The following is a 140,506-nucleotide window of genomic DNA, read 5'->3' as shown; positions in this document are numbered from 1 at the left end:
AATTGATTGACCGCATCCACCAAACCTCAGAATAAAATTCTTTGTCCAGTGTTGGACAAAGCCATCACTGCCTGCTCCTAGAAATGTGTGGAACATCAGTGACGTCTCATTCCTGTTATAGCACAGCTCAGTCTGCTAGTCAGAAAATCAAAGAAAGAGACATTCCTTGAGAGAAAAATTGCAAGACTTAAATTAAGATTATAATCTCAGGAATACTCAGAAACAGTAAAGTGGCTGTCAGTCTGTTTTACAGATCTCAATTAAAAACAAACAAACAACAAAAAAAAACAACAAAACCACACATTCAGATTTGTTCATGCTGTAAAGTCAACTGCTTAATGAGGAGGAGTTATTTTTACTTTGCTTTACTTAGTAAACACTGAGAGACACTGTTTCCCACATGCCGTTATCTTGCAAATGCTTACTGTTCAGACAGACAGACACCTGGAAGGACTGAGAAATAGACACAATTGCGTACTTACCATCTTAGGCTGAAATAAATGAAATAAAACACATTTGTTTTGTTGCATGGTGAGGTCTAGCAGTCTTATGATATGGCATAGAATACCTCAAAAGACTATAGATTGAAACCTACAGGTATAATTTCTGCTGAATTTCATTTTGTTGATATTAGATGGTACTTACTCAGACCAGGAATTAGGGTGAATAGCTATGTAAGGTGCACAGAGCAATGGAAATAACCATCTTTGTACAGGTACAAAAATTTACCATGTTTGATACAGGATGCTGAAGACTTCCCTTAACCTTTCCAGCCAGAGCAGAAATTCTTTGCTGTTCTACTAAAGCAAAAAAAAAAAAAATGTGAATTTAATGACTACATTTAGGATACTAACACCTACTAAAATTCTGGGAAAGCAGTGAGTATGTTTTGTTTCCATTCAATGTCAGACTCAATCCTGTTCAGATGACTTCAATAACTATGTTAAACAGTGGCTTGGAAGGGGAAGATGTTGTGGTCTTTGAACCCATTATGAAACATCAGTAATACCAAGTTTGTATTGGTTTAAAATTAGAGACATATAATGATAGCACTTTACAATAATATGTACAAGGTCACAACTATGTACCCTAGAAAACAAAATTGCTAAATATACAATGCAGATGAAATAGAGTATCTAACAATTTCTTCATGTTCCAGCATAGAGAAAGGAAAAGCTAAGTTTAATAAAGTTACAAACCCCATGATTTCTTAGAAATCATGGTCTGAATTCTGTCTCAGGAAATGACAAGCCTACTACTCACCTACCATGAACAAAAATAAGAAACACCTGTTCTCTCTTTGTTCTTACTTAATTTACTTCCTCCCACCCAGTTTGCTTCTCTGCCTTCATTCTGAAGTCCCGAGATGAGCAGTACTGAGGTCCTTGTTGTCTTTTAACATTTATGGTTAAAGATATAGGTAAGTATATACAGTTGTAAGAAAATGTTTTAACTTGCCTTGTTCTTTCATCGTTGTTTTGTTCTTACTATTTTTCTTCGTTATCTACCATAGCAGATATCTGCTGGAGGATACTTGCTTATGTGAATTTTTGGTATTTACTACATTTTGTAATATGCCCATTTTTATTTCTTGGGTTATTGTTTGCTTACAAGAATATAAAGCCCTATCACTTAGGGAAACTTAACTTTAATTCAAAACAAAACAAAAAAAAAAACACACTTATTTTGATGACTCAGAAATTTCTCTTCTTTTAATGCTTGAGTCAAACCAAGTCATGCAGATTCTCTGTAATTCTTGGGACAGGAAAATCAAAGCCCTATATTTTCACTCCTGTAACTGAACTTGTTTCAGCTGGCAGACACGTTAGTTTCTTCTACTGAAAAATCTATTCAAAATTATGAAATAAAAAAGGGGGAAATGTTCTGTCCACTGCTTGTCTGAGTTTTTGAAAAATAATTCAACATCAAATTTAGAATGAGTAACACTTCCTGTTATGATACAACTGGCTTAAGAAAAATGGAGCTAGTGTGTATCTGTTTGTCCTTTTTGTCGGGGGGGGGGAAACAACACAAATAAGCCCCCTTTATTTGGCTTCTTTTCTTTTTTCAAAGAATATTCACACATCCTAGCGGTACTTCTTGTGGACATGTAAAAATCACTATAATTGTGTAAAACTATATATCCCCTAAGCAACAAGAACAAAAGCTTCTATACGTGCTAAATATTGTTTCATTCAGGAAGTTGTTCTTATGTGTATGTTTCCACAACTATTATCAGTAGAACTGAAGGGTAGCAGCAATATCCACAAGTTGTCTGATTTCCTTCCCACACTATCAAAGATTGAAAGAGCAGAGATGAAAACACTGGGGGAAATGCCTGTAACTATGACATAAATGGCTTTCCAGCAAAGATTTAAGGAAGTTGCCTTTAATATATTGTTTATGGTATGTAGGAGGCACTCCTACCTGAAGCAGTCTGGTTGTGTTGGATCTTTTAAGTGTTCCTTAAGTCTGGCCTCAGGATGCTCTCCAGAGGGTTATATTAAAGTCTTAGTTACAGTTGTGGAAGTACGAAGCTCCTCTATTGTTTCTTGGATTTTTTTTTTTCTGCATTTGTGCTAATGCATCTGAAATCAGGCTGTAACAAATGTCTGTAAAAGTTCCAGTTCAAGCAGCTCAGGAAAATTCAGAGGATAAAATCGCATTTGAAATTATTACTCTTCCAGCATGTTTTCATGTTACAGGGATCCATGATTAATACATATTCTGTTGTGACTTCTCTCCCAATGTTTGCTAGTGCACGTTAAGTCATACCTGTGTCAGGAATACGTGCAGGGGGAAGATTAATGAAAGAGCAGCTGCTAAGCTCTGTGACAAGATGTTGGAGCCCCAGTTTCCAGCTCCTGTTCCTGTCTGGGAAAAGTCCTCTGAACATGTGTCACTTCCAATAGAAGTTCATACTTGGTGAATGGTTTTAACATTGCTCAGCTCCCTTTTATGGCCTTATTTTGTCTAAATGTCATGGGTCAGTTTAAAGCACGTCCTGGTATAGGAATTGAGAGGAAGCAGTTGGCATGACAGTTGGTTGGGGAAGGTATTAAATTGGATATCCAGATGTTTCCTTGATTAGGATCTCTAGACTGGTGTTCCCTTGGAGTCTAGGAAGCAATGAAGAACTGAACTGATGTTTGCCCAGGTCACTGTTTTCCTCCAGAAAGTTTGTCCCATCCTTGTCACTGCTGCACACCCAATTGCCTCTCCTGGGGCTCTGCTGAGGCAGAGCAGGACTGACTACAGAGCTACATGCCCCCTGTGAGTTCCTCTGCATGAGTTAAACATAGGGGCCTTGGTACGAGGCTTTGTCAGAGCTTGCAGACCTGTCCTGTGGCAGCATCCCTGTCCTCCTCTGCAACTGCCACCGCTGTTACCCTGCTGTGTCCTCCTCACAGAGAGCTTCTTGACTTCCTGGCTCAATAAAACAGCTCCTCTGTTAGTGATTAGAAATGTTTCTGGGGAGGGGAAAAAGAAAAAAAGTCTTTGTATATCATTGGCTAGATAATTAGCAAGGCCAGATATTTAAGATGTCTTTAGGCAGGTGATGGGCCCTTAAGTGCTCGTGTTGGGCACTTTCATGCATAGCAAGTGGTAGATGTCAGAGAAATTAAATCACTCAAGATACACCCCCAGTGGGAGGGGAAGGAGCTGGATTGGCAACTCTTAGATTTAGTTGCCTCAGTTCAGTCCAAGTCTGTCTTGTATGTGATCTTTTTTTTGAAGTGAGTAGTAGAAATTGCTGAAAGTCTGGAGGAATGAAACCTGGCTCATTTGAAGCTTCCTGAAGGAAGAGGTTGGACCTCTTAAAAACTAAGTGTATGTTATAAATAACTGGATTACAACTGGAAATCTTGGAGAGGTGAAAATAGTTTAGTACTCTCTAGGTAGAGATGACTTCTCTTTAAGACAAACAAACAAACTTATAATCACTGTTAATACATAAGACAGGTGAAAATGAGTCACTACACACTAAATCTTACTTGGTAGACCCATCTGCTGTGTGCTCATCAGATCTTGCTACCTCAGAGGGCCATGTTAACCCTTCAGTCTTCATAGTTTCAAGGACAGAGGCTTTTTGTTCATTTGTTGTAGTGGAGGGTATAAAACCACAAGTTAAAAATACTTAACAGCCAACTAGCATCTGCAGTGTAAACAGGTGAGGTTTGAATATCCATTGCCCACAGCTTGTGCCATCATTTGTGTCAATCCAAAATGATGTAAAAGAAAGTCAGAAGTGCAAGGTTAGAAACCATGCTAAGCTGTGTGTTATTCTGATTTTTAGTACTCAATACAAGGAAGTAGAACATCACTTTCTCCATAAAGCTCAAGAGAACAACTTAATGTGTGTTTTTAAAATGGAATAAAATAAAATACCTCTTTGACCTCCAATAACATTTTATTTGGCTGGTGTTCTCCCCTCCTTCAGCTGGGAGTGATGTAACTTAGTAGTAGGCACATGGGGCAATGCATGCTCTTCTTGACTTGCTAGGGACCACACGATACTCCTGTATCTCATAACCAGCAAGATCCTGTGCAGGGTCATGAACACCCCTCACCCTCAAAACCTGCTGTTAAAATCCATTGGGTTTTTGTCCCTGTCTAATTCCTACCTTGTGTCTCTCCTGAGTTGCCTACCCTTGTCTATTACTGCCTTGTTCTCTCCAGGGTTACAGGCCACCCACCCCAGCATGATGTGCAATCCTGCTGGTCCCACTCCCATACTGCATGCTGTTCTCTCTGTGCAGCCGTGCGAGCACTGGTGTGGCTACGCAGATGCTCATTTGCCTAATTTGTTAGCAAATGCTCAGGGGGACATTTCTTAATGTTCTGCATATTGGTCACAATTGATTTATTAATTAACATAGAGGTGGGAATCAAGGATCAGTGTTTATCTCTATCTTCCACTAACATGCTTTTTCATTCACATAAATGACCGAAGCTGACCGTTACTTCATTCCTGTAAAGCAGGAATGATAATACCTACCAAGGAGCTGTTTGTAAGCTTTGCTGAGCTCTTCACCATTCTCAGCAGGAGGCAGCACAGAAGCATATGGCCAACACACTATTTCTAAAGAGCCCAGTTTAAAATTCTTTCAAATGCTCCTACCAGCCTGTGGTAGCTCACAGTCCCCTTCCGATGGTTCTGCCATCACTTTAAGACAGGTTGCAGCCAAAAGGGTTTTTCTGGCCCTTCTCTCCCCAGTCACTCTTCCCATACGCTTTGTGAAAACTCAAGCTAGTGAAAACTAACCACTTTATTTGTATTTTCGAGGTTAATTTTCAGCTGAAGTTCCCTGAACTAACTGGCCACGTGGTTTCATGACTGCTCATGCTCAGAGGAGCAATGCAGCAAGAGCATGCCTCTGACTAGCAACAGGGCTGCTCCTTTCAGTCACAGCATGTATTTATGTTGCCTAAAGTTTATTGGGAAACCTAAGTTTCAGCAATGCTCCTCCAGGTAGTGGTAAGTAATATCAGTGAGCCCTTTGAGGCACATAACTTCATAATGTTTCAGTTAACCATGTGCCTTAACTCTGAACTTTTATATGTGATGAAATTTAGGGGTTACCTGAAAATCAGTGACCCACCATGTTCAGGACACAATGATTTGCAGAAACTGCAGAGTCAATCTTTTTCTAGTGAAGTGCTTGAGCTAACAGAAGGGAAATATACCCAGTTTATACTCTGACACGGTTATCTTTGTATCCAGGCCTGAGTAATGGCCTTTCAGGGGAGGAGCAAACTTGGCACTTCATCCCTGTGCTCTGCATAAACTCATTAAGTGCTGTGGCTCAGCTGAGGTCTTCTGTAATTCCCAAGTGAACTGGAAGATAATGGGGATATATAAGTTTGTGAAAACCATGGAGTTAAAGAACTTTTCTGGGATAGTGACAGACTTCACTTAACACCCTGGAGACATAGTAAAGTAAGTCAAACACAGCCTGAAGAATGTCTCACATAGTTTTCTCTACTGTCGAGGACCCCAATCCCAGATAACAGGGGTAATACATGCTAAGTACTTGAGTCAGCACTGCTGGCTGCAAAAGTACAAATCTCGTATTAGCTCTCATTACACAAAGTAACATTTCTGTCATAAAATGTGAAAAGCGTTACACTGTCTTTTTTATTACTGAACTACTTGATGATTTCTCATTTTGATTTTTAAAAATATAAAACCCATCAGTAATGGGCAACATGCATCATAAAGTAATGCACCATTAAACACATGCAAATGTGAATAAAAAATTGCACAAATGTTAAGAAACTTCTGAAAATGAAATTGGTATTTTTGATTTAATAAGAAAGTGTCCAAATCCAAACAAGTTGTTAATGGACATAATGAAATGAAGTAAGAGTAAGCCCTAAGGTTTTTTTCTTCAAAATACGTTAAATAGTTCCCTTAAAGCATTTTGTCAGAAAACATGTATCCTTTAGGTGCCTGTTTGTAAGTGTGGTGCCTGCTGCCTTTTGTTCAGCATTCGACTCTAAATACGCCTATCTACAATAGTCGGAGCCAGAAAGAGAAACGGTTCCGTGTCTGATGAAAAAAACTATCGTGGGTGCCACTCCTGCTAAAACAGTTCCTGGGTAATGGTGGGTGTTTTTTCATAGTTAAGTGCATCCATTAGTGTGTATAAGGAACAGCTAAAGGCATTCAATTACATTGTTGAGGGACTAACCTTCTGTGACTGGGCTAATGTGGTGCTTGAATGAGAACTGATTCAGTTCAGGTCTTGGGGGGGGGAACGTGGGGTCGGGGGGAGTAAAAACTACTAGAAGATGCCTCTTGTAGCAACACTTGGTAGCTTTTTGCTGAACTTTAAATAAATGACACCTGACAGATCAATGTCCAGAGGATCCAGAACATTTCAAATAGTCATTAAAATAACCCCTGCTGCTGCTTCGGTTGTACCAGAGCAAGTCTTTAGTAACAATATCAAAATCACTGCTTATGAATTGCAGACAAATGAATTGGTCTTGGAGAATGCTTTTCCACTGTGCTGAGTAGCTCTTCTAAAACTGCATGATTCCAAGTGACTAGTTTACTACAAGGACAATGTTTAAAAAACTGTCTTTTACTTTGTAGCTATCGAAGTACGTGAATCTTTCTCAAACTTATTTTTGTATTTTTTTTTATTCTCGTTTCTGTACATATCTGATAAGAAGAAAGTACACTGAACTTGAAGGTTATTTTAAAATGACATTTGGAAAAGGGTAAGATTTTCCTCTTTCTTTGGTATGATGTAATCAGTTTAAGCTTTCATCCTGAATGAAGATACTGGAGACCCAGGTTATACCACAGTTGTTAGCGTTATTCTTTTATTTTCTCGATGGTTTGCTTTAGGAAATAGAGTATCTCCCCTGGGAGCTTCAGATGGAAAACGCTCTGATATAAAAATACACTGAATCCTATAGATTCTAGTTATTTGCACAGGTAAAATGGGTGGAGAGATGAATCAGTAGAGTAGCTGATCATAGCTTTCTTTAACAAGTTATACATAAGGCACAGTTAGGGTTTCTGTTTTTTTTTTTTTTTTTTTTTTAAAGCAGCTTATTCAGCTGTAAAGATTTGGGGTTGCTGTTTAATTAGCTGTTTAGAGTTGTACACTTTGCATAATCGTTATTTGACTAGGCTCCGAAAAAAAAAAAAAGGAAGTTCAGTCTATTTGTTACTCAACTAAAACAATCTAAAATGCGAATCATCCTTTCTGATTTCTTTTTGTTGCTTTGAATTTTTGAGACAACAAATTCTTCCAGGGAAAGACATTGTGACTTCTGCTTGATCAGTTATTGTTTCAGTCTTATGCATAGTTTCATCTTTAGGTAGAATTTCTTATAGGTAGAAGACAACATATTTCAAGTTCCTTTGACAGAAATAATTTATTTGACTTGGGAGTCAGTGGTGAAAATAGTTCATTTTAAATATATTAAAAAAAAAAAAAATCTCGGATGTGGAGAAACTCGTATATGTATATATTAATTTCCCATACAGATACATAGACATGTACGTGGATGTATTTATGTATGTTAAAAACCTCTTTAAAATGTTTTGTACCGGTTATTTTTCACACTATAATAGGACCTGAGCACCCTTGTAGAAATTCTTACTCTACATATTAGAACAGAAAACAAATAATATTTTCCAAAAGATTTAAATACATGAAAACCTTCTGTAGCTGATAGCATAGCTGGCTTTGTATTACTAGCATTTCTCCCACATTCTCTAGGGCTCTGAAATGTGCAATTAAGATCAGTGGGACAGATCTCTCAGTTCATTCTAAAATTCTCAGTCAGGCTATATCCAAAGGAAAAACCTTCCTAACTATGAATGCTGACCAAAATGGCCAGGGGTATGAGACAGAAGTTTGAGATAATTCCTAGCAGAGCCCTTCTCCACCTGTCCTTCCACCTCAGGTCCCTCTTTGCACTCTCCTCCTTGTCTCTCTTTGGCCTGCCACATTCAGACTTGTGCAGTACCTCCTGCTTGGCTCCTGCCTCTTCCCAGGTGGGCAGCAGTATTGGGATTTGGGCCCCATTGCCCTCTTGTTTCCCTCTTTGTAGGATATAGGGTACCGGAACATGCTGAGGATGTGGATAGAGGGGGGGATGTAAGGGTGGTACTGGGGCACAAGAATTTACAGGTAGGACCTTCGTGAAGTTTGCAGCAGTATTCACAAATTCCTGTTTTGACTGTTGTCTACAGATATTGATGAAAAGCTCCTTTCACGACAAAGGCAGGAAGCTTTTAACATGAAAATGGTCAAACTGTTGTCACAATTCAAAGCAAATATGAGGCCTGGATAGAAACACAATGTAAACATTCCCAGGAGAAGCTTCTTGAGGCTTGTTGTGCAGAGCAAAGTTGGCACAGTGTCCCACTTGTAATGTTAAAAAAAAAAAAAATCAAATACCTTTTTTGTTTTTTTTTTTTACACTATGTAAGTGACATTTTATTTGTTTTAAGAATCAGTTGCTGACGCACAAGATTTCTCTGTCCACTGAATCACATCGGATGAGCACTTTGTATAGTCACAAGTGTCTGTTTTGTAGGCTTGTTTTTGCAATTGAAAAATCAATAATTAATTCATAAAGATAAAGACCTCAAGCCCATTATGAGATTACTGCCACTGTGAAGAATTTAAATTGTATTCATGTTAAAGGAGGAGGAGACTGAGAGCATTTGCTACTTCAAGTTTGGTCTACTACCTATTCTAGTTTTTTCTAAGCTGCCTATCACTGAGCTATCTTAGTAACTATAAACTAGTCACTCAAATGTTGTACTAAGTTATCTTGAAAGCAATATTTACTGTAATGAGACTGAAGCTTGTTCTGATTTTTATAAAAATGTTTCTTCAATAATTTTCTACCATAATTCCCAAATGAACATGTAGCCCATGCATTCATGAAGTAATTTTTATTGAGTAACTTACAGATGAAAAATACAAATTGCTAACTCATCACTATCTAACTGATTACATTAGTTTATCTGCAGGAAGAATCACTCTAAGGGGTGAGAATGTACAAGTGCTCAAAGTAAAATTAGCAAATGTACTAAGTTAAAGGGAAAGCAATCAATTTTGAATTACTTTACAGGTGATCATCTCTGAATTCACAAGGTATTGTAGAAACAATGGAGGTAGGACAAAATTGGCAAAATGTATTTATTTTCTCATTCATTTAAAGCTCTTTTCCCTACCTTTTGCTGTCACCATAGCAGTTATTTTCTCTCAAAGCATAAGAAGCCCATAGTAATCCACAGCACTTGGTGCTTTGCTCAAGTGCAAAGAGGCTATCCAGAAAAATAATAATCTCCTGTTATGGTGAGTCTATTGTGCATGTGAAAGACCACAGTTTCAGGCCTGGTATTTTCTGCAATAAGTTACTCTGACTGCATAGTCATCAGCAATCTCTGGGCTGTGTTTTCATTTACAATTTCTTCAGAGACAAATCTGATTCTCCTCCTTCCTGCCTCGCACACAGATTGCTGCTGTGGCTGGGCTCTAACCCAGGCTTGTGAAAGGATCCAATTAAAAGACTGCTAAAAAGAGCTTTGGCTTCTTTTTTTCATTATTATTTTATTATTTGTTTTAAATTTGTATTTCACGGACTAAATCAGAGCACTATGTAGCTCTGGCTTGGTTTGTCCCGGGCTCAGCACAGACATGCTAATGACGTCTTCAACACAGCCCTGATCCTAAGCTCACTGCATGGTTCACAGTCATGTTTAGGTCTGATCTGCAATATGTGGGGTCCAAAGGGACCGGAAGAAATGTTGATGTTAGGGCTCTATATGTTTTAAGAAACACAATGCAGGGCAAATCTTTGAGAATATAACCACAGAGCTGTTATGTTCGTTTAATCTGTCATTATGTTTCCCCTATTACTTCATAAATTTGCAACAGAAGCAGAAGTTTTAGAACTCTTCAACAATTGGTAGCATTTGATTGCTTTTTAATGTACTGCAATTGCTTCTCTCCTGACTGGTTATACTGTCTGTGATTTTCAAAAAGAATGTAAGATGAAAATATAGCAAGACATACACAGAACAAAACGTGAGAGGAAGAGTCATGGTTCCAAGAGAAAAGTTCACAAAGACTCTTTCTTTATACCAAATCAGGTTGAAATGTCATGAGCCTGGAGGCCTTCTGGCCTCTCAGAACAAGGACGCAGAATCAGGGCTAGTTCAAGAACCCCACTGCATGAGGCTAAAGTCTGCACAGTAGGTGAGTCATTGTAGAAGTCCCTGTAGAACCTCTCCAAGGCTTCAGTGATTTGCTTTTTTTTTTTGTCAATGAGCAAGTGTATTTTGCAAGTGCTACTCTTTTTTTCTCTTATGAATTATTGATGTTTAAAAGTTGCATGTGCTGTGCACCTTTAACTTCCATGGTTTATTTTGTCAGTCAGCTTATGTATGGAGAAACATTATAATATTTAAAAATATGTTGAATTCTAATTCAAGAAGGCTTTTGGTGCATGTAAAGTACTTACATTTGAAGCTCACTTTCCCCACAAGTTCTACTGGGAGGAAAATTTAACTTCTCAAATATTCACCAAGTAATCTCAAAATAACTTAAACTCCAAGAAATGTAATATATTTTGAGCTGAGGTTGATGAAAAATTGAAAGGAAATTCCATGAGAAGGAACTAGTCATGTTTTCTATAGGATTTTTCCCTCATTGGAGGCAATGTAGTCTTATTCTTTAAACAATTACTCCTTATTCTTCCATTTGACTAAATATTTTGTGTTTAGATTTCTTTAGAATTTCCTTTAAAAATGGAAGTAAAACCACTGCTAGCTGGAAGGTTTATGAGTTGCATTTCTTCAGCTGCAGCATAAAAGACTTCAGGAGCATACATCTCTGAAGAGCAAAGAATTTGCTGTAGTTCCTCAAAGAATCATTTCAGAAATATGTGAGTAGCACCGCTTTACTGCTTACTGAATCTTAGTCACTTGTGCTTAGGCTTTTGCAATAGCCACGTGAAAAAGAAAGGGTTATTTATTAAGAGCAGAACAGTTCCCTTTTAGTTCTGTAGCAATCATGTCTCTTTTTTTCCAGTCCATGGAAAGTGTTATCTCAGGCAGCTTTGTGCAGGAAGTTCTGTTTATCACTTCCTCACAGTTGCAGTTTGTCTAGGACTTAAATATATGATATCAGATTGCATCAAAATGTGGGCCTTTGTGTGCTTAACTCATCAAAGGAGTGGACCCTCAGGACTTGATATCACTTCACTGCATATGCAGTCATGTAGCAAAACAAAGTCTATCTAAACAGGACAGAACTATTTCTGTTGGTAGTGTAGCAAAGCTAGCAGAATTGGTGTAGTTTCAGGTATCTGCACAGTTTCACTTCTTGTTTTTAAATTTATCACTTTTTAAAAAGTGACATGGTTTGCCTGTTTTTACTATGTAAACCATGATGAAAAACAAAACATTACTCGTACAATCAAAAAAACAAAAACCAAACCCAACTGGGATTTACTTGGTGTAAACTACTGTGATGCCTGCTTGCATTACAAAAACACACTAAAAATTTGAATCTGAATGCTTTAGGCTGGTAGCTGTTTGAGCAAATCTGAAATGAGAGATAGTTATCTAGACAATAATGTGTTAAATAAGCTTAAGGTATGGTGTCCAAGACTGTAACAAGTAAGATCAGCAGTTCTTGTAAGATGTTGGCTAGGGCTTATGAACCTGCTCTCCTACCTTTGTGGTGGTTTCTATTTTCTGTAACACTGATAAAGGAGTTCCCTCTTCAGTATAACAGGCTGCATCGCCAGATGTTAGTCTTCGTGGGCAGCCACAGGAAGCCTATTCAAACTGTGCAGTAATACTTCTCCTCTGTTCTGACTCTGGTTTTCAATACCACCCTCTTCCACGCCCCACGCAGTATCTAACTTAACTGTATTGGCCCTTTTATTCAATACAAGCTGGTTTCATGGTGGCTGATAAATGTCCGTCCATTGCAGAGCCCAAGACCCGCTTGCCAGTCAGGGAAGCTGCAGCTTTGGTTGTGTTTCTGCACCTTCCCACGTGCTTCTGGTGCATGTTTTAACGACGTGACTGACACAAAGCTGAGAATACGAAGTTCATGCCAGTATCCGCCCTCAAATCCATGATGAAACACGTTCTCTGTTTACTAAAATCTGCTAGTACTATTAAAAAAAAAAAAAAAGTTATTCAGCAGTAAAATGTGTCTACTCTCTTGTTGTCTTCTTGTGAAATAATGTGTTACTAATAGAACATGGCCAGAAAGTGCTTGTATTTTTTTTCTCATTATTTTAACTGCTGCATGGGCCAATGAACAAGATTAAGAGATTACTCCAAATCCCATCAAACAACTGCTGGGGCAGCCAGTCAATGTTGTGACCTGAGCAGAGCCCTCGTTCTGAAGGAAGGGGCCCCTGAGGCCAAACCTGTAGGGATGGATGACTGGAGCTTCTGGCAGAACCCTTCCTGTCAGTCCTTTAGAGAGATGAAATAATTCAGTTCTTATTCCACTGTTTTCCAGCCTGCCTTGGTATGCCAAGGAAACCCTGAGAGGCATTTTGTTGTGCCTTCCTGCTTGTCAGTTCCTGCCTCCCACCACATTTTCCACAGGAGAGGTTGTATAGGCCCTACCAGTCACTCATTAGAGCTAAGGAAAATTTTGGAAGGTATAGGACATACTGCTCTGTGTTATATTTTTGAACTTTTCTCAGAGCTTTTTTGTGAACAAACTGTTGCTGTCAGCTGGAAAACAAGAAATCTCTAAACTTATTAAAGAAGCTGAATTTTCTTCCCTTTCTCTTTCAGTTTGATTATATACCAAAAGTGAAAGTTGGGAATCTACCTCAAAAACTATCATGCTGCTCCAAACTTCGAAAATAACAGTATTTTGCAGTAAGCAAATGCGTGCTGTTACGTTAGGAAGAATGATTCTGTTTTCACTGTGGTGGTGGTGGGAAACTGGCTTTTGTTAGTCAATATAGATAATCAGTGCTCTGAATCAAGCTGATAGATACTAATCAGCCATATAGCATTTCACAAGTACGTATTTGCTCTGCAAAAACTGGAAGTTTTGCATAGTTCTGCTTTGTGGAACCTCACACCACCCTAAAAATGCACTCAACCGCCTTTTTGGGAAGGGCGGTCAGTGAAAATGGGGTGTTAGCAGTTAGTGTCTAGATAGGGTTGATATTTTCTTGCTGTTTGTAGCTATAGATGTTGTTCTTGTCTATAGCAATTAATAGTATATATGTACAGAATTTTAGATGTTCAGGTAGGTGATGGTACCATATGTGCCGCTGGAGATGTCTGATGGGTCCACCTCTCTTGACAGTCTGTGGCTTATGGACTCTAGGGAGCATGAAAATTCTTATCATTTGAATTAAAAGATTCACTTTTCCAATTAAGGTGAGACTTTTAAACAGAATTATTTCTGTCCATTTTTTTTCTCTTTCCCAGACCCCAACCCCTCACACACACACGTTGTGTCCCAGCTAAGGAAAACACGTAACATGGTGTCACCTTTAAAGTTTTGCGTAAATCCAGCTAAAATCAACCAGGCTGAAGAACCACCAGTTGAACAGTTTCTTGGCTTGGGGTTGCCCTAGGACTCCCAGGGATGCTAATGCATGTTAATTTAAACTTCTTATCAGCAGACTAGCAAGACCGTTCACACTTTCCAGAGACACCACAGGATTTAGGCTGTTGTCCTAATTGCTATTGTTCAGGCTGCCAGCTATTATATTTACCACAAGCTGTTTTCATCTTGTTGGGAGCCTGGTGCTAAACTGAAAAACAACACCTACCTTGGCAAATTGTTGCCTTAGGAAGGTGAAGCAATTACATTGTAGGATGCAGACAAGCTTCTATACAAAGTGTGTAAATTTTTGGCTGTGGTTTCAATAGGTGGTAAACCTGTTTTTAGGGGATCTTGTACCTGATTGGAAATGCAGGGCTCCATGTTACAAAACACTGCACACAGTCTTTCTTCAAGTTATTACTATTTTTTTTATTTTTTGAAGGATGAACATAGCTGATAGACTATCTAGTAGACTAATAGGGGAACCACAATCTCACTCTTTTTGTGTCTGTGCATTAGTGATTCTGTCAGAGATGAGTTTCTCTATTCCATAGACATCTTAGCTGCTCAGAACACAACCGTGTTGATACTAGTCCCACAGCCGTGATGGTACCAGTCTGGAAAACTTCTCCAGGCAAGTATAAGCAAAGGAGAGAGATCCTTCTTCCTCAAAAAAAAAAAAAAAAAAAGTGTCCAAATTTTCCTCATTTAATGCGGTTTGGCATTAGATTATCTTTGCTGTGACAGGTATCTGCTGCTGAAAAGCACAGTCCCACTCTTTGTTCTCTGCCATAGTTTCATGCCCCTTTTCTTGCACTAGGAGCAGTGGTTGTCTGACCTGGCAGTTAGTCAGTTCAGAGAATGTCAAACCAGAAGACAAATAACGCTATCAAGAAAAGCAACTTATTTTCTTCCATTGTTGTTCCTTGGTCCGGTTTAGGGAAGGGCCAGGAAACTTGTGTCCTGGTCAGCCAATCTAAATTCTTGGGCAATGAGTTCTTTATAAAACTATGTTAGCAGTAAGATTGAACCTGTAAGTGCCTGAATTCTAAAATTGCTTTCTCCTTTCTATTTTTAGGTATAGTTATTAACCTGCATAATTTAAAGGAAATTCAGATCACATCACACATTTTTATGCAAATTTTGATTTGCTTTGAAAAAATTATTATAGATACTTGTCCTCAATTTAAACCAAGGTTGAGGCTGTAAAGAAGTCTGGTTAGGCTTGTATTTGTTTCTTTCTTTTAAACTCTTCTCTGCTTCCTTTTTTTGTTGGAATACTTCCAGCCCCATCAGAACCTGGAAGTACCAGAAATAAACCAGAGGCGCTCATTTCTGCAAAGGATGGGTGTTACTGTGTTGAAGCTTCTGAGCTTGGATTTGGGAAATCTGTATTCAATTTTCTACTTTACCGCTAGTTTCTACTTTAACTTTGGATAAACTATTTAATAAGTGTATGCTTCAATATTCCACCTGTGAAACAGTTGATATTTCCTTACCCAAGAGGGTAGCAGTAAGTTCGTTCATGGTTCTGTGATGCTCAGAAGGTATGGTGATCATTTGAGTAATTTGTGAACACAGCCTCTTTCAGAGTAACAACAAAAAGCTGTCATGTTTAAATAAATGCAGGATTTGTTTTTGTTTTCCAAATCAATATCTTGTTTTAACCTGCTGGAGAACAAGCTATCTTGTTTGTTTCTTGATATATATAATTGTCCCAGTCCTCAACAGCACTGGGTGTGTCACTCTTGACCTGCTAACGGGGAAAGTGATGTGTGGAATAGTCCATCTTCAGTGGTGCTTTTACAAGGAGTTACTGAAGGTTTACTATTTTCATTAAGATACTCAAATTATTATAGTTTTTTTCCCTTTGAGACCTACAAGTTAGCAAATTTTGTGTAATAAACATTGTTGTGTTTTTATTTAGCAGTGTGACTTACTGGGTAGTGTGGTTATATATCATACATCTGGCTCTGTATTTGAGCAGGGAAGGAAGGATTTGACTCCAAACTTAGAGATCCTGACCCTGTGAATCAGCTTAGCATCTCACATGTTCAGTTGGTGGTGACCCACTCCGATTCTTCACCACGTACAGAGCTGTTATTACCAGATGCACAAGAGCAAGGTGTATTTGAGAGATGGATTATGACTCTATCTGAAGGGCAGCCACAGGTATAATCTACTCCAGTTAACAATCTGAAGATTATGCTTGTTAGGCTAGGGAATAGTCAATCAATTCACTTGCCAGTTTTAAGGAAGGATTTTTCCTCTTTAGACCCTTTATGTATGAAAATGAGTGGAGTAAGTGTAGCACAGGGCCAGGTGTTGATGATTCTTCGATGTTACAAGAACACTCATCATGCATTGCATTAAGGCTCCATCAAGTCCTGTGGTGCCCGTTACAGATAGTAAGTATGGATAAAAAGTTCAGAACACATTATCCCTCTTCATCACTTGGCACTTTGAATATGTTGCAAGATTTCAGGAGTCAATTTTTTGAAGGGGCTAAATAAGCACACAGTAAAACATTTAATCCTGTATTTGGCATACTTGCTGTTAGAGAAGGAAACCATACAAATAAAGCTACTTGCAGCATAGTAGTCAACAAAATACTCTGTAAAAGAAAGCTTTGCGAGTAATTGGATTCACAGGAGAAAATTCATCACAGCTGCCTGAACAGCTGTCAGATGCCAGTTTAAAAAAGTGAGAATTTCACTAAGTATCACTTATATTGCAGTTCGTTTATATATTGGCTTCTTGATTGTGCTTAACAGAACTTCAGTCTTTTAAAATTATTCTTAAGCAAATGACAGCTCATTCTTAAGTAACTTTGTACTCACTGAAAGGCAGTCATTTTTCTTTGTTATTACACAAGTTGTCTTTTGAATCATAACTACATACCTATGTAAATACATTATGGTGATACAGATACTTTGCTATTCTACTTTTATTTTTTTCCATGATACTCAGTTCTTTTATATTAAGTGGTCTTCAAAAAGACCATGTACAACAAGGAAGAGCATCTGAAGTTGAACTCGAAGGCGTTTTCATTACAATATGTTTTAAGAATCAGTGATTAATTACTTTGAACTTAAAGATGTTTGGACATTAAAAATGTATTTTTTTTTTATTATATAAGCAGAAACTAGGAACTGCAATTGTTTCTGGCTGCTTTGGAATTTCTACAAAATCTGGCAGCTGAGTAAGTAAAGAAGTTAGAGTAAGAAGATGCTTACAGTGCTTGGCACGTTTATAGTTCTTAAAAGAATGTTTGCCAAAGGCAGGTATGATAACCAGTTATTGTGTTGTTATGACATTGTATTTAATTGACACAAGGCTTTTGAAAACATGCAAGCTGTTGTTGGGTGCAATAAGATGTATTATCTAGGCACAGTTGTCAGAATAGCTGCATTGGATTAACTAGTGGATATATTTCTAAAACCAGATTCAATATTGAACGTAGAACAGCTTTAAGTAGTTCAAATTTAGCTGCTTGGTTTTACAGAACTTGATAGTAATCCATGTCAGAGTAAATTCATGTCTTTAAGTCTTCACTTGGTGAACTATGTATTTTGATTATATTGGCCAGTTCTGTTCTTAAGGACTAATATATAAAAAAAAAAGGATATTTATGCCCTGTATGATTGTGTAAAATCTGATGTGTGAAAACATTTTTTATGTTAAAAAGTTTCCGTCGGTAGCACACATGTTCTTCACCTTAACCATGGTTTCAAAATCTTTTAGAGCTGTTTTGAGGGATTGAGGTAGAAGGCTGGTTGGTTGGTTTGGTTTTGGGGGGGAAGATAGGGAGTGTTCTCACATTGGAGTAGGTCTCTGTACTTAATGCTTGTAAGTAGAATGCTTCTGACTCTCTAAAAGCCTATACACTCCTTTCTTTACAGCCTGTCTAGACCTCTAGGAATTGGGAGTGTCTAGTGACCTCTTACCTCTCAGCACTTTAAATATGAGTGACTAGGTGAATGGGTTAGCTTTGGTTAACTGCATAAATGCTGCAGGGAGAGATAACTAATTATCTCCATCTCTGAATTCTTGACACTTGTCAATGAGTGATTGACTAGATTGACTCTTAAATTAACAAGCAAATTCAATGCGGAATATCTCATCAGGTCTGCTTTACCATGCCCTTAGCAGAAAGAAGATGTTAAGTGTACCAGCCTGAAAGGTCTAATTGTTTTTTGTTATGCTTCATTATATTCAGTATAGGACTCTTTCTCCCTCCAGGAATGAGATACCAGCTGTGTCCCCTTGCACACCTGTACTCAAGTATGACATTCAAGTCGTTTAACTAAAATAAGCACCTACCTTACCTGTAAGGGACTTTAGTAGAGTGGAATAGTTCTGGTCTTGTCTAAAAGTGGTCTGATCCATGTACATACCCTAACCTGGTTGCTAAAATCCACTCCTTCTAACCTGTGGAAAGTTGAACAGATTCTTTCTTAACAACAGTTGCTTTAATGCATTTGAAAACGTGTACTTCTGTTTTTGGAGTTTGTGAATTGAGATTCTATGTACTGTGGCATATAGGGGGAAAGAGTTATCCTGAAAAAACTGGAATCTGTAGTCATGATTTCATGGTTGTATCAATCATTGCTAGCATATCACTGATTCGGCTGTCATAAAACTAGGTAGACTTCTAGTTATATTTGTAAGGATTGTTAGGCAAAAAAAAAAGATCTTAAATAGGTAAGGAATGGTACTGGCTGTCAGATATATTACTAATGCAATCTGAATATTTTTCTCTAGAGATTATTTCTGTATTTGTGAAATGTTTTGGATGAATTTTAACACTCATTCACCAGTTTTCAGAAATGTTGCTACATGGTTTTGGCAGAGAAGATTGTAGCTGCAGCCTAATATAGGTGGAGTTGTCACAAGAGATCAAAGGGGGAGTGAAGATCAGAAATATGACTTTACTACTTTCCTAACCAGGCATTTCAGAATCTCATAAAGAGCTTCCATGTTGCCTTCCTGAGAAACTTAAGAATTAACATTAACAAGAAAGAACCAAATTAGATCATTGGCCTACAAATGTGAATTTTACTGTCTCGAAATCTGTAAATTTGAATAAGGGAGAAGCAAATGAGATCATTTCCCAAAAGAAGGAAGGAACGATGAATGCTTTTATATTTATTTGGTGTCTTAATGTTTATGAATTTGCATGTTAACTTTAGAGAACATTAGAAGTGAGAAGGCACACTTCTAAAGGCATCCAAAAGTTGTTCAGCAGCTTACTGGCAGTCACAAAAAGTCAGAAGGCATTACATCATTGTTCCTCATGATAGAAATCAGAAATGACCAAAAATTCTTTTTTTTTCTCAATATGGAAAACAAGAACTTGTTCTCATGTACAAAATGAGAACTTCTAGGAAGAGACCCAACAGGAAGAACCACGCAATTCCCAGGCTCTTCCCTGAGTCACCCCCTGCCCAGGCCTGGGGATGAATGTGCAGTGCTGGCCACTGTGGAGGCCTCTCTTCTCCAGCAGGAGAGCAGGGAGCTGTGCTGCCACTGCTGCTCCACTCTCCCGCTGCCTGCCTCACAGGCTTCTCTCTCTGTGATGAGGGAATTTTAAATATAATAGGGAAAAACTTTTGCATGACTGGACTCTGCCGTGTTTTTGAGGGAGGAGAGCCCCATTACTTTGTGCTGGGACCTTGTGAAAGCTCTTGACCTGGTAGGATAGTTAGGGCAAAGGGTTGTGAGGGTGCATCCTCAGCAAATCCTCCCTGCATTGCCCTTTGGGAAATGGTACGTGTCAGTAGGTTTCTATGGCTTTCAGCTCCTTTGAAAACTTTGTTCTCATGGGGGACAGTGGTCATGGTGCCATCTCAGGTGCAGTTGGGCCTCCAAGCAGACCACAGCACCCAGGGACAGACATCTGTCTGGCTGCATCTGTATGGACAAAACCAGGGAGAGGGCACATGGCAGCAATGTTGGCTTTGTTTTACTGGCTGTCGTCCCTCTTCTAGTGATTTGCCTGTAACAACCAGCTATCCTCATTGCAATGTCTGGGCATATCTCAGGGCATGGCAGAGGCCACCAGCTGGTTCCCATCCTGTTACACAACAGGGGTTTGTCTGGCCATGTGGACGGCAGCTGTGCTGTGCCATTTGCCCACATAGCTCCAGAAAAGGTCCCAGCCCTGCTGGGTGTAGCCAGGTGTATAGGTGTAGCCTCTGATGTCTTAGAGAAATAGATGTCACTGTACTCTGACTGTGAAGTAACTAAAATGTACAAAAATAAGGTTCCAGAATTCAGTAGCTGAAACCAACAAATATTAACCCAGTATCATTTGCCTCTTTAATTCCCTCCTCCCTCTCCCCTCCCAAAAGGCATACTTACCTAAAGGATAGGTTGTGCTGTGAGGTGTGGCGTGCTCATCTTCTCGGGAAATTGGCCTGCAAACGGTGCTGCAATGACCCCTGGAGCCAAGGAAAGAGAAGTGAAAGGCACAGCAAAAGTGCTCCCGAGCCCATTCCAAAGATGTTGACTACTACCTGTGGCATGGGGCTTTAAGAGACTCTAACCATAAGAAGCAGTGTGTTGTACTGAACTATTTAAAGTGATTTTAAAATGCTTGTCATCTTGGAACCAGTAGGAATGATGAAGTAACAAGGAGGGAAGCTGGGTCAGTAATTTTTCTGGAAGATTAGGGATTATTTGGGCTCTGACAAAGCACATCACATTGTGAAGCATAAGCTTTCTTCAACTCTTCTTGAAAAGAGTTTCAGAAGAGTTGAACTCATCCGAGACCTTAGAGGTAATCCTGTCTCCAACTCCCTGCTAAGGTTGCTGTGTTTCAGTCCATTCGCAAAAATAGTTGATCAACCTAATAATAAAAAAGTGCAAGTGGCATTTTAAACACTAAACTGGCCGGCTTTGAACTAGTTACTTAGGGGCCAAGGGATTTTTTTTTCTTTACGCGTTTTTAATCCGATTGATGCTGAAGTATTTTAAGCAGTACTGGTTAATGTCTTCTTTCTTATTAGAACATTAAGTAGCAATATCCTTTTGTCTTCACCAGTTCCCCCCCCTTCACTTCATGCATTATATTTACTGAGAACAGCTAGTAACAAGGCAAGCCTGGCGTCTGACCAAAAAGATTTTTGAGCTGGTGATTCATTAGTGTGTATAAAAATAGCTAACCTTGTTTAAAGGCACTTCTTACACAAAAAGAAAGGGGTTCAATTACCATAGCTCATTCAAAGTGAAGATTAAACATCTTTACCAGGACAGTGCACTAATCCCATGAATCCTATTTATGTTGAAATGTAGTGCTATTGGCAATAAACAGCAATTTGAGAAGTCATAACCCAAGAAAATCATTGTCAAGTGACTTTAGAACTCTCTATAAATTTCCTCTTGATGACTTCGTCAGTAGTGTTCAACAACAGAGTTAAATATTTGTATTAGGTGCTCCTGCCTTTAACAGACTCATTAAAAAGATGGAATTCTTTGATTCTATCTCAAATCATTTTAGTTCTAACCTCTCTCAGGCAAAGTCAGCTCTATAAATTGAGCTAAATGTATTTTTTTCTGAATAGAGACTTTACAGTGTAGCAATAAATTCAAGCACTGGGAAAGTAAATGTAACTGAAGTGCCTTTAATGCTGCTATTGTGTAGTTGTTATGGTTATAATCCCATTACACAGACCTTTACCTTGAAGGTTATAAATTCTTTGAGAAATTATTCTAGTGGGAAAGGGCACTACTTAAAGCATTGTGTTAAAATACAAACAAATAGGGGAGGATTTCAGTTTGAAGAACCAAGATACACAAGCTACCTTCTAGTCTGTATTTCCTAAGAAAACATGCAGTGGAATAACAATTACTGAGAGAAATCTATACCAAAATTATCCTTGGGATACAGTTTCAGGTGAATGAACATTTGTGAGGATAAAAATGTAGTAACCCTTCCCAGGAGGGATGCTTACTATTATTTGCATCACAGGCATGTCTGGAAATTGTCAGTTAGGATCAGGACCTCATTCTGCTCTACGCCTACAAACCTGAGAAACAGTACCTGCATCAAGAATTATCAGTCTAGAAATCTGACCCCAAACCCAGTGAAGTCAATGGGAGACTTTCCATTGATTTTAATTATTTGGTTCAGGAGCTAAGTAAGTGTTTCTAAGACAAAAATCAATATCGTCCCACAGTGGTAATGTTTTCATGTGTTTCTATTGATTCTTTTGTCATAGATTACAGGATACCTTTGCACTGTCAAACATGCAAGGTTTTAACAAACTGATTTATTAACAATTCGATTAACATCTGCAGTAGCAAGTATTTAGCAAATGTCAGCAAACAGAAGTTCACTAAAAGGATCACCATAGAAGATGACTTGTTGCACAATGAGAGTTGAAATCTAACAGGAACTGTTTTTTCTTAAAACCAGTCTATGTCAGAACCCTACATGACATGTTCAGCATGAGCTGTGTATTCAGAATTTTTTTCTTAACCAGCTAGTACACCAGGTCTAAGAAAAGCCTCACTTCTCCTGAAGGACTTTAACTTGCTTCCTTTCTGGATCATGGTTTTAAAAAAAAAAATAAAAAATTTCCATGACAGTGTGGTTATAAAAAAAAAAAAAAAAAAAAAAAGATGCCAAAATTCAAAAATTAAATTGAACTTGCTCAGCTTGTCAGTTATACTTTATAATTCAATAGTGGATCTCCTTTTAAATAATTAAATGAAATACATCATCCTATTTCAGAAATACACTGTTGTATTTATAATTTCTGACTTACGAATGCTAGTCTTGGGATGCTGTCAGCAGGACTGCTTATCGGGGTGATAGTTACAAACGTGGATTGTTCAGTTGACAGCCCTGTCATTTGGCTTTGTCACTTCTTAAAACCAATCAAAACACTTCAGTCATTTCTTGAGAATGTCTCTGAATTTTGGGCTTCTAATTCAACTTTATTTCTAAGTTATTTGAAAAACAAGCAGTTCATACAAATTAAAAACTATGTAACAGTAGTCTAGTGGTATACAGCTTTCCTACTACATGCCCATAACGTACTATTTTAGTACTTCAAGCTCCTTCACACAATATTTTTTCTTCGTTCATGAATAGTCACAAGAAAATTCCCAAATGTAGAACATAATTTCCTTCCTTCTAGAGGATCTTGTTCCTGGAAGAAAATTTGAAGCATTTCTCAGAATTTTTCTGATCCAAACCCAAAACTACAAGTTGCATCTGATATAGGCCAGGAAAAGTCACATTAATTTGAGTTTTCCAAATCACTGTAAAGCTTAATTTGTTAATTGAATTTGTAATCATTTGTCACAAAACCTGTTACACTAACAATATCTCTAACTTTTCAATCAATCATAACAAAAATGCAGATACCATGTAAATCTTATCAGGATCACTAAAATAATGGGATTTTTGTTTACAAGGTGTCGATTGGTTTTGGGAGCTTTGATAATGACTCCAGACAGTCAATAAATACGGAGACTTTCACGTTGCCGGTAGGAGCCGAACTAAACTATCTAATCTTTTTAAAATGACAGACAACACAATGAACTCTGAACTTAATCCCCTCCAAACACTAAGGAGACAGTTTAGTACTTAAAGTACTATTCAAACTCAAAACCTACATTTAAAAAATCATTAAGCGTCTGACTTAAACACACAAAACCAGGGAAATTCAGAGTTAAGGCTGCAGCAGCTCTGGGGTGGTTTTCCTTCCCATGGTGCCTGGGCAGCAGTCTGTGGTGGGCTGCATGCTGCCAGTGATTTGTACAGGGTAAGGAAAACACCTGTGTGCCTTTTGAAAGCAAATTCGTAATCAAAGGTGTTTTTTTTTTTTTAAAAAAAGGTAAAAAATCTGAAGTCCTAATTATTTTGTATGTCTAGTGAGCAAATTTTCCCCTAAGGTTTTTAAGAAGAAGGGGGGATGTTGCAGGCGAAGTTTCAGTTGACAAAATTTACCCATTTGGGCTCATAACCTCTGAAAAAAAACACATGGCCTTTGGGAGAAAAAGGGAACCATAAATGTAAAGCTTATGTAGATGGGGGAGAGGGGTGGCAGGCAATGGCTAATGTAAAAGTATTTTTTTTCCCCCTCATGGGGCAGCATCTCCAGGCATTGCTACTCACTAAGAAAATTAATTATGGAAGACACATATCTCCTTTACTTGAAATCTATGAAGCAAGTCAAGGTTTGTTTTAGAAAGTGACACCCACCACAGTTAAACTTTTCTCTAATGCCTGTTAATAGTTTTTATATATATATATATATATATATATGTATATGTATATATAATAATATATAAAATAAAATATATAATAATATATTATTTATTTTATTTTATTCATTATATTATTTATAATATATATATATATATAAAAAATATATATATATATATATAACTACCTAAAATTATGATATACATTAAAATACATGAATATACCATACATATAGAACTACTATTTATTTCACTTTAACTTTTTAAAAAACAAACAAAAATGTCCTGATTGTGGAACTGTATTTTCCACTAGTGATGAAGTAATAAGTGAGAAAATATAAGTAATCTTAATTAATTATCTGTTCTAAGTCAGATAATTGTTTACCTTCTAATTTCTTTACCGTCACTGCATGAAGTGCAAATGTGAATTTGTCCAGCACTGCTGAAGGTTTATTATTATCTTATTTTCCATGGATTACATCTTGCAAGTTTCTTTTATTGGTTTGTTTTATAAACGTATCTGTAGCTAACGAATGGAGGAATTGATGCCTACCAACATTTTCAATATGTTCCTCTTGCTGTCTAATGTAATGCCTGAATTGACAAATGCTTTGCTTTCACTCTTAGCATGGCCCACAAATCTTTTTCATCTTTCCTGGGTAAGCGGAGACAAGGAATTGTTATATCTGTGCATTTGTCATTAATTAATTCCACTGAATACATATTTTCTGAGATCTATATAAAGGGGAAAATAAAATTTAAATAATCATTTGGACTTAAAATCATAGTTTTTCAGTTATCAAAATCTGTTTACAATGTTGAATGTAATTTGTTGCTCTGCAGTATTGTATATTTTATTTCTTTATAGGTATCCTCAGTGTCACGGTAAGTCACAGTATTTACATGTGAATGGACTTGTATTTTATGTTATCAACAATTGATTCTCAAGTCAGGAATTTCTGAGGCTCCCACTGTCTGTTTTTTGCCATGATTAATTAGTCAAGCTCATCATTCTTGTAGTGCTGGTTAGGCAGACTATAGCTTCACGTTGGTTAATCTGTCATTTAGATGAGCTATGCTATCAGGACAGCCAAAATCTTATGATGTACTTTTACTGAGAGATGTGATGTCTGCATTCTCATGATGAGATCAACTGGCAGAGGTGAGAGTGTATTTATTTGACATCACTGTCTGGTGCTTTAAACCTTTTTCTGAAGCCTATATTTACGTTAATCACATGATCTATATCTTGATTTTAGGATCTGGTTATTTTAATTAACTTTGCTGACCTATCACAACATTTCAAGATGCTGTAAAATTAATCTTAAAATGTTTTCCTTGGAATTTTAAAAATAAATTTGAATGACAGAATTTTATCAGTACATTCTCAGGTGGTCCTTTGTTGTAAAATTGGTGGAATTCTGTATTTCATGGTACTTTTCCTTTGCAATACTATAGCACTTTTCCTTTCCAATACTGTATTTTCATATTGCCTTATAATTGTTTCCCGAGTCAGAGAAGAGCTATGTGTTTTATAATGGAAAAGAAAAAAATGCTGCTCCAAAACCCTGCTACGGTGCTGTGCCAAATCAAAACCTATGGTTGCTAACTTGGAATTTATTTTTTTATTTCTTAATTTTTGTAAATATTTATTACTCTCTCTGATAAGGACTGCTTCTTAAATATTTCCCTGTTTAGTTACTATGCATTTAAGGACAAGTACTGTAGAAAATCTAATAGCACGGAAGTCTGCTAGATACAAATGGTCATGAATAACATCTAATTGGTATCCAGCAAGAGCAGAATGTAAAACAAGCACATCTGCGTTTTTTTTTTTTTTTTTTTCCCTCAGCCCAGTGACTTAAAACCAAAATTAACTCTAAAGACTAGTTTGGTTTCTGCGTGTTTTTTCCCCTTAAAGATTATCCTGTGAAAGCAGGGGAGGAGACTGACCACCTGTTAGATACTGCAGCATCTTGTACCCTACTGGGCTCCTTGGCACATGCACTCTTTCCCCCATCCTCTCTTCTTCACCACATGCTCCTGTGTGTTTTTGGGGGGGAACTGAGTTACAGCTGCTTCCTGGATCAGTCCACCACACATCAAGCTATAATTAAGATACTAAGATTCATTATAGGCATTTTTTTTTTTGTCTGTTTGCATTGGTGGTAGCTATGAAAGAGTTTATGAAAGCCAAATGACTACTGCTGGCATCATGGGCAAAACCTCCTTTGCATGGGCTGGATTGCACGGGACTTTTGGACTCAGCACGTTGACCTCTGTGGACTTGCTAGAACGTAATATTCAAACCATTGGGCTTCCCTGTCCTTTATAACAGCCTCCCTACGTGCTACAAGCCCCCCTCCCAGGGGTCAGCTCTGGTGTGCACACAGATCCTGCTGTCCTGTACGGAAACCAAGCCCTGCTTTCCAGAGTAAATCCCAGCCATGCTGTGTCCAGTGAGCTTCCTAATGAGAAGGTAGATAACGGGACAGACTTTTTTCCTCTGAAAAGAATAGCGGTTACTGTATTATTAATTTCCAGCTGTGCAGTGATTTCACAGGGGGCACTTACCAGCTTTCCAATTTCTGAATTCATCGGACCCTCCTCTTACTTTGCCAGGCTGCGTGTGTATTTTTAGCCATGTAACACTAAACCAGATCTGCCTTTGTTTTTGTGATTTATAGTTTTTTTCTTAAACAGGAAAGCATTCATTATCAAATGTTGTGAGAACAATACAGTAACTGGAGGTTATTTTATATGAAAATATTGTTGATTGTTCCTTCCCTAGAAATCTCTTGGCAGCTCACTTCCTGCCAAATGAATCAGCAAAAGCTACTCATGAAAGTTGTTAATATATAATACAATCATCCAGCACTGCACTTGTTCCTTATCTATAAAATCCTTTTGTGATCAATGATTCACATCACCTTTTGATTAGTCTCTGAGCACAAACAGTTTCTTAGTATAAATTAATGGCCTTGGAATTTCTAAATAAACATTCCCTTTTGTTTAGCATCATTTCCTATTTTCTTACCAAAACAGACTCTTATTGTAATTGCTCAGTTTTCACTGGAAAAAGTGTTTGCAGACTGGAATGTTCTTAAAAAACAAGTCGTCCTTTTCAGAGCTAATATTGTTGATTTACAAGGTTTAACCTTCCATGTTAATTGAATATAACTAGGAGATAATACCAGGGCACTGCTACTATTGTCTGATACTGTAAGGAATTATTCCTGCCTTCATTTACTAGAGAAAAGTTTTTCTCTTGAAGTATAATACTAGTTATGCATTTTTTTTCACAGTAATACAAAACGTGTTAGCTAAATGGGAGATACAGTTAACTTAAGACACTTCCTCCAACATTTCTCATTGATCGTTGCTAACTCTAGCAGTAGCCATGTTGTGATCACTGGTGTAACCAGGCTCTTCAGTAAACAGTAGTCCTGAAGATTTCTTCTGGCCAGGTCTGACTAATAGGGTAATTAAAATACCAAACATCATGTAGTGGTTTGCTAATGGTAATTATCCCTTCTTGCAAACGGCAGTGAAGCAAGAGTGGAGAATGCAGAAGCAGCAGAAGCCTGACCCACAGAGAACTGGTGCGTTCTTTCTGATCATTTTTCTTTTCTTTTTTTTTTTAAGGAAATTTCACTTAAATGACTTAAGTGGAGTTTTAACTAAACTGAATTAAGAACCTGAGAGACAGAAAATACCTGAGAGACATCTAACTTAATTAATTGTTAGCTAAAGTGATCCAAGAGTTCAGACAAGGGATTTCTTTTCCCCAAAGCGTTTAAGGAATATAGGCCATGATAAAAATGCTCAAACTTCTGAGTGGGTTGTTCCCGGTGGTTCCAGTTGCAGTGCTTTGCTTTGCAGTGAGGACAGGCTCAGCAGAGGCACAGTGTCATTGCAGCCCAGCCGACAGAGCACCTTGCCAAGCAGAGGTCACTTGGTCATCTCCAGTGATGTGTCCATCAGGCACCAGGTCTTAACCTCGAATGTCATTTCAATTTCTAACTCGCACTGTGTCACTAACACAGCTAGTACCTGCCTACAAGGAAACATGGCTGCCCGTGCTGCTGGGGGCAGCTGTTGGCTCGGGGTTTTAGCCAATGCTTGCTCCTTAAAAGCACTGGTAAGTGCCATAAGTATGATGAAGCCGATGCTCCTTTTGCTGCCAGTCAGAGCTGCCTCTAGTAAACCAATAGCCTCTATGGCTCTATTGTCTTTCACAAAGTTAACATCAGCACCAGATGAGGATCTTTCTTGACATTTTTAGGCACTTGTAAGATGTCAATGAAATGTCAAAAGTAGTTAGTGATGCGCAGCCCTCCCAGCAAGAGAGATGTATATTGTTTTGAGTAATTTGCTATAAAAATATAGATATAAATGTGCAATAGAATGCTATTTCCAAAGTCTTTAAGTGACAATTTTTGTATACACCGTCCAATTTTTAAATCCAGTGGAATTTAGACAAAAAGCAATGTATTTACAGATTTTTGCTATAATTTAGAAAGCATAATTCACTTAAGTATTCTGGAAAAAAAACAGTCATTTCCCTGCTGGTATGTAATACACTGGCAGTATCCAGTGATTGGGAAAGTCAGCAACTGTAGAGGAATACATTCTATCAGATGCTCACTTAAGAAATGTTTTATGTAGAAACACAGTACCAATTCAGTTTCAGTGATGTCAGATTTTCAGTCACGATAGTGCTTCTAGCACATGAACGCTTTCCCAAACCTCTTGGCCTGGATAAATTTCCGCTAGTACTAGTATGATGTCCCAGAAAGGGTAATTCCTAATCTCACTTTCAGCATGGTGGGTAAAGTCCATTAAAAAATATATATATTAAATACTTAGCACTGTCTTTGCTGACAGTCTCTTTAACTGCAGCTTCTGCACACAGTGTATAACGCAGCTGCAAATAAAGAAGAGGTCATGTATGACTGAAATCCATTGACTCTGGGCATCTCTAAGCAACAGCTGGCTTCTGAGAGGGAGATGGGGAGGGAGTAGCAGCATCCAGGAATGGGGAGAGAGCAGCAGGCTGGACAGCTGGCAGAGGCAGGATCATCTGCAGCAGGACAGGCTTGTGCAGGTATTGGCCTTGATGGACTTCTGCCCATGGATCTGTGGTCAGCTACAGATCCACCACTACATGCAATATCCTTCTCCACATTTCATCATCTAACAGTGTTTTGATATGGGTGTAAATCACTTCAGAGAGCCAAGTAGCTGGGCCAGGGGTGATTCTATTTTATTGTTAATTAGCTTACATATTTACAGGCAGCTGTGATACCTACAGCGTTGGCACAACAGAATGAGTATTGTTTATTTTAGTTGGCTTACTTTTAAAGTAAGCTTCTGTGTGAGTTTTTGGGAAAGAAGGGAGAAGACAAAGTACCCAAAGTCTATGTGTGATTTTAAGTGAGTTAGATACTTGCAAAAATGTTCACAAAAACACTCTGTATCATGCTCCCATTGCTGCATCCTGTTTTTCTTGCAAGTCGTGGTCTATGATGGCTGGGTGTAGGTGTCCAAGGTATTGCAGATTTACCTGGTTTCCTGTGCTCTGCCATAGTGGCTGCAGATATACTTTCTTCTATCCCATGCCACGTTATCATAAGCCACTGTAACAGGGAATAAACAGTGTTAATCCAGATAAAAATGAGTAGGCACACTGTAATAATAGCCATGTTATTTGAAAAGAACAATACGCTTAGAAGTCTTTTATTGAAATTTATAGAAATTATTGAAAATCTTGCCCCAAAATAACTGTCAGTAGGTAGATGTTAAATGTCCTCACCATCCAGCTCCATGCTTCTTTCTGGGACATCTGACTAGGAGTTAGTCAATCTACTTAGTTGATCAAGCTTTGCAAAATAATAGCATATGTATTGGCAACTGTTAATCAATTCAAGTGCCCCTTGGGGGAAACAATGTAATCGGTCACATTTTGTGTTAAAGGAAACTGGATTGAAGACGAGTGACGTGATCAAGCTCCTGTGGGACAAAAGTTAGTGCAGAGATTAATCTGGGTGACATACCTTGCTCTTTGGAGGACCTCATCTTTCTCCTCTATCTACAGGCAGAATCTAGAGAGCCTGGTCAGATACGTAAGGTGCCAAGAGCTTGGTGCCATTGCCCCACACTGTGCTTTTCAGAAGACAGCTGATGGCTTGTAGAATGCCTACAGTAAGTCTACAGCACAGACTGATAAGGCACCACTGCAGCAGGCTGTTATTTTTCATGAATCTTGATTGCATCACATGCAGGAAATTAATTCACTGGTAATTAGTAACTTCAGGTATAACCAGTAACCTGCTCTTAGCTGCAAAGACAAGATGGTTGCAAAGAAGCTCCTAAAAATAGCTGGCATTTAGTTGCGGTGACAAGACTGGTAAGGATGGGGTAAAAGCCAGGGGAAGTCATAGTACTATGATTTCTTTCAGAACTTCTTAGCTTTCGGTCAGAAACGTAGCATGAATGGCAGAACCTGAACAAGTGAGTATACAAGTCAGATACCAAGCTTATTAAATGTACAAATTCTTACAGTTATTGAATTTATTTTCATGTGGTCACCCCCAAATTGATAGATTAACTTTTAATTTGGTGTCTGTTAAGATTAGGCTGAATAGTTACAGTACCCTTTCATCTGCATTTGTGTGACATCCAGTGGCTGGATGGGTCAATCACAGGCACCTGTTTCTTGCTAAAGGTGTAAAACTGGCTCATACCTCCTTTTAGAACACAAAAGATATAAAAGTATTGGCTATTAATGCTAACAGAATAATTGCTTAAATTTTGTTTAAAAATAAACAGGTAATTGAAGAAGCTTGTTCCAGGGAATGCTTCTCAGATTTATATGCACATATCTCATTGCAGTCTTCAGAGCTCCCTGCCACCTGCTACTGAAGTGAGCTCACCTCCTCGGTGTTCCTGCTGGGCACAATACGTTGCCCCAGTCAGAAATGAGTAATTTCTGTTTTCCTGCATTTAACTCTTGACTACACCCTTAGTGTTAAGGCTCATACTGATTTTGTCAGGCACTCTATTGAGATAATTTTGATTAAATCTTTTGAAATATCAAAAATAGTCTAACATAATAATACTGACTATGCCACGTGCGATAGAATTTGGGTTCCAAAAATGTGTTTAAATTGAAAGCTCTAAAACTCTAGTCTTATGTTTGAAATAACTGCCTGAAATTAAAATATTTGGTGGCAGTTATATAAAGTATTTTCTTTACCATTATCATAATGGTCATGATTTGAGCCTAGCAATGCTCTGAACGTTTGTAGGAGTTTCTCCACATGCTTTTTCTTTCAGGTTTCCAAGCAGGTAATGTGTAGTAATGGTTAGGTTTATTGCATAAAGGCACATACTCATATAAAATCTATGGTTATATCAGAGTATTTTTACATGCTGTTATTATAAATAGCATCTGCTAATGCTAAGAATGAAAAAGGTGAGAACATAAAAGTTTCTCTGATTTTTCCAGTCTTCTTAACAAGGTCCATAAACCTGCTCCAAATTCAGCAAATTTCTTATATGGCAGGCTTTTTATACAGCAAATGGAAAAATACAATCTTTTTTTTTTAAGAATACAATTTTTAATCTCATAATACTTAACAGAGAAATTGAGCATTGGTACCTAGTGTTTGAAATAACTTTAAAATTAGGTTTTCAAACTGGCTAGATTTCAGGATTAATACTTATTACTGGTGAACTATTACAACAATGTAGAAATATTACTTTTGCCAGAAATTTTCCTGTTAAAACACATGCATAAAAATGACTGTGGTGGCCTGGGTACTGCATACGAAGCAAATGTTACCAGCAGAGACAGGAAAACAGCAGCTGTGCACCATTCTTGGACACAAAGTCCTCAAGAGTCACGAGGTTAGCGCAGGATCTGTTTTTTCATGCCTGGTTCTGCTGACTGCAGAGTCACTTAGTCAATGATAACAATCAGAATAAAAGTCCTCTCCTAAAGTTAGAGTGGTTTAATGCTAATCTGTGGCAAGGAAAAGTAAGTCAAATATGTCAGAGCAGTATCTGGAAGAAAACAAAGATCAGATATATGAAAATGCCCTTGCTGAGATCCAGTCCTTTGAGCTGCCTCTTGGAACTACCCTAAGGTATGCATCATTTAGATACTACTATATTGTTCGTGATGGATTTCTTCCATTCTTTAGCTATTCTTTCAGTCAGCCTGATATATCAGCAACTTTGTTATCCTGACACTGAAATCTACAGGACAGTGGAATTTAATTTCGGTGTTATTGTCTCTGAAAAAATACAGAACAAGGGCATCTGTGCAAGTCTTTACTGGGACAAAGCTTTCGTCTACAGAAGGCTGGCTGTGGGTTCTCTATAAAGAAAAAAATTACGCTTAAACATGAAAATGAGGGGAAAAAAATCACTTTTTTTAGTAAGCATTTTTTAACAGCTACATTTAAAAAGAATTAATTGCTTCTTATTCTTAATTTGTAATAAATGTGACTTTCTTTTCAATCACTCAAGATACTACTTAGAGTGAAGCTTTACTATTGATGTTTGTAAATATATGAAGATTTTTTTTTTCTTTTACAGATTATGGAAAGAATCTAATTAAAAAGTGATTGATTAAATCAATAAAAAGTGCAACTGAAAAAAAAATCTTTTGCATATTCATTCCTACAAAAAAGTAACATATAAAAGATTATGATGTAATGTGCCTAAGTATGTTGTTAGTAGCTGTAGACGAGTTTTTAAAATAGCCTGCCTGGGACTGTAGGCATCAGGTTGCAGTGGCTATCAGGCTAAAGAAAGAAAATTTAATTTACCCTGAAAAAAATGTGTCAATCTATTACTTAAGTAATTTGATGACTGAAAAAAAAAGGGGGGGGAGGGTTATTACAGCATTTGAGTGATTTCTTGAAGGAAATACTACTGCAGTGGTAGCCTGTGGGATTTTTCCTGTTTTCTTTCTGCGGCACACACTTTGTAGGCACTTGTCTGTATTTTGAATACTTCTTGTTTTAGTAGGTGTCATCAATAAATTCATCTGAATCAACATTGCACATGTTAAAACCATGAGCACAGACAAGATGTACACAGCCTCCAGTGCCTTTTGTTAACTAGCATTCAGGTGTAGTCGCACCAGGGCAGGGGGGATGATGAGTTTGATTACAGTAATTGAAAAGGTGGCAAATAGCATTCGGGCTGGCTGGCGTCTAGACTTAGATCCACTCGAGGCTGTGAACGGTTGTCAGTTTCTCGCTGGCGAAGCAGCCATATATCACCCTGGAGTTTTACACTTCGGGCCTATTTCTTTCAGTTGGTTTCCCGCTTGCGTGCAGATAACTTTGCCCAGAAAGCAGGTGTATCCTGTCTCCTGAGCATGCAAAACCCAAGGACTCGCTCGTCTTCGGCCACAAACCACAGAGTGCATAATTTAAATAGAAGATGAGCTATTCCCACTTCATTCAAAAATGAGGCTTTATTGTACACGTGCCCAAGGACACCAGAAGACAGCCGTACTAACGCAGGAAGGGATGTGACAGCCCCTAGCGAAGCAGAACAGCGAGTGAAAGGCAGCAAGGCGCTGCACCAGAAGTGCGCTCAGGGGAGCATTGAAAGCTCAGAGGCCCAAAGGAGTAAATAGTGAAATAGACCAACCCCCGAGAAACAGACCATAACTAGCCCACAGGGAAAAAAAGGCCTTTCTTGAGCCTGCAAGTCTTCATCTCTAGCACCCCAGCACAGCGAGGGCAGCTCCTGGCGAGGCAGAGCCCTTAGGCAGGTCCCTCCGTGAGGGGCTGCGGCGGGGCGGAGGTCTGAGCCGCGCAGCACCGCCGGGCGAGCCCGGGGGACGGGGGGGCTCTGCCAGACTCCGAGGGCGCCCTCGGCAGAGCCCTTCCCCTGACGAGGGCTGCAGGGCACCGAGGAACCGTGCCGGACGGCGGGGAGCAGGAGGCGGGTCGCGGCTGCCGGTGCCCCGCGCCGCGCTCCGCGGCCGCCTCCGCCCTCGGTCCCTCCCCAGCGCCTCCCGCAGCGCCGCGGCCGGTGGGTCCCTCCCATCCAAGATGGCGGACAGCCTCCCCGAGCATGATCGGATCCTTCAGGAGATCGAGAGCACCGACACGGCCTGCGTGGGACCCACCCTGAGGTGAGGGGCGGCAGAAGCCGCGGCAACGCCGCCGGTCGAGGGCCCTCTGCTCGCCCCACACCGCCCGGCGAGCCACGGCCCGGCCCGGCGCGGCCCGGCTCTGACAGCTCCTCCCCAGAGACCCCGCGAGGCTGCCCGCAGCGCCTCCGCCGAGAGCGGCGGCTCAGGACGAGGGGGCCGCGGCGCGGGCAGGGAGCGGCGCTGGGGCGGCCGCGGGCGGCCCCGGGCGGGCTGCGCTGACAGGAGGGCGGCGGGTAGGGCCGAGGCGGCCGCCGTGCCCCCGCCCCCGGCCGGTGTCTCTGGCAGGGGCTGGGGCTGGGGCGGCCCCGCTGTGGGCTGGGGGCTCCCGGGGCAGGGAGGCGCTCCTCTGTGTGCGGGTCTGCGCTGGGAGCCGGGCCGAGCCCTCGGTTTGGGTGGTGGCTTCGTTGCTGCGAGGCGCCTCTGTCTGTGTGCAGCCCTTTCTAATTCGGCGCAGACGGAAACCGCCGCCTGAAATCTGCCACCCCGGACAGTTTCCGCGTCCTGGGGATTTGACAGCGTCCAGAGCGCTTTCTGAGTGCCACGACCTCGATGGCTTGTCCCTTTTCGATATCACACTGGCAAATGGCGTGGGATGCGTGCCGAGGAAGAGGTTTAGCTCTGTCCTGTGGTGAGAGAAGCTTGCCAGTGCCAGGCCTGGAGGGAGTGAAGCAGGGTATGGGGAAGGTGTAGGGGGCACAGGGGTTTTCACCCCGCAGCTGCTCTGGCAGCCCGCTGGTCAGAGTCCTCTGAAATGAAAGAGCCCGGACACCAGCCAAACAAGGAAGAGATGGCTGCAAGTTTACACATTATCTCTTTGGAAAGATATGGAGATCTTGTGCGCAGGGAACTGGAAAAAGCGGTTTGTGGTGTCAGCGTGCGCAGGGCGGAGAGCACATGTTGCTGATTCTCCCTGGAGAGCGTGTACTGGAGAGTGCAGGAGAGGGCAGACATGGGGTGGGAGGCTGGGGAAACCTTTGTGGAGGACTTACGGAAGGAAAATGTCCATTGCCCATGAAACGGGTCATTTTGCGCTTCACAGTGAATGATGTTGTGGCCTGTCTGCAGCAGTTCCTCCAGCAATGAGGGGTCCAGGGGAGTTTGCGGTCAGGGAACTGATGCGGGGCCGGGGCTAGTCAGCCCCTGAGCAGCCCAGCTGGGGAGCGTGGTGGAGCAGACCAGACATCACCAGAGATGCTCTGGTCTCCCCTTACTGTTGCTTCAATGCAGCCAGTACAGGGGGTGCACGTGGGGCACTGAAGCTGTGCGTCACATGGAGCTTCGTCTGTGAGCTCAGGCTGAGAGACAGCAGCCGAGATGTTCTCAGACTTGAGTTGGCCCTGAAGGCAATCTAGCCATGTTTGAGCTAACAAGCCCAGGCACACTGAAGCTGATGTCTGCAAAAAAAACCCACACCAAAACAAAAAAAACCTTAGCAACAAAATATTAAATGTAATTGCAGTTTCACTACAATCTCCAATACAGAGCTTATATCAGATGTGCTATATGTCCTTATGCAAAGGACATACAGAGAATCGGGCTGAACAGTGGAAGAAGGCACATTTGGGAACCACAAGCATGGATAGGGGAGAGACATGAAATGGGGAAGGGACGATATGAATCTCTTATTTTGTGTTATGCATCTGAAATATTGTTCAAGTTTTTATAAATATAAATATTTAGATCCGTGATTTTTTAACGTGCTCCTGTTCTTCCTGTTTATCTTTATTTATATATACATATAATATGTGCATATAGATATAAATATACCTTGTTATCTTACTGGCTTTTCAGAAATGTAGCTTTGCATTGGTGACTTTCAGAATTTTTAGAAAAGTGCACGTTGGTCTGATTTAGCAGCTAGTGCTTATTTACAAACCCATAAATCAAGCTAAAGAACATTTACATCTGGCTGAGTGTTTTGAAAGAAGTCCAGCTGACATCACGGAAATATTCTGCTTTTTTATAGAAAGAGAAATGTTTAAAATCAAAACTGTCTGTTCAGCTGTTTGTTAAAATTTGTGAGTTGCTGTGTGAAACTGAAAAGTCTGAAATCTCAATTCTAATTTCAAGATCTGTTTCAATAAACAAAAGCTTGAACATAAAATAGAGCATTATTTTCTGCACAAGATACAGCTTTTACTTGTTAAACAATATAAACCAGAGAAATGAGTTTAGTAATTCCACGTGCAGTTGCCTAAGCCTACCACATCAAGCGATCCATTGATTTCCAGTCATGGAATTCATTCATACCAGTTGTGTCACGTAATGACTGAAGTTATGTTCGTTTCATTGTATGAAATGGAACATTTTAGTAATCTTTGGTCTGTAATGCTGGGAGAATATTTATAGCATTGTGACATGAAATGGAGCACCAACATACATTTTAAAATAGCAGAACAAAAGAGGTGAGCACTTTGGATAAGCAGCGTGAGGTAATACTTAATGCTGAAGATCATAGGATGTGCAAGATCTGACTTATCCTGAATTGTTCCTATTGCAATCTTAATATCTTCCTAATGTTTTACGAGGAAGTGTAATTTTTTTTTCTTTTTTTTTTGTGGGCCATATGTGGGTTCCATGGAAACGTGCTTCTGCTCCTATTTTTCTTCAGTGTTTTGTTTGCTAGCTTGGTGTAGATGTCTCTGCTAGCGTAGCGTTTCGTGTCCTGCTGGAACAGCAGCAGCACTTGTGCGTAGGGTATTGATGTATCTATTGCTGAGGGTGTTTTATGTGTTACTGACAGATAAGGAACATTGATCCTGCAGGTGATTTATAGTACTGAGATGCACACATGCACAGGAATGGGAAACACAGGTCCTTCACTGAAGGAGCAAAGGGACAGCTGGGAGAGCTGGGATTACTTACTATTTAGGAGCATTAACTCCTAAAAATTGTGCAACTTTCTTAAATATAAAACGCAGAGATTGTATTTGATTTTTACTTCTTTTAAGGATTAAGTGGATGAACTTACAGCTTTCAAATTGCTGGTACTTAACTTGCATCTCTAAATATAGTGGCGCACACAGAGTCCTTACAAATGAGATGTAAATCAACTGTACAACATACTTTTCATTAAATAGGTAAACTGTGTATATAGCAGGCCAGGATTTTTTTTTCCTCCCGCAGACTCTGTGACTGTTTTATCAACATCTTAACATCTTTCTAGCTTTAATGGCTAACTAAACGTGGTTAATGACAACACCTGTTAAAGGCTTGTCACTCTCACATTTTTATATAATGTGTTAATATCTTGTAATTCATTTCTTATACATACTGTTGGGCTTTGCAAAACCAGGAAGAGAAGAGATGTCAGTGAATATTCGATCTTTACAAAGGAAAAGGTGAAAAACACGGTGAAAAGCAATATCCCTATTCTCCTCAAAAAATATCAAAAAGTTAATAACAAAAAAGTTTCAGGCCCTTATTGAACTTCATAGAAATACATATTAAAATTTCAACAGCTAATTTTTGAGTGTCTTCATACTTCTTGAACACTCTGTTGGACGTGCCAGGGTAACTAATAAGATAAATTCTATTCAGAAGAAAATAACTGACCTTATCTGCTGGTTAGTGATATGTAGGTCCACAAAGGTCAAACAGAGAAGAAGATGCTGTTCCAGCAATGTCCTGATGTGCTGTACTGAAGAGTCTTTTTCAGCTTGTGGTAATGTGTAATATTTCAAAGTCCTTTTCTAAAAACTGTATGAATTAACTCTTAAACTCTAGCTTGGCAATGTCTAGCATAAGCAGAGAGCAGGCTTATTTTTTCATCTCGTGACCTTCGCATCACTGAGTTTGTGGTGTTCTGGGAGCCCTATGTACAGCCTGTCAAGGGAATACCTCCAGACTTGCAATCAATAGGCTAAACAACTAATGCAAAAGTAAAATAAAATAAAAATTAAAAATTACAGGGGAATCAGTGATGGGAATTTTGTAGATAAGGTGAAGTTGGTAAGGAGGTGCTATGTCTTTGCTATATGGGATGTAAGCAGGATGTTCTCTGTGGCTTTCACCCATAATTGCAGCTCAGAAGTACTCCTCCTAAGTCAGTGTAAAAATGCTTGCAAGCAACTTTTCTCTCGCCCTCTTCCTGAAATCCATCATCACAAAGCTGTTGCCTCAGTAGGTCTTCTCAGTTGCTGTAAATTGTGCTGACCATGAAACTTCTTGACTGAGTTATTGGGGGGCTTCGTAGGAAGACATTGCCGGCATGTTATCTGAGGCTCCAGGCACGGCACTGACACAGCCGTTACATTGCTGCTTTTCTGCCTGGTGATGCAAGAGGCTGTGGTGACCTTCCACAGATGTAACGCTGCCTTGCTCTGATAAAGGCAATGGAGCTGCCTAGCTGCAAAGCAAAATCACTTCTGCTGGTGCTGCCTTTTTTTTTTTTTTTTAAATGGGTTGAACAGAGTTTGGTGGTAGAATGTAGATTTCTTGTGAGTTTCGTAAAAGAATATGGGTGGAGTGTTAGAAGCCATTGATGAAAAAAATTACTCATCCTGAACTTCTGTTTTTGTTTTGCAGGAAAGCTAAAGCAAAAAAAAGCGTGCTCCAGTAAGGCAGTCAGACATTGTTAGAGGAATAAATCGAGAAAGCAAGAGTAACAAAGTGGTGCAAGCAAGACTGTTTTGTCTTTCCTTGATCAAGATTTCTAAGAAAATTTAGAGGTAGAAATATGGAGAGAAACTAATTCTGCTGCTGTTACTAAGTTATGGTACACAGTGCAATTGCAGAGACTTTGCCCAGACTGGGGTCTGTAATTTGTATTTCAGAGGTATTACTTTATCCGTTGAGGGGCCTGTCCAAAGCCAAGTAAATGAAGTGCCTAAATACTTTCTAGAGTATGACAGGATGCTCTGAAGCCTCGACATGATTTACTGAGAGTGTACATGATTTACTGGTAGGTATAGTTTTGTTATGTGACTGTGTGTCTTTAGCAGTACAGTTAGCAGTAGCATAGGCAGTATGAATGATATTTCTAGATGTGGGAAGACAGAACAACATCAGCACAGTTGCAGGCTGGGAAATATTTTTTCTGAGTGCTTGCCTACGGACTGCTGGGATTTGTGATGTGGTTATCCAGTGGCAAAATGTGGTTGCCCTCATTTTTGCCTTGTGGTCATATTTGTCAGGTATGATTATCTAAAGGCATTTTTCCGTGTCCTCATAATTTTGTTTTTGGACTACGAGGCAGCAATTCACATCTGTTCTTTGCCAATAGCTTAGTCTTCTTTTAAAGGCAGAGCAAACATATTGGTCAATGATCTCTGTATCCTTTGTTTTGAAACAGAACTTAAGTGGTTTAATTATATATTTCAATTTCAAATAATATGATAATTAATATTTCAGAATATTATAAGATATTTTTATGGTTCAAAAGTCACTCTGTAACTTTGTTAATAGTCTGTCTTCAAATTGTGCTGGGTTTTCTGGTTAATTTGTTTCATTCCTCTTCAGAATGAAGTTATACAGTAGCCCAAAGGAACTAGCAATTCCTTCTGTGTCAGCTGTGGGGATTTCTGAATCAGGTCATAGGATGTTCTCTGATGTATATGTATACATCGATTTATCTTTATTATAATAGCTATCTTGTATGTTGCAACTGGGTGCTATAGAGCAGGGAGAATAGCCTGCTCATTGAGAACAGTGTATCCTGAAAAACTGGTAGCTTGCTTGTAGCCTGTTGCAGGTTTTGTCACTTGGTGCAGGATTTGATGATATTCCAAATATTCAAATTGAAAGGCAAGAGTCAGATAAAACCACTGTCTATGTGAACAAGTCTATCGCTGTGTATATTTTTATAAGGGAACAATATATATTTTTTTTTATCACTAGCCCACTATTTAGAGTCAAAACAGCATGAGAATACTGTATGCTGTAGGCTAATTAATTTGGCATTTATTTATTCAGTGGCAGTACTGCATTTTTTTATTTTTATTTTTTTTCTGTAAGCTAGCCTGATATTTCAGAAATTCTTCAGATTTGCCACTGGTGGCAAAAAAAGATCTTAGAAGAAGGTGAGGATTCGCTTCCATTGTTGCAAGTTTCAGCACAGTACTTCACTTTTTACAAAGGCTGAAACTGTTTGTGGGTAATATCTGCCTTGCGTTGCATTGCATTTTTACAAAAATCTTTAGGGTTGATGCTGATTAAGTCTGTCATGAAAAATGTCTGCAAGTCAGGCTATCTTGATCTTTTTAAATGTTTATGCATCAGCTTCTGACTCATTTCTTGCAGTGGTTTCCAAATGGACAACTGCCAAATGAAGCTTTAACCTAACTAGTAACCTGTTTGGAGAATACTTCTGACATAGCTCTCTGCAATTTCATGAGCGTTACCAAAGAGCTTGAAATTGTTCCCATGTTTAGGAGACATGTTTCAAAATACATGAAAGCTTTTAAAATAAAGGCATCATCTACTGAGAGATCCAGAATGGTGTACTTACTAGGCAGTTGATGTAGTTTGTATCATTGTGTTGCATCTAAATGTAACCTTCCCATCATACAAATGGCTTACTTGCTGTGATATCAGGTACGTTCAGGAAAGCCAGCTGTTATTCATGTAGTTTCTTCATATTCCTCAAGCTGAGGTCTTTAGACACAGATTTTAGACCTGTACTATGCATAGGAAATGCATTAATTTTACGTCCTGCACAAATGTCGGTCATGTGGGTACTTACCTGCATTTTTTTTTCCCCAGAAGCCAGTGGCATATGCTGTACCCTAGCTTTCTGTGTGCATTTCTGAACCATTGATCTGTGACTTTGCAATTTCCTCAATACAGATGTCTACCTGAGGAGTGCTAGCATAATTCAATTAAACATAAGCCTATTTTTGACCGGTAAGTTCTAGACCATTTTCACTTAGAAGTTAGAGCAACTGCAGTTAAGCGAGTTTTGTCATGTTGTGTTTTATGGATTATACTACTAAAAGAAGTTTGTAAAAATCTGTGAGGACTGGTCTTTCTTAAATAATGCCAAGGGTAGATTTGCAAATAGGAAACTATTTCTATGGGCTGTAGTAAAATATTCAGTGCTAACTTGTTCAAAAACATCAAGCTAGTTTTGCATCAGCATCAAGCAATCAAATTAGATTTTATCTTACTTAAGGGCTTGCTATGGCTAGTTAAAAAACCCAGCTGTTGCCAGTCTTTCTGGCTGTTATCTGACGGTGGATGAAATGCCCAAGCCTAATCCCTGTCACCACAGACCTTGGTAAAACAATGACATCATGTTCAATTTAATGTTCATCTTCAGGTGTTCATCTCAGCAACGCATCTTTTCCTCATCTTGTCCGTGTCTGCTAAGGAATTGCTTGTATGCCTGGCCAGTTGTGTCCTGTACGGGAAGGAGTTAATGATCTGTGCTGGAAGCTGGCTGTGCCTCAGCCTTTGCCGGTCATACCAAACTGGCAGGGAACTTAATCGCTGATGGAGGTGTTAAGAAGGAAAGAAGCAGGTTTTGGAGTGCATCAGCGCTGGTGGGAAGACTTGGGTTTGACACAGAGGACCTAAAAGATGTCTTTGAACAATTCTGTACTGGGAGCTTGCAGAGAGGGCAAGGACAGGGACTTTTCTTTTCTTCTTTCCCCTGTTCATAGCATCAGATTTTAAGAAGGGTGTTCAGCTCTAAAACTGAGTGGGATTTTCGCTGTCTCAGATAAAGTAATTTACTTGCAAAACTACAAGTGAGTGTAATTCTTGCAGTTGTCCCATGAATCAGAGCAATACAAAACTAAGAATGCATATGCTGTAGTACATATATCTAGGGGGATACTCTTGGGACACTTCAGCTTCAAAAAGAAGTGTTTGCACTTTCAAGTATCACATACTTGAATATTAATACCCTCTATTCTCCTTTATGTTACAGAACATTGGATGTTTCTGTTGGTAGCAGCTGTCTCTGGGACTTTCACAGTTTGCCAACTTCCTTATGCTCAGGGTGCCTTTGAACTACCTTTACCCCACTGATATCAGTGAGGCAGTGTTTTCTTTTCAGTTTTGTTTTAGGTTAATTTCAACCTAAAGTTAACATAGTTATTTTACATTATGTTTGTTTTGTTTTATAACCTTAAGGAATTGTAAGCAGGTAGCCAATATGCACTCCCTCCTTTTGAAATGTGTCATCAGTGAGTTGTCAGCGCCATCAAAGGAATGGACAGTTTTTTCTGCCATTTAGTCTGTTTATCAAGCAGATGGAGTATTGGAGTAAGTTAACAAATACTAGTACAAGTCAGTTAACACATGCTTTTACTTACTACTCAACAGAGAGAAACTGTTAGTTTTAGTTGGGCTTTTGAATTAAACTGAGACTTCTTAAAAGTCATTTTCAATTTTCTTCAGTGATCCTGGGAGACAAGAATATATAGTACAAACTGGATTTGTATGAGAAGAAATCATTTTATGTTTATAGGAAGAACGCAGCCTTAGAGAGTTACCTGGTTTTGTCTGTACTGAAAATAATACATTCTTAACCCATTTGTGTGTAAAACTTCAATTATTGGATATTTTATTGAATCTGAAACTTCTTGATTCCTAAAATAATATATTTAAATCTGTGTGGTGTTGGTATACAAAGCCAATTGAAATAAATAACCTAGACATCTTAGTTATGTCCGTGGGCCTTTGTTACCTTAAATGTTCTGTTGAACCTTCATATAGCTCATGAGGGCTGTACAGAAACAATTGGTATGTATTTATCTTGAAGGTTATGTCTAAAGTGTCCCAGATAAAGAAAGCAGATTAGCTATAGATTGTAATAGATGGCTAACTATTTTTGGACCGTACAGAATAGAAGTCTGATCAGATCTTCAAAAACAACTTAGAAGTTCAAATTTTCATTTCTAGATGAATCTCCGTTTGCTCCTAAAATGGAACAATTTATGTTACAGTCTGGGGAAGTAAGAAGGGAAAATAAGAATATTGCTTTATGGACTTGAGTTGCCTATTTTATTTTCTATGAAATAGCATTGGTTCCACCTATGTCTGCTGTATTCGTTTAGGCACATGAAACAGATGGCCAGACTTGGCATTTTGTTATGTGTCAATAGCTGTTACCAAAGCGAGTGGGGCTGGCACTTTCTTTGCTGTTTTTTAATCTACTATTACAGCACAAATTTGGAAAAAAATAGTACAGCACTTGTTTTTCAGTTTCTTGCTTCATACATCAGTAAGTAGCACAAAGGCTTAGCAGGAAGAGGCATCTCCTTGGTCAGCAGTGTAAAAACAGGAAGGAGGAAGTCTATTGCAAATCTGGGTTTGCTGATTATCAGTTCATGTTTCACTGCAGAGGATGTCCATTAACAGCCATCAGCGTGCTACATTGCTTATCCAGAATGAACAATGACTGCTGTAGTGTTGCTACTACAGAATATGGACCCTGGTTATAGGAAGTAATGTTAACTAACAAACTGTACTCAGCCCTTTCCTGCTCATAGAAACAGGATACTATTAGTGAGAACAATTCACAGAAACTGCACATACAGGAAAACCAGGCAAGTAAAGCATACCAGCTAAGCTAAGATTAATAAAATCTTTTCTCTGATTAGGCCATAGCTTTGGTTGTGCATTGTTCTGGCACGTAACGTGATCTTTTAAATACAGTGGTGAGAGGTAGTTATAAATAAGGATGGCAGAACTGGACCCTAGGTAGTGTCTGGCATAGAAAGTCTGCTTAGGTTTTAAGAAATGTGCTTATTACCATAACTCTAGTTGAATTACAGGAAACACCTGGACATTATTTTATAAAGCTTTTTAAGGGTGTATGCAACAACCTATATGAAATTACTCCATGGAAAAATCCATACAAAGTTTGCAGTTTGTGTAAACAGAAAATATCTTTGTATACTGCAGGACAAAGGAAATTTCTGCAGTGTTTCCTGTGAAATTGCAGCTTAAATTGAATATGTGATACAATATCGTGTTTAGGGATGCCATGGTTAGAGTCAAAATGACAGTTCTATTCTAAGGGCAGAATCTTAATTTGCATGGTCAGTTTTTTGCACTTTCATAGATTCCACTGAACTCATCATGCAAATTTGACTTTTAAGTATTATTATGTATCTTTATTCAATTTCTCTCTTTCTCATCTACTTGAATGCCTCTTGCAATGTGTATGTGGGAGTTAGTTGGGAACTTATCTGGCCTCCATTCAAAATTAGCTTTGGTAGCAAGATATTCATTCTAAAAGCATGATTTTTCACAAGCACAGTTTGTTCATTTGAGGGCTGTTTTTTTTTTTTTGTTTTTGGTGTGTGACTTGGTGTAACTACTCACTTTGATCGGTTCAAAATTTATTTTTCCCCTACACTTGTAAGTCTGAAGCTTTACAAATGAACATTTTTCTGTTGCATCCTTTGCAGTTCTAGAAGTTGCATGATTATGTTCCCTGTCAAATGTGTATGCCTATTGTGCAGATGTGTGTAATTCCCACTATTGTCACAGCACTCACGGGGATGTAGCACCTACTTAATGGTTATCAGTACACAGAAAGGAATGTGTGTATATGGTTTTTAACTGCTTCGTGTGTCTTGTGTAATCAGGAAATGAAAGACTTTGTGGCAATGCAGGCAGGGGTGGGGAACCTGCAATTCTTCCCAGAAATGGGACAGGACGGGATGGGCTGGGGGTGTGTGAAAATGGTGGAAGGAGGCACGTCATCGGTGAGGGGCTGCTGCCTTCTGAGCTGCCCTACTGTCCCTGCCGGGGAGGGAACTTCAGTCACATCTTTCTCTGCTTAAGCCCTGCTCCTCACGTTTAACCCAACTTTATGAATTATTTTCAGTTGGCATCTTCACCACCATAAAACTGAATGGTACAGAAATGGAGTGCAGAAAACTTGGTGTCTGGAGAAACAGACCTGTTGTTTTTTCTGTGCTGCTAACTGCTGGCCTGGGTATTTCAGCTTGCAATGATGGATGGAGAAGTGAGCATCACGTTTCTGTCGGCGTGGGCGGGTTGTAGGGTCAAAATAAGAACTGAAAATATTTGAGAGTCCCAATGCATTTCATACTTGAGCACTTGTAATGAGTGCAGATGTGTTTCGGCCTTCGGTTTGCTCCCAGAGCTCTGTTGCCCATCGAAGTCATCCATACATTTTCATAGTCTATAATTTGTCCTGTAAAAAGATAGGTGGGATTTTCTCTCTTTTCTGACATCTGTTTTTGCTATTATTTAAATAAACCATCTCTTTTGAGAATCTTTGCTGCCGTTAGAGCATGTTATTATAAATAATTTCATTACTACAAAGAGAATTGTGCACTCGAAAAACTTCCGGTAATGCTGCATAAGCTCAAAGATCTTTCTCCTGAATATAGGTTATAATTAAAAATCAAATCATTATCTATTTAAAGCCAACCAACCAACCAGCAAACAAAAAAAACCCCACAAAACTTGAAGAAATAATGCTTTTTTTTTTTTTTAAATTTTGTAACCCAAGGTGGATGTTGTTTGTCTAGTAGACTCTGTTAATAATGATTTTTCATAGACAATTATTTACCACCAATCAGGAAGTCACATTGTCTTCTGAATCATGATTTGCTTATGAATGACTGGAACTTCTTCTCAGTGTGTTGTGTTTTTTTTTTTTTTTTTTTTTTTTTTGGTTAGCTTGTTTTTCCTTTTCAAGATCATTTTTGCCTGAAGACTGAGTAGCGGAGCAGTTCTGGCTACCATTTTAAAGTTTTTAATTGCCATAGATGTAAAGGACAAAACTACTTGCTTTCTCATTCTGATTACTCTTGCAATTCACTCTTGCAAGCTGAACTCCTACCAGGTAGATGACAGTGGAAGCTGTGTTCAGGTTTCAGATTATCTTCGTTTTCTAGTAGAAAGATGGCGTAGACATGAAGACTGATGGTGAGGGGTGAAAAGGAAATTAGGTGTATTGGCTGAACTCTCAGAAATACTTTTAATCTCCTCTCCCTTTACACTTACTAGTCTATTTGTCTGCCTTTTCACTAGCTCAGTTAATGTATTAAATTAATTATGATTTTTCTTTGGCCTCTAGCTTTCTTTTTTTTTCCGCCGCATTAGTGAAATGCTGACCTTCTTTTAATCCACCTTGCAGTTGGACATTTAATGGCTCACATCCTGGCTGCCTCCACAGAAATGATCTATATGCATCTATAGCCGAAATGGGTTTTTGAAGCTGTTCTGTAACCATCTGTGAAGAGATCTGTGATAGCAGCTCAGAGTGACAACGCATATGATGGAAATTGTCATTATAATGGAACAGATAATATGAGGATTATTTATTATAAAGGGTCAGGTGGAATTCATGGCAGGTTGGATTTTATAGTTCTTTGCTGAATTTTAGCTCTCTGGAGATTGGCCTTTTTGCTTACTCAGCAGATGGTATTTTTGTGTGGAATGGTGCCCTCTGGTGTTGCTGTAGATTTTTGCAGGTAAACAAAAAAAAAATAATAATGACGTACTAAATTACATATTTTTCATAGTGTGCTTCAGTTTGAAAATAAAATTAGTAAGTTGTTTTATGGTTATTATTAAGGTGTCCAGTAACCTTGTTTGATTTTCTTTAATAGTAAATGGTTGCATATCTGAATTTTTTCCATCATTTATTTATTGAGACCTGCGTTCAAATATGTTTATGCTCATCTTTCTCCCTTCAGTCTAGCTGGTAAGAAAAGACCTGGGCAAAAATAACCCTATTGCAATAACATGGAGCCAGTGAGGGAGAGAGATATCTTTCTCCCTCTTTGCATATTTTTTTAATCTTTGTGAGCATTGAACTATTAAAGTAAGCTTTACTACTACACTGTACTAAGCTCTACCTAGATATAATATTTTAAACCAAATTTTGTTAAGCTGCTTTCCAGATCTGTCTTTCCCTGGTTTATTATTCTTTTTTTTTTTTTTCCATCTCTTGAGTACTTTCTGCAGTACCTTGTATTTACCTGTAGCAAAATAGATATGACTCATATTGTCCAGTTGTTGGGATGAGTCAGAAATAATCTCTGTCTATAGACAGAGTTCTGGGAACAAATAACCTGCTACACTCATTAACAGAGGAACATCCTTCGCCTCTGCTTGTGCTCTTTCTGGGTGCCCAGCTTGCCCCATCTGCTGAGAGTGAGGGTAGCACCTGCCCTGTCCTGGCAGCTTGTGCATTGCCCAAATTCACATGGTGATTTCTCTGCTTGAGAGTTGAACAGAAAAGCACAGAATTATTATTAGGATTGCTTGTGGTGCCATAATTTTCAAATAATTATTCAAAGTAGGTAATTATTTAGGTAAATCTAGGTCATTTTTGAAACGTGTGTGCAGAAAATAAACTTCAGGAGCAAAAATGAACCACACTGTAGTAGGGGTGACGTTACCTAACAGGTAAATCAGGCATGCATTCCTCAGTTCTATTTCCAGTTTTGAGAAAAAGTGTAATTTCTGTCCATGGCCAGAGGTGGCATGGCTCTCTCAAGTACGTGTATACTTCTTAAACACCGCTGCTTTAGGTCAGACTTCTTTCTAAGCCTCTGAAGTAGCATGTGTATAGTGTCCTAAGAGTGCAGAGTACTGAGAAAGTTAGGGAGCGTTTTAATTCATTTTCTTACTTCTCATGGTTATCAGGGAGTTGTGACACAAAGTGTGAATTTCTTCTAAATACTGTGATTTATTTCTTTAAAAGTAGGCAATTCTCAGGGTTTTTTTCCCTCGTGTGCTGAAGAGTTGATTTGTTACTGTTCCCACAAGGTGGAGCTCTTTACATATGGAATTAATATGGAATTTATACCATTAGTGAATCTTAAGGGGCTCCATCAAACTATTGGCTTAGATCACAGATTATCATTTAGATCATAATTTTGTTAGTATCCTTCCAGTAGGCAGTATCATGTAGAACATAAAATAGTAACTCTTATTTTAATAAGGTAGGGTAATCTTGTGGTTAAGGCAGTGTATCAATATTGTTTCCTGACTTTAAACACTTAATGTATGGTTTCGAATTAAATATTGTGATAATACCCCTGACCTTTTATTTATTAACATTATGCACTGCAGCTGCTGGATACCCCAAAGTCACCAGGCAATAAGTCCAAAAAGACAGCGCATTGCTGCCACCACAAGCAGAAACTTTGGTGATACAAACCCAGCTGTGGAGTTCCCCTTCCTCCATCTTTTTACTGTCTTGTTCTCGTTTTAGGTATATTTAGTCTACTGTGTTTTGCTGTTTTCACTTACAAATATGTTGAAGAGTGTGAGTACACAGTGCTAGAGAGAAGTCCCCTATTTTTGTGATAATGATACCTCTTTTTTGCCTTTTTTTTTTTTTTGAGAACACTGGAAAGAGACCTAAACTTTGACGCTCCTCCTGCTCTTAAAAGGCTTAAGGCAGCAGTAATAAATAGAGCTTTTTGCTTGTTCTGCTTTAGCACATTCTGGGGGAGCTCATGCATACACAGTGTCTGTGAGGGCACTATCTGATGCCTCCGGTCCTCTTAGTCTTTTTATTTCTTCTCCAGAAATGGTGCTCTGCAGGCAGGCAGATGCCCCTCTCTGCCCACCCTGCAGGTTTCAATGCCTCTCACCCTTTTCTTGCAGAGACAGAGCAAAGCTCACGTAACCAGCTTGTGCTATTTTGGAGCACTCCAACACCACTTGTTGAACCTTTTCCTCACCCCTTTCCCATATCTTTAGAGGCGATGCAGTCCACGTGTCTCCCCCCATTTCTCCAGAGGCAAAACATCAGCTTGCCCAGTGAGGGCTCACCCACTGCCATGTGTCTTGCAGCTTTCTCCCCCCGCCAGGCTGCTGCCTCCCTCCAGCCAGCAGCAGGCCGCAGGTGCGGGTCACTTCCATCTTCCAGCCCAGCCCTTCGCACCGTGGCCGCCCCGAGCAGCCACGAGGTGTTCCTGTCAGGCAGCCTGCCAGGAACCTCGGGGAGCGAGGCTGGCTGTCACACTTTTGCTCCTTCCAGCTGTCATTTCAAACTGCAGCAGTGGAAAGGGTGAGGGGCATTTTTTTTTTCCCTTTGTGATTCATTTCATGGGTCAACAACTTTGGATTTTCCGCTGGTGCTCTTAGGAGGAAAGAGCCTGTCTTTCAGTGTGCTAGCCTTCTTTTCCTACCAGAAGCAAAGGAGGATAATCCTCGCAGCTTTTAGGGATTGATTTATCAGACAAACAGGAATATTTTATTGTGTGGATTTTACTCTGAGAAAATATTTAGAGCAAGCAGGCTCTCAGAAGCTGGCTTTCTTCCTTCACCACGTGAGACAGCATATTGCCTTTCTTATTTCTCTAACTTCAATTGCATCTCTCAATATATTGCTCAAGGTCAAAAGGAACTAAAAAAGCATCAAGAATCTAGTTACAGTCTCTTTTCAGTCTTCCTTGAAAGGTCAAGTTCTTCCCAGCCACTCAGCTATAGGTTTGTTGAACCAGGTGGTGATGACCCCAGACCACGGTGGAGCCCAGCTGTCTCGTTAGAAAAGAGGATCTTGACTGTGGGAAGTCATACTTCTGCAAGAAGACCAGGAGGGAAGTCCTTTCCCTCTCCTTGAGAGTTTTAGAGGCTTTTGCTTACTGTTGCCTGGTTCTTGAACTTCAGACTGAAGTCTCCCACAAGCAGCAATGAGACCATTGGAACTTCAGCCTTTTTTTCCCGTTTTATTCCCTAATATTACTATTTATTTATTTATTTTAAATGGCTTTGCCTTACACATTTATGAAGAAATCTTTGCAATTATGGAGAGAAAATAAAGGCTAAAAAAAAAGGCAATTTTGAGGTTTTCAATCTCCTGTTTTTTGTTTTGTTTTGAATTCCTCACTTTCTTAGGAGACTTCATGCCTTTGATTTCCAGGGTAGCAGATTAGGATTATGGTTAAAGTTAGGGGTTAGTGTGAGTGTTTAGGTTAGTGCTTGTGTTAGGGTTAGGATTAGGGGTAGGAGTTAGTGTTTGAGTTAGCATTTGGTTAGGGTTAGGGATATGGTTTGGTGTTCAGGTTCAATTGTATTAGGGTTCCTTCTCGGGGAAGGGTTAGGTATAGGGTTAGGGGTTGCGGTTAGGCAATGCAGCTCTCTGTAATACCCCTTTTTTGCTTCTTCTACTAAGTCTAAAGCTTTAAATTGCCCACAGTTGTCTTTGCTCATTCTCATGCTTGAATATTTTTCCATGCAGCTTTCTATTTCTGATGGAGCTCAACAAGCTACACTGGTAACTTCTGGAGTCATATTTCCCACTTGAGGTTTCTACATTTAGCCCTCAACCAATTAGTAAAATAAACCAAAATACATAATTTTAGCCATTCCTGAAAGTTAGATCCCATATAGGTAGCAGCCTTAGGCTGCATATCATGATTTTGCCTTAGGACATGTTTTGAAGGTGCTGGAGGATGGGAGGGGAACAGGGTGGCCGGGCGTCTGGCCCCAGCAGCACACTGCTTGGGTCACACTGTCTGCGAGCACCCAACACTGGCGCTGCTGGATAACTGCTGTTAGGAATACTAGAAAAGCAAATTTGTATGTTTGCACTTTTTTATACTTAGGAAATAGTGGAATTTGATGGAAAAGCGATCCATGCTATTTGTGATGGTCAGAGAAACCGAATCTTTTGTACCCTTATTTGAGCATTAGGGCATAAACAACAGACCAGTGAGGCTCAGGTCAACCATGATGTAACTGGTTAAGCACCTGGATTAATGTCGTAAGGGCTGGATTCAGTTCTCAGTTTTGCACTATCTGTTTTTTTAATGCTGATTTTGGTGGAGTGCATCACAGATGGTGGTACCATAACATCAAGTTTGCATGCTTTTGTTTATTTTAGAGATATTTCAATAAAGATTCTTGCAATCTACATTTAACTGGTGGGTAGGAAAGTAAACTCTGATTTTCTTATTTGTATTTAACAGGTCTGTATATGATGACCAGCCAAATGCACATCAGAGATTTATGGAAAAACTAGACGCCTGCATACGTAACCATGACAGGGAGATAGAAAAGATGTGCAATTTTCACCATCAGGGCTTTGTGGATGCTATTACAGAACTTCTTAAAGTTAGGGCTGATGCAGAAAAATTAAAGGTAAGGAACTAGTTTTTCAGAGTTTCATATCATTGTCTTTAAATTCAAGGAAAAGGGACTTGACTTTTCTACTGAAGAATAGTATTTTCCTGACTATCATATACACCCTGACATTTGCAACAGTTTTGTTTGTTTTTAAAGTGGATTACTTAGGACTTGTGGCAAGGACTGTGTTGTCTGATCCAGTAATACATTTATAACGCTGAATATGTTATTAGGTCCAATTCTGTTTGTTTTTTTTTTCATGTATGTTTTCAGAACATGTTACCAAAATTATTTATGCCATTTCTTAAAGGCTTTCTCACATGGTAAAGAACAACAAATGCTAAATATTGGCAAAACCAGTATTTCTTGTGTAGGTCCACTTTTTCTAATCATGTGTTTATATGTCAGACCTTAGAAGAATTCAAATCTTGATTAGAAAAATAAGAATGCTGCAATTATTCATGAAAAATAAATTTTATTTACTCAGGAAATGAGTAGGAGAGTAGGTGGAGTTAGCAGTTTTCTTTAGAAATGAGAACTAAGATTTACTCACAAATCAGAATGGAGGATAGTGAATTATGAGATCCGTCCCTTTTAGCTCTCTTTACACTTTTGAGAGCAAAATATGCACACCAGACAGAATGAGCATAGTTCATCAGAGGTTATGATTAGAAGAGCATTATATAAAGGATATTCAGATAACAAGAGACCAAATACAGCGTCAATGAGGTCATTGAGCATCTTTGTTCAGAAATTAATGAGATTTTTAATAAACTAGAATGTGCTTCCTTATTATGATGACCTAATGAGTCACTTACTATGTGGGAAAATCTGAGGTCGAGCTTTGCCTGCACCTGCAGCATTAAAATGTTGCTGTGGTTTGGAGATTTCCACGTTTGATGTTAATCAACCACCCAGTGTTTGCATTCAGCAAAGTATGAATGTTTAATTACCATAAAATGCAATCACCATTTCTTACAGACAATGAATGGCCCATAGAGCTCATTGAGGTTATCAAAAAGGGACCAGTGGTCAATTGGGTCAATGATTTGAATTGTTTGACAGACCTACAGAAACAAGGAAAGTTCAAAAATCCCAAGTAAATTTGAGAAGTTTGCCACAGAATCTGTTAGAAAGAACTGTCATAAGTAATTGAAGTTAACAAAAGCCCTTTGCGATCAAAAGTTCAAGTTCAAGCTGTAGAGTTAATTTGAATTTGCATTTCTTTGTTCTAAGTTTCTCATGAAGCATGATCTGATTACAAGGGTGAGCAGTCACATCAGGGCAATATATGCATATTTGTCTAACAAAGGTGAAATTATTTTTAAGGTCCAAGTTACTGATACCAACCGAAGGCTTCAGGATGCTGGGAAAGAGGTGAGAAAATGGTGCTTCCTATATGGGCATTATGAATATTTGTATCAAATTAAGTTTATTTGCATAATTTAATTGTAATTTTCTTTTAAAAAAACAACACTCCAAGGTGATAGCCCAAACAGAGGAAATCATCCGATGTAGAGTTCAACAACGGAATATTACAACAGTCGTGGAAAAACTACAGTTGTGTCTTCCAGGTGAGTGCCAGATAGCTGAATATGATGGCAAAAAGTAAGTCACAATAGCCAAAATGCAAAAGAATTTTATTTTTAAGTTGTGTTCTTGTAACGTCCAGTTTAGCTGGGTTTTAGAAAGCTGTCTGCATGTAGATTCCGCAACTTTACAGTGTTTGACATAGGGTAATTATGTCATTTTGTGAGAAGACGTTGAGACAGATATAAACGATGCAAACAATGTAGCCACATACAGCTTTAAATGCAGTCATACTTTTAATATGATAAATAATAAATTTGTTGCTTAATTTTTTTTACTGTTTGAATTCTGTGAAAAATACTGGTGATTCCATTTGAACATCTTTTAGCTGTGTCATTGCAATCTTTATTTTAATAAAGCATAAGGGCTCTGAAAAGTGTTTTAGAAAGGTGATATTGTGGGATTACACACAGCTTTATAATGTTTGTAATGTTAGCGTAAAACAGATTTGAGAACTTTTCATAAAGTCTTGTTGTTGACTTGTTATGATTACAGTAGATGGTAGTGTTGCCATTTAATGAAGACAGTACATAGACTTGTAATACATATAAAGTTATGGTGCATAATAAGTGAACAAATGATCAAAGTGTAGCGTCTACTATTCTGTTTAATCTTAATTGTTTTTTCATTTAAAAGCTGTTAAGAGGTTGGCGCTTTTTTTCTTTGCCTTAGCTGCTTTCTACAATCTTTTTTTTTTTGCTAGTTTTACTACATTTCTGTCGTAGTAGGAATCGACTAAGGCAAATTTAGTGTATCCTTTTCTGTGGTTTATTTTGTCCTTTACAGTATATGTTGCCTTTTTTATTAACTAAAGCCACAATAAGATCCATGGGTTAATCTGCTTGTTTTTATGCAGTGCTGGAAATGTACAGCAAATTAAAAGAACAGATGAATGTAAAAAGGTGAGTGAATTTATTTTTCTTAGAAAAATACAACTTTTGTAAATAAACTGGTAGATTACTTGTCCACACTAGTTTTTGCTAAATTTTCTAAGTCCTGTAGTGTGGTACGTAGTCTTTTTTTTATAACATCTTGTCCGTGTTTCAGGAATGTCAATACAAGTGAACAAATGTTATACTAAATATAAAGACTTCTGGGAGCTTAACGATTGCCACGAAATGTAATGTTTAGTTAAATAAGCACTAAGTGCAATGAAAATAGGTTTATAAAATGTGAAGTAGAAGGTATTTTTTTAATACTTGAAACAGTTTAAAATGCAAGAATACCACAACTGTTAGGGAGTAAAGATCTTTGCATTAATACATTAATACAAAGTATTAAAGTGTACATTAATATCTGCATAATTTATCATAATATATTAAATCAAAATTATAATTCAAGAAAAAAGGACATTTTACTCCATATATCTTTCTTCAGATCTGTCTGATATCTCTGTGCTAGGCTTTTGTGTATGTAGGACTATGAGAAAGAAGTGCAGAAAGTGTTGTGTTTTTTCATCTGTGTTGAAAAGAAAATAAAAAGCAAACATAATCAAAACCATAGTGAAAAATAAAATTCTATAATAAAATTCTATTATAATGTTTTTTTGACTGGTACCCCACCAGTTGCTCCTTCCTCTGTTGTCATCTTTTTCCGTTTTCTCCGAGCTCCACTGGCTGCAGCTGTACCCCCAGTATTCCCAGTTCTCTCTCCACAGCTGCTTGGCTGCCCCTGCCTCCCTGCAGCTGTCATCCTGTCCCACAGGGCCACTGCTGCCACCTTGTACCTCATGCACGCCCACCCCAGGAATACCACTTCTTCTTTTTCTGCTTTCTACAGAATCATTGCCACCTTGTCCCTTGGTGCGCTTCATGCGGCCTCAGTCACACTGATTGCTCTTTCTCTTCCCTGCTGGATTTGCGGTCATTGTCATTGCCTCTGTGTGCTCCTGGCACCGCTGCAGGGAGCTCCTGCTAACAACTCTGTCTGGACCTGTCTCCATTTAGAACAATCTGTGCATAGTAAGATGTATGCAGTGTAATCTGGAAGTACTTTTTGACTGTGTGTCTGGATTTCTGTGGTCTCGATAGGCCTCTTGTCATACTGCTGGACACCTGAATATCCTAAACAGTTGCCTCTGTGTATGAGTAAATCATCTGTAAAGCCTCTGTGCAGACATGTCCAAAATGGATCAGATCTACACACCAGATTAATCAGCAGCACTGTAGCAAATCTGATGCATCTTCGTCATTGATGTATGTGCTACGTGACACTTGTACACACATGCTGTCTGGGAGGTTTTCTCCAGAAATATGAGTGCTTTGAGGAGAACCTAGTAGCTATGGCACTTGCTGTATCACATTACAATCAAAACTTGCTGGATAGGACCCAGTGTGGGAGATCTCATCAGCTTGACTACTATACACAAGTTCTTTTGAGCAAAACACTGTCTTGACATTTGCTTGAAGTAGCTGGCAGCATGCCGTTGCAGTGATTTTTGGAGCAGCTCAGCGAAAGGATGTAAACAGTCCGGTGCCCCTGCTAGTCTGCTCGGAGAATGTACTGCAGGGTGTGCTGCCTGAGCTGCACCACTTCCTGCTGCCTTGTGCAAGGTGGTCTGCAGAATGCGCTGCTTCTTGCACGTTGAAAATTTGGAAATACTAGGATCAAGGTCTACATTCTACCATTCCCCTGATCTGTCAGGCAAAATAAACAACATTCTGGCTTTAAAATTGTGAGGGAAACGATAATTCCTAACATCATGGTGGAGAGATGACTTCAGTGAGATAATATGGCAGATGGCTTTTAACGTTTTCACTCTATGTTTACAAAATAGTTTTGTAGTTAGAGTTCACTGATGGTTGATGGGCTTTCTGAAAAAGCATCAGTATTCTTTAAAACTAAATTTCCATTATTTAAAAGATTCATTCATAATTTTCCTGGGGAAGGAGTTGCTAGACAGGAAATCTTAAATGTTGCAAGCCAAATGATGATATACTGAATTGAGGGATTTGGACATGTCCTTGTCATATCATAAAAAGATCTAAGGGAAAGGGGAGATACCATAGCTTTGATGTACAATGCCTTGAAATCACATGGAGTACAGAAGGTTTAGACTCTGCTGCAGGCTACTGCTCCAGCTCGGATATATCTCATTAGCTACGCTATGGTTACTACTTTGCCTGTGACTTACAATTCTCTATGATACAGCCTATAGGTGGATATTTCATAGAACTTGCAATTAATTCAAATGATAATTTCCTTGTGGCTTACCAGGCAACAAATCCAAAGGGTGAGTGTGTCCTGGTCTTTATCACTAAGTGGTTCAGCAGTGACAAGGACATGCAGAGCATCGGTGCTAAGATCTCATATCTGATGTGTACAGGTACAGGGAATTTCAAAACTGACCTTCCTAAGTTTTGCTGTGAGGCTTTCTTGGAAGAGTCAGAAATATGAGCATTCACAATGCCTGTTGTAACAAAATGATAGGAGTGTTTATTTTGGACAAAGATAATTTTTCACATAAGCCTTCACTAAGTTTTGTGAATGCAGCAAAGCTTTCATTGGTTTAAAAAAAAAAGGGGGGGGGGGAGGGGAAGACCTCTTTTCTTTTGAGTTTGTTTGAGCCTTTTAGAATATAATTTCATTATTCCATTGTCTTTAAATCTTGCACTATGAGTCAAACTAGCCTTTCTAATATTTGAAAAAAGGGAAGAAGAAAGTGTGGATGTTCTATATTACAGGGAATAGTTGTTTTATGATAAAAATTGGGATTCCATTTATTTTTTCCGTGATGGCCACCTCTTAAGATAATGTGGGATTTGGGGTCTGGAACACATTCTGCTTTATGCAGACAGAATGAAGTTTTACTGAGGAGTCCAAAAAGTCATCGATTGGTAGCAACTTCTGGTCACTACCAACATGGGCTATGTTTGAACTAATGACCTAGAGGTGAAAGGCTCTGTATCCTATTTATCTGTTTCCTGAGCCATGCATAACACAAGTTGACAAGAACTATAGTTGAGAGAGGAAATAACTGAGGAATCTGCTCTAAACAGACACAGTTGGCTGGAAAGATTTATGGAGGGTTTAAAGTCTTAGAGAAGGAAGCACAAGGGGGAGGCGTGGTTTCTCCACTGCTCTTCAGAACACCTAGTGGACTTCCTTTAGTTTTAAGTCAGAGATAAGATCATTACATGTTTCATATAGCTCTGTTGGCATGGCCTGTGTGTTTGGGTTTTGATATGTTTCTCTGGAAAGAACTCCCAGCTGCTTCAAGTGATTGTGGATGACCAGTCTAATTGGAATCATTAAAACTGGTGTTTTTGCAAAAATTCTTTCACAGTATTACTAAAAACAACAAGCAAACAAATAAACACCCCCAACATAAAATGAAAATAATTAAATGATTAAATCTGCAAAGGTTGTTGCTGAATCTTCTTCAGTCTATTCTGGGAAGGACTAAAGAAAGACTATGGTCTTTCAGACTGAGCTTTTTGCCCTGGAAAACTTGGGTTTATTTTCTGACCTTGCTATACCTTCTTCTGAACTGTGGAAAAGACAGAGTTATTTAGTCTTTTAGGTTACTAAGGCTCACTAAGAGAGTCATGCAACCTTTCTCTGCATAAACATTCCATGCATTCAAATAAATGTTAAGACATGGAGAATACAAATAGGGAAACTTCATAGTTTGTATAACTTGGTTCTCATATCTGTATGAGAAGGGAAGATAGAGCAGATAAAAAGTGATGCCAATTTGATTTTCTGCATTGTTTTAGAATGATGTCGAAATGAAGCACTGGACTTTACCAACTGCATATCAATACTTCCTAGTGGCATCCTGCTTTTGGCAACCCCCTTCCCCACAGCAAAACAAAACAATAACTACAATAACAACAACAAAAGAAACACCCTAAAAATAGGCATTTGTCACTGTGCTGATAGCTGCTTTCTTTCTCACCATCTTCACAACATTATTTGTTTGATAATTTCTATTTTAAAGAATGGACACCTACCACATCATTATGGATAAAAAAGGTATTCCATAGAACTTGTTTTTTTTTTCACACAGGAACTCTTCCATATCATTTTCAGAAATACTGAACTTTTGACTCACTATCCAGAAGTTTCAGAATAGTGGTGCCTTGATCTTCTCATTTGCTAGTCCTTTGGACAACTGTTAACATTAGTATGCTGGAGAACCTTAAAAATCAGGTGTTGAATTATAAAGACAACTATAAGACAACTAGAAATAAAAAAAAGTTGTTTGTATAGTGAAAGATGACATATTTTCAATTGCATTTTCAATGTGTGAATTTGACTCTTCTTTTATTATTGAAAAATTCTAATCAACTCCCTTAAATTTATTTTGTTTTGATAGAGAACAAAAAATTTTGAGTGTTTAATCAATGGAAATGTAATAAGAGGGATATATAGTATTTGTCTCCGAAGGAAGCACACAATTCAGATAACATTTTTTTCTTAGTAAATTCTTTCTGTTTCTTAATAAAATTAAAATGAGAATTTCAAGATTATCTTTTTTTTTTTCAATGAGGAGTTTTAGTTACATGACTGTACATTTCTGTACACAAATACTTGCGTGCAAATGCTTTCTACTCAATAAAATACACAGCCTTTGAATTCATCTTGCTCCCATCCTGTGTCAGTTATTGACTGCTCTATTTTAACTTGGAGATTTTTTAGTAAGTTACAGTAATTCTCATATCTGCCTCCAAATGACACTCCACTGTTAAAAAATCTTCTGGTTTTATTTGTTTGTTTTGTAGTCCCACTTTTTGCTGATTTTAGAAGTTTCCGTTTTTATAGTGGAGATGTTATTAAAGGTCTGATCAATCCATTTTACAGTGTTCTGGCAGTAATGACGAGATGTATCAGTTCAGTACAGTCTTATTGAATGACCTCCATTGTGTTTCAAATTTCTGTCTTCAGTTTCAAAACTTACAAGATTTGTTTTGGAAAACATATTCTTACAAGATTAGCTCAGAAGAATAGATAGGTGACTGCTACATTTATATGACAAAAATAACACTGAAAATGCTTCTTTAACTCATTTATATTTAAATGGGCAATCTTCAGCATTGAGTTAAATCTATGGAATGTTTTTAAAGGAAAATATACAAATACATCATTCCATGAAATGATATGCAAAACTTTTTAGTTTAAATCCTGGCCTGCAAGTGACCTTCAAATTAATAAGACTTCAGTGCTTTATCTGAACAGATGCTAAAAGGGCAAGGTCTTGAGCTCCATATATATATAATTAGTAAGCGACTCTAGAATGGATTTAAAATGGATTATGTTAATTCTGATCTTGGAAACAGCAGTCAAAAACCTTCCAGATGTACTAACAGTGTTCTGATAAGCTGATCTGTATAATTTAAATACAAACCTTTTATACGATTTTGATGCTATTATGGTTTTATTCCCCAGAAATCTCACCATGTGGCCCCTCTTGGTCATTTGCTATTTAAAAAAAAAAAAAAAAAAAAAAAAAAAAACCACACATAATACCCCCAGACCCATTCTTATCTGCAACATTCCTGTTGCCTTATGTATATTTTATATAAACCAAGCATATAATAAACAAAAGCACCTAATTTACACTTGAAACCTCTTTATTTGCAGTCTCCTGAAAGCAGTTGTGTTCTAGAATAAAAGAGAAGGTTTTTCCCATCCTCTGCCTATGCTGAATTGTTAGCTTAGCTTAGAAATGCATTGATTGAGAAAATTAAAAACAAAAAAGTGTTTATTTCAGAATGAACCATTAAGTTACAACTAAACTATTAACAACTTACTATTGCTTGTCTGCGGAAGGGAAGGCATCAGTTTGAATTTTATTTCAGTTTGAACATGAAGACCTATTCTATCTATAAAGTAATATCCAGAAGAACCACAAGTGAAAAAGTACACATTTCCAGTTTTTCTTGAACATTTTCAATGGACATTGCAGATATTCTGCTTTCCTCTTTCAAAATGATTCAGTTATTTTACATTGCTGATTGTGTAGGACTTCAAAAAGAAAAAGGAGCCAAGGTTGTAAAACAAAAAGCTAAAAATGGGCTAAGGATATTGCTTTGCATTTTTGGAAAGGTTTGGAACTAAATAGCAAGTTAACTGAGTTTGATCTCAGTTTTTCTCCTTTTCCCATTCAATACCAAGCTAAAAGGCATTGGTTCACTTTAATCCGTTATAATAGGCCAAAATAAATGCATTTTTATAAAAGCCTCCTGGATTGAGTGGCTGGTAAGAATGCTGTGCAAAGGAAAATTCACATCTACAGATAATTGCCGTCCTATTACATATTAAACTGTATGTACTAAAAGTAATAATCTTGTGCAATATTCACATAAAATGTTTTTTAACCATTTGCTGGGAGTTCAGATCCTGTTGTCAGTACAGCATTTTCAATATCATTTATTTTATATGATGGATACAAGTTATTTTCATTTTTCCTGAAATTTTAAGTATTAAAAATATTTTCATTTTTCCTGAAATGCTCCATAATTTCATTTAAATAACTTTATTATGAAAAAGATTAATGAAAAAGTACTTTATTGTGATATTTTGTGTGTAGACAACCAATTTCAGTATAGCTTGTTTCACTCCTTCCCCTACACTTACCTATCTTCACAATTGAGAAGAAATCTTGAAGAAGACTTGAGAAGAAATATTTCTTGGTGTTTTCCTTTTTTCCCCCTTTCAGGCCATGTCTTCTGTATTTCTGCTACAAATAGTCTGTAGGCTAACAGAACACTGAAGAACACTGCAAATTATACAATCTTTGCTGGTTTTTTTTGGAAAACCTTCTGACCTTAAAGCTTATTCAAAGCAGTCATTTTGTTGGTGGGGTATACTGTACTTTGTTAGAACAGTAAATTAGAGGCATGACTTACAGCAAAATATGTTAGACTGCTGGAAAAAATGTTGCTCAAGATAAGTTTATGCATGTCTTTTCTAGCTACAGATGGTGGAAGGAGAGTGGGTATGGATGTGTGTGTGTGTTCACATACACCTAAAGAAATCGCATACATGCAGGCACACTTTTCCAAGATTGTTTTCGTTGTTTGGTACATATACTGCAGTGTTGAATGATTGGCAATTTGTGTTTCAAAACCAAAAATTAATTTAAACAACAACAAAAAAATCAATCTAGAAGGAGAGAGAGTTGTTAAAACTTTAATGCCTCTGTTCCACAAGCTTCTACATGTGGTATTGGGAATATATTGATCAGAAGAGCTACATAGAAGTCTACTTAAAATCTTGACGTGACTGAGTTGCTCTGACAGTTAACTGTTTTTGTTTGTTTGTTTGTTTTTTTCCAAATGAAAGCTGTGTATGGATGACCTTTTTTTTTCACATTACTCATTTTTCTAAGAACACAGTAATTTAATTAGATGCTTATTGATTGCATGTATGATATTGATATGCTATATCTAATAAACAATGTATTTTATTAAAATTTGATAAGAAAGCTGTATAATTTGCTTTTAATCTCTTTGTAGGTACTACTCTGCTTTAAAGACAATGGAACAGCTAGAAAATCTGTATCTTCCTAGAGTTAGCCAATACCGTTTTTGCCAGATAATGATGGAAAATCTTCCAAAGCTACGTGAAGAAATAAAAGAAATTTCTATGTCAGATCTCAAGGATTTCTTAGAGAGTATTCGAAAGCATTCTGACAGAATTGGGGAAACTGCAATGAAGCAGGTAAGTCTACCTAACAGGATGACTTGAAAACTGACCTAAAGCTGCAAAACAAAGATGCTAACATCTTGTGTAGTTTCTTCCTCTGGATGTGAAGTTGACAATTCCAGTAGTCTCTGTGAAATGTGAAATGTGAAAACTGTGAAATGCTTTGAGTAGTCAGCTCCTAGGTAGTCTGTAACTCAGCTACTGCACAAAAACAGAGCAGCACATCTGGCCAGCCTGCAAGGATGAATAAGACTAAACGATGCGTTGAGATTACTGCCCAGTTCTTTCTGAAGTGCTACTAATACAGGGTATATTATTGGCATATTACCCTTCAGAGGCATGCTAAGAGGGAAGAGAACTGAGGAGAACTGAGCCAGGATGAGATTTGGACAGATGGAGCCATTGCCTATTCTATCACAAAATACTCTGCCACTTCAAAGCACTGGTGCAGGGCAAGTTCTGGGCAAGCAGTTAATGCTTTTAAAAATTATTTGGAGAGCAAGTGAAGTTTTAACTTGACTTCTTGCTGAGCAGAGTTCATGTTGGGTTGCCATTTTGTCATCTAAGATTTTTAGAATTTTGTCTTTCAGAAACAAAATTCTTGTAAAATGCAGTGTTGATTAGTATAAATGAAACTTAACTGTGTCTCTCAACAAGAGTTCTTTGGATACTGGATACTGTATTGTCCCGTGCCATACCTGAAGAAAAGAGCATCTCTCCACACTTAAACACAAGATTATACAGTGCTACCTTGGTGCATTTCTTGCAACAATATGGACAACATAGTGCGTTTGACTTCTGCAGCTGACTGTATGCTAGGGCTTAACTGAAAACAGCAAACAAATAGCTGGAAAGTTATGATAACTGTACTTCATTTAAATGTTGATTCTGTGCTTGCAGTTTGATTGGGAAAGTTGGGAAGATGACTTTGTAAATTTTTTTTCTACTACATTCTGGGGATTTGGGAAAAAACGTGAAAAAAATAGCTGTTTTGATGAATTCGGAATTAGAATTTACCACCTGAAACTGATTAAGGACAAAATCAGCAGTATAGGTTGAGAGCACACATCCTGCAGTTACCCTGATTTGTATTCAATATCACCACCTGTTTTTCATGGCATAGCATGTACTCATCAATGATGGAATTTGCATTACAACCCTCTCAATTGGTACTACTTTTAAAACAGGCACAACAGCAGAAAACCTTTAGTACCACTCTTCAGAAGCAGAATAACATAAACTATGGTCGGAATATGCATTTAGGTAGAAGCAGAATTTTGGAATCCAAGAACGAAATTACATTGAAGCGAACATTTGAAGAAGATGATGAACATGAAGAAGAGGTGATGTTTTACTAAATCAGTACATCTTATTTAAAGTGGATTTTGTAGTTTTATTGAACAAAACTTGGAGTACGCTGTCTATAGATGGAACAATGTTAGAAGGGACAAGAGAACACTTTCAAGGGACACCGGATGGGATCAGCATTTTAGGGGGAAAACAAAGTGCAAAATATTAATTGTATGAATGATAGCTTTAGTATCATGTTTGGGGACATTCAATTGAATAGAAATTTTAATTCAGGAATTAAATTGCAAGTTATATTATATACTACCTGTCCACTGCAAATGTTATTGGACCCACTGGAATATTCCCCTGTTGCTAAAGCTAGCATTTCTTTGTTGAGGACTTCAGCTTGTGTTAGAAGCCTTTCAGCTATTGAACACTTAGTATCCATACATTGAATAAAATGGTAAATAGTTAGACCTTTAAATCTAAGGTCTAAATGGTGGAAAACCCTGTGAAAAGAATGTTTTCATAACACAAATAAAATCTAATACTGTAAGACAAAGAGAGAAGGAAGTCAAGCAGTTAATTTACTCTTCTGTGTTAGAACGGTCTCTTTTTGGGTTCTGAATTCCTGGCAAAAAGACTGATGCGGTTGCTCTTCAAGTCATTAATGCAAACTAATTCTACCACTTTGTGTCAAAACAGCAGCTTTTATAGCCATAAAACCTGTCAACACGGTTAATTTTGCTGGACCCAATTTGGTCTGGCTTTTGTCAACCTCAATGTATTTCCATATTGACCTGAAACTTATATTTATCAGTCTGTTAACTTCTCACCCTACTAAATGATTAGTTCTTCCTTAAATATTTCCAAATATTTAAGAAGCCAAATCAAGCAGTTTTAAAGATGAGGGCACTAAGACTGAATTTGAAAGTTAGGGACATTTCCTTTCCAGTAAGATGTCTTACCAAGTATGTAGTAAGTGGGCAAGTTCTGTTGGTGTTGTGTCACATTTTGCAGATTATATGCTTTTTAAGATTTATAACTTTTTCCTTTCCTCAGGTTTTAACTGCTCAAGATCTTGTAGACTTTTCTCCAGTCTACAGGTGTTTGCACATTTACTCTGTTTTGGTATGTATTAAGGTGACTTTAAAAGATCTTTTACTTTTTTTTTCAAGTTGAACGTTCTTTTTTATTATTATTTTTTGCAAGCATGCAAGCATATTTCTTCTAGTAGTTGTAGTTCTGGATGAACCAGATGAAATGTATATACCATGGACACAGGGCATGACTGCATATTTTATTTTATATGCATTATAAAGGACACACAGCAAGACTTACTAATTATGTAAGTGGTTTTAAGAATATGGTAAAATGTATGTCTGTTTCAATATTGATATCACCATTTTCGCAGTTCCCCCTAGTGTTCTATGTTACCTGAATGACTAGGGGGAGATGATCAATATTGCAAAACATATGAACATTCATTCTAATTCTTGTGTAGATCAGAATAGCAGAGAAAAATAGCAAGCAAAACCTGGAGATTATGACAGACTCTACTCAAGCAGATTAGATTAGATTCAATGGCAGAGACACAATAGCCCCATTTTAGCTTCTGTGGAAGAAGAGTGCACAAGCTAACAAGGATGAAAACTTTTTTTGGGGGAAACTCAGTAGCAAATGATTTATTATTTTCTCACCTTTCCTATGTCTCAGTTACTTTTGAATTCAGATTACATACAGAAAAAAATGCTAAGGGCGTATAGGTGAAATACTTTTGAGTATTGCTAATCGTACAATTTCAGTTGGACCTGGCTTTGACCATTCAGGCTGGGTTAGATTCTTCCTGTGGAACACTTGCAGCTGTGTAATGTGAAAACTTGTATCTTGAAATAATTTTTAGTGTTATTTCACTGTTAATTTTTCTTAAAGAAGGAATCCAAACAAAAGTATCCGTAATTACATCAGTAATTATTCATCTCAGTGAAAAGGAACAGAAAGACAGGCTGCCAGAACTGTTATAAAAGAGTAGACCCTTTCTTTCTACAGAGGAAATAAGTATGAAGTAACATGAGTAACATAAAGTAGACCAGCTGACAACTTCTGCATATTCTTCCTTTAGTGTAATAAAGGAACAGGAAATAAAATTGATAGATGACATTTAAAAGTAATATATGATTATGGTCTTCACTGTGTCAAGGATCCTGATGTTGGGTCCTTGATCCAAGGATATGCTCTTTGGGTTTGCACAGAAAGAATGTTTGCCAGCTTACAAATTTACTGGAGGCAGAAAACAACTTGGGAGTGCTCTCTGATGTTAAAAGCCCTTAGCCCCTTAGAAAAAAGGCTTGTTGATGTCTTCAGAATAGGGCTTCTGTCTTTCCTGCCAACATCATCTAATTAATAAGCCGTGGTAACATTATCAAGAGATGTGCGTTAACCACTTCTTGGATTCCTTCTCTTTTACCTCCTATTGTAAAAAAAATTTTTTTGGAGTTTACAAAACTTTATGCTGACAGCAAAGGAGAGGAGTTTATACAAAATTCATTACACTAGTATATCAAAGACTTATCTCACAGCAAACATCACCTTCTTAGTGAATTCTCTCTCTCCTACAAAGCTGTAGAAAATATTCTCTTTTAACATAGAACAAAAGTTTTCTACTCTTTTTTATATCTCAAAATGAATACATACAATCTTGTGATTGCAAGATACGTACAGACCAAAAATGATCTTGTATTTATTGACAACTAAGCTTTCTTCAGACTGCTTAACTTCTATACAGTAGAATGATGAGGTTATTAAAAAAAAATTAGAAAGTGAATCTCTTATATAGAAAAAAATCCATAGTTAAATAAGACTGACTAAAATATTTGCTGGCTGTTCAGATGGGAAGAAACTTTTATTTCACAGCAGCTTATATTGTACTTACTAATTTTGAGTTTGTTGCAACTTCCTGTGATGTGTCTGAGAAGCATAAAGCGAGAGACAGTTTATATGGCCCATTATGACTGTATATTTCTGCGTTTTAAATGTGAGAGACATCCCGCATAATTTCAGTTTTATATTTGTCACTCTCATTATTATGTATTAGTGAAGTTTAGTCTCTTTTTTTTACCCCTTTTTCTCCATTACTCCTTTTGGTGGTGGAAGGAGTCATATTTTTGATAGGGTAGTCTTTACACTGAGACTGTATATTTAAGCAATATACAATTATATATAACAATGTCATTATGTGAGATGCTGTACATTTAATTTTTACTGAAAACACCCTTTTGTATGCAATATTACCTTTTAACTAAATGCTATGTTAGTATAAAATAAATGTTACTATAGTGTGAATCATTTGATATATGAGCAGTATTCTTACAATTTATAACCTAGCATTAACTGATTTATTATTTCTGTTGATATAAATGCATAAACTTTTGGAAGCTGGGCAAAAGAAATACGTTATTTAGGTATATTTTATCTTGGCTTTCCTTTGCTTATTTAGTGCATGAATCACCAGAATAGTTGCTGTACTCTACTGATTGCTTTAGAGCATATGTTTAAAATAGTTGTTATGCCTGAATTGCTGATCTTGATTGCATAAGATAGCATAGTGTATAATTATTCATGAGATATTTTACATCTCAGTATTTGGTGTGGATTTGAGAAGAGCACCTAGTCTTTTTCACTTGAGAAGCTTCTGTCAGGACTGAGTAGAGATTTGGCATTGGGAGTAGAATTAAATAATGGCTTTGTGCATCTGAAAACTGTGTTGAATATTTGGGCTGGAAATGACTGTTTAGCATGTCTGATACGTATGTGTTAGTATGAATTACAGCAGACTGTAAACTTCTCCTATAGTAGAAAGTGTCCTGTAAAATATACATCTGATTTACAGTGGGTTTATTTTTAAACAAAGTTTCTTTTTTTACTTTTATATTTTGCTAGGTTTGCATTATTTCTGAATATGACAAAATACTCATTATGAACTTAAAATATTTAAATTAAATCTCCTTTGTTACATCTTATAAAAGAGTTAGGTAAGTAATGCTGTAGCATTACAGTAGCATGCAGTCTCTGTAATATTTTGATTCTAATATTTTTTAGTTTTTGAAGATTTTTTGGAAGTCCAAGTAATGGAATTCTAAATAGCACAGGCGTAATAATAGACTCGTGATGTAAAAAACAACCTTAAAAATGCTAAGCTATGTTATTCTGCTTGCATACAAATTACATTGCATTCAGTAGGTAGATAAGTGAATGTAGCACTGATTTCAAATGGACAGATGGTTTCTACTGAATGGTCATCTTAATGAGATGGCTTGGATGTCACTTGAATTCCTCACAATGTAATCATTAGGCACAGAGGGTGTTGTATTTTGAGGACTGTGACAGGAGAAAAATCCACATCCATTCTCAGTATATTTAGCAATTCCAAAGAGAATAAGCAAATACTCAATAACTCTGTTGTGCTCTGTCAAAGCGCTTGCATTCAGATGTATCATATAAACACAGAAACAGCATTGTAACTTAACTTTGCAATGCAGTCAGTTTCTTGAATAACCTAAAGAACCATTTTAAGAGGCTTAGAGTTTCAGTTATAGAATAATGGGTAATATGCCTTATCTGTAAGCATTAATATAGTCGGAAGGCTGTAGTTTAAAACATAAATATTGCTTAAAGTGTCTAATACTGTATGATGAAATACAATAGATATAAGCATTTTTTTTCTTTATGGTACATTGTGTAGACTGCGCTTTTTTTTAAGTAATCTGTATATTTCATGCATGCAAAACTTCATTGATGTCAGCTGGAAGTCTCTATGTGGAACAAATGCAAAATATGTGGCTTAGTTTAAGACAGAGAATTCTACCATTATTTTAAAAAAGTGTCTTGTAATACTGAAAAAATGTTCTTGTTTTAACTATTTTTGTCCTCTTTTAGGGTGACGGAGAAATATTTGAAAATTACTACAGAAAGCAAAGAAGGAAACAAGCAAGATTAGTTCTGCAGCCGCAATCAAGCATGGTAACCAATACTTTACTTTTTGCATTGAATTACGTTGTACCTAATAATTAATGGTATTTTTATTCTTAATCTTCTTTTCTTTTTCACTGCAAGCATGAAACGGTAGAAGGCTATAGAAGATACTTCAGCCAGATTGTAGGGTGAGTTTTCTAAATGGAGATTTATTTTCAGATTTACTATACTCATTCTTAATTTACCCTTTTTTCTCCCATTGTCCAAAAACTTCTGCAAGATTCAGTTTCTGCACAAATCATATGGGTGTTGGTAGCTGAATCTGAGCAATGAAAAGCATTCATATCCTACCAGTATGGTGCCCCACAAGGACCCTTCAGCACCCTGGGCTCCAGGGGGCACAAAACAAGCTTTTCACAGTTTGACTTTGTGCTAGGCAAAGCATAACACCAAACCTACCAAAGTGTTACTGCTCCAGTGGGAAAGGGTTTGACTATACTTGTGTGTGAAAGAGTTTGCTCTAATGTTAAAAGACAACTTAATTTAAGTATTGCTTTATTTTAGTTTCTTTGTAGTAGAAGACCACATTTTACACGTAACCCAAGGACTGGTAACTAGAACATACACTGATGAACTCTGGAACATGGCCCTTTCAAAGATCATTGCTGTTCTTAGAACGCATTCAGTAAGTGAAAAGATTTATCAGTATTTCAGTTTAAAACCTTTTACCCAAGAGTTCTGTGTGTATAAAACTGAGATAATAAGAAGGTGAAAAATTACACCTCTCTCATGTTTTCTTTTCCTTGTGATTAAAAATTGCTCAGATATGGGAGGGAGCCTGCCAAGCTTTTGTTTTTTCCCAACAGTATCAGGCTGTGATCCACAGCCATGGGCTATTTGCATAATCCTTCACTGATTTACAACTCACTGGGTCTTCCAAACGTTCTCTTAGTCCAGCAGCTTAGAATATGCAGAGTTAATCTGCTGTTATTATTGCAATCCTTCCTCATTAGTCTCAACTGACCTCTTCATTAGATCAGATTGAATAGTTCAGCACTGAAAGCACCACCAGGAAATAGTTCCTAATTATCATTCCAAATGCTGTGTTTCCAAAATAAACTCCACCAGCAAAACCCTTGGAGCTATCTCTTCAGTGCTATACTATTAATATGTTTATGTTGAAGTAAAGGTATTGGAAAAATCTTCAGGATGTTAGAATGTAATTCCGTATCAGCTGAGTATTTCAGTATATTCATAGGGTACCTCCTAAAGTTACATTTCTATTCCAGCCCAAATGATACTATGTGCTATTTCTTATTCCTCAGTGAAAATCAGTGGAATACCATTGTTCACTGAGACTGACTGATAGCGAATTGCTTGAGTTTACCAGTAAGGGCTGGTTTGACGTAATATTTGCTATCAGAAAAAGTAGAAAAGTTTTATCTTTATCTTTATCTTTTTTAATGTTTGCCAGTAATGGTTTCTTAATAGAATGTTATTTTTAGTACAATTGGACTTTAATTTGAGGAATATTTTACTATCCATATATACTTAGAAAAACTGGGGAAAGATTCAGATTGCAGCTATAGTTTTATCACAGGAACTTTACTGATCAGTGTTATATGAGATGGTCTAATGACTTTTTAATTCATTTCAGAGGATTGGGATAAATTAAGAGATATTCATGTATTTTTTTAAGCTAAATACTTTGCAGGTTAGTTGACTGCATACAGATTTATAGACCTATTTAAGAGTATAGTACTTTAAGAAGTAAAGTAATGTAATCTCTAATTTAAAGAACTCTTCCATGTAATGTCATTGATGTAGTTGATCGTTATTTCTTCTTAAAATGCATAACTCCTATCAAAACCAATTCTATGACAGTCTCTTTCTAACATCATCCTAGTACAGAATAATGTTTAGATAAATATGTATTGTCTTATGAGGTGTTGCAAACCAAACCCTTACTTTATTTAAGTAGACTCAGAGCAAAAATTAAAGAAAGCTGAAACAGTCAAATATAGTCTCTAACCAATTTTACACTATCATGATGCTTTAAATTATATAAATGTAAGTATTTTTGTACTTTATCCACTATTGAAAATAATGAAGTTAAGGTAAAAATCAAGTTTCAGTCATTTAGTCTACTAAAGAATTTAATGTCTGACCTTTTTTCATCAAATCTGTAATTTGAGTAAATACTGAGAAAGTATTTTTATAGGGTTTTGCCCTTACATCTGGGAAACTGTCTGAGGTGGTACAGTGTTAGCACTAGTTAGACCCAGGCTTAGTGTTCAAAAGAAATTCCTGTGGAAATCTCTGATGTTAATTTAGCAAAGCATTTTGATGTATGCTTATATTCCATTAAAATAAATGTAATTTGCTGATTTTGAATCTCAGTTCAACACTAATTTTTATTGCATCTCATATTTTAGTTTACTTTTTCTGAGCTTTATACTACTGATATATACTTTCACATAAGAAATTGAGCAAAGGCTTTTATATAACTACACTAGGTAAAGATAAGTGAGTATAAATTGTTTCTCACCAAGGCAGTCAGTTAGGTAAATGGGTAAGGCTGGAGAATTTAACCTTCTGTGCTAATGTTCTTTGAAAACATATGTCCACTATTTAAAACCATTTTAACAAAACCAGAATTTCTCACTTTCAGTCATATTGCAGTGATCCTGATCTTGTTCTGGAACTAAAGAATCTCATTGTAGTATTTGCTGATACTTTGCAGGTAGGTATTGTATTAGTAATTTAACTGAAATTCATAGAGTCAAATGTTTCCTTTAGATGAGTAAATACAGTGCTTTGGATCTCTCAGTCATATATATGAATCAAGTACAAAATAACACAATATTTTAAATAATTAATTATAATTTTATATTTCTTGCCCTTGTTCCACCTCTTCAGTATTACTAACTTAGTGTATGCGTTCTGGGCTATCCAGCTAGCATTTAGTTATTCATATCTATGCAAAATCATTGTTAGCTTTGTAATTTTTGTACGTTTTTGTCTTTTGACAATGTTTTACTTCTGATCTTAAGCAAGAATTAGCATTCCAGCTACTGTTAACTGTGTAACTGGAAGTCCAGATAAACATCATTAAAAAGTATTCTTGCAGTGTTTAACAGACTGATGAAGAAGATAGATTTTTGCATAAATAGCAACTTAAATGTTATAGAAAAATGGGACAAATTTCTGCTTGAAAACTGAAAGCATGGCATAAAATATTTACTAAAAAATTAATATGTAATCTTCTAATTGTAATGGTGTATTTACAGTAGTATAATTTGTTTTATAGAAGGGATAAGATTGAATAATCAGTCCCATCTCAGAATTTTGAAGTGATGTGATAAGAATGAATGTATTATTTCTTGAATCATCCATCCTTTTCTTTTTTTTTTTTTACCTCAGGGCTACGGTTTTCCTGTGAATCGACTCTTTGATCTTTTATTTGAGATAAGAGACCAGTACAATGAAACACTTCTTAAAAAGTGGTCTGGATTGTTCAGGTTAGTATTTCGAAATAATTAATTGTGCTTTTCGTATTACATCTATTGTTTTTGTCTTGAAGTTTTCTTGATAGAGTTTTAATCCTGGAAGAATCGATTAAGTCTATATGAACTAATTAAGTCTATATGTAGCTAGTCTTTAGGGAGGAACCATTGAGGACTGTTTTTATGGTTAATGGGGAGAAGGAACCCTCCTTATTTGGGACTTTATTGGAGAGTCACCAAAGAGGTCACCTGTTTTTCTTCATTAGGAACCTAATCACCCTAGCTACGCAATCGCTATAGGTCATTAGGTTCCTAATTTAGGTTATCTTAATGTTTAAAGTTAGTTGATATGTGTATCTCCCTGACAAGAGTCCTGACACTGCCAGTACATCATCACATTCTTTTAATGCATGTGGGTTTCCACCTCTTCCTTGCAATCGCTTGGTTGACCAAATTGTAAGCCTGGGAATAGAGTAGCCTGGAACTGTACTCAAAAGCCTGTTTGCAGATAGGGTATGATGTCTAAATATGCAGATGTTGTTTACCATAAAAGATGTTATATCATATTGCAGAAAACCTTAAAATGAACTTGACCACTTAAGATTCTCAAGCTCTCTAGACACCTAATATAGTGAATGGACTAGTAGAGAAGTCCAGAGGATACTTCAGTAAAGCTGTGTCCATTTGTGTAAAGTTCTCTGAATCATCCCCGTTGACTCTGTATAGCTGTGGTACTGAAGTGAGATGTTCTGGATATCTCCTTTAGTGTAGGCTACCATAATTAACAAACATCTCACTATGGTTTTCCTTGAAGTTGACTAGTTGATCTAAAGTTCATTTATTGTATAAATTTTTTGAGACACACATAGTGAAATGTTTTCAGCTATTTTGGCTCTGTGATAATACATGGTCTAAAGAGTTAGCATATAAAAGATGCTTTCAAATTACTCCAAAAATAGTTTGGATTTCTGATATTAGAATGATCCCAATTCATAACATTTTGTGGTAGTAAAATTTATATCCATTTACGTATTTTAACTGTGGAAAGTACTATAAATAAATTAATCCAATTTTTTTTTCACTTTACCAACAAATTCACCAGGGATATTTTTGAAGCAGACAACTACAGCCCTATTCCTGTAGCAAATGAAGAGGAATACAAAATAGTTATAAGCAAATTTCCTTTTCAAGATCCAGAACTTGATAAGGTAACGAAAATTTTATGTTATTAAAGTTTGCCAAAATCCAATTAGGGACTCATAAGACAGTAATGATATTTATAATTAAAAAATAATTAAAATTTGAAAAGCTAGGTAGATTAAGAGGCTAAATCACCTTCTCTGAATGTAATTATATAGTAATAAATAAATATGAAAATTAAAGCTTAGTCATTTGTTCTGATGCTTGAATGAATAATGAAACCCATTGTTTTGTAAACAAATTAATAATATGGTTTAATTAATACAATCTGTCTTTAATTAGTTAACTTAAATTTTGTTGCAAGACATTGGGTTCTGTAGCCCAACAGTATATTATATATTGTAACATTGCAAAAGTACAAGTAATGATAAACAAGGATCTATTAGAGACAGCAACTTCTTTATTTCACTTTGTAAATTATTTGTGTTTGAGTATGTGGGACAAAGCAGACACAAAGGGACTGTAAATAATTCTGCTCTACTGGCATCCCAGTAGGATATTCTTTCATAGCATCAGCCATTCTTTCACTAAAATATGCTTTCACAGAAAGATGGCTAGTAAGTTCTGCTTTCTAAATATGGTTTTGGTAGTACTTATCAAGCAGTATTAGACACATGGTGGAGTCTGCAGAGGGGAACTAAATCTAAGGACCACATGACAATTAGAGTAACTGGTGTAGAGGGAAACTGGTTTATTCAAGATCCATCACTACAGATATCTGCAAAAGTAAAAAGAGATTAATTCTGCAATTCAGCAGTTCATAGAGAAGAATAGACACCCCAGAGGACTAATTCCATTTTGATGCATCTGTGATGCCTATTACAGATTAAAATGAATTTCACCTCTGAAAACATGTATTTCTCTACAATTAGTATAAAAAGAGATGAAACGTCTAATATTGCATTATAGATTAGGATAAATCAAATTCACAGTTTTACAAGTAAGTTTATCATAGGAGTTGCAGCACATTAAGCAGAACTGAAACCAGAACATGAGTAAATATTTAATATACCAAATCCAATCTGACTAGACAAAACATTCTTTTCTGCACTCCACTGTTCAGAAATCTAAAGATGGAATGTGCCAAACTCTCATGGTTTGGTTATATAATCTAATGTCTGCACTTTACTCCCCGTCCATATTCAGAAATTAAACAATTGGCTTTTCTTTCTTTTTTGTTTTCTTGCTGGTTACTATAAGAATCTGTTGACAGAAAGAATGTTGTGTCCTTCTGTATTGACCAGACGCTGTACAGGACTGCACAACAAATTGCTTCTCCTAGATTGTTGAGTGTATGAAGGTTGATACTCAAGTGCTGCTGTTAGGACATTGAGAAGATCTTTATAGTTGAATACAATTGCTCTTGTTTTATCATAAAAATTAATTGCTTGAATCAGATGAACATATATTTGAAGTAAATTTTATCATTAAAAATGTTTTCTGTCACTGTTGAATGACACAAATGCATGGCACTTATACCACATACATGTTACATCAAATAATCTTAAATAAGGAGCTCTGGTTAGAGGGGTGGAAAGGTAACCTGTTTTGGTTTTTAATATAAAAACTTTGAGCTGCTGTTGATTTATGCTCTTATTTAGAGAAATAGAATTCTGCTGGGATGATACAGGTTGTTAATTATTTTTCTCTTGGATTAGGATCTTTCTGTAATAAACAGGAAATTGTTTTGCAGATTTCAAAAAATTATATATTCAATGAGGAAATACCTGTTTTGTGTGTGTAAATATAGTTGAACTTTTTTTTTTCCATCCAAATACAGTATCAACTTTAAAAATGAAATGAGAAGTGTAATTTTATTATTGCAGATGACTAGTATTTCCCATGTGTTCATCTAAATTAATGAAAAGAATCCAAACTATGTTAAAATTTTGTGAATCATCTAGATGTAAATATGCAATAGTAAATATATGTCTAAACATTCTCATGATGCTTTGAATATCTCAGACACATTGGACAACTTCTGATTTTTTTTATTTCCCTTGTCAAACAATAAGCATTTTTTTGAGCCTCTCTTCACACTTAATTCTATATCTTGTCTATTCAGACTGTTTTCTAATGTGTTTGTAAATTGCTTTCTACAGAGGGATCTTAAACTACCTACTGTCTCTAAACTTTATTGTAATTAAAATAAGTGATAATGTTATATTTTGCTTCTAAGCTATTTAAAAGATTCAGAAGTTAGCTCAACACATACCACTGTTTATATTTGATGAAAAGCATAAAAGCATAAGAGATTAAAACATTGATAGTGTTAAGTGGTTTTCCAGTTGTTGTGTTTAATGCCAATCTCTTCTTAGAATCAGAATTTGAAGTATAAGATAGCATTGTCTTTTATTTTTACAGCAATCCTTTCCAAAGAAGCTCCCAATGTCTCAGTCAGTGCCTCAGATTTATATCCAGGTTAAGGAATTTATTTATGCAAGCCTTAAATTTTCAGAGTCACTTCACCGCAGGTAAGCTTTAAGTCTGACGAATGTGAATGGGTATAAAGTAACCTATAACTTCCAGGTGAACTAACAATATATATTAAATTGAAAATACATTTTCCTGGGTACTTTCTTGTTGTGCTTGTTTAATAATTTACATGTTTAAGTTTTTATATTTAATCTGTGATTTCCAATGCTATAACATATTTCATATGTGTACATGTGTGTGTGTATGTATGCTGTGTGTGTAGGTGAAGGTAGCTTGGCATGGTGAATACTCTAAAGCAGTGCTGTAGCTTTTTAAACAGCATTGGCTAATTCAAATAATCTGGAGCTTTTTTGTTTAACAAACCCTGTAAGATTTCAAAAATATGCTTTTATACTGATCATTTCAGAAATAATTGTGTAGAACCCCTGATTACTTCAATCTAGCTTACCCTCTTTAGTGCTTTGAGTTTTCTTAGTGATGATTTCTCTTGCAATAAACTGCTGTCTGCATGCTAATTCCCTCTTCTTTCCCACCTTTTTCTGAAGGAAAACATCACAATTCTCCCATCTTGTTTACTCTTGTGCACCTCAGAAGCTCAGTTTTAATTACATAAAATAACATTGTAGATCTGAAATCTGGGTGGTATTTGTGGCTGCTCACCCACTTCTGCACTGTTAAAGATGTAAATGACTCGCTTTCACACATTCTTAATTGATACAGTTTATAATTTACGCGTACTAATTGGCACATGTTGACCTCTGTGGTAACTCATTAAAAAACACAAATTACTCTGTCCTAACTGCTGTGTCAATAAACATGTCCAAAATCTAAAAATAACAAGTTTTGCTTCAACATTGAAATTTAGTTAATGGATAATTTGGTAAGTGAAAGAGGTGTTTTGTGTGTTAGAACACAGACGATTTGAAGCAACCAGATATTCAATGCATATAGGTAATTCTGAACATGAAAAGTTCTCTTTGCAAGGAAGAAAATAAGTTTTACTTACAAGTATTATCATGTACAGCACATTTATACATGTTTTTTTCAGCTCAACGGAAATAGATGATATGCTCAGAAAATCTACAAATTTGCTGCTAACCAGAACTCTAAGTAGTTGTTTACAGAACCTAATTAAGAAGCCTCATATAGGTTTAACAGAGGTAAGTTTTAAAATACACACTCAAAACTGTGCTTTTCTAAGAAAATTAGTGCTAAAACTATTCTTGTGAATTTTGATATAATATAGAGTTAAGATTGTGTAATAAAAGCAAGTTGTGTTTTCTTTAAAGTTGACATTTTAAAAAGGTGAGAGAAGTATGAAGAATTGTCAATATCTACAACATAGATAAATAAAAAAATAAGATAAAGCGTTGGGTCTAGTTGGAAGTATATTTACATACGGATGCTTACTGAGAGAGAGGTGACAATGAAAGAGCTTTGTCTCCTGTATGATAAACAGGGAGTTGCAAGAAATTACCTGAAAACTCTTACTACTTTGCTTGCATACAGGACACAATTCTTGTGTTCTGCTTCTGTCTAGCACTTAGCAGGACATTGCCAAGTTTATTTTTCCCTTTAAAAAAAAGATAGGGAGAAATAGCAAATCACTCTATGAACATTCACTGCAGGCAAATACAAGGTCAGGAGACAGCAGGTACTGACTGAAAGATAATGCATGATATTGCTGAAAAGGCATTAGACTGCTGCCATTAGTGCAGTGTTATGTCATATTGAATGTTGCTTTTAAACTGCAAGAATCCCTTTTATAGATGAAATTTAAAAAAGATAATGATGAGGAGGAAAGCTCTAAAATCATGTATTGCCATGTTAGTAAGACAAGCCATGCAATTTTTCTGAGATAGTTTTCTGAATTATTGTAATTAGCACAGGAATATATTAAAGGATATATAAAACACACTAATATATTTGAGGTATTTAATTATCAAGACAATATTTTTTATGAGAAAAATGTTCAAAAGAGAAAACTGTTATTTTACCAAGCATTATGGTAGGGTTCACTGAAATGTGTTGGAGCCAGGCAGTGTAGTGAGGATGGCACTCTTATACTATTATGTCAGTTACTATGCATTATCTGTGTTGTCTAATTTGTGAACTGAATGTGAATAAAGGTCCTTCTTGTAAGAAGATTTATATTGTGTATATCTATATCATACATTTATATCAAAAGCAGGATTGTTACTATTCAGGGGTTTGGGGAGTTGGCAACCTTATTTTTGAAGTTTCCTAACTTCCTTATGCATCACTTTTATTTGATTTTTTTTTTTAAATTGCAGTAATTGTGTTTGTTTTGCTGTTTGTTTACTTGTTTTTGTGGTACAAGTTAGTGTTTTTATTTTGGCAATATATTATCTTTTATTTTCCTTTTTTTTAATTCTAATTCTAAAATATCAATTGGATTCATTTCACTGAGTAAGTGCCTGCAATCTTCATTTTTAAAATGGCATCATTTGTATGTAAACTGTGGTATTGCTCCTTAATGGTATTTGAAAGATAACTTTAAAATTGCCAGTTAATAGGTGGTAACTTGAAATACTGTAATTAACTTCTAGTAACACTGTTGTTGAAAGAACTACCCATTTATAAAAAAAATGGCAAAGGGAAAAAGGCTTTATATAATAATTGTTTATTTCTTGTAGCTTGTTCAAATCATCATAAACACAACCCACCTGGAACAAGCCTGTAAATACCTTGAGGATTTTATATCTAACATTACAAACATTTCACAAGTGACTGTTCACACTGCAAGACTTTATGGACTTTCTACATTTAAGGTATAGTTTATGTCATCTGTTACATGACCACATGAAAAGTTAATTCATTTATAGTGATTTTAATGTTTATTAAAATAAAAGGGAATGAGGGGAAAGCTGCACGTTTTCTCAGTTTGACTGTGTAAAAAATCGGAACTGTTAAGAATTAATTTATAACACTGAGAAGATAAACACTTTTTATGTTATCAGTATTATCTGAAATTTGTCGTTATATGAGAAGCGCATCCACATTGTTTCAGGTACATCTTTTACTACGTTACAAAATGACAAGCTAAGCCTGACTGCACCAGAAGCTTTCAATAGATTAAGCTCCAAGCTGTGTAACATCTTCCATTTCTGAATGGAATCATGCAAAAACGGCAACTGTAATCTGAAATGTTTGTATTATTTGGTTGTTTTTATTCTACAATAGAAATATTTGTGGTATATTTTCAGACTGTGTAATGATAATATAAAAGTAGTATTAAGAATGTGATACAAAGCATAAAATATTCTTTTTAGAATTCATATTTTATTTACATGTCCTTTAAATTTATATGTGCAGTAATGGTCATTAAAATGGAATATATAGGGCTAAATATAAGTAATTGTATTAATGTATAATTATCTACAAAAAAGTGTTAGTATCTTTTATCTTTAAATAGTAATAGCTATCCTAAGTAGGAAGGGGAAGAAATTGAAGAGCATTTATTCCAAAACACATGATTTTATCACTTATATCTATATGACTGAGTGGTTGAGATTATATTCAATATTGTATATTCAGAAAGCAAATCTGTATATGATTGTCTATCCAAGTGGCCTTTTTGGTTTAGAATAGAAGCAACTGTGTGTGCGTCGGGAGAGACTTGGGGGTTTCTTTCTGAAGAAAATATTCCTACAGAAGAATAATCCTCTATAAGTCACCTTGTCCAGTTAATTCAGCCAGTGTGTTGCCTTCTCAGTCACTTGGGACTTTTATATAGAAATTTTTGGAGGAGAAACAAAACATTAAAAAAAAAAAAAAGGTTAGAAGGGATTCCAAAGCAGCTGTAACTTAAACTTTAGGTATGTGTTGTTGTTCCTCCCCCCCCCCCCCCCCTTTTGTTTTGTTTTGGTTTGGTTTTTGTTTTACAGTGTACACTGAAACAAAGGAAGATGGGATAAGGAGAATTAATCCTATTTAGAGTAGTTCTGTTTTCTGCACCTAATTTTTTTTTCCTCTTGGTACATTATGTAGCCTATCCTATTATAATATCCCCTCTGGCACACATTTTAAAGATGGGTGAGGTGACATCAGCATTGCAATACAGTTCATATTTCCAGTTGTTATCCAATAATTTTCCCATTAACTTTTTTTTTTTTCCCCAAAGGGTTTAATGAATAAAGCAAGGCAGAAAGGTTCTGACTTAGCAGCTGTAACTAGGTTACCATTGTCCTGCTAGTATGGTTTTACTAAATTTTGACCTATCTTGTTAGATATAGGCTGAGTAGTTTGTTTGTTATATACCAGTACTGTACATGTGTATTTTAATTTGCATATGGCACAGTACAGAGTGAACAGTGGCAAACATAAGAAAATTTTTCTGGTTTCTCTCCTATCCCTGGAGAACTTAGCACAACATTCTCCACTTATAGCAGAACATTCTTTTCTCATTAATCCCTCTTTTTTTTTTTTTTTTTTTTTCCCTTTCTATCTTAATGAAAAACTACATGTGGTTCCCCAGCTGGGCCCTCATGGAGTTTGGTATGTTATACAGTTATTAAATTCATCTCCTGGTGGCGAATCATGTCATGTCCATTCTTTCTGAGTGATCAAAAATCTCCTTTTGTTAGCAGTGTTGATCACATTTACATTCCATGAGATGATCTTACAAATTCATCTACACTGTATATTTTAATAGAAACCCTCCCCTCAAACCTATTTCATTGCTACTGTATTAGAGAACTGTTATTCCCATTTTATATTGTATATAAGATGTCATTTTAAAATACCATTCAAATTCTCCAAGCATTGTTTCATGTGGCTAGAAGGAAAAAGAAATAAAAATAAATAAATAAATAATGCTAGTTTCATTTTATCAAATTAAACAATTGTCTAGCTTTCAGTATTTACAGCTACACTTTCCAGCTTTGGATGACTGACTGCAGATGTGGATACCATTGTGTTTCTTTGTCTCTTGAAATCAGTTTTTGATGCAATTCTGTTACCAAGTTATGAGATGGAATACTTCCTCTTCATCTGCCTCTTGGAGCTACTGCTAATTCACTCTTTATCATGCATGGGATTCACAGCGCTGCTTCTGAGAAGCAATTTCTGAGTTTCTAATCTGTTCACAGTTTTCTCAGGGAACAGTGTACAACAGTCCTTGCTTGAAGTGTTGGCAGCATACTGCTGCTGTTGCAACCGAATAACCAAAGCAAAATAAAAAGTAGCCAAAACCAGGCTTCCAGAAACAAAAACCCATGGGCTGGTCTTGTTGTTGCCACTTAGTACAACCAGTTAACTGTTGAAGATGATACAGCCACTCCATAAATGACTTGGGTTTTGTTTGTTTTATAAACCAAGTAATCTCACTAAGCTTAAGCAGATGTATTTGCAAGCCTTGATCTGATAGATTGTTGAAACTGAGGTTTCATCATTAATTAGAAACTTTAAACAAAGAATTAACTTTAATTGAAGCTGTTACATTAATAGCCATCTACAAACTGTGAATGTAAACATACTCCTTTGCTTGAGACATTTACAGGTTCCCAGATTGTTATGTGTTAGAGGAGAGCTGGTTAGTGGAAGCTTTTACAAGTTGGTTTGGCAGTAAAAATGCCATTTTTAGTGAACCATACCTTGATATACCTACATGTCAGGACCATATGCTTGCTCACTTCCTCCTGAAGTGCCTCACAGACTGGAGCCTGGCTGAAAATTGAATTTGATGCACACGATGTGGTGCCACCTTTAGGCCTTTAGAGCCTTTTGATTTTTCTTTATTTCCTTTTTCCTTTGTTATTTGCACCTTGTTGGAACTGCCATGATTTTCGGCTGGTAATGGGCTGGTAAGAACTTGTAATGGGACTTTTATCCACTTCTATGTTGCTCCAGTGTACCCAACCTATTTTTCCTCTCTAAAAACCCTCAGCAACTGACCAGTTCATTTAAAATCAAACCTCTTAATTGATTTGTTTCTCAAGATCATTGAAGAAAGTGTCATCTTGAGCCCGAACCAGAGTATAGAATTTTTCTAGTATCATTAAATTCCAGTCCGGCAAAAGCACGCCTTTCCAGCAAGATACACTTTATCAAACATCTGTAGGTAGATCACATTGCTTCTGTGAGGATCTGTCCTAAACAAATAAGGCAGATATCATCACAAACTTGCTTCACAGTAAATGCTAAACGTTATCTCTGATCAGATAGATCATTTCTACATCTACTGTCCCAAAAACAGGATCTAGATGGTAGCAGAACAAAAATGAGTGTGAGGAAGTAGGGGAGCACTCTGTATCAGTGTTTATGATCAGGATATGTAAGGGACGGTGAAAATGATGCGTGTTCTTCAGATGTACAGCATTAAATTAATTACATAAAAATGCTATGATTGCTGGACCTCCTGCTGTAACAGATAAAATAATTACGTTCTTTTGTTATTTTCTTTGTAAGAGAGGGTAAATAAACCTTGTATCAGAGAAAAACACAAGACTTCGGTTTAATTGATGAAAACTATTTATCTATGTTCTACTAGTATTTTAGAATTCTGACAATTGTGCACTATTTATTTATTTTCAGGATGCAAGGCATGCTGCAGAAGGAGAAATATATACAAAACTTAACCAAAAAATAGATGAATTTATTCAGATTGCTGACTATGATTGGACAATGTCTGAATCAGATGGAAGAGCCAGTGGATACTTAATGGACCTTATAAACTTTTTAAGAAGCACATTTCAAGTTTTTACTCATTTACCTGTAAGTGTTGAAAATTAAGTTTAATTTCAAGCCATTGTAGCTTTATTTTATTTTAAAATACTGATATTTTGAACAAATATGTGATTTTTGAATTGCATACATGCTAGCAGATTAATTTGCCAGTATTTTCAATACAGACGTGTTTTCAGGTGTTTCACTATGTTGATGATGCTTATCTATCATAACAATTAGAAAAATGCTTTTGAATAGTAATAATTATAACAACAGCTAATTTACAAATTGTGTAAGAACATAGGTGGTTTTCTAGAGCAGGCTAGTCCTCAAATGGCCTTCTGTGTACAATTCTGTATACACATTCATTGATTCAGAGGACACCAAATAGGTGTAAGTCCTGCATTTGTGCAGAATATTCTGGAGGCCTTGGGTTCTCCAAAGTTTTTTTTAGTTAAATAGTCATTTGATTCTTGTTAAATGAGCTTCATTGAAACAAGTCCTTGTTCTTATTCAAATATATTCTCTGTCACTTTGTTCTAGGTAAAAGGGCATTGGCAACCTGTTTTGTGTGCTCATTGTTATATTCTGTTGTCTGATTTCCCCTTGCTTTAAGATAAAAAAGACAATTTCTAATTTGAGTTATCATCATAATAGTTTATACCTTTGTAAGTATGGAGTAACTTCAGTAAGTCTTTTGAGCTGCATCTGCTTTTCATCAGCTTGTCCTTGGTTGCTACCGTCACACTTATGTCTGATTGCTTTACTCACATGCAATGCCTGTCAGGAATTAGTTCTCAATGCATAGAATGTTTCTAGGCTCCAGACTGGAAGTAAAAGATAATTTATTTACATGCACAGCAAAGTTTGAAGTTGCTGGCATAGCGGGCTTCTCAGGTCTTCTAAATCATGTTAAGTGGTTGTGACTCTTCAGTTTATTTTTTTAATAACTCAAAATGTATCACATAATGTTTATGTGAATGGAAGTATGAGACGTGCTTCCGTGCCAAGTAAGTCAAGCAATTTTTTAATAAAGAATAGCATGTTTGTTAGTTAATTTCACTGTCACTTTTTGTCACTCTTTGAACAAATGGCACCACTCCTCAATGGCCATGTGCATATAGCAGCTGTGAGCAATGGTGTACAGCTTCTAGAGAAAGATGTAATGAAGTTAATCATGAGTGTATGTTGTGATATACCTGTTCTAAAATGGGGCACAGACAGAAACTTAAATAATGTTCTTTTATAAGCTGAAATGAAAATGTGGTTTCCTTGAATGAGATAGTTTGTTAGGAGGGTTGTAAAGATGCTGCTATGGCATTAGGACTTGAAAAGCATGAAGGGAATATAAATAAGCACCTGGGGGCACAAGCCAAACTTTGGAGAAAACTAGTTCCTATGAGGAGGTTATTCTGTAATTTCAAACTCTGGCCAGGTTACAGGCTGGGGCTGTAAGATTGACTAGTCTGCTCTGGCGAGAGGGTTCTTCTAATTTGACTTATCCTGTGCATCACTTACTGTTCTGGCTTGGCAGATTGTAGAAATATACAGTCCTATAAATGTTGTTGTTCATGAGCTGTGAAGATTATATGAAAATGTGTATATAGTTTAATTTTGGTGATTCTGGTTAGATACATAGTAGTAAGTTATTTTCATTAAGAAAAAAAAATCTACAGTAAAGGTATTTTCTATGGCAAGCTCAGAAGTAAGTTCCATAACTCAGTAAAACAGTAAGTGCTGTGGAGTCGTAGGCAAAACTAGATTAGCATATGGCACAGTTAAAATTTAGAATAATTTTAGTATTCATTTTCATTAACAGAATAAGAATGTCACAGTGTTATTTCTATAACAATTTTTGTATTGCTGGCAGAAACATCCTACTCTGCAAAATAGTTCTTCAGAACCATGCCTGTAATCAGAAATCAAAGAACAAAAGTTCTGACCACTGGTTGTAATTTTACGAAGGAAAAGAGTGGGACAAGTAGAGGAATCTCTTCTCTTACTACCATAGTGGATCCAATTGTGCTATAGTGCTAGGGCTTGGGGCACTACTTCGCTGCATTCATTCTCCATAGTCTCATTCAAGGGTCACTGACTCTCTTTGATACTGTTTCAAAATCTAGTCTTCTGGTAAAAGTGTTATGCTATGTTCTTTAACAATTTTTTGGCTGTTGTCGGATTCCTGCCATTAGAGTCCTGTCTTGTTTTAGATGTATGTGTAAGCTGTGTAAACATATGGGGACATGTCTCCTTTCGTGCTCCCACATGGGCCTATACAGAATTATTTCTGTAGAAATGTAGACACATGGAATTGCTAGAAACATCTTACATCTCTGAATGTTTTTTCTCTCAAGTTTTATATCATAGTATTCTTCTCTGTATTTATGCACTGTGCTTTAGTGTCAGTTTGGGGAAAGAAAATATATTTATTTCATCTTCCAGTTATAGTACCTTTAGCTTTGTGTTAAAAAGTATTAATGCATTGTGTTACATTTAGATTAGTACTGTCCTAAGCCATTCTAAACTTCGTGTGAATTAAGTTAATAATGTACAGATAGCCTCTATAGGCCAAGACAGTAAGCATGGCATTTATTTTGGAATCGATTGTTTGTTATAATGAAAACTTTCTGGAAAGGCATATCAACAGATGTTTCCTAATTTGAAGGATTGCTAATTTGATATTTTGGCATACTTGTCCTTATTACAGAAAAACATTTTATTATTGAATTAGTATTACTTCAGTTATAATCTCTTAGTTGGGCCTTGACAAAATACTATAAAAGTTCACAGGTTTTTTTCCTTTTTTTAAAAAAAGAAGGAATTATGTAGATATAATTGTTATTTTTTGAAACTCTTCCTTGCCTTTTATTGCTACCAATTTTTTATTCTTTTTTTTTTTTTTTGATGTTGACAGTACATCTTAATTTTTTTGTTTTGATTGCCTTACTGGTTTCCTTCTCAGAATAACAACAATGACCATGCAGCTATGTCGGTAAGTAGATGAAAGATGAAGAAAAAGCATGTGAACTGAAAAACTATGAACTGCCTGCAGGCTTATTGCTTCAATTTTTAATCATTTAATAAAAAGATCTTTCTGTTTTGCTGATGACTTGCTGCGTACCTTGTGTGATTGCATGCAGGAATCAGGTTAATGACTAACACTGGGTTTTCATGCACTTGAAGGGCAGGAGCCCTAAAAACCTTGCAAGAAGGGTGGTGGGGTGTGTATTGCATCCCAAATGAGATCATTTAGAGGAGGCTGAGACCTTTTGGAAGTGAGGTCAGGTATCAAAATGCAGCTATAAGGCATGCATACAAAATAGGGGTGGAGTGATAAAACAAAATAAAGAATCAGTGAAAGTTCCATCGTTCCTCTGCTACGTCTGTCAGAGGTCAAGGGAATGTGTATGCCCAAATATATATTTGTTTAGAAGATGATGAATTACATTTGCAAATTCTTCCAAGTTCTGATTATTTTCAGGTCATCAGTTTATTTGGCATAAGCATTTCCGTTATAATGAAAATGTTGGAATTCGTATTGTTACTTTTACTAGTTTTCTGTGAATATAGAGTTCTGGTTTATCAGCTCTAATGTGTTTGAATCTTATTGCTGTATGCTGCTTAATTGAACAAATATACACTGTGCCATTCACTATTTAAGTGAATAAATGTATAAGGCATTACCGTACACAGTGTGGGGATTCATATGTTCAAAGATGTATTTTTTACAGTTAAAGTTATATCTCCTCAGGGAAAAAATAATTAACTTAAGACATTGTATGTTTTAGATCAAGGATACTGACTGGAGCAAAAGCTTCGAAACTCAGTATCTAACTGTTCCACAGATCTATTCTCATAGTCCTGCATTCAGTAAATCACACACTTTAAATACATGTGTAAGAGGTAGGCAAATACGAAGCAGTCATTTTATCGTATTAGTTAAAATCTTCAATTTATGTTGAAACAATTTACAGAATCACAGAATTGTCTAGGTTGGAAGAGACCTCCAAGATCACCTAGTCCAACCTCTGACCCAACACTAACAAGTCCTCCACTAAACCATATCACTAAGTTCAACATCTAAACGTCTCTTAAAGACCTCCAGGAGTGGTGACTCAACCACTTCCCTGGGCAGCCCATTCCAATGCCTAACAACCCTTTCAGTAAAGAAGTTCTTCCTAATATCCAACCTAAACCTCCCCTGGCGCAACTTGAGCCCATTCCCCCTCGTCCTGTCACCAGGCACGTGGGAGAATAGACCAACCCCTACCTCGCTACAGCCGCCTTTAAGGTACCTGTAGAGAGCGATAAGGTCTCCCCTGAGCCTCCTCTTCTCCAGGCTGAACAATCCCAGCTCCCTCAGCCGCTCCTCGTAAGACTTGATCTCCAGACCCCTCACCAGCTTCGTTGCCCTTCTCTGGACTCTCTCGAGCACCTCCATGTCCTTCTTGTGGCAAGGGGCCCAAAACTGAACACAGTACTCAAGGTGCGGCCTCACCAGAGCCAAGTACAGGGGGACAATGGCTTCCCTAGACCTGCTGGCCACGCTGCTTCTTATACAAGCCAGGATGCTGTTGGCCTTCTTGGCCACCTGAGCACACTGCTGGCTCATATTCAGCCGACTATCAACCAGTACTCCCAGGTCCTTCTCTGCCAGGCAGCTTTCCAACCACTCATCTACCAGCCTGTAAGTTTTAAAAGTAAAATAAAATGTATCAGTCAAAAGGAAAAAAAAAAAAAAAAAAACAGTGGTACCAGTGTTATTGTCTAGGAGTCTTTGCTGTATTTGTCAGTAATTTTCAACAGTAGCATTAGAAAACTTCAGTTATTATTTGTCTGTAGTGTAGATTACAATCTTGTATTAAGGGCAGCCAGACATCTGGACTATTTTCTAACAGGACAGCACTCTTAGATTAGATGCCAAAAACAGTAGAGGGAATCTTGATGTCTTGATTTCCAAGGAAGTTGGAAGTGGATCCAAAGTACCTTGTGTTAGAGTGTGTGGAGAATGTCTGTAAAGTTGACTAGCATCCATTAAATAGCAAATTCTATTCCTGACTGCCAAGAAAATACATTTGATGTATATAAAAATGTATTACGTTTGCTCTTTTTCCTTTTAGTTTTGGATGGTTATAATGTTTTCTCAGGATTTTTAGTTTGCACCTAAATTTACCCTGGTATTTTACGTCAGATAAAACAAAAGCTTAATTTAGTTACTCAGCCTAGATAGAGCCTATGGCACCCAACTAGCATGCTTCCTCTACAGCATCAGCAAAAGAGTGTGCTTTAAAGAAAGTTGTTAGAAATTAAGGATCAATTTCCAACATTAAAGGTCCTTAGTAGTGTGCTCAGTTCTCCTTTATTTCTAATGGGGTGGTCTTAAGATTGGTGATCTCGTTAGAAAGCCAGCAGCACCTTGAGGAACGTGTCCTACAGAGGCTGGGACACTGGAGCTGATGTGCTGTGGCTGGGAGTCACAGCTGAAGAAGTCTCAGTAAGTGACCCAGTAAGAGTGAATTCCAGCTATGGTTTTATTTTAGAGTCTTTCTATCTGTGCTTCTAGGGCTGTTGTCATCTCTTTCCAGTTAATTTACCACTCCAAATAATAGAGAGGATGTGAATTCCACACAGTAGCTTCTTTAAAGCTAGTTCCTATGCCACCTTCCCTGTCAGGAAAAGTTTGGCTGTCTTTATTGAAAGACGTTGTAGTACATGTGTTTCACTAATCAAAGAAGACTCAGTTCAGTGAGTAGCATATGATTTTTTTTTCCTAACTTTACACAGCTGCTTTAGTAGATTATGGGAAATTCCACCTGTCTCATCATCACTGCAGTGAAAAACTGTATTAGGCAGAGTTCTTCTGAGAATAGAAAAAAAGAAGACAAACCTTCATATTTCAAAACCTTTTCTGGCTCAGACAGAAAAAAAAAAAAAAAAGAAAAGGAAAAAAAGAAAGCAATGGGCCTGAACTAGGTAGAAAGTAAACAGCTAAAGAGTAATCATATCCCTTGTTTTGGATAAGTTAAATTGAAATTATAGAAGGTATATAAGGGATTTAATCTAAGTTTAGAATTATCTGAACTTTTATTCCAGACACAATTTGCATGCTTTGTCAGTACAAAGTTAGTATTGGACAACTCTTTGGGAAAGAATGACCAGTGAGAAGTTAAAATTACAAATTACTTTCAGTTAGGTATTTTTGACTATTTTCATTAGAATTTGGAGCAGAGACTGGAAGTAAAATTGAGTCTTAAAACTCTATTTGTGTTTTTGAATATACTTGTTTTTTTATCAATAGTTAAAAAGTTGTATTTTATTCTTGCTTTAGTTACTAGAATCATAGAATCATTTAGGTTGGGAAAGACCTTTAAGATCATCAAGTCCAACTGTCATCATATGCATATGCAATGTGTGGACTGCTATAAGCAGCAAAGAAGCAGATAAAGTACAAAATCTATGCACTTACCAGTTATTATAACTAATGAAATCTGTATGTTTAATGGTTGGGTGTTTTGTTTTGTTTTTTTCCAGTTTCAGAAAGTTTTTTTTAAAATTATTTGTCATTTCATAATGTTAAATTAATTCCTAAGCTTAATTTCTTAGTTTTAACAGATAAGTTTTGTTATCTCCTTTTATGCTGATGATGGCAGTTTGTGTTATTTTATTGTTTTCGTGATTGACAGCAAAAGCCTAATTTCACAGCTTGCAGTGAGGGTGAAGAGTTGGTGGTTTTCTGCAGCTATATTCAAAAACTGTCAATCAAAAGCCTCCATAGGCTACTTAGAGAATGGTGTTTTTTTCCCTGATTTCTCCAAATGCCGCTTCATGCTGTCTTTGATTGGCACAGCCTGGCAGGGAGGATGGATGAATCTGTCACTGGACGGTTAATTGTGTTGCTGGTCTCAGCCTGACATCAGGTCTTTGACTCGTAAGTGGCTCAATACAAAACAAATTAGCAGATTGTAGTCATATTTCTCATTCTATATGCTTTGACTTTGTTGAATGCAGTCCATAAATCATATTGACTGACACCATAGTGAATGATGAAAGCTGCTTTTGAGACGGCTAGCGTGGGTCTTAGAAAGCAGCACCATGAAGGTGCCATGGAAGGATGCATATGGCTGACCCTTTGGGAATTTCCTAGGAGCCAAATGTCTCTTTACTGCAATTGTTCTTAGGAGAAAAGCTTTTGGGCCCTATAAAAAAGGATTTAATATGTCAGCAGATTCTCTTTACAAGCTCCTTTGAAATATAAGAAGTTTGTCTAAGGGGTTTCTCTTTTTACAAACTTGTATTTCAGCAAAATGTGAAGACAGGGTTAAAAAACAGTTGCCTTTAATACTGTTTGCAGGTGTTTTTGCTTATAGAATAGGGTCCTTGTTTCTTAAACTTTACATTGGTTGAGTGGAAGAATAGGTTTTGTAGATAGCAGCAATTAACATAGGCAGAGCAGATAGTAGTAGTGTTCCCCAAATGGGAGGCAAAACTGGAACAAATGTGAGAAGCCTCCTGAATCTCTGCGTGCTACTGAATATAGGTATTTAATTGCTTGATACAGTAGCCACAGCCACCCCCTCTTAAAAATGAAAAATAAATATTATGTTTTAAAACTAACCGAGATTTGTTTCATTCTGGAAAAGAAATGTTATTTTTATGTTCACAAGTCATTACATTTCCTCTTTAAAATGCCTTATGAAAAATGGCAAGTAATTGATTAATTGGGGAATGATGGAAATTTGGAAAGAGATTTTAATTGGAACTCATTTGTCAACCAAATTTGAATTTAATTATTTTCTGTATGTTGTACATCCAGCACATTTTGCACTGGGAAGCACTGAATTTTGAGGAGGATAACAGTAAAGTTCGTATTTTTCTGAGTTAAAATTCAGCATTTAGGTTGATATATTTAGCTTCATTTTTTTCCTCTAGTTTTGTGAAAATCAAGTGATTTATTAAGTGTAAACTATGCATAGTAGACTTGTATTATTTGTTGATAAACCATGTGAACAATAAGCCTGTAGTTCAAGTTGCATAGTTGGAAATAGTTTAAATGTTAGGATGTTTCCATCTTATGAAATTTTAAAAGAAGCATTAAATGTTCATGTATTGATACTTCTTTAAAGTCCAAGTGACTTTTACCATGTCATTTCTGTATTGTAACCATTATTTCTTGTGCTCCAGTACTATTGATATTTGCCAGATTGTAGAAATCACCTACAGATGTTTGTCAGAAAGATAAAATTCTGTCTTTTACTTATAATAACAGGGGAGGGAATAAACATCATTTGCATATAAAACAAATTAAATGTTAAAATTTTTCTTGACAACCTATTAATCTGGTTGAACTTTTATTACATTATAGTGGCAGCATAAATAGGACATGGAGCTGATTTGATGGAGCAGTACATTAAACAGAGATGCACTAGCTGTTCCATTAAATCAAAATGACATTTCCATTAAGTATTTCAAACCTACTACATTGTAATTAAATGAACTGTGGCCCATTAATTCCCCTCTTCACCCCCTTTTTCTTCTCCCCCCCCCCCCCCTTTTTTTGGTCCTCTTTTTTTTTTTTTTCATTCATATTGATATTGTTCTGCTTGGGGAATAGAGCTGCATGTCTCCCAGTGTAATTAACGTTGGGTTTGGGAGACTTTTAAGCATGCTGTTCTTGCATTGTTTCTTACATTCCTTGTTGTCAGTTCATCTATTTTGGTCAAAAATGTTATTTGCTTTTCTGAGATGTTCAATTAAGAAACTGACATCTCATTTTAGATATAAAGCTCCTAACAGTTCAAGGTTTCTTAATGCCAAAGTGTTATTAGCAAAAGCCCTTTAAGGTTTCTGTTTGACATATGAAGAGAATGAACGTTTTACATTGTATTGTCTACATTTTATTATGTTTTAACAAAGCATGGATTTTTAAAGTACACAATATTTATGGACAAATGTGCTTTCTGCTATATGTATACATGAAAATACAGTGCTATGTACAAGTTGTCTTATTAAGGGGAAGATCTGGCTCTTCAGATGTTAGAGAGAACTTTCCAAACTTTTGGAAAAGTGAACTGCTGTCAGTCCTTCCCATTTTTCATTGCTTATATGTGTTTCTCTGAGTCAACAGTGAATTGATCATCCTGACCTTGCAGAAAACAGTTGGGGAACCATTGCTTTAGAGAATAGGTGTCATCACTTTGCTGATGGATATAAATACAACAGTAGTGGTTTGTAGCCCAGTAGGTGGATTACATAATTATGATTTCTTTCATATAAACATGTTAATAGTTACCTTTGCTTCCATATATACCGTAACATGTGTCAGTTGAAAAGCGTGGTTTAAGTACATAAAACTACAGAGACAAATTCATATAATTGCATTTGAAAACCAAGGTGTCTCTGCTCTTAAAGATTGCAGTGCTATGAATAGAATGTTGCCATCTAATCAGGTATCTGGTCTTCACTGATTTTTCTTCTCTGGTAGAACTTCCATATTTTTCTGATTTTCTGTATGAAATTGATAGTAATTTATCAAATTAACATCTGATTTTTGGGATTTGTTTTATTGGTCTCTGATTTGGAAAATTATTTGTCTCAATTACATATACATTGTAAAGAGGTGAAAAAACATTACTTGCTAAACTGTGATTAGAGAATTATTTGTATTTTGTACAGCAGAGGGCTGCATTTCATTTTGCAAGTTGTTGATTACTGACAGCACTGGTTTATTAAGCACCTAAAAGATGATGGATAAGCATGAATATTTAAAATAATTCAGCAACAACCTTTGAGATGGAATTCAAGTAATTAAGTAGCACAAGCTGTAATGAGAAATGCCCCAACTGAAAGCAATGGTTTTGGTTTATATATATATACAGTTATTTATTTATTTATTAATGACTGTTCTTAAAAATATGTGGCATGTTGATTTACATTTCCTGTTTTCATTCTGTTTGGGTTAAAAAAAAAAAAAACACACTCATGCTTCCGCAGCTTACATTGTTATTATGCTCTTCCATGTTGGGAAATGTCCTTGTATTCTTGAAGACTGTTGGATTTCTGGAAGAAGTATCAGTGATTGTTTGACTGTTTAACATACATTTAATTTAGTTCCCTAATTGATTTAATAGAAACAAAGCTAATGAGCCAAAGAAATAACAAAAAGTGTGATCATTCTTCTTCTAACCTAAGTCCTGCATCATTAAGACTTTGACTGTATAATAAATTCAAATCAGATAAGACGTTCTTTATTGATATAACATTTATTTCTATCTTAAAACCTGTTGCTCTTTCTGCTAGGGAAAAGTGGCACAGACGGCTTGCATGTCAGCCTGCCAGCATCTTTCAACATCCCTAATGCAGATGCTACTGGACAGTGAATTAAAACAAATAAGCATGGGAGCAATTCAGCAGTTTAATTTAGATGTGATACAGTGTGAATGTAAGTAGATATTCCCATATTCCTATCTATGTCTGTCTTAGCGTTGCAAAAAAAAATCTTTAATGTAAGCCATATAGTGATCTTTTTGTATTATCTACTAAAGCTTTGCCTTTTTTTTCTATTAATATTATTGCATTACAGCCTCCTGTAAAAGTATTTATGATTAATTACGTTAACATCTCTGGGAAAACTTATATATATATATATATATATATATATATATATATATATTAAACTTTAGTATCTGATTGAAATGTCCATCTGTTGTTACTGCTAATGGCATCATAATCAGTACATCCCGTAAACAGACCATAGTCTAGCACAGAATTGCCCCAAACCACTATATAAATATTATGGTTTTATAGTTGTGCACCAAAAGGTCAAAAGTCTGTGAAATTTAGTTTTCCCTTTGGGGAGTATTTATTACAATACAATTTTTAATTGTGTTGTTACATAGGTTTTTGTCTCTCCTAAAACTATTGCCTTACTTGCTGTAAGTAGTGGTACTCATTTAATAAACGTCAGACATGGTTTTATTCTCACTATTCAAAATACAGCATCAGAATTACTTCATAAAACTGGTTGAATCCAGCACTGAAGGCAGGATTAATTTTATCATGTTTTACATGAAACTCGCAACTGTAGGGTGAGCTCTTACTCTGTATTAAGGAAGTTACTTTTGTAACGTTGTGGTATGAATAGGTTTTATGTCTGTTTTTATGGTTGATGACTGAGATGCAGCAAAAAGGCTGAGTAGGGCTTTTTTAAATTCATATCTTTAGTTTCTTATGCTCTTTTTTTTCCTGTTTATTTATTTATTTCTAAAATATCATTCCTCATATGTTTGAAGCAGAGACCTCAATGGTTTTGGTGACTGCTGTAAGAAGTGGCAGTTTTGCAAATCCTCAGGTGTTTAGTGTGGGCATATGAGAAAACTGATGATGACTACTTAATTAGCAGCCACCATGGGAAATTGGAAATCTGTTTTCAAGTAATTTAGTGAGCATCATAAAGGATTCTTGTGGGAATAGAGTTAAAGGGCATTTGTGACTTTTTCACTACAAACATATCTTTCCTCCTCCTGCCCTGTTTGTTATGTAACTCCATACATGTTACATCTAAACTCCGTAACAAGGCAGGCATCTTTCTGACAGTCCTTCCTCGTGCAGCCTTGTGGCCTTTCAGTGCAACGGGAGGACGTGACAGGATTATCAGTCTGTTTTGAAAAAAATATTTGTGATTGTGATGTTAAAGTTTGTCTCATGATGTGATTGCAGAAGTTGGCCAAATAGAAGTACACAGATGATGTTTTGACATTTTTAGTACAAATTTATACATTTTTGTATTGCAAATTTGATAGAGTTCTTTTCAAGTAGGTGGGTAGGGGTATGTATATGCACATTTGTGTGGTTTCTTAGCTTTAAAAAAAGATCCCAGCTGCAAAACAAATTCCATAACATTGATAATACTGGTACCATAATCATTTATCTAGACAAGTCAAATTGGTGTATCCACTACACAGTTATCTGCCTTCTGAACTAATAGCATAACAGCAGAGAAAGCTTGTTACCACCGTGTTATTTTGTTTCTAGTGTCTGAAATATGTACAACTGCAAATAGAATAAACTTTAATTCTTTCTATAACACTTTTTAAGCATGTTAGGAAAAAAATGGTTTTGCACAGAGACCTTTTGAGTAGTTTAAAGATGGCAGCTTGGCAGAATAGTATGTTGCAACAAATGATGCCTTACAGTCTGTGGAATAAGGGATTGTCACAAGATGTTGTTCAGAGACTGCTTTGCTGTTGCAGTTCATTCATAAGGTCTGTCACAGGCACATTCCAGGCCTGGCTGAGATGCCTGTGATTTATGTTCTTGCTCATCACCCTCCCCCAGCTTTATTCTTTGACACTTTGGGTGTAATGGATACAACAATGACATTTCAATTAGTGCTTAGGGTGTGCAAATAATTCACAAATGTTGGGTAATTTTCTACTGTATTTTACACATGGATATGACACTTTAGTTATAGACAGGGTGCATTCTGAACAAATAAGTTATGTGAAACATAGAAAGTTATGAATATTTGAAGATGCATTTCAAAACATTGTTGGCAATATTCTACATATTTATTCTAATTTTTAACGTTGCATTTTTATTCTTTCTAGTATGAAATGGAGGAGACCTAAATAAAAGCAGGAAAATGTGATTACTAGTCAGAAAAAGCAATCAGCAGTCCAACAAACAGCCCAACAGTCTGTTAATGAGCTGTTAAGTCAGTAAGTGCTGAAGTTCTTGAGTCATAGCAACCAGGTAGAATGGCGAGTGGAATTCCAAGAAATGGAGGTGGAAGGGAAAGAGGTTATCTTGTGGTGAACGCTGAGATTTCATTATCCTGTGCTGCTTTTCAATGCAAAGTACCTAACTTTAAGAAGCAGAACAGAAAATCTGGGAGTGTCTGGTACTTTTCCTTGAGAATAAGATCAGGTGGTCTTATGTTTTTAAAAAAGAATAGTGATGATTGTCTTGCTCTGCTCTTCAGTTTTGTGTGTTCCTTCCAAACATTCCAAAAACTTTAAGTTTGATTTCAGGATGTCCTGTTTTAAGTGTAATATTTTCCACTCTCACTACATCTTTCGTAATGTAGAACAGTATTTCATCTTTGGTTTTTACGCCATTCTTTCTCAATGATGATCTTCTGCTATGATGACTGGGTTTCTTACAGCAGTATTCAGGAAAATAGCATGTACTCGGTTCCATTGAACAAAAGCTGGAGAATGGCCTTTTGTTTGCACATTGCATTTCAGTGTCCCGAGGAGGAAAATGGACTGGGGAGGAGAAGCATTTGCCATTTCTTGAAGATGAAATTCAGGTGTGGGTTTCGGTATCTCACTTTATGAGAAACAAGGTGTAAATAATAGCACACAGGCTTTTCAGTGATGGAGTTGACTTTGGGAATGTGTACTGGTTGTGTTAGGGAATCAAAAATTCACTGCCAACAAGCTTCTGATCTTCAGTACTTTTGAATTGCAAATGTAGTTGTATCTTTCTGATCTTCACAGAAAAGTACTGGTAAAATGCTGTAAGCCACTTAATATAGATTTTAAATTACGAGGTTTTTATGTAAAATGTATTAGATAGTTATTGTATATTTTTCTCTTGTTCAGTCAAAATGATTTATAGCTGCACTATCAGCAAGTTGTTTTGCTGAAGAGATCCAACCATACAAAAGTATGTGTCTCTTTCTCAGTACAAATATTTTATACCTGTTTTCAACTTTCACGGAAAAAAAAATCTTTTTGGGGTGAAGCTGACATGTGAATACTAATTTAGACTTCTGTTTGTTTTAATCCTTAAAGTTCACACTATAAGGTTAAGTGGACATAGAGCTTTAATTTAGAACACCATCCAGATCTAGATACCTTACATCAGCATTTTATTAGTTAAGTAGAACTGATCAGAAATTCTGATTGCTGGAAAAGTTATTGTTAACTTTTGTAATTTATATCTGTTTTAAAGTAATGGAATTGTGAGACAGGATTAATTGGCAGAAGGAGGTACAGTTGAGTAGTCAACCTTCTTCATCCAGCTGTGAATCTGTGCGAGGATGGAAAGGTTTTGAGCCATGCCAATAGGTGAGGGTGAAAGAAATCCTGAAACAGCATCAGCTAGCAGAGAACTAGCACAAAGCAAATTGTAATATACCTTCCTGACCAGCCCTGCTTGGGGATTCCTGCCAGTTCCTCCTTTCTCACACACTGTGTTGAGAGCTGCAGCGTCCAAGAGCAAGAGAGAATCTTGACCCATGTGCTCTCTGTTGAGGAGGCCCCTTGCTTTACCTGCCTTGTCTCCCTTCTGGGAAGTCAGGTTAAACTTGGCTCACTTGAGACCACCCTTCATCCCATGGCTGCATATGGCAGCACAGGACTGAGGGGAAGCTGCAAGTCCTGGGCAGGGCTGGGGGCTGCTGCCCCACCAGCTGGCAGCTCCCTCAGCAAGGCTCCCCTCCAGGCGTGTTTGAACAGCTGGAACCTCCAGCGGGGCTGCGAAGTGGCTAAAGGCTGCTGTGATGGTCACCTGGCTCTCTGCTCCTCATTCCAAAATACATCTGCATCTTTGCTGTCCTGCCTTTGAATCGAGAATTGATGCCATGAGGCTAAAGGAAAAGCTGCCCTAATTTAGCTTTTGATCCGAAGTTTGGACTCTGATTGTAATTTTTGCAATTGAACTGCAACTATCTGTCAGAAAATAAGTAAATAAGTACTGAATTCCCAGACAAGCACAGGCACACACAGATTGTGTGTATCTAAAATCTGGGTTTTGAAAGAATAAAATGAAGAGACTGGTTAATAAATCTAGAATTGCATAGAAATTCAGTGCAACCTACAGATGTCTTTAATTCCATTTTAGCAGATGCCAAGCTTTTTCTTAAGATAACCATCAACACATATATATACATCAGTTCACATATATTCTGTATACAAAATGTAATGAAAGGGCCAAAATGAAGTACTCAAAAGAAAATGAAGTCATCTTTCCAATATTTATATTTATCATTCTTATGTATGTGTTACCTCAGAGCCCGTTGTGGTTTTGTTACATGTTGTTTTCATTGGATCCTACCTCTTGTAAGTTCCCAAACTGGCTGTTACAGGAAGCACATTTTTGTGCTTAATAGTAATGAGATTGGGTATACCCAATACATTCTGTCAAAGATCCTGTATTGTATACACAGAAAAGAACTACACAGTATTAATGAAGTGCAGGGAAAAATGTTAATAAAAACCTTTTGAACACCAGTCATCTAATGCCTATTTTCAGTTTATTTTCCTGAAAACATTGAGGTTTGTGATTCAAACTGCTGAGCAGTTAGTTATTTGCCCTTATATGTGATAGTTTTATGGTAATCTTTGCATTTTCACTCTCAGGTATTATAAAATTCCTGAATATCCTTATGCATACTAAAATAAACAACCAAGTAGCCCTCTATCCTTCCAAATCCTCTTTAAGCCTAAAATGAATGTAGGGGGTGAATATTTTAAAAGATGTTTATATGACAATGTTTCATTACTATCTGGAAAGGGACCCCTAGGACACAGACATTAAGAATGTTAATCCTGTTCTTATAATATCTTCCTAAAATGCTGTGCAGCAGAAAACATTTAATTAGCTTTGTAAAATTGTTAGCAAAACTTAAAAGCCGTGAGCTGAGGGGGTTGAACTGTCTGACCATTACCATAAGTAGATTATCTTTTTGCCCTTTGAACTCATGAAATTGTAATAATGAAACAAATCCTACTGTAGGCACCTGTCAAAAATGACCAAAATGTGAGAATAAATGCTTATGCTATAATAAATGTCCCCAGTGTTGTAAATTTATTTATAATAGGAAATTGTAGTTAAAGAGAAAGGGGCATATACAATAATTCAGTTTGGTACCTTGTGTGCTCCTTGTTCTGTAGCTGCCACGGCAGTAGGTGCTTTGCAGGGAAGCAAACTAATACTGCATTATTAAATGCATTAGGATAATTTCCAGACTATGTTAACCTGATGAGCAATATTAATTTTGTTAAGTGCACAAACTGAAGAGCCTAAGAATAATTCTCTTAAACTCTTTTAAAGGATGTCTTACTTGAGTGGAAAAGTGAGGCAATGGGTTTTTCTGCAGATGTCTGTGTTATAAATGTATGACTGGGGCAAGAACATGAGAACTACCGAGTGAGGCTAAACCTTTCTTTAGCCAAGTGTCCTGTCTCCAGTGTGGTCAATGACAGGTATTTAGAGAAGAGTGTAAAACACTGGGCTGTATACTGAGTGGTCCTTGCCATAGCAGATCCATCTTCTGTAGGTTAGGGATTTAATGAACAGCCGAATTCAGATTATTGTTTAATCACTGTTGAAGGGCCTGTATTTCAAGTTGTTTTTTTGTTGTTTTTTTTTTTTACATTTATATTTTCTGCCTCATTTATACTTCTGCCATGCACAACTTGCCACAAGAATGAGTCCTATAATTAATTGTATTGTGTTATATAAACAAGTACTCTATTTTGGTTTGTAAAATTCTGCTGATTTGTTTAATTGCCCATTATTTCTTATATTATGTGAAACAGTAAATCAATAATAGTTTCCTTTCCATCTTTTTCATGCAATTAATGATTTCCTAGAGTTTGGTTATTAAGCTTCTGCAGTACTGCTGTCTGGAGGGCTCGACTGAGTCCATGAGTAAGCCTCTGACTGTGTAATGGACTCTATTGATTATGTACTGTGTGCTCCACTGCACCTGATGTACTTCTTAAAGTGTTGTCATCATGTATTCTATTTTACTTACACCCCCCTTTACATTTAAGAAGAGACAGTGTCTGGAAATAGATTCATTTGGACACGTGGGCATATTGCATCCCAGCAGTAGTAAGTGCTGCTTTTGAGTACACCCTGAAGTCATCTGAAATGTCTAGGACATTTTGCTGAGCTTGTGTTCATGTGTTTTTAAAAGAAGAAAGTAGGAAATTGCTCAAGTCTTGATTTAATGGTGCTCTGTGATGTGGACAAAGGAAAGCGGCTGCTGGAAAGCCTGTTGTCTTCTCTTTCCTGGAGGTGCTGGCCTTCTATAGTACAATTTTTTAAGTTTGCATCATTGCTTCCTGATATTTCCTGATAGTTCAACTATGATATAGTGTATTGGAGATTTATAGTTTTATTGAATTTCCGGTTTCATTGTTTTTACCTAATGATAACAGAAATCTGTGACATTTCCCTGCTTTTGTAGATGATTTTATTTTCTTTAGTTGCCATTAATTGTATAAATGTATATGTATTAATTGTATATGAAGTTAAAAAAATTTTTTTTTAATTGTTTATTTTTAGTTTTGACAGTTATTGAGAGTTTCCTAACTTAAATGAGTAGCTAATTTGTTTTGTTAATATTTTACTGTTTTCTGTATTTTGAAGATAGTTTTGCCTTCCTATTTTGACAGTCTGTTTTGGGGTTCCAGAAGAGCAGAAGTTCTTGATCAATAAGCCAGCTAAAAGGCATGAACAGGCATTTCAGTTCTGTTCGGAATTGTAGCACTTTGAGCTTTCCACCTGTCATCTGCACATTAAACTAACTCCCACCTTAGTGTCTGTCTTTTATTGCTATTTGGCTAGAGGTGGGGTTTTATAGAGCGGATGCTATAACAAAAGCAGATGTTTGAAAATATGTTGACAGCCATGGAATTGGTATTATTTCAAAATACTTCAGTAATCATTTACCTCAGGCTGAAAATGTAAATGTGTTGGCTTTCACACTTGTGACGTTATTACTGGTTTAGAATTTTAAGCCGAATTCGTAAATGTACTCCTAAAGGTATTGTTCCTGGAAGGTTTTGTTTGTTGGTTTGTTTGTTTTAAATCAGGGTGTGTTAATTAGTTGTAATGTGATTGTTTCAAGCTAGTTTCAGTTTCATGCTAGCTAGCATTTATAATGCATGCATTGATTTTCTGTTAGATTTCAAACAATATAAAATCTGCATCCATAATATTTTTAACCTTTCCTTGCAGTGTTTGCTAGTTCTGAGCCTGTGCCAGGATTCCAGGGAGACACCCTGCAGTTAGCTTTCATCGACCTCAGACAAGTAAGACACTAGTTGTTGTTTTTTATCCTACTAATTTCCCCTTTTGACCAATGCTGGAGTTATTAAATTCAAGAACCTTTCATGTTTTAGAATTCCCATGTAATTAGTTCTGAAAAGCAGTTATTTGAAGTGTTATTAGTGGCACTATTCCCTGTAGCTTAGTATAAAAGTTTTCTCCAGTGTGATGTTAGGGGGCACTGTGCTACTGGTGGTACTATTGCATGTATATAACATTGGATTTTGGTCCAAACAATTTTGTAAAGATCCTGTGATGCTTTTTTTTTCTTTTTTTTTTTTTTTTTGCAAGAGTATACATGTTACTGTGGTGTGCTGTTACCCTGATTTCATTTTGAGCAATTGCTCCTTTCTAGAAAGCTGCTCCCTGGAGAGTAGAATCGGGCACGGTGTTATCTAGCATTTCTTTTCCTTAACCTGTTACATATATTTATTTTAAACAGTTAGAAAACAGCTTTATTCCATCCTTCTGATCTTTACTCTATATAAAATATAATTTTAAATGCCCTAATATTGGAAGCACTTTCTCCACAGTTCTTGCCAAAAGGAAGGTTTTTCTAGACTGAAATCCACTTATCTTAATTTCATGTAGCTATTTCTATGCCCTGCTCTCTAAATTCTGACACTATATCCAACGATAGCAATCCATTTTCATAAACTTTTCATACTTGAGGTAAGCTTTTAAAAGGATTTATTATTTCACAAAATTGCAATTACAAGTGTCATTTAGATAGTGAAATGAATCATTAACTGCACATGGAAGGTCTTTAGCTTTCCACAGATGTTGATAATATTTTTCAACACCATTATGAGTCTGCCAAAGTCATCAGAAAAGAAGAGAAATGAGAAAGAATTAAGTATCAAATTATTTATATAGCAAGAATATTTTTGCTTTTGATAGTTTAGTATGGTTTTTCACAGTAAGATAATTAAAAGGCATTTCAGAATGTAAAATTCCTGTAGCAACAGTATTCCAGTTTCTCCTAGTAGAAAGGATTTAATTAAACTGTATTTTTAAATGAGAAAGTTAAAAGGTAGAGTTGTACGTTATATTTCCACAGCAATATAACGTAATGAACAATATCTACAATAGGATAAGCCTGGTCTACATGAGGAGGATACAGGATTGTGGCCATAAGATTCATTAATGTGGTAACTATAGAGTTCCAAAATTCAATATGCAAAGATGCGCTTTGCAAGATTTAAACTACCACAAGTCTTGCCTTGACTAGCAGCCACCTTCTTTTGGATTCTGTTTTATTCTCCTTTTATTGCCAGTGTTAGAATTGACTAAACATCTTCCAATTTGTATGACAACAATTTAGTTGAAGGGAAAAGATGTTGAGAGATTTTTGGCATCATTTCTTTCATCTACCTGAGTGCTATAAATCCTCGTGGAGGCTATGTTTGTTTCAAGGAAAAACATGATTTCCAGCTATGCAGGAGGGCAGGGTGTGTACATACTTGCTACAGGAAATAAATAATAGCTTTGTGTGTTTAAAGTACCAGCTGCTGAGCATGTCACATAAATAAGGATTATGTTGCTTACGATAGCAGTCAGTTTATGTTAGCAACTTGTATTTAGAATTCTCTTGATGCAAGTAACACTTTATAGAGAATGCTCTGTATGCCATGGGAATCTAATTGATTTCAGATAATTTACAAACAGCAAAAGTCTGGGCAGCTCTCTGTACCAGGTTGTAATGTGAGCTTGTGTGTGTAAAGAGATCTACTATATTTGCTTTTTTTTTGTTTTTACTATATATTTTTATGCCTTGCCAAAAGTGCATACATATTGCAAGAACACATTAAAAATAAGACTTACCATTTAGTATGGATTTGCAGTGTTTTTCCTCTCTTCCTTATTTGTGATCCATTTCTATCTTAATAGGGTGGATGACAGTTCTTTTCAAGAATACTTAGAAAGGCAACAGAGCCTTTTTCAGAAAGTTCTTATAAAAGGTCATGCTTCTGTTTTTTAGTTTGAATTTGATACTTCTTCATGAATTGCAGGATATGAAAGATAAGGAAGTAGGTCCAGTGGTCAGGTTTTACCTGCCCACCCGGACTGTGCCCTGAGGTCAAACTCCTGATATTGGCTGTTTGGTACGGAGGAGCTGATGACAGGTAGGGGCTGATACAAGGGGGAAAGCTTGAACCGTATCAAAGCTAAAAGGCAGGAGATTTGGGACTCAGTGAGAGACTGTAGCTAAAAGATGGATCAGCAGGATTGCCCTCTTCTTAAAAAGCAGCTGACCTGCAAGGGAAAAGACTTTATCGTCCTGCCAATCACATGCTTGCTAATGGAAGCCAGTTATCTCAACAACAGCTTACTCTCTCTGTGTTGTACCAGGACAATGTGTAAGATTAATGAGGATTGGGTGGTAGAATATTGTAGCACATTTTCCGAAAGAACTAAAGTGACTTACGAGGAACCACCGGCTTGGAAGAAACAGAGGGAAGAGCTACACTTGGATGTATCAGAGGGAAAGAGGCAGCTTTGAAAGGAATTGCCATAGGTATTTTCATCCTGACAGTTCCTGGAGGCAATGTATGAACAGTATGTTGTTCCCTGCAAGCACAGTTCCTTCCTTTTTCCTCCCACAAATGCAGAAGAGCCAACAGAAACAGTTGACATGAGAAAGAGTTGCTTCTAAGAAGAGAACAGTGGTTAGTAGCAGAAAGCTGTAAGAGTCTGGGAATGATGAAGGGGCAATCACTTCTTAGTGTCCCATTTAATGAGACACCTCTTTCTCCTTATATTATCCCCTTTTATGCTCTTGTAATATTTAACATACTCCTTAAAGAAGCTTAGTAATCTGTAGAAACACTGGTAAATAAAGATTTTTACTCTATTCCCATAACTATAATATCTCAGCATCTTACATATATGACGTATCTGTTGCAGTTGGCTAATCACACATGGTGCATTTGTTCTCAATTCTGTTTTTTGCTGCACGGAGGAAGACTTTTATGTGCATAGACTTCTTTCTAATTTTTATGTTTTGACTGTGTTCTGCTATATGTTTTTGGCAGGCAAAACAAAAAATGTTGGGGGGTGGGCACAATTTCTAAAGAACTTGAAAGCTTCTATATCACATGAAGTAATATAGAAAAAATGAATCCAGGATAAGTTTATATTCAGGCTCTCTGCTCTGTTCAAGTGAATTACTTCAAATGGCAGAGTCCATTATATTTGCTTCATGCTGACTGGTATGTAACGAGCATAGCCAAAAACATGTTTGGCTTTTGCATCACTGTAAATCTTTGCATGGCAGCCAAAGGATATATGTGGCTATGTAGTGTCATCCCTCTGCTGGTAAGATGGGTTTGTAGTTCAGACTTGGGAATACAGGCAGTAGCTGTAGAACCATAGAATAACATACAGCAATTTCTTAGAGTTACCTGAAGTTCAGTACAGGGAGAATATCAATATACAATTCCCTGTACTAATTAAGAATCACATGGCCATGACCATCTAGAAACTTGCATCTATAGCTAGTTTAGCAGGTACTAAAGCAGCCAGCAGCTGTTAAGAAAATGGGGATAAATTCATGGTACTGTACAGCTGCTGTAATTGTCATGTCTCCTGCCACATGTCTTAGCATATGACCTGAGCTCATACTTGGGTGCACCCTTTCACCCCACTTAACACCACTGAGGTACAAGCCGGCTCACTAAGGCAATTATCAAAGCGGCATGTGATTCTTTAAAGAAACTGGTCTTTGGCATCTCTTGAAGATGACCCATCTCTCAGGTGACTTGCTTTGCTCTCTGAAGATAGTCTCTTGCTACTGACTGTATAGGGAGCCTGGGTAAATAGTGTACTGGCCCAACATGAGGTGAAATGAACTTTGGGGAATTTACTACCATTTCAAATCCTAGGTCAATTGGAATTACACTTCAAAAATGAACAGATCTTAGTTTGTCCTACTTGAATTAGTCTCCGAGGAATCTCAGCCTCCTACATGAATTAGTTTTGTCCTGGTTATGATCTGTTCTTTAGTGTCTAAACACTAGGAATTTCTATCTAAGCATGTTCTGTAACGTGAGGCAGTTTCCTGGATGTCCTGGACAGTTAAACGCTGTGAGGTAAAGACCTGAATGTTACAATGTGTGCTTTATTCTTTGCAGAGCCAGTGTAGTGTGTAGTAGACAATAATGATAACCTAATGGTAGCTTTAGAGGTCCTGTTGTATTGTGTCAATAGTTGCTTTCCCAGGGCAAATTTCATGCTTCTTAACCAACTGGGAGGTAATAAATGCTTATTCTTGAAATAAAATTATTGCCTGCAGACTTGCAACTTAAGCTGCCAATTTAGTTTGACTTTTTTTTTTTTTTTACCTTAGACTTCACAGGTGATTTCTAGTGTTTCTCTCTGCCATGAGCACTATTTCAGATTCAAACAGGCCTCCTTCCTCTTCTGTCTAATCTCAGACAAGTATTCAGCTAGTTTGATGATTGTGGAATTTTCTTATTTTGGCAGGGGTGAAGAGAACTGACTCATCTGTGTTCTTTTTGCACTTAAGCATATGATTTTAATATCTTCCAGTTGCTCTCAGTGCTGGTCCTGTGACAGGGACAGCATTCTGAAGTGAAGCAGAACCATGTGCTGTTGGTAACCACCAAGTTAAGTGACCACCACAGCAATATCTCCACCCATATGGTAATATAGATTTTACAGTCTGTGAAACTGTTTAAAGACTGTGAATGACAGGGTCCATAAATTCAGCAGAGGTAATGAGAGAAAATACTCAATGTTTTGCAGAAATTTCTGTTAACATTTTAATAGATTTAGACAATTATATATAAAGCTGTAATATAATCAATGCAATCAATATACAGAATAATGTACCATGGAAGCATTAGCACATACATTTTTCTTAGTCTTCTGTTTATGTTGTGTGTAAATAAGCATGCATATAAGCATTTCCAATAGCCCAAGTTATTGTTAATACACAATATGTATTTATTCTAAAAAATTATATCGGATAATTAAAAGTATAGTATATTTCCCTCTGATTCCAAAGCATAATGGAAACTGGACTGCTAGTTTCTTGGGTTGCTTTTCCACTTAATTTGTAATACATTTTCTGGTGTACTGTTGATGAGAAATATCGCTAACCTTCTGAAATGTGGTGTTGCATGCAACAGATGTAAATTTATTTTGAAGAGAAAATTCTTACTAGTATCTTAATATTGTCCTTCTTTTTCTTCTGCTGTACACCTTTGCTTCTCATTCATCACTGAGAGATGTTACTGTCCTGATAACGCAGTAGTGACTCGTAGATAGAAACTGTGAAACAAATCACTGGAGTTCCATCCCAGCCACTGAGGTGTCTGCCACTGAAGGCAGACTGACAGCTTGGTCTTCCCCACTGTTCTGTTTGCAGTGTTTAATTTGATTTAATTTCTTGTGGTAGTACAGCTCTACATTTCAGCTCTGGCTTCTCTCTGATTCCCCCAGCATGCAGCGCGCCAAAGCTCCTGCTATCTGTGAGGAAAATGCTCTCAAGCTCTCAAGTAGGCATCAGAGAATAAGTTGTAGGCTGTTGCCAAAAATGCTCCACCATGACTCTTGAATGGCATGGGCTCTAAAGGCATCCCGCACAATCTACCAGTCCATGCAGTGCCTAGGTGTTGGAAGGAGTCAGGTACACCCACCCCTGGTCCCTGCTTCATGAAAGAGTCTTGACCAGAAGGACCATCAGGGTTTTCCAAGAGGAAGAAATCCCTAACAGTATGTTTAGAAGTAAGTCTTAAAAACTGAAGAGTTTAAAGATAAAAGTAAGCTTCTCTTTTCATAAGACAGCAGTTTGAATTTTTAATTAGCAGGTATTATAGAATATTTCATCTTTCCCTTCCTGAGGGAAATGATTGTTGAGACTTTCATCTTCACAGAGGCTCTTTCACAATGCTTACCGATCCCTTTCTCCCCCCATCCATTCTCCAGCTTCTCTGAACAAGCAGAGGAGCATGTTACATCTGTAACATGAAGCCCAGCCTCAGGGTGCGATGTAATGGGATTTGCGCTTCTCTGAGTTTTCAGTGCAATGCTGCTTATTCAGCTAAAGAAAAGAGCTCAGATTTCAGACAGCAACAAAACAGGAGTTGCACCTCTCTGGATTTCAGGTCACAGATCTTCACTTTGCTGGGGAAGGAAGCAACTCCCTTGCTGACCTTCCCCCTTTCCATAAATTGACTCCACACTAAAGCAGGAGGAGGACTTGAGCCACGCAGTGAGCACAACAGAGACACTGCAAGGCTCAGTTTCTCAACAGTTTGTGTTATACTGGGGTAACATGCATATATATATATATACCTGTGTTCAAAATAACACGGCTACAAGTATGACTGTATGGTAATTGTGTGTTATCCAGCTTGCAGGGAGCACACAATGCCTTCTCTGAGTACTGTAGTCTTACAAATACATGAGAATTCTTCCCACAAACATGACAATTTGTTTGTATGCACTTATATTCCCCAGTGGAAACTCCTGGTTTTGACTTTTCCTTTTCACCTAGATTCTGTAAAGCCAATAGGTAATTGTGGTAGGCTCAGATCACAAGATGTGTGTGTAGAAATTCATGAGGAAGATCTCAATCAGTGCTCTGTACACAGAAACCAGCTCGTTACTTAGATGGGATTTATATTTGCCAGCTGGTAAGAATTAGGAAGCTTTGGAAACAAATACGCGGTAATTAGCAGTGGGGATGGTCAAAACTAAGCATGGCTTTGAATACACTATCTTGATAAGGATTTTCAGAATCAAAGCAGGATGGCATGTCAGTCATTTCCTGGCAGTAGGTGTTCTTACCCAGTACTGCCAGGAACTAAGAGACACGTGCCAGTTATTAGATCTGTGTCCTGCTTACACTTTCTTTGAGTCACTGATATACATCCCATTCAGTGGAAGTTATTTAGTAGAATGAGGAGTTTCTTTCTGATAGTTTTCTCCTGGCAGTTTTGCTCCCCAGCTGATTCTTGCCTTTATCTTTATCCCATAAGAAATGACATAAATGCAAACTGAAGGCTTTGCTTACAGGAAGATTTGGGTGCCTGACTTTTCTGAAGTTTAGGAATACGTTATATCAAGCTGTTGTCTTCCTGCTGACAGCCAGTTGCTGCAGGATCTCTGCCTTTGTGTCTGGGCCTTTCTGTAGCCCTGAGCTGATGGATGGAGTTCAGTTTTGGAGCCCCCCAGCTCCACAGGACTTCCTCTGAATCCCGTGGGTGGTATTTGGTTCCTATGACTAATGAAGGAGCATTGTTAATTGAGGAACACAAGAGAAGAAAACTGTTGTTTTCCTTCAAGTTACTTGTTATTTGTATTCTTTTAACATCTATGAGCCCTAGTCACCCATCAGGGAGCTTTGGGGCTGCTAGCTGCTTCAGTGGATTCAATAATTTCTGTTCCCAAACTCCTTACATCCTCCAGCCTTAGCTAAGCAGGTAGTATCACTGATATGTAGTGCTATATATTGGGCTACACTACTAACCCCTTAACCCTGTAGAGTTGCCTTCAATATTTTTTCAGTTGCATCTATCAACATATTTAGATTCCATTCCTTCCCTAAATTATCTGTCAAGCACAGGCAGCAGGCAGAATATCCCCCTCTCCCTTTTTTTTCCTTTTGCTACAGTTTTGTGAAAAAGAAAGATAATCAATTCTACATCAATTCTTTGGTCATCACTATAAGGGCAATGTAAAATTCTGAAAAATCAAGAGAATTTTTTACAACAAGGATTCAGGGACCGTCCTCTACTTCAGAACAATAGCAATGTATGGAAGGAAGTGGGAGCTTTTGTTTTGTTTTGTTTTTAAACACAAAATACCTTCATAAGTAAAAGGCTTCCAAAGCTTTGCGTAGATGTAGTGTATTCATTTGGAACCCCACAATGACGAGAAGTGCTGGGGGGGTAGAATGAATATGACCAGAAATGTGAATAAATGGGGGAGAACATGAAATGTCAGAAGATAAGTAGATGAAAGTAGTGGATGATTGAGGGGGTGGGGGGGAGAACTTAAAGATACGGGTTGAAGGACAAGAGGAAAAAAATGAGAATAAGTTCCTGGCTACAAATGCACTTTGTTGTCCTTATTCTTTTTTCTTTCTGAGTTTATCATTTTCTATGGCTTTATGCTGAGTCCTGTTAAGAACAGTTTGGTTTTTTTAAACAGTAGAAGTTTGAAGAGGTGTTTTTACCCAAAGGAAAGAAAGGACTTTCAGTACATAGTTAATGGTGTATAAAGCCCGTGAAGCCATCAGGTTGCCTTATGCCCCAGAGAACGCCAGCTTTCCCAGTTTCAGTGGCTTGCCTCCAGGAAATCGTTCCAGGAGGACACACAATTAGCCCACGCTCTTCCAGAGTGCACAGTGTAACATGATGCAGTTAAACCAGAAGACAGTTTTCATCTTTTGACCCTGTGTCAAACATGTCAATTGAGCAGCTTACCTGAGATCTGGAAGAGCACATAGGCCATCAGAGACTTTCCCATAGAAAGGAACGTGTGGTAGACACACAAAAAAATGCAGTTTTAAAAATTGACTTATTCAATAAGTAACAGAGAAAGTGCTGAACCAGCCTTTGCAAGTGGCATGACTCAGTGCTTTCAGATACTCCTTTCTTTTTGCTGGTCTGAATTTTAAATAAAAAAAAAATCTTTGCCCTTGCTCAACATGTATGAGGACAGTAAAAGTTGCTCGTACATTTTAAGCGCTAACAGGATATTGAGTCCTGTAGAAGTACAGATTTGATCCTAATTTTGCTAATATCATTGCAATGCATATCCAGATGGTAGTTTGGGGAAAGGTTATCTGTTCAGTATAGTGCCTAAGTCTTGCATCCATTCACACAGAGGACAGTTTTAAAAGTTCCTAGTGAAACAGAGTAATGTAGACTAATTCCTAGATGGAAATAGACAGGCAATGGAGGAAAGATGCCTAGCTAGTAGGTTGGAAAGACAAGCTGAAAACTCAAATGACAGTGTAAAACAGTCTCTATAGCTTAATTAAATAAAACCTGTAATGCAATTTAAACTTCTTTGGGTTAAAATTACTTTAATAAGGGTGTTAATTACTAGAGGATTAACACTGCTTACATGTGATAATAGATGTGGTCAGTCAATAAAGGGTGAGAATAATGTTCATTTAAGAAGCAAAAGAATCTAGCACAGGATTACTCACCAGAAAGGGATAACATTTCAAAGTGGCAAGTAAGATCAGGGGAAGAGTTTTTCAGATTGCAGGAGGCATTAGAGGCTAAATTGTGCCATCACTGCCCAGCAAGGTTCCACGTGTATTGGGATCTAATGGGGCTAATATATGAGGAGTAATTGTTACAAATTACATACTATATATAGTTTGGAAATCTTCTCTCTTCCAGAGCAACTGTAAAAATAACTTTTCAGATTAAAAATTTTCAGAAAATGTTGTCATCTGAGAATTGATGAGAAAAGGAAAAAGATCAACTTCTAAGAATAATTTCTGGAAGATGTGTTTCTTAGAAAAGAAGTAATATTGGAGTATTGACATTGAGCAGAAAGGGGTTTTCCTAAAACATTTGTAAACATAACAAAAGGAAAAGAAAGATCTTTTTCAAAAACCCAACAAAAACAAATTCTGAGTTATCCAGGTTTCTTGTTACTGCAACTTACTAGGCTCAGAGACCTTTGCTAAACCATGTTATCTAGACAAGAAAAACAGAAAAAAACAAATACTAGAATTTTATATAGGTAGCAGTGTTTGCAAAATGTTTTGAGAGTCATCTGACAGATATAAATGTGGAAGTAAACTACTTGTGGTAGCTGAAGAAGAAAGTGAAGGTTGTCCAGGAAAGAATAGGAAAAAAAGGTCTAGTGATTTTGGCTTTGCTTTTAACTTGTCTATATTTACATTCCTGAGCTACTGCTTGTGGAATTCCTTGTCCAGTGGTTCCCAGGTCTAGTATAGCTTTCCCTAAGGGATGTAACTTCATCTACTGTGAAGGGTGGGTATGCAAGCATACTCTGAATGCTCTACTTTGGAAGAAATAATTATCTGTTTACAATGAAGTCATGGTGAGCACATCTATAAGTGTCTGTGCTTTATAGATTGCATTGGATTTTTGTTTGTTCCTGGATGCAGACAGAAAAGATGCTGGTTTCTGGCCTGTTACGTCTTAGATTTCAGTTCTGGTTGAAACTTATTTGTGCTACTGCTGATATTTTTTTTACACTTACAAATACCATTAGTATGCTATACATGTTCTTTAAAACTGAGATGTAGACCTTATGTAACATGGATGGTATGGTGGTGGTGCTCTGAGACAGAGTCGTTGAAAGAGACCAAAGGTAGAGCAAATACAGCCTCAATGGAATATTATATTAACTTGGATGTGAAATGCTGGAAGCTTTGCTGGCCACTTAAGAGAGGAGTCCTGAGCACTATGATTTTTAAATTTAGATTTGTAGCTTTTCAAGAACTGTGCAAATCTTTAAAATTAAACAAGTTATAAATTCAAAAATTATTAAAGCTGTTGCATTGGAACAATTTGTCTGTATCTACTGTAGAAGCTGCAGTTACCTCTGTGGAGGTGATGTGTGTCAGTGCACGCTGGAGATCACTGAACTCTGTGGAAACCGTGTGCTGTACAGTCAGGAAGATGCCCATAAACTTTATAGACCTGATGTATATCCTCCTGTTATGTTGAAAGCCTCAGTCTCTTTAACAATGTAATTTCAGTATTTTCCTGAGATGTTATTCGATCTGGTGTTTAGGTCTGAGTGTGAATATGGCAAGGAATAACTTGACAGCTAGGAAAAGGAAATATTCTGTCCTGCCACTAAATAGCTAACTCTTAGTAGCTAGGTTAGCTGTTTCCTGGGTCAGTTTTGTGAGCTGCAACTTCATACAAAGAGTGAACGTGGTTCATCTTTGCGTCCTTGTGAATGCAAGTCTGATGTCGTGGATCTGTGCCATGCTTACTTGTCTACTTGTAGGCATCTGTTTACATTGGCGGGCCAAGACTGTGTTTCTATAACTCCTTCCTTCAAGCCTAGAAGTAATCAGACTGAAATTTAAATGTGAAGGTACAATTGTACTTGGACAGACCACTACAGATGTTTAGTTCCAGAGTATAACAGCCTGACTTTATGCATTAGGTGTACAGGTATGCAAGGACAGTTTGGATTAGTTAGTTCAAAATAGCAGTTGTCAGGAAATGACTTTCTATGGTACAGTATGTATCCTTACGTTTGATGAGATTGTCAACATCTAGGGTCACTCACATGGGTACTGCTAAATTATAAATGTGACAGATAGGACAAGTGTGTTCACTTCCACAACACATTGTGGAAGATGTTTTGTGTGTAAATTTTATTCCAATTACACTGTTAGATTATTTTAACTAGTCCTATTGTCTCTAAATTAGTTAACTTTGACATTAGATTTTAAAATTTTTGAATATACCTCAAATGTATTTGTACAGGAAGGACTGAGATAAATTATACAGTTTAAGTCCTCAAGAAATATATTTAAGGCACTGTGCTACATAACATGCCATTTAAGGCCTTATTTCACAGATAATCAAATAGTTGAAAGCAGGCCTGTTATAAGTCTCATGCAGTTAAAAAAAACTGTTTATTGATAATTTAAGTTTAAATAAACTGTGCTGCAAAAACTCCCTCATCAGTTACTAGTGTTCCTGGTAAGTTTTAGTGTTTAAGCACTACTTACTTACACACCTGTCTGTGTTTAAAAAAGAAAAAAGAAAATGACAGCTTTAAATTTAACTGTGATATATCAAAGGCTTCACGATTCTACCAACTGAAATTGTATTTTCAAAGTCCAGTTCAGATCAGAGGCAGAAGCTCTGTTTTGGGGGCTGCACTTGTCGCTCCCTGCGTGCTGTTGGTAGGAGTACGCCTTAGCGTCAGGAGCTCAAAACCAAAAAATTGGTGAAGGACCCAAACATTGCATAATATGCAACTTTTAATCCACACAAATTTTACCACTGACATAGTTTTATGCTTTGTCTAAAGGGACTGTGTGTACAGGCTGATGGGCTTGACAGGAGCAATTTGGCCAGAGCCCGTGCCCTCTGGAGCCTGACTGTCTGCCAGGCTTCTGCTTTTCAAACACTTGCCTGTTTCTGGGCTCAAAAGACAGTTCTTTTGCTACTAGTCCAGTTTATTCGTTAATGATGAAGAAGAACGCACTTCATAATAAACATTCACACCGTAATCAAACGAGTCTTCTTTGAATATCTATCACTTGTTGCTACATTCTGTATTGCTTGGGACTTAGCTATTTATGTTTGCCTCAATGACTGTATTTGAGTGACTTTCTTGGGAAGTTACATCTTTGGTTGCTTGAAGTCTTTGTTTGTTTTGGTCATGATAACAGCAACAAGCTTGTTCACATGTCCTCAACAGTGTGCATTTTATTTTGCAGGCAGGACTATGTTCATTTGAAGTGCCAAAAAATATTCATGTACATAACAAGATCAGACATCTGTCAGAGTGTACCTGAAGGTCCAGTTTTAGGAAAGTATTCTGCCCTTTGGGAGAACTTAAGTTGTAAAGGATATATTTGAAAACAAGTAACTTCTCATTTTTTCTTAGCATAACAACAATTCCCAGCGGTTCGGCTGTCATAACTGCTGAGTTTACATGTTACACACATGTGTTAAAGATTGTAACCCAACATTCAAGATAGTGACAGATATGATTTTCACTTATAAATTAAAAACAGATGTAAGCATTTAAATGTAAGACTGTTTCATTCTTGTAAACATTTAAATGTCCCCAGTTTAAACACAATTTCTAAATGCACGGTGCTTAAAAAAAAAAAAAAAAAAAAGAAAAAAAAGGAACGTTTTAATGCAGCGGCTTAAAAACTGAAAGAAACTGCCTTTCTAACACAAACTATCCTTCCTTTGAAAAGCCGGGGCTCAGTTTTCAAAGCATTGCCTAGGAATTTAGCCTGCGACCCCCATTGACACTAATGGGAATTGCATAGCTAAGTCCCCATACCATCACTTTGAAAATGCATTTGCTCTACCAATCCAGAAAAAAGGTAGCATAAACTATAGGGAGACACTCACAGATCAAGAGATCAATTTACACTTTGAAATACAAGACCAAAGTGTGTTATTCCAGTTATGTGATCAGTAGGGGGGGGATTTTAAAATTCACCACGTTCACAAAATTAGTCACCAGGAGTAAATAAAACAAAATATTTTGGCAAGTGGCAGGCAGACTTGCTAACCAGGCTAACAAGATATTTGTCAGCAGTAAAGAACACCGACTGATGAAGTGATAATTGCATTTGGTTGGTGCAGTGTTATTCTACAGTTAGCAAATGCTGTATTTTTTTTTCCTTGTAAGCCAGGTTTAGATACCTATATTTTAAATACTTCTGTTGTTCCTTTGCAACCAGGAAATGTTTAGAGTGAACAAGCTTTGTCTTTCTCCAGTTCTGATTCTGATTCTTAGCATTTTAGTTCCGCTCTAGTAAGAGTTTTCGTGGAGTGTATGCTTTTATAAACAGGGAGCTAACTTTTTGTGAACTAATGGGGATATTACCTTACTATTCATGCAGGGTTGTTTGTTAATTCATTGGAAATAAGTGTATACCTGTTTAATGTATATTTGTGTGTACTTGTGCATGAAACGGAGGCTGAAAAGAAAACAACTTTGTTTTGTAGCCGTCTTACTGCAGACTGAGTCCCTGTCATAGCCCATGGCCCCATTATGCTGGTCAGAGTATAAATAAGTGTTTTAACAAAAGGAAGAGAGTGTTGCCTTAGAGTTCACAAGCAGATGAGATTGTAGCTCCACTGAAAGGTTAATACTATGTCAGAAGTTATGAAACAACAATTTTGGTTGACATGCTTCCTCTTCGGTCAGCAAACTCATTTGTTCTTCTGAACAGAAGGTGCCTATAAGTACAGTGTGAGCTCTTTGTGGGGGAATTTTGAGTGGGATGGTTGTGAATGGCTTCCATGAGTTTGCTGTCTTTAAAATGAAAAAGTCCCATTCATCTTTGGGGCAATTTAGCTCCCAGTTCCAATACAAATACTAATAATAGTATTGTTAATATACTTGCTATTATTTTATCTCAGTAATTTAAATGATACATAGCTAGCAGTCATGGGGATTTTTTTCTAGCTGTGCATCCTCAAGGAAAAATTTGTAACATTATTTTGGTATCGTATCTTAAAAAAAGATTTGGCATAGCTTGTAGTTGTATATGGTTGGCATCACTACTTTCCTAGCAGAGCTCACCAGTTGCCTAGGCTTTGGGATTTTTTTAATTAAAGAGGTCAAAATCCATTATATCTAAATTTCAAAGAATTTACCAATTAGCTGTAGTCTGCAATGCCCAGCAGGTGGCTTTTATACTATTAAAGGGAGATTGTTTCCATCTCCGATCAAAGCAAAAAGAAAACAAAGGAAAATATAGAATATTTTTCTGTAGACAATGCAATCCACAGGCGGTGTAAATTATAGGTGAAAACTGTGTGTAGCAGACTTCAGCTGTACCACTTCAAGCAAAATTCACTATATTTTCACACTGTTCCCCATGAGGATTTTAGTGGCAGTGTCTAAATCTGTTTAGAGATTAGCTGAGAAGATTAGACAGCTTGCTATTTCCTAAAATTAAGATTTTAGCTTTTCCTTATTTATAAGTAAAAGTAAAAATGCACAATTAGGTAGATTAATGAATGCGATAGAAGTAAAATTAGGGAAAGCTGCCTGTGTTTTAATGCCGCAGGATTCAGGAAAGTTCCAATTTGCACTTTTCAACAAATCTAAACTTCCCAGATTTTTACCTACTTAAAAGAATGTTTGTGACCTTTTGACCCTTTTGTTATCCCTTACTCAGAAAGGCCTTTATTCTGTAAGGCTTAGGTATAAAAAAATAAAAAGCGTTAATGGCATAACAGTCCTTTCTGATCACCCTGTGTAAGATGTTTATGCAAAGTGTCAATAGAAGCAATTGGCCTAACAGTGTGACAACCTGCTTTGCTTGGAAATGGGCTAATCTCCTGTTTGGGTTATCCAGAGGTCAGGTAAGGATTTCTTTTTTCGCATTCCCCTTAGTGTGTGGGTGCATAACCTGCAAACACTATAGGGAGCAACTGAGCCTACGAATACCACAGAGATGTTGGGAAAAAAAATAAAATTAAATCCTGCCCTCTTTGCTTTTCCTGAATTTCATTTGGATCTGCTTTTGATTTTTCCTTCACTGGTTCCATCCCAGAACTCCACGTGAGCATGTAACATGTAATGCAGACAGGGCCCAATATCAGTATCTGCGGCTTCACTTTGTGGGTTTGTTTTTTTTCTGACCCCAAGCAGGCATCATCCCCCCCCCCCCCCCTTTTTTTTTTTTTGAAGTTCATGTGGAAACGTGCTTTAAATCCCCATTTTTCAGGACTGCCCCCGTTGCCCTGTCACAGCAGGCTGAACTCAATGAGCACTCAGGCAAGCGGAGCGGCTGCGAAATAGGCCTTGGCTGAGGCCTGCTGGGAGCTCCTGCCGGAGTGAATCAGCTTCTGTGTGTTTTTATAACTGCCTTTTTTTTCCCCCTGTTAATTATGCCCCAAGGCTGTGGAAAGACAGCATTTATCTGTTTCAGCAGAGAAGCAGCAAGTGTTCTGACATGTTTATCAGGCAAATTGTACCTGACAAAAGGTAATTACACATGCAATCAAATCCAGAAGTAACTGGGTGATTAGGGGTTAATAAACTGTTTAGCATAAGAAATATTCTGCTTTTGAGCAAGGAGAGGGGGCCAGAAGGACATAATCGAGAATATGTTACAATAATTACTTTTATTTTGATGGAATATTGAGATTTACAGGAAGGTAAGCAGGATGCTGAGTGCACAACTTCTCATTTTTATCTCCAGCTGCTGAATCGCCGGTGCCTACTTGTACAACCAAAGCTATTTGCTTCTTGATAGTTCAGAAGAGATAACAGCACCATTCCGCCTTGTACTAAGCTACCTTGATACTTTTAAATTAGACAACACCAATAGTGTTGGTTATACTAGAAAAATTCGAACGGAGACTGACCCCATTTCCTTCTGCAAAGCCCCTGTCGTTGTCTTGTGTCAATGTTGACTCTGTGGACAGCTAGTTCCCAAAGTCGCATTCTCTCCCAAGATTATTCCTGACAGTTGCCCAAAAGTAAAAAGGAAAGGGCATCTGTATGATAGCCAAGGATGTGACAGAGGTTCAAACAGCATTGAAAGGGCCGGATGGTTGATTCCAACAGTTCCCAGGGCATAAAGTTCTGAAGTAATTACAAGATGGCCTAAATACAGGAATACGGATGAGCTACTCAGGACTTAAGGTAATATTAAGACAAAGCTTTACCGAGCCATGATTACCATTAATTTCTACACAAACGTGGCCATATCACTTAGATGTTGGGGAAAGCAAGAGTTCTGAACTTGAAGAATAGATGCAAGTGCCCCATTTGAAACAGAATTCTTTCCCTAAAATCTTAAGATGTTTTTATACCTGTGGCATTAGTATTGTAATGCATTGTGTCAAAAAACAAACAAACAAAAAAAACATTAGCTATCAAGTCCTTGAAGTAGGACTTACTTTGACTGAAAAGTAGTTTAGTATGTCTTACAATAATATTGTTGTATTTAAAATGAAAGTTTTACAATTAAAAATAGCAATTTTATCTGCATGATATAAGAGTTTACTAGAGTGCTTTATGTAAGTATATTTAAACACCTTTTTTTCCAAGTGGTGTTTATTTCAAGCTGAGAAAGCTTACATTAGACATGGAAAAGGTATTTAGAAAATACATAGGCAAGTACAGAAAGTTAGAAAATCCAAGTGTTTTAGGGTATCACTCAAAATGCAAATGTAACACAGCAACCTCAAGCTATATCTACCTTGTCAGTGTCAGTAAGTGGACAGTCTATTGGACACTCCATCTGGTCTACTGGAGAGGATAGAGCTTTTCTCATGTTCCTTTCTTTCTTGGTAAAGATTCACACACACACTTTTCTGCAAACTCTTGTTAGTTGTTCCCAGTCAGAAGGGCTTGAAAATCAGTTCCCATGCTCCTAGGGAAACATATTCTGCTTCATTATAAAATTCTCAGGTATAGCATTGCCTGTCTTAGCTTATTCTTATCTTCCATGGTTGTTATGGGATAAAGAGAGTGTTCCTGCATAGCAGAATAAGTATATCTGGCTTATTAGGTGCTACTCTGTGTTTCAGCCACGGAAGTTGGTTCTGACAGAGCACAATCAGGTGGCTCCTTGGGTTTCAGTGGCTGGCTGGCTAACAGCTGATGGGTTGCACTGCTTCCAGACTCTGAGAGTAAAGGGAAAGATTTCTGTCCAGTTTGAAGTATTTCCTGGACACGTTAAGTTTGGAAAGATACATGTACAAAATAAACATTTTTTCTATTGTAATTTAAATGCAATAAATGCACATTCTAACTTTGAAGAAATAGCAGCCAGCAGTGCAAAAGTGATGTGCTATGCTATGGACTTTGTCTAGTTTTTAAGGCAGGAATGTATTTATTGTCAGGATTTGCTCTGTCCGTGTATTTCTCTTAATACAGTGCATGTCACTGTGGACTATTCCTTGCTAGCTAGTACATCATCTTTTCATTTCTTGTCACAGTAGTAACAATTTTAGTGGATAAAATAGCAGTAAGGAAATGCTGCTTTAATTTGGCCTCTAACAGGTTGATTTTAGTTGCCACAATAAGGACTATTGCAGGACCGGCATATTCTCCTGTACCTTATACCTCACAGCTGAGAAAATGTGCAACAAGCTCACCTGAATTTATATCCCCAAAATGTTTTGTTTTATTGTAGCCAATACGCTTTTCGGCAAAACTAATATTTATACAATTAGACTTGCCCTTGATACAATTTTTATTTTTCTGCATGAGTAGTAATCACAATATTTAAAACCTCAGAAATTTACAACCTTCTTTTATTTCAATGGAATTTAACATATCCCTCATATTACATCTCTGTAGTGTGAGTCATGTCAGCATGTCAAGCCAAATCCACAAAGTATTTCCATTATATCTTCACCTTGAATACCGTGTAATATTACCAAAGGCTGTTCCCTTTCCTTGTGGTTTTGTCCACGCCTAGTCCCTGACACATTGTAAGATTATTTTAATATATGTCTATTTTGAATGAAAATACAGCAAAAATATAAGGATTTTTTTTTTATCCTCTATTGAAGAGTTGGCCAGGTGTTAGTTTTCTTGATGAATTTAATGTAGCTATTTGTTTGCATGAATTAAAAAAAAATGGATTTTTTACATCTTCATGTTCTTCTTTTATTTTCAAGAGTCTTTGTACATAAAGTTTAAGGTATCTTTATCCTTTACTAAAATCATATTCATCTACCAAAGAATTAAGTAGGCCAGTGCTTCATTATGTTCAAATTATACGTAGTAGTCCAAATACTTGTCTATATCTTTGAATGCATGGGCTGTTTTCCAGATCATATGCTTGTGGTCAAGACAGTCACAGCTTAATAGAGGTCTTTCTGTTTTTATCTAAAAGAAAGATTCTTTATTTAAATAAGGCACACATTTTTTGTAGTAGAAGACAGTGTAAATGAGCAAAGCAGCAGAAGCTGAAGCAGACTGGAGTTGATGCCTCTGCAGCATGGTTGCAAGATTGAAGGTAAATTCATGGCTGCACTAAAGGGAAGCGTTGTATGGGAGGACTGAAGTTATTTCCCATACATGTGGTGGTCCAGGAACCATTTCTGCTAGACAGTCCTGGCTGCTGATGGCTGCTTGCCAGCCCAGTCCTCTCGCAAAGTGCCTGCACTGACTGTACATCTGCCAAGTGCCAAGTCAGATGCAGGTGATATGAATGGCCAGGACACAGATCCGAAGAGCTGCACACCAGGCAGCTCTTGCCCACCCACAGTGTACAGTACATGCTGTCAAAGCCCATTACACACAGCAATATGCTGCAGTGCAGAACTGCAGCTGTGAGAGGGACAAAACACACAGTATGTAATTGTGCACAGCAGCAGTCCGATCTCCAGCAATGTCTGCGGTCCTCTGTCACATTTACTGCAGCAGCAGGGCACATTTGTCGTGCTGTAGCCCCTGAACATGTGCACAGGAGGGAAGGGAGTTATGATAGGGTGGCATGTGTCAACTGATTGCGTGTCCCTGGTCCTTCACGTGGCCTGCCACATGTCATGACAGCTGCTTTAATTTAGGAGACTTACTAGCATGAGGCTGGTTGTGTGCAGCTCTTCGACCAAGTGTGGAGAAAGGAGGGAGCTGTGTTAGTGCTGGGCACATTCCCCTTGCTGATAGCGTTTCCAGTGCTCACTCTTCAGAGCCAGGACTGCCTTGGAGCACACAGAATATGCTTCACGTTCTCTTGGGACATTGTTTTACCTCGCAAGTTGAAAAGCAGCAGATTGCATAGTCTGTTTAGAGCCCTACATGCCTATCTGTGTTTGATCAGGTGACAAATTAGGTCTAATCTTCCACCCCCACCATCAGTCGCACTAAGATGTCCCAGAGCCACAAGACAATCAGATGGCTGATTCAGATGCTGGAATTGTGGTATGAAAATCACTCGTGCAATATTGGCAGGAAAGTTTCTTTGAACTTGTCAACACTATCAGTGATCAGTGGCTTTGTTGCTGAAGGGGCACAGAAAAGGTTGTTTAGGATGTATCCAGAGTCCTCAATATCAATGTTAAAATGGGATTAAGAAATTAAATCTTTCACCTTTGATTTGCTGAGAACATTGGTGTTCTCCTGTGTGGAGCCCATGACAAATGGCATTGTAGTTGGTAGTAATTTATTAATACATTCCATTTGCTTCTCTGTGAGAGAGAGGGAACATGAAGTCTCCAGATTACATGGTCTGTGTTCCTGTGGCTGTCAGCTTTGTCCTCTCCACCTTGTGTTGCACATCTGACTGTCCTACTTTCTGCTCTTTTGATCATGCTTTGGAATATAGTGCACAGCCTCTGTGACTAGGCACTACTGACTGGTGTAACACAGGTAATAAGTGATGAGTAACATGCAGCAGCAAGTGAGGCCATGGGTTTCACAAATGCCACTAATTCCTGAGTTATCAGAGCGTGATAGCTCAGGCCAAGTCTGTTTGCTTAGTGACTAAAGGCATATTCTCTTCTCTCCATATCGATAGGAGAATTGATGGTGACCGTCCTGAGAAAAGACTTTATGAGAAAGAACTGCTTGTATTTGACCTTGACAGCTATCATGGATATGTAGTCAGTAGAGAATGAAATGGGGTCCTTGCCTTTTATACGCTTTTAACCCAAATGGGGTATTAAAATGTAAAGCTAGGGGTGTCACTGTGGTTTTTAATGATCTTTGGTGGACTTTGGAAGGACTGAGCAGTAACTATATCAGAGGTCTGTTATAAAGCCAGGAAATGTTACTGCGTGTTCATAAAATATTTTATTACATATATGGGAGGATTAATTCATTATAAAATAATTCATTTAAATTAGATGCTTTATTTGAAAAGAACATAAGAGGGGGGTTAGAAAGTGGACACAGTTAGAAAGCACGTAAATTTGAAGCTGCGGAGTGTGTCCTTGCTGTAACAGTTCTGGTTTGGCTTAGAGGTAGCAGAAGCAAATGTTTGAAGTGGCAAGGATTCTTTATCTAAACAGCAAAATGATACAACCTGCAGTAGTCTGTTATGTTTGTTAGAGTGGTTTTGTCACGGGCAGTCCTTTTCCACCTCACAGTTCCAAGCACCAGCAATGCAGCAAGGCCTCCGGGCGAGCAGGGGCTCTGGGCTGCCCTGAGGCCCCAGCTCAGCAGAGCCGCCCTGGGCCCCTGGAGCCGGGACATAGCGCTGCTAATGGCTCCCCACACTCGTTGTAGCAGCAGCTTTGGCTAACACAGGGCAGCCTGAGAACAAGCCCACGTTAGCCCTCAGCAGCAGCAGGATGAGGCCAGGCACCGGACACAAGGGGGGAAGCTTGGGGGTGTCCCACCGTTGATGTTCCTGGGAGCAGGGCCCCGGCCCACCAGCCCATGGGTAGCTGTGGGAAAGGCTCCACCGAGCGGGGCCGCCTGCACCCGTCAGTGCCTGGCCTGCTTGCCTCACGGCCGTCCAGGGGAAATCAGGGGTTTGGGCTGGCTGAGGGGCAATTTGGCTTTAAGGGCTGCTGGAGGTGAGGCACTGTGTCTGCTCATAAAAGTGAGCTGCTGTGCTGAACGGCAGCTCCGAGATCGTGAGTGAAAGGCCCAAACTGAAACTGCGGCCAGACACGGCTGTGCTTGGAGGTTTTTTGATCTCCTCCCCCCTCCCCCCCCAGCTTAAGTGTTTGGGGTTTGTTTGAGCCAGAAGTGTGCCCAGCGCTCGGGGCTGAGTCGTGGGGATCAGTCACCACAGAGAGTCCAGCAGGGGTTGTTTAATTCACTTAATTGAGACTACCTGCCCCCCTGGTTTAAATTACTGAGAGCAGCACCAGCTGCGAGTGTCCCCTTCTACCTGCCCACGGTGTTTTGAGCCCCCGGACCGCCAGAGCAGGAAGCCACGAGCATCCCCTCCCAGGGCTGAACCTGCACAGCCACCTCCCGACACACAGAGGGAGAGGGAAAGGTGCTCAGGAGAGAAACGGGTGTGGGATGCAGGGGTTCCAGGGCCCGGCCCTGTGCCCGGCCCAGTGCCTCCTGCCCACAGAGCGGGGGCCCCAGGCTGCAGCTACGCACTGGCTTCGCTCACCTGCTGCTTCTCCCCCAGCTCCTGGACCTCTTCATGGTGTGGGACTGGTCCACCTACCTGGCTGACTATGGGCAGGCCACCTCCAAATACCTGCGGGTCAACCCGAGCACAGCCCTCACGCTGCTGGAGAAGTAAGTGTGGGGCCGTGGGGCTGGGGCCGGGGCTGGGGCCGGGGCTGCCCTCCCCAGCATCTGAAAGCCCACGGCAGTGCTTGCGCGATGCTTAGGGCCCTGCAGAGCTGCTGGTGGAGCCTGAGTGATGGTCAGAGCCACGGCTCCCTGAGCTGCCACTGCACGGGTGAGAAATGTGAGAGCTGTTGCTGTCGTGGAGCCGGGGCAAGCTTTCAGCCGTCCCGCGAGTGGGCTGGGGCAAGGGACAGCGCGGTTCCACCAGCCGAGCATCAGCCTGTTTTATACAGCTGGATCCGCGCGCTGGGACGCAAAGGCGTTTTCTAACAGTGTTTTCTTTCCTCTCCGGCCTGCCACGAACGTGTGTTTTGCAGGGTTCACAGAGGGTACGTATCACCTCTATTGTTACAAAGTATTGTTGCGTCAATTTATTTTATTTCACAAATTTCGTTTTAAACTCCTTTGATGCTGGAGATTAGCAATAGCGGTATCAGGTAATTTGATGATGACTAAAGGACTCCTGTTCACTGAGTCTGAATTTAACCTGGAGCCAGATGATTTGTACAAATTTTGTTTTGCTTCCCTCCTAATGCAACTGGTAGACTGTTTCCTGCTAAAGTGATATTTGATAAAAAGATATTTGCTTAGTACTCACATGCAATTTGTGAAGTAGTATTTGTTAAAATGACTTCTGTATGGTGGAAGTTTGATTTAAGAACACAGATAACCCGTTTTGTAACCTTTTGGTTCTTATTAGCACAAAGATCGAAAGAGAAATAAAAGTAAACCTAATGAAGTAGTTGGATTTTTCCTTTTCAAATTGTTTCTAACATGTCTGTATCTTTTGCTTTTTATTTCTCCAGAATGAGAGACTCTAGCAAAAAGAACAACATTTTTGCTCAGTTCAGGAAGAACGATCGTGACAAGCAGAAGCTAATAGAGACTGTAGTAAAGCAACTTAGGAGTTTAGTGAATGGTATGTCCCAGCACACATAGGCCTGCTAAATCAACTGTATCTCATCATGCCAAGGGGTATTTCTTAGCCACTATTTCTACTACGCAAAGAGTGGTATCAATTAGGACATTTGTTTGGCCAAGTAAAAGGAAAAATGCAGTAGATTGGTTGTACACAGAGTCCTCAGTAAACAGTTCTTTGTACGTATTTTTAATGGATCGAATACTATTTTATATATTGTAAACAAATGGTGAAAAATGAGACTGTACAATAAAAACCAGCTCATTCACACTGTACATGGAACAGCTGAACTGTAAATACATTATTTAAATGTCTGTAGACACGATGTTCAAAATTTTGCTCCGGGTAGGAATTATTTGAGAAATGATCCTTTAGTTGCTGTTTTCAGGATGACTCCTAATTAAATGGTTTTTTTTTAGGCATTGAGATACTTGCATTTCAGATACTGCCTGTCATTTTCCTGCATTAAATGTATACTAGCCTTAAAGTGATTGGACATAATTTTGTATACCACATTTTGTAGTCTGGAGGTATGAAAAAATCTTCTGATTTTTAGTACCTTTGAAAACTACCTGAGAATTAGACTTGATATTTATTTAGCATTAGGACTTATAGGCTTTGTTCTCCGAAAGGGTTTAATCTTGAGTTTGTGAATGTAAATAACCATTTGAGTTCTTTATAATGTGACTTTTTTTGTTTCTGTTCCTCAGGGTTACCATTTGTAACTGTACTTTTTTAAGACCCCGGGTTCTTTCCCCAGGCTGCAGTAAGGAGTAGACTTGCCACTGTTGGTTTCGTGCCGCATCTGTTTGTCAGAATGCGCTTCCTAGAGCCAGCCCCATCCCAGTAAATAGCGTTCGTCCCACAGCCGGTCTCTTTGCACCGTCCCCTCCTGGCTATTTTAGACACGAAGAGAACGTCTAGCAAATACAAACCAAATGGAACGTGTAAAAATACTGTACATTTCGCTGTATTTTTAAGTTATTGACGGTCTAAATACAGTAATATAAACCTTACCCGTGTTCGTGTTTAATTTCACGCCTCAAAACGCGCCTCAGGACCGCGTTTCGCTGGGACCTGCCCGGGTCCCGGCTTCGTTGCTGAGTTACCTCGGGGCGGGCAGGGGCCGGGGCCGGGGCTGGGACCGGGGCCGGGGGGCGGCGTGCCGAGCCGTGCCGTGCCGTGCTGAGCCGTGCCGAGCCGAGCCGTCGGGGGGGCGCCCCTCGGGGCCGGGCGGGAGGCGGGAGAGGGGCTCCGGGGGCCCCCGTCCCCGGGGGGAGCTGTCCCGGCCGCCCCCGCTGGCCCTCCGCCGCCGTCCCCGCGCCCCCTCGATCGATCCCCCCGGCTCTCCCGCTCCAATCACCGCACTTGGCCGCGCTGCTTAAATATGCAGCGGAGACGTCATCTCCGAAGGTGGATCGGGCGCAAGTGCCCAATATCTATATAAATGTGGCCGAGGGGCGAACCGGCAGCAGGAGGCGAGCGGGGCCGGGCGGGCCAGCAGCCGGCAGGGGCCCATCGGCGGAGCGCCCGGCCGCTCGCTGCCTCCCCCGGTGCTCGCCTGGCGGCGGGGCAGGGACCGGGCGGCCCCCGGGCGGCCCCCGCAGGAGGATGCCGGCGGGGCTCTCCTGGCCCGCGGCGGCGGCTCTGGCGCTGCTGGTCCTGGCGCTGCTGCTCGCCCTGTGCCGGCACCTGTGGGCGCTGCGCTGGAGCCTCAGCAGGGACCGCGCCAGCGCCCTGCCCCTGCCCAAGGGCTCCATGGGCTGGCCCTTCTTCGGGGAGACCCTGCACTGGCTGCTCCAGGTGAGGCGCGGGGCGGGGGCGCGGGGACGGGACGGGGACGGAGGGTTGGGGCTGACCCACGGCTCGTCCCCAGGGCTCCCGCTTCCACAGCTCCCGGCGGGAGCGGTACGGCAACGTTTTCAAGACCCACCTGCTGGGCCGTCCGGTGGTCCGGGTGACGGGCGCCGAGAACATCCGCAAGATCCTGCTGGGCGAGCACACGCTGGTCAGCGCGCAGTGGCCCCAGAGCACCCAGATCATCCTGGGCTCCCACACCCTGCTCGGCTCCATCGGCGACCTGCACCGCCAGCGCCGCAAGGTGAGCCTCGCAGGGCACGCGGCCCAGGTGGCACCTCCTGCCCAGGCTTGGGACTCGGTGGCATGTGGGCTCCCTGCTTTAACTACCTGCCTCTCTTCCCCCTCCTTCTGCTCCTAGATCCTGGCCAGAGTGTTCTGCCGCGCCGCCCTGGAGAGCTACCTGCCGCGGATCCAGAAGGTTGTGAGCTGGGAGCTGCGGGGCTGGTGCATGGAGCCGGGCTCCATCGCAGTTTATTCCTCCGCTAAAACCTTAACTTTCCGCATTGCAGCTCGGATTCTGCTGGGACTCCGCCTGGAGGAAAAGCAGTTCAAGGACCTGGCCAAAACTTTTGAACAGCTGGTGGAGAACCTCTTCTCCCTGCCCCTCAACATACCCTTCAGCGGGCTGCGCAAGGTACTGCCGCCTGCCCCGTGCCTTCTTGTGTGGGGGCCGGGGCCGGGCTGTGGCGGCACAGAGCCCCCATCCCCAGGCCTGCCAAGGGCCGCCCCTGAAGGGCCAGGACCGCTGCAGCACCCGTGCCAGGCTGAGGGCCTGGTGTGTTGCTCGCCCTGCTCCTGGTTTGCTTCCAGCACCTCCCTGCACGGGTTCCAGTACAACGCGGGGCTGCCGTGCGCATTGCTGGAGCCTTTTCTCCAGGGTGAGTTTCAGCTCCCCTGAACCTCTGTTTTCGGCTGCTATGCAGCTGTCGGCTTGTCAGACCCCTTCTCTGGAGGTTGCCAGCATGCCCCTTGCCTCTTCTCACTCGCCACATACATTGCTAGTGTTGGCTTTGGCTAGTCCATCATGCCTGGTCCTGTCCCATTGCATCCCACTCGGACTCATGCAGAGGCATCTTTGGTCATGAGGAAAAAGGGCACAGCAGGGACCTCCCTGTGCAGCTCAGGCAGGCTGAGGACTTGAGACCCACTTACAGTCCTTGGTCCCTTGTCCACCAGCAGCAGACAGACAGCGAGGAGTCCTGGAGGGGAGCGTGGCAGAGGGACAGCTTCCTCTGCCTCTTACAACCCCCAATGTCTTCCCTGCTGTCCTGCCCCTTCCTACCTGCCTCCCCACACTCCCGCTCTAGGTATTGGTCCCATGTCCCACCCCTCCTGTCACATTTCAATCTGCTGTCCCTCCTCTGGCTTTGGGCCATTCACCCTGCTGGGCACCCAGCCCAAGTCTCCTGCCTCTTCTTGCAAGGTCTTGTCCAATCTCTTATTTCCACTGAGAGCTCTGCCCCACTGGATCACCTTACCTGGCCAGCCCCAGCTCTCCCCCAGCTTCCCAGCAGCTCTTCTCACCAGATCAAAGTTCTTGTTCCCCTTGTCCTGCAGGCTGTCACCAGCATGAGCTTTCAGCATCCATCCCGTCTCAGGTCAGCCACAGCCTGTCTGGCCCGAGACCAACCTCTTTAACTTGCTTTTATCTCCTCTTGTCTTTCCTCTTGCTTTCCCATTTCCTTTGTCCAGTCCTTCCCAACTCAACTCTCATCCTTTGCATCTTCTTCCCAGCTTCTGGTCATGGCCACTTCTCATCCTAACTATCCGATCCAGGTTTTTGCAGGAGGCCTCTTGCTACAGATCCATACTCTGTGACTCCATCCATCCCCACTTTGCAGCAGGTTGCTTTTCAGTTGGCTCACGAAGGTCTTCCTGATGTTTTGCTGCACAGAAGTGCAACACAGACGGAGATCAGCTGGGTGTGGTTAACATGTATCTGGAAAAGCCACTCATTTGTTACTGTCGGATGTACCTCGCCTCCTGGACTCAGTTTTATTAAATTACTGCTTCCCCTCCTGTCAGACAAGCTTCCTTTGGACCTGACAAGACTGTGAGTTTGTTCAGTGCAGGCCCCTCTGGATTTAGTGCCGTGGGCTTGCTGCTGTCGTTTCCTCTCCAAGTGTGTTTCCTAGGACTTGTATTTGATTCACAACAGAAAGCTGAAAGAACTTGCAGCAGTTCTCACCGAGCTGCTACCTCTTGTGAGGCTTTGGGGCTGGGCAATAGGTTAAACAATTTTTGCTGTTGCAGATCCTGGGATTAAAGACGACCACAGAAGGGGTCCCCTGGTCTCTTTGGAGAGGGAGGCAGTTCCTAGGGCTCCCCTGACCTGTGTCTGCCTCCCACAGGGAATCAAAGCACGGGACATGCTACATGAGTTCATGGAGAAGGCTATACAGGAAAAACTGCAGAGAACCAACTCAGAAGACCATAGCGATGCTCTGGATTTCATAATAAACAGTGCCAAGGAGCATGGCAAAGAATTCACCATGCAGGAGCTGAAGGTAACCAGAACCCTTCTGACTGGGTGTCTGTGAGAGGCTTGGGCTGAGGGGTGGGAGAAAGAAGGAGCCCTGTGGTGGGACAAGGAGAGTTGTGGTGGGACAAGGAGGGCTGTGGAGGAACCGCTGTGAGCTGCTGGCTCCCTCCCGCCTCTTGCCAACCCTGAGGAGCCCATCCGCAGCGTGAGCAAGACAGCCCGGGCCTGGCGAGCTCAGTTGTGTGCTTGCCCCTAAGTGTCAGCACGCATGAAAAGCAGCTCATCTGCCTCCAGAGTGAAGAGTGCTGGGGAGGATGGGAGCCTCACCTGGAGTGGGTGCTGGGGTGGGCAGGTGTGCAAACAGCCCCTAGCGCTGAAGCCAGCACACAGAGTTAGTGGGCGGTGCACTACTCAGATGGTCTCATAGGGTTGTGTCTCTTTGCATTAGAACAGAGATGGTATTTAAAGAGGAAACAAATGCCTCTTTTGCCTTTCCTCTTCATGGCCACCTGGCTTCAGCCTGCCTTAGGATGTGTTTAGGGTTATGAGGCTGTGCTCAGGCTCTGCACATTAGCGTGCACTTGGTAACCTCCCAGATGAAGTCTTGGATATATGTAGGGCTAGTTGTGTGTTCCTCAGGCAACCCCTGACATCTAGCACGGTGTGGCGTGCAGATCATGTCACTGTATTCCTCAGGGCTGGGAGCCCAGAAATCACTGAGACAGTACATCAAAATGGGCCTGGGGATGGAACGATGAGTTCTGGGTCATTCCCTATCACCTCATTAATTATATCACGTAGCTTGTGGATTGCTGTGATGCAACATGACTCGTCGCTGTGACTTAGGGATGAACCCAGCAGTCCTCACTGAGACAAAACCCAGTGAAAAGTACTTTGCCAAAGATCTTGGGAAAAAAACTGTCATTAGTGCTGCATCATTCATACCTCCAGGTCATTCTGTGTCGGTCAACAACACATGATGCTGCATTTATGTAACAAGTTTTGAAGCAGTTTTGTATGGGTACAGCAGCTGAATATAGTTTAAAAGTAAAGGACACACAATTTTAGTGTTTATTTAGATATTTAAGGAAAATTATCTAAATACAAATGTTTTGTATGTATTTTGTAAGTGTAATCTCTAAATTCTGAAGTATTTGAAAGACATTACAGAGACTATCAGGTGCAATTAGAAATAGCGTATATTCTTAAAATGGCTTCATTATATTTATTTATATTATTTATTATAATAATTATTTTTATTATAATTATGAAGAATAATTTCCAGATTCAAAATGTGATTGATTAGACTTGGTTAATCTCTGTTAGTATTCACATGTATATTGCACAAGGATAATTACACGATCTCTCATCCTGTCTCTGTCTCTGACCACAAGTGAGATAATAACAGTAGGAATAAAGGGATATTAAACACAGTGACCTAGGGCCAGCTGGTTCAAGTGACAGTATATTTATATGCAGTCTGGTACGTTTACGGTTAGAAACTTTCTACCTTGCCTGCATTTAACAAAATGACTTGCAAATCAAATGCCTATGCTTGCAAATACAGCACTATTATCTGCTATTGTAGAGCTCTCATCCATTGCAGGTGTAATTGGGTAGAAAGTTTAAAGCTGTCCTAGAGTCATGGATATATTCAACTCTGAGAGACACCACAAAACTTGTGACACTAGTTACTAATTTGCTTTTTTTTTCTTTCTTTTTTTTTTTTTTTCCCTGCATGATTTGGGAGGACATTTTTCTCAGAAACTTTCCTAAATATGCTGTGGTTTGCACTAGTGACATGAACTCAGCAAGAGCCTTGAAATGTAAAGGTCATTACAAATATATCATTTTGCCAAAAGTACTTTTTTAGAAAGTTTTAAATCTTGGAAGGATAGAAAAAAGCATCCTGTATAACCGTGCTGTCACTGGCTGAGTGGCTGAGCAGCAATGCTGTTGGTCCTGCATCACAGGACGGGAAGCTGGGCTGCAGCACAGGGACAAAACCAACCGTGGGAGGGTACAGCCTCACTGTCACGGCTCATGTTGGCATTGTAACAGCCAGAAGAGAAAGTAAGCAGCTCAGTGTCACAGCTGGGGTGGCAGCACCATCAGAGGTTGATGCAGAGAGTTGTAAGAGCTATCATTTCAAAATGCAGAGTCTCACATTGCACTGTGGTGGCTTTTAATTGCAAGCTGTGGGACTCAGAGATTTATTTTCATCTGGGTCTGCTATCTTTTGGATGTAAAAATTCCTCCTGATGCCTGCAGGAGGTGCGATGGGGTCGGTAGGGACCTGTTATTTCAGAGGCTTCAGTTCAGCTGAAAGATGCCTTTGCGAGCTACACTTTGGCAAAAACCCATAGTTCAGCCAATATATGGTGCTGAGGACAGTAGCAAAGACCAGTCTTTGTTACATGACCCTTGACCTTACCAGACTTTGTTCCAGGTACCTTAAGACATCAGGTGTCCTTTCCACTGCTTTTGGCTTCTCCCTCCAGACCCAGCTGTGGGTAACTCTTTAACTTTCTGCTTTTGAGTGTCAGTTTGAGTCACCTTCCACATAAGCAAATGGTCAATTAACTGGAGATGGATTAAATGCAGCCCATTTTAGCTGCCAGTGCATCTGTTATCTATACATAAACATGCCTCATAACCCCTGCTGGCCAGAGAGGCAAAAGCTGGGCACAAAGGGGAATTGGCAGGTGAAGGTAAAACCCATAATGCTTAAAGTGAATGTCACTGTATGATAAAATGTGTGTTAAAATTCTTGTTAGGGTTTGTAAATCTTGGGAGGAGAGCTGGGAAGAGAGTGAGCAGGTCTGTGGAGAGCACGGGCAGAGGCAGTGGCAGGGTCCTCTGCCCAGGGACAGAGCCTGTGAAGGGAGAGGACAGTCGGGCAATTCAATCACGACCAGCCTAGAGTGGCATTCAAACTTGTCACCTTCCTTCCCTCCCAGGAATCAGCCATTGAGCTCATATTTGCTGCTTTTTTCACCACGGCCAGTGCCAGCACCTCTCTCATCCTCCTGCTACTAAAGCACCCCTCAGCGATCAAAAAAATCAGGCAGGAGCTGATGTCCCACGAGCTGTACCCACAGTGCCAGTGCTGCCCTGCGGGACCCAGCCCGGACACCTTGCCCATGCAAGGCAGGGACAGCAAGAAGCAGCTCCCCGCCATGGCCAGAGATGCTCTTGAGGACCAGAGACAGCCTCCGAGCCCCCCGGAGGAGGCAGAGCCCAGCGGTGGCCTCTCCCCACAGCCCCCAGCCCCACTGGAGCCCACACACCCCCAGAGCAGTCCCCAGCCCCAGGCCTGTCACTGCCCCTCAGACATCAGCCTGGAGAAGCTGGGCCGCCTGCGCTACCTGGACTGTGTGATCAAGGAGGTGCTGCGGGTGCTGCCCCCTGTCTCTGGAGGCTACAGGACGGCGCTGCAGACTTTCGAGCTGGATGTAAGTGCTATGCACATAGAGGAAAGGTAGGGAGGGCTGTCTCTGGGTACCACCATTCGCAAGGTGCCTAACGTTCCTCTCCTCTGTCCCCACAGGGCTACCAGATCCCCAAGGGCTGGAGTGTGATGTACAGCATCCGTGACACGCATGAGACAGCCGCCGTCTACCAGAGCCCCCCTGGTGGCTTCGACCCTGACCGCTTCAGTGCTGCCCGGCCAGAGGCTGTCAGCCGCTTCCACTACATCCCCTTTGGCGGCGGGGCGCGGAGCTGCATCGGCAAGGAGCTGGCGCAGGCCATCCTCAAGCTGCTGGCCATCGAGCTGGTCACCACGGCCCGCTGGGAGCTGGCCACCCCCGCCTACCCTGCCATGCAGACCGTGCCCATCGTGCATCCCGTGGATGGGCTGCAGCTCTACTTCCACCCCTTGCGGCCCAGCCGCGGCAGTGAGGCCTAAGCCAGGGTGCTGCGCCCAGCCCTGGCTGTGGTACTGCTCCGTGACTGGCTGGGTCGCTGCAGAACAAGGCCCCAAAGGTCTTTTTTTTTTTTAAACCCTCCTGGTGTCCTGCAGAGTAGGGTCCCACAGAGTCCTGCAGACAGCCCCAAGCACTGGGGCAAGCCTCACCCCCAACCCCAGGGGCAAAACAGGAGCTGCCGGCAGGGAGCATCCCCCGTGGGTGCCCATCCAGCCCCTGCCACACACAAGTCCCTGGGGAGCAAAAACCCCAGGCCCATAGTTAAGGCTCCTGGAGCTTTTCTCTCTCATGGCTTTCTTCTGTGGGCGTGCTGTAGGAGAGGCAGGAGGCACATCCTGCACACCGGGGCTTTTTGGAGATGTAAAAAGGGGGAAGAAGGGGGGACTCTGTAGGAAAACACAAACCAGGTCTGCCCAATCCACAGCATCAGCTGTAGCTAGAATAATAGTTTGTAACATGTTTTTTTATTGTAAATATTTCATCTCTTTCCTGCACTTCCCATTAGAGCCAGCACAAACGGGACATCTGTTCACCAGATCGTAGTAGCTGTGGCTGTCGTGCCTGAGCACTGTGCTGCTGCTCAGGGTCTGCCATGAAGCCCCCTGCGGGGTCCCTGCAGGATGTATTCCCCAGCCAGGGAGTGGCCTGAAGCAGGGGAGGGACCAGACCTGTGGGGAATAAACATTTGGGAAACGGACATTTCTGAGTATGCCTGCTTCGTGGTGGCATGTCCCATGTTCTTGCTTGTATGGCTCAAGTGGTAGAGGGGACATCTGCGTGGTAGCAGAGTGGTTGTGAGCCCGTGGTGGCTGTCCAGCTGAGTGACCACCGTGTCCCTCCTGCCTGGCCCTGCTGGGGAAGTGCTGGGTCGGGGGCTCCTGGGCCAGTCTGAGGGTGGTCCCTGGGGCTGAAGGCACCTTCCCAGGCATTGCTGAGGCACAGGGTGTTTCTCTCCCATGTAAAATGATGTGAGTGCTGTCACCTACACTCTGAATGTCCCGCTTTAGTGCCAGGCCAGAACCCGCCCTGCCCAGGCCAGTCCCTGCTGCAGGCCTGTGCTAGGGCACTGCAGCGGGGCGTGCACTACCACTTGCCGTCAGGGCTGTGCAGTGAGCACAGTGCTACCTGGGGCAGAAATGTGGCTCCCAAATGTGACAGGTCAAATCTGGAAGAGGTTGAACCGCGGGGCTGAGTTAAGTGCTGTTGGCAGCTCGACCCCGTCGTGAACCGGAGCCTCTGCCCCTCCTGACCTTGTCCCGAGAGGTGAATCTCTCTGGCTATCAGAGGTGAAATCAGTAGGCGGTGGCTGCAAGTGGCAATGACTAACTCTGATGAGCAGGCACCGCTGGCATGGCCGTGACCCGCGGGAGATGCGGGGTCCTGCCGTGGGCAGGGCTGGGCTAGCAGCCCTGGGTGCAGGAGTGTGGGGGCTCCTCCGGCAGCGTGCTTAAAAATTACCCCGGGCACTAACAAGCCCCACAGCCACCCACTGAAAAATGTAACATGAATCTGGTTAAAAAAAAAAAAAAAAAGGACTTGAAACTGATTTTGTTTTCAGATAAACACGAGCATTTACAAATGAAGTGTAATAATTGTTACTTGTAATCAAAGTTTGTTCATATTAGGCTGTTAATTTCTTGACCTCCTTCCAAGATGTTTTTAATTATCCCTTTCACTCTTTACTATTTGATTCTTTTCGAGCCGATGGCTGCGGAATACACAGCTGGGGAGATAATAAAGCCTTCCTGCGGCAATTATCGGTGCTCAGGCCACCGTATCTCGTTATTTTGATAGACAGTGAACTTGGCGCGGTTGCCGGCCGGGTTCACGCAGATGTCACGGTCCGTGTTGTAGGTCACAAGCGGGTCAGCGCCCGGCAAGGGGAGGGCGCCGGGTCAGGGCGCGGCCGTCGCTCCCGGGCAGCGCCGCCGGGCCCCGGGTGCCGCGGAAATGCCCCCGGGGGGCTCCCTCCGGGGCAGGGGGCTGCGGGGACCGGGCAGCGCCGCGAAGCATCGCAGGAGGTGGGAGGGTCCCGTCCGACGCGTTGGTTGTCGGAAAAGTAGTAATTAAAAATGACACCTCATCCCCCCCCAGCACAAACACACGCACAGCTCGCAGCGTTTATTGAGTTTGTGGTAGGAAAAAAATAAAATAAAATGCAAAAAGGAACGGGGAGCAAGAAAGGGGGGGGGGGGGGGGAAGGAAAAAGCATAAAAAGCGGGCACGACAGTTTATTGGTAGCAGCCGAACGGAGCGGTCCGCGGCTCCGTCCCTCCCTCTGCAGCCCCGCAGGGACCGGAGATCGCATCCCTCGGACGGCGCATCCTGCAACGGGACCCGGCGCTCCCGCAGCGCTCCCGCAGCCCGGCCCCGCCACTGTCCCCCCGCCGAACGGGCTCCGGGACCTGCCAGCGGCTCCGGGAGGGGAGCGGGGCCCGGCCGGGCTCGGTGCCGCGGCTGCAGGCGCGGTCCCTGCCACGGCAGCCCCGACGGCCCCGGGCGAGGGCGGGCAGCGGAGCCGGGCACAGGGCAGGGTGTTCCCTTTCCGCGCTCACCTCCCTTTCCCTCGGTGACCCGCGGGTGAACCTGCACCGGGAGGCCGAGACGGACTGCTGCCCGCCGCTCCTTCCTCCGCAGCCGGGCAGAAACACAAGCCGGCCCTTTCGAGGTGAAGCAGAGGACAGCGGAGGAAGCTCCTCCGCCGACGCGGCGGCTCCGCTGAGGCTTTGCCCAGAGCTCCGCGCCCCAGCCAGGGGCGCCCCCCGGCCCCGCTGCCCCGGCTCCGGCTTCTCGCTCCCCCGCCGTCCCCGACCGGTGACGAGAGGACGGGCGAGGGAGCCCCGCAGCTGGCAGCGAGCGGCGGCGCCGGGCTGGCAGCACCCGGGGGTGGCTGCCTCCGGAGCGAGGCATTTCTCTGCCAGGCGCAGCCTGTGGAGCTCCAGCGAGCATCAGCGATAAATCCGAGGTGGAGGCGGCCGGCCCCAGCCGTCGGCTGTCGGCAGCGTCCCTCGGGCCGCTCCCACCGGCACCTCTCGTCCCTTCCCTCACTTCCCCGGCGGCTGTCTGCGGCGGGCAGGATGCGCCGCGCCGAGCAAACGGTTAAAGATTTCGGGGGGAGGAGCCAGGCCCCAATCCGCAATTAAAGATGAACTTTGGGTGAACTAATTTATCGGACCAAGGTAGGGTGGGCAGCAACCTGGGAAGGGTATAAAAGGCGGCCCGCGGCGAGCCCGGCCCGCGCACTCGGAGCTCCCGGGGGGCCGGGCTGGACTCGCTCCCCAGCCATGGGCTTCTCCGCCCTGCTCGCCAGCGCCCTGTGCACCTTCCTGCTGCCCCTGCTGCTCTTCTTGGCCGCCGTCAAGCTCTGGGACCTGTACTGCGTGAGCAGCCGCGACCCTAGCTGCCCGCTCCCGCTGCCCCCGGGCACCATGGGGCTCCCCTTCTTCGGGGAGACGCTGCAGATGGTGCTGCAGGTAAGGCGAGGCGATGCCGCGGGGAGGGGAGCAGCGCCCCGGCTCCTCCTCCTCGTCCTGTTGCTGCTGCGAGGGACGGGGGCGAGCAGCGGCTTTGCCGAGCTGCCGTGCCCAGGTGGGGATGAGCCGCTGCCCCGCCTTTTTTTTTTTTTTTTTCTTCTTTCCAACATATTTATTTTCGCACCCCTCCCGTCCACCAGCGGCGGAAATTCCTGCAGATGAAGCGCAGGAAATACGGCTTCATCTACAAGACTCACCTCTTCGGGCGCCCCACGGTGCGAGTGATGGGTGCCGAGAACGTGCGGCACATCCTGCTGGGCGAGCACCGCCTGGTCTCCGTGCAGTGGCCGGCCTCGGTGCGCACCATCCTGGGCTCGGGCTGCCTCTCCAACCTCCACAACGGGCAGCACAAGCACCGCAAAAAGGTACGGCCCCGGCGGCGGGCGGGGAGCGGGGGCGGCTGCCCCGCGCAAGGTGGCTGAGCCCGTGTCCCCTTCCTCCTCCTCCTCCTCGTCCCCCCGGGCAGGTGATCATGCGGGCCTTCTCCCGGGACGCCCTGCAGCACTACGTGCCCGTCATCCAGGAGGAGGTGAGCGCCTGCCTGGCGCGGTGGCTGGGTGCCGCAGGGCCCTGCCTCCTGGTGTACCCCGAGGTGAAGCGCCTCATGTTTCGCATCGCCATGAGGATCCTGCTGGGCTTTCAGCCCCGCCAGGCCGGCCCCGACGGCGAGCAGCAGCTGGTGGAAGCCTTCGAGGAGATGATCCGCAACCTCTTCTCCCTGCCCATCGACGTGCCCTTCAGTGGGCTCTACCGGGTAAGGCTCCCTGCCGGCCGGCAGCACTCCCCGGGGCAGCGGGGAGTGGGTGGGAGGGATGGTGGCACGGCACAAAGCCCACCTTGCTCCCCCCGTTGCCCGCCCAGGGCTTGCGAGCACGCAACATCATCCACGCCAAGATCGAGGAGAACATCCGTGCCAAGATGGCCCGCAAGGAGCCCGAGGGTGGCTACAAGGACGCGCTGCAGCTGCTGATGGAGCACACACAGGGCAACGGGGAGCAGCTCAACATGCAGGTGAGGTTCCCCAGGGCCAGATCCGTCCCCTTCCCGCCTGCCTGTCTCCCCAGTCAGCAGCATGCTTATCTTCTGGGCCCAGAAGGAGAGAGCAGGAGGTGCAGCTCCCTTCCCAGGCAATAAACCAGCCTGTGCGGTGCACTGGGGTCCTCTGGGTGTAGGATGCAGCCAGGCTGTTGGACGAGGTGTGCAGGACCAAGGCCGTGCCCGTAGGGAGCATCCCCCACCCTGGCTCCAGCCTGGGTGCAATTACAGCATTAGTAGTAGGGTGGGTCTGGTGGAGATAGCCTGTTCAGAGCCTGTTTTATCCTTCCTCTGTCCTGTGCAATAAGGAACTGAAGGAGTCTGCCACGGAGCTGCTGTTTGGGGGCCATGAAACCACTGCTAGCGCTGCCACATCGCTGATTGCCTTCCTTGGGCTCCATCATGATGTCCTGCAGAAAGTGAGGAAAGAGCTGCAGGTGAAGGTGTGTGTCTTCCCCCGGTGGGCAGTGGGAAGCCCCCCTCAGGAGAGGTGTCCCAGACAGGGCTCCCCCTGACCGAGGAGGTTCCCTACTTGTAGGGGTGGCAGGAGAATGCTGCTATCAGGGGGGCAGCCATTTTGCGGTGCCGGGAGCCTCTTCCAAAAATGTGATGGCAGCATCTTCTTTTCTAGGGGTTACTATGCAGCCCCAACCAAGAGAAGCAGTTGGACATGGAGGTCTTAGAGCAGCTGAAGTACACAGGCTGTGTCATCAAAGAGACCCTCAGGCTGAGCCCTCCTGTTCCTGGAGGATTTCGAATTGCACTCAAGACTCTTGAGCTGAATGTAAGTGGGGCTTGGGCTCGCTCCTCAGAGCACCTGCAAAATTATGAGCACACTGACATAGCATACCCACCTCAGAGTGACCTGCAGGAAGCCAGGAGGGAAGGCGAGGTGCGCCAACATGTCCCACACTGATATTTCAGCCCCTTTAACTCAGCAAGGCATTTCATGTCTTCTCTCTCTTCTTTTGGTAGGGTTACCAGATCCCAAAAGGTTGGAATGTTATTTACAGTATCTGTGATACCCACGATGTGGCAGATCTGTTTACCAACAAGGATGAATTTAATCCAGATCGCTTCATGTCTCCATCTCCGGAGGACTCCTCTAGGTTCAGTTTCATTCCTTTTGGTGGGGGCTTGAGAAGCTGCGTGGGCAAAGAGTTTGCAAAAGTCCTTCTAAAAATATTTACAGTGGAGCTGGCTCGGAGCTGTGACTGGCAGCTGCTGAATGGACCTCCTACAATGAAAACGGGGCCCATAGTGTACCCTGTGGACAATCTGCCTACCAAATTCATAGGTTTCAGCGGGCAAATTTGAGAGTTCAACACTTGCCTCCAGATGGATTTCTATATAACATCTAATATGTACATAGTAATTTTTATAGTAACAAAGGCCTTTAAATATTTAAACTTGTAAATGTACAATAGTTATTTATGTCTTCTAAGTATTTTAAATGGCTATGATATTTTTTTCCCAAGCACTACAATTATGGATCTCTGATTCATAATTAGATAATATTATTTCTATAGAAATAAAATTTCCCCTATTTAAAAATCTTATTGAAAGCTGGCCAGATAAGTGTTTGAAGACATTTCACAATGATGTACGTATTAAATATTCTCAAAGGAATTTGAAACAATGGTAACTAGCTATTCATCCAAATTACCTAAATTGTTATTGTTTGAGAATGTTTTCAGTATTGTGTCTAGATCTTACATTTAATGTGTGAATTTTAAGTTTGATAATAAAGTTTATTTTTGAAGATCCTCTGTATGAAGATCTGCCTGTATGCTAGAGAGTAGCATAACCAGCTCACACAGGTCTGAAGTGTTTGGATGTGAAGTTGGATCTGCTTTTGTGAATGAGCTGTTTCCTATTTCTACTGTTCTCATACCTCTGCCCTACCCTCCCATCCAACCCGTATACTTCTAACTTGTGCATAGTAAATTGTTGTAACAATGTGGAGTGATAGCAAGTGGTAGAGGTCTCTCTTTGCCAGGCATATAATTTTGAGACACAGTAAATAAGAAGTAAACGGAAGAAGAATTTGTAACATAAAGCTTTCTCTAGAACTGGAGAAAATAGTTTGAGGGGAAAAAATCCATAAAGGTTCTCTTCTCCTGTATTCCTACTGACTTGTATAAACAGACCACTGGATTTTGTTCTGTGTTGAGTCTGCAGTCTATGAATCTTTACTTATGAAGGTGTCTCTTATCAGCTGTTAGAGCAAATAAAATCTGCTGTGATTTCTTGTTAAAATGCAACAGTTCTGCATAGGGCAGAGAGAGAGCATGCATTTGGTTTAAGAACTTTCCTGGAATTTAGCAAAGTGAAAACTAAAAGGCAGGCACTAATGTGAATTGATTAACAGGGAATCAACTGTTGAGATGTAATTCCCCAGGGGTGTGTAAGCAGGGCAGATAAAATGCCCTAGGCATGACCCCTGTTTTGGCTTAACCATAAGTTTTTTTTGTACACACCACACCCCCACCCCTGTCCCTATTACTACACCTATTAGTCTTCCCTCAAAAGTCAAACATAGGGTGGCTCTGTAAACATCTATAAAGTAAACTCATGTAATTTGGTGTCATGATCACTTATAGAAGTATATGGACTAATTTTTTTGTTTGTTTGTTTCTGGAAAAGTCACTTTTTCATTATTTTCTCCCAAGATCGGAATTAAGGATGATGTTAAGATCAAAATCACTGCTGGTGTTTAATAGCACATAAGACGTTTGTGGATTTTTTTAAGGACTTGTTCTATAATGTGTTTGATACGTACTTAACTGCTAGCTGGAAACAAAAACTTCTCATGTAATACCTTAGACATGACTTGCACACAAAAATGAGCATAGCTATCAAGACTTTTTCATAGTGATTTTTTTTTTTAGTCTTTAAATACAAGAGACGTTCATTTTAGATTGTGCTTGGGTCTTCTTGGCAATATTTAGAATCTTAAATAATTTTTACTAAAATAACCTCCTGTACCATTATGCTCTTCAGCGATTTGATCAATAATCTCAGTTTAAGATCCCTTTATTAGCAATGCAGTAGCAGAAAATTGCAAACTGATCCTGATTTGGAGGTGATCCTGGAGTCTGGAGAGCATCAAGACTCTTGTTTTGGTATTCCTTGTTAACATTTTCCTCATTAACATTACAACACCCTACAAACCCTGATAGATGCTGATATCCTAGAAATGTTTTATTTATTCTTAATAGAAGTTCTTCATGTGTGCGAACTTTTTACATGTTGTTATTTGGGTTATTTTAGTTTTTACTGGCTTTTTATGAAGAGTGGGAATCTAAGTGGTGTATGGAGAATATATACTTAATTCACTGTGTAAGCCTAAGATAATATACACATTTCTGTTTCCTTATTTATTTATTTATCTATATATTCATGTATTTATTTTTTAATTCAGGTTTACAAGGCTTTTATGTTTGTAGAAAAAAATCATACACTTAATTTTATTTTGCCTTGATATCTGGGGGCACATCCTCAGTTGTTGTAAATCATGACAACATAGCCTATGTTAGGCACTGCCCCCATATCATTTATCTCTGCAGTTAAATGGTCTGTCACTGCTGTATAATTTAGGCATCGTGGAGCTACAAGCTATCCCAAAAAATGGTAGCAGTGTAGCTGCAGTAATATGGAGCTCAGTGTGGGTTAACTGCTAAAATATTTGCCTGACTTCTTGAGCAGGTTTTACAACCCCTGCTAATCTCCTCTATGCAGCTGTATCTCTAGAGTGTGGATGCTGGCTGCGGACCAGTTTCAGGTGAGCTCTGGATTAGTTATGCAGCTCTGCCTGCTCAGTAGCAGCTGGTGTGGGTACAGGCTAGGACTGCGGCTGCTGTTCAGGGGCAGACCTGCTTTCCACCCTCAGCCCTCACTCCTCTTGTTATGCTGGATACAGGAACTGATCCTGCTGAAAATTTCCTACCAAAAAAGCTATGACTTCTATTTTTTCTAGCCAGACCAGGTCCTCAGCTCACTGCAGGAGTAGTTGTTTGTGCTGGGATGTTACAGCAGGCAGAGGAGGTAGGAACAGGAAGCAGCTGCTTCAGCCTGCATCAATGCTAACAGGTAGCTCCCGGAGCCCTGCTCTAGCTCCTTTTGCGAATGTGGCCATGTGTTGCTGCATGTGCCAGGTGCTCCAAGACTCACAGACCGAAACACACCAAAGGGCTGCATCTGGTGGGGAGTGCTTACTCTTGTCTTGTAATTGGGCCTTTTGGGGATATTTCATATTCCTTCTCTTCAGTAGTCTGTCATTTAAAATATGCCTTTTTTTTTTTTTTTAATAGCACCTCTCTCATTCAGGAAAAAAAAGGCACATGGCTCAGTACTACGTTTTGGTCCTGGAGCAAAAAGCCATGCCTTATTTGTAGTGTGCTAATTCTCTGAGGCTCCTGTGATCCATGCCTCTCCTGAACCCAAGTAACAGCAGCTCCTGCCAGCCTGCAGCAGCCCAGCACTTAGAATTTCTGAAGCCTCCATGCAATGCTTAATGTGTGGTTTGTGTTAATAACACACATTTATATCCATTCTTGAACCAAAATGACATCAAAGAATGACTTCGGTGTGAACTGACATTGAGGAATGTTACGGGTAAATCAATTCCTGATTGAAAAGCAATAGTATTTCCAATTCAGGCCAGAACAGGTAACACTTACTTTTGAGAACAGTTACATAAACAAGAAAAAAAAATGCAATCAAATGCTGTAGGTTTATTGGAAATAAGAGTATATAGTTTGAATAATAATTGTTTGATCAAATAAATTATTATTTATATATAAATAAAAATAATGTTACTTTTAGCAGCTGAGCCAAGAAATGATTTTTTTCTTTCTCTTTGGTTCTTAAAAGCACCTATTGAAGGAACATTATAACTTTAAGCCTTTTGAAAGTTATAATACTTAAGG

The 140,506-nt window shown here is 39.3% G+C and overlaps 3 protein-coding genes and 1 long non-coding RNA gene across 13 annotated transcripts; all 4 read left to right on the top strand.

Annotated features, from left to right (window-relative positions):
- The first annotated feature begins 11,196 nt into the window (after nt 1–11,196).
- LOC121073511 lies at nt 11,197–14,729 on the top strand. 2 transcript variants are annotated; one of them, XR_005821762.1, is made up of 4 exons: nt 11,197–11,427; nt 13,310–13,396; nt 13,768–13,909; nt 14,636–14,729. It is a non-coding gene; the product is annotated as an uncharacterized LOC121073511 (long non-coding RNA). The 2 variants fall into 2 exon arrangements; XR_005821761.1 differs by having other exon boundaries at nt 13,310–13,909.
- A 17,414-nt stretch (nt 14,730–32,143) lies between these two features.
- EXOC6 (exocyst complex component 6) lies at nt 32,144–123,752 on the top strand. Of its 8 annotated transcripts, none has more exons than XM_040563428.1 (24): nt 32,146–32,449; nt 51,345–51,516; nt 52,831–52,878; nt 52,985–53,075; nt 53,948–53,993; nt 61,554–61,758; nt 62,931–63,086; nt 64,096–64,164; nt 67,969–68,052; nt 68,146–68,192; nt 68,569–68,689; nt 70,676–70,747; nt 71,428–71,525; nt 72,613–72,718; nt 75,075–75,184; nt 76,195–76,306; nt 77,804–77,938; nt 81,702–81,881; nt 84,796–84,825; nt 92,130–92,271; nt 99,810–99,883; nt 121,651–121,763; nt 122,135–122,146; nt 122,624–123,752. In XM_040563428.1, exons 1-24 carry the CDS (start codon nt 32,352–32,354, stop codon nt 122,754–122,756), a joined length of 2,454 nt encoding a protein of 817 aa, XP_040419362.1. In that variant the 5' UTR covers nt 32,146–32,351; the 3' UTR covers nt 122,757–123,752. The 8 variants fall into 8 exon arrangements, with proteins under 8 accessions (XP_040419363.1, XP_040419368.1, XP_040419369.1 ...); XM_040563433.1 differs by lacking the exon at nt 32,146–32,449 and adding an exon at nt 34,078–34,461; XM_040563429.1 differs by lacking the exon at nt 122,135–122,146 and having other exon boundaries at nt 32,144–32,449.
- Nucleotides 123,753–124,347: 595 nt separating this feature from the next.
- Nucleotides 124,348–132,025, top strand: LOC121073477 (cytochrome P450 26C1). The gene is made up of 6 exons (XM_040564378.1): nt 124,348–124,539; nt 124,613–124,837; nt 124,955–125,230; nt 126,948–127,103; nt 130,039–130,533; nt 130,629–132,025. The coding sequence occupies exons 1-6, from the start codon at nt 124,348–124,350 to the stop codon at nt 130,986–130,988; spliced, it is 1,704 nt and encodes a 567-aa protein (XP_040420312.1). The 3' UTR covers nt 130,989–132,025.
- Nucleotides 132,026–133,514: 1,489 nt separating this feature from the next.
- LOC121073453 (cytochrome P450 26A1) lies at nt 133,515–137,859 on the top strand. 2 transcript variants are annotated; one of them, XM_040564340.1, is made up of 7 exons: nt 133,515–134,480; nt 134,681–134,905; nt 135,043–135,294; nt 135,402–135,551; nt 135,884–136,018; nt 136,207–136,359; nt 136,551–137,859. In XM_040564340.1, exons 1-7 carry the CDS (start codon nt 134,292–134,294, stop codon nt 136,890–136,892), a joined length of 1,446 nt encoding a protein of 481 aa, XP_040420274.1. In that variant the 5' UTR covers nt 133,515–134,291; the 3' UTR covers nt 136,893–137,859. The 2 variants fall into 2 exon arrangements, with proteins under 2 accessions (XP_040420274.1, XP_040420273.1); XM_040564339.1 differs by having other exon boundaries at nt 133,519–134,480; nt 135,007–135,294; nt 136,551–137,857.
- Nucleotides 137,860–140,506: the final 2,647 nt, after the last annotated feature.

This window comes from Cygnus olor, chromosome 7, assembly GCF_009769625.2.
Source record: "Cygnus olor isolate bCygOlo1 chromosome 7, bCygOlo1.pri.v2, whole genome shotgun sequence".
NCBI lineage: Eukaryota > Metazoa > Chordata > Aves > Anseriformes > Anatidae > Cygnus > Cygnus olor.
This window is presented reverse-complemented; position numbering and strand designations above follow the sequence as displayed.

Bases quoted from the DNA above. Each gene is read 5' to 3' on its own strand.
- EXOC6 (XM_040563428.1), top strand. From the start codon at position 32,352: ATGTCAGAGCAGTATCTGGAAGAAAACAAAGATCAGATATATGAAAAT. The intron at 52,879-52,984 runs GTGAGAAAATGG...CAACACTCCAAG, and splicing joins TTCAGGATGCTGGGAAAGAG to GTGATAGCCCAAACAGAGGA. The intron at 68,193-68,568 runs GTGAGTTTTCTA...GCTTTATTTTAG, and splicing joins TACTTCAGCCAGATTGTAGG to TTTCTTTGTAGTAGAAGACC.
- LOC121073453 (XM_040564339.1), top strand. From the start codon at position 134,292: ATGGGCTTCTCCGCCCTGCTCGCCAGCGCCCTGTGCACCTTCCTGCTG. The intron at 135,295-135,401 runs GTAAGGCTCCCT...TTGCCCGCCCAG, and splicing joins CCTTCAGTGGGCTCTACCGG to GGCTTGCGAGCACGCAACAT. The intron at 136,019-136,206 runs GTGTGTGTCTTC...CTTCTTTTCTAG, and splicing joins GGAAAGAGCTGCAGGTGAAG to GGGTTACTATGCAGCCCCAA.
- LOC121073477 (XM_040564378.1), top strand. From the start codon at position 124,348: ATGCCGGCGGGGCTCTCCTGGCCCGCGGCGGCGGCTCTGGCGCTGCTG. The intron at 124,838-124,954 runs GTGAGCCTCGCA...TTCTGCTCCTAG, and splicing joins TGCACCGCCAGCGCCGCAAG to ATCCTGGCCAGAGTGTTCTG. The intron at 125,231-126,947 runs GTACTGCCGCCT...TGCCTCCCACAG, and splicing joins CCTTCAGCGGGCTGCGCAAG to GGAATCAAAGCACGGGACAT.